The sequence below is a fragment of the Dryobates pubescens genome, chromosome Z (genome assembly GCF_014839835.1).
Source record: "Dryobates pubescens isolate bDryPub1 chromosome Z, bDryPub1.pri, whole genome shotgun sequence".
Taxonomy (NCBI): domain Eukaryota; kingdom Metazoa; phylum Chordata; class Aves; order Piciformes; family Picidae; genus Dryobates; species Dryobates pubescens.
Window position 1 is genome coordinate 137,501,217 of NC_071657.1, and position 107,740 is coordinate 137,608,956.

Consider the following 107,740-nt stretch of genomic DNA (forward strand, 5'->3'; position numbering starts at 1 on the left):
TTGAGACTGTGTTCTCTTGTTCTGGTGCTGGTTGCCTGGGAGAAGAGACCAACCCCCACCTGTCTACAACCTCCCTTCAGGGAGTTATAGACAGCAGTAAGGTCTGCCCTGAGCCTCCTCCAGGCTAAGCAACCCCAGCTCCCTCAGCCTCTCCTCATAGGGCTGTACCCCAGACCCCTCCCCAGCCTCACTGCCCTTCTCTGGACACCTTCAAGTGTCTAATGGTTTAAAACTAATTTTGGCCCTGGAACTTCATGGACTAATGTTTTTACTCTGCTGCTAAATCAGCTCATTGTGTTATGAAACAGACCCCTGCTTGTGTTACATACCAGAAGTCATTAGCATTGCTGTCCTGGTGGTGAGCTTTTCATAAGTCATATTTGTTGATGTTCATTGACTGTAGCACAAGATGAACTGTGTCCCTTGTACCATCTTACACTGCTGTTGTTGGCTCCATGTTTTGGTTTTTTTTTATCTGAGAGATAAACAGAAAGTTGCTTTTCTTTTGGAAATTTGTTTTCCCTGATCTTCATAGCTTGAAAAATAAGTTTGAAATGCAGTCTCATTGGCTAGGAAAATCACAACAGTCATGATTTTATTTAAGCCTGGTATGTGAATGAATGAAGGGAGGGAAGTTGTACAGAGGAAACAATTGAAGATAATGCAGAATTAACCAGGTTGGAAAAGCCCTCCAATATCATCGAGTCCAGCCTATCACCCAGCACCATCTAACTAAACCATGGCACCAAGTGCCTCAGCCAGGCTCTTTTTAAATACTTCCAGGGATGGTGACTCCTCCACCTCCCTGGGCAGCACATCCCAATGGCCAATCTCTCTTCCTGGGAAGAATTTCTTCCTCACCTCCAGCCTAAACTTTCCCTGGCACAGCTTGAGACTGTGTCCTCTTGTTCTGGTGCTGGTTGCTTGGGAGAAGAGACCAACCCCCACCTGGCTACAACCTCCCTTCAGGCAGTTGTAGACAGCAATAAGGTCTCCCCTGAGCCTCCTCCAGGCTAAGCAACCCCAGCTCCCTCAGCCTCTCCTCACAGGGCTGTGCTCCAGACCCCTCCTCAGCTTTGTTGCCCTTCTCTGGACATCTTCCAGCATCTCAATATCCTTCTTAAACTGAAGAGCCCAGAACTGGGCACAGGACTCAAGGTGTGGCCTAAGCAGTGCTGAGCACAGGGCACAATGACTTCCCTGCTCCTGCTGGCCACACTCTTCCTGCTCCAGGCCAGGATGCTGTTGGCCTTCTTGGTCACCTGGGCACACTGCAGGCTCATGTTCAGCCTGCTGTCAACCAGTACCCCCAGGTCCCCCTCTGCCTGGCTGCTCTCCAGCCACTCTGTCCCCAGCCTGTAGCGCTGCATGGGGTTGTTGTGGCCAATGTGTAGAACCTGGCACTTGGATGTGTTAAAGTTGTGTGGAGGAATCAAAATGCTCATTAGAAAATCAACCTGAGCTGCTTTGGCCGAGTGCTCTAAACCTCTGTTAATGAAAACAACATTCACTTGCTCTGAACAGCTCAGACACTAGTTGTTTAAACTAACAAGCAACAGGATAGCAGAAGTAACTTTGCCATTGATTATTTACTGTCTGAATGTCACAGTTAAGCCAAGTTTTCAACAAGAGGAGTCTTTGTTATTTCACTGACCACAAGTGAGGGTTCAGAGATGGGAGAAGCATTGGGCTGTGGCTGGTGGGGTTTGGGGGGTTCTGGGCCTCCTTCTGAGTGGAGAGTGCAAGGAAAGATCAGTGCTAGCTTGGATTTTTAAACTGTTTTGTTGCAATTTTCCTCCAGGTTAGGGTGTTCAGCACTTACCATTGCTGAATGGGAGAGAATTGTGAAGCACCCTGCCCCCCTGAGCAGGAGGTGCAGATAGAAACACAGCAAGGATTCGGCAGTACCCGGATGCATTTGTTGTGGGAGTGTTCAAGCATAGGTCAGCTAACCAGGATGCAGATCATCAAGGGATGGTTTGAAATGGTGCCAGAAGAATGAGGAAGGTAAGCACTCTGAGCAGGGCTGGGGTTCTTCATTCTACATGAGCAGTCTGGGGAAAATACCATACCTTGATTTGGAAGCAAGGAAATAATTTGACTACACACGTACTCAGAAAACTTCCTTGCTCAGCTCCGCTTGCAGGAGCCTTGCCTGCAGCCTTTTACAGTGTTTTCTCCATAGCTGCTGCAGAGAGAAGGGCTTAGAGCTTGAGGTGAGCTGGGAGGAGAGATCCTGCTGGAAAGAATCAGATTATTGTCCTTGCTTGTTTGTCCAGTGCCTAGCAGTGTGGAAAGTGGTGTTGGAAGCCTCATCTCTGCTACCTCTTGCTGCAGGCCTCACTAAAGAGCTAATTCTTCCCATGTACTCTATCCACCCAAGGAGGTGGGGGAGGAAGTCAAAAGAGCCCACACCAGGATAAACCTGTTCCTAACCACCTCTCTCCTTGGCTGAGTAGCATCACTGTGTGGCCCTTAATACTGACTGGCAGTTTATTGAAAGGAGAGGGACATGGAAGGTGGTTGGGAGGTTTATCAAAGAAGCCTAAAATACTCAGTTCTGTGAGCTATGTGTTCTCCTACCAGCTGCAGTTGAAAGGAAGATTTCTGGCCTACAGGACTTGCTTCTGTGAGGTAGTAAAGGGGTTCCTGTGCAGATGTTCTGCTGTAGGTTTTTGCAGGCCAGGCAGTGGGACAGTGAAGTCCCCAGGATGTCTTTATGGAAAGAGAAGGTTTTCCTTCCTGCTGCTGCACCCAGTCCTGACCCAGCCTTCCTGAAGGCAGTATTGAACTTTTGTCCTCTTGCTTCATCTGCTGTCAATAGAGGAGTGTGACTGATGGGAGGGAAGCTTTGGGCTTTTAGACCTGTTGCTATGGAAATGAAAGGCATCTGAGCACCTGCTGGGAAGCAGACAGTGAGCTCGGGTTCAGAACGTCAGTGCTGTTCTCTGTCTCTTTATTCTCCCCTGCTTTGTCCTTCATACTGTTCTGCAATATTGCAGCTGGTCCGGGGGAAATGGTGAGTTGCGAAAGAGAGGAGCGGCAGAAAGCAAAGCAGAGGCCAAAATCAACAAAGCAAAGTCTGTTATGAAGCTGTGAAAAGTAAGTTTGTCCAGTGAAGGCTGAGTGAAGGAAGACACAAAGCCAGCTTTCATACAAACATGACAGGAAAGTCAGCTGCAGGCACTTCAATGTCTTTGTAGCCCTTACCCTAAAATGCTAGGCTATAACAGCGTCTGACATGCCAGGCAAGGGAACACGGATTTAATGACACTGCTTTTGCATTGGGATTTACCTGAGTCCTCAAAAGGCTTATGCATCACACTCACAGAAGTAGTCAGCTAAGAATGGATGGCAAGTTAATCTCAGCCTGAACCAGCTGCTAGCATAGCATACTTGTTACAGGAATGTAGTCTGCACATACCCCATCTTGGACAGTGGGTTGGGAATAGCATACAGCAGTTAAAGCATGGCACTGCTTGACCAGTGTGCCCAGGTGGCCAGGAAAGGCAGTGGCATTCTGGCTGGGATCAGCAATGCTGTGTCCAGCAGGAGTAGGGAGGGGATTGTCCCCTGGTACTCGGCTCTGGGGAGGCCACACATTGAGTGTTGTGTCCAGGTTTGGGCACCTTGATCCAAGAGAGATGTGGAGGTGCTGGAGCCAGGGCAGAGGAGGGCAAGGAAGCTGGGAAGGGCCTGGAGAAGAAATCTGATGGAGAGCAACTGAAGGAGCTGGGGATGGTTAGTGTGAAACAGAAGAGGTTGAGGGGAGACCTCCTGGCTCTCTACAGCTCCCTGCAAGGAGGTTGTGGAGAGGTTGGTGCTGGGCTCTTCCCACAGGTCATTAGTGACAGAACAAGAGGGAATGGCCTCAAGCTGCCACTGGGGAGGTTCAGACTGGACATTAGGAAAGCTTTTTTCAGGGCAAGATTGGTCAGGCATTGGAATGTGCTGGGCAGGGAGGTGGTGGAGTCCCCAGGCGTGGCTGTGTTTGCAGGTGGTTTGGCTGTGGTGCTTGGGGCTGTGGTTTAGGGGTGAGCCTTGCAGAGTAGGGCTCTGGGTTGGCCTTGGTGATCCTGAGGCTCTTTTCCAACCTGAGTGTTTTCTGTGTTTCTGATTTTAAACTGTAAGAATAGAGAAAGGACTGCTATCCCTCTTGATTATCTGGACCTCTTTTGTCTTTCTCTTCTGAAGGATTGTTCTGCTTCCCACCAGCCTGGGTACCCGTAGCCTTGTAAACTTTGTGCCCTGAACATAATTGGGCACAGAATTGATTTCTTCTCAAACAGGGTTTCCCAGTTTGACAGCATTGATTCAGTCTGAACAACTGGTTTAAAATACACATTCAGTAACTTCTTTGTTTTTCAAAGCCACTTGCCTCCCCTTAGCAGTGGAGTTTACTGAGTATATTTTCTTTTTTTCTTGTGTATTAATGGCAAGTTTGGCCCCTGGGTGTTTTGTTGCATTTTTTTGACTCATTCAAAGCAATTCAGATCTGCACAAGGGGTGTAAAAGAAAAGGGCTGTGGTTAGTAGGTCCAGAGAGGTTCTCCTCCCCTTCTAGTCTGCCCTGGTGGGGCTGCATGTGGAGTATTGTGTCCAGTTCTGGGCCCCTCAGCTCAAGAAGGACCTCAAGGAACTGCTTGAAGGAGTCCAGCACAGAGCCACAAAAATGGAGGGGAACATCTTCCTTATGAGGAGAGCCTGAGGGAGCTGTGGATGGGAGGAGCCTGAGAGGTGACCTCATTCACATTTATCAATATGTAAAGGGTGAGTGCCCAGAGGCTGGAGCCAGGCTGTGCTGGGGGATGCCCAATGCCAGCACAAGGGGCAGTGGTGGAAGCTGAGGCAGAGGAAGTGCCATGGAAACAGGAGGAAAATGTTTTCCCTGTGAGGGTGACAGAGCCCTGGAGCAGGCTGCCCAGGGGGGTTGTGGAGTCTCCCTCTCTGGAAATGCTCAAAAGCTGCCTGGATGTATCCCTGTGTGATCTGCTCCAGGTGCTCCTGCTCTGGCAGGGGCTTGGACTGGGTGAGCTTTCCAGGTCCCTTCCAGCCCCTAACACTCTGTGATTGCGTTAAAAGGGTCTCCTCCTGCCATCTAGTGGCTTGAAAAAGCCTCTCCACGCTTTGCTTCATTCATAAGCTGATTGTTATGTAATTGCACTGATTGCTATGCCTGTGATAGCCACACATTGATCACTTATCCCACATTCCACCTCATTGTGAGCTCTCAGCTCTGTCAGCAGACCAAGATGTGATAATCCTCAGCTGCCCTTAATTGAAGAAGATGCTTCTTCCCCTTCACAAAACAAACTGTTTTGGGGGTTTTGTTGTGTTGGGGATTTTTTGTTGGGGGTTTTTTTTTGGTCCTTGCCTTGAGACCTGATGAACTAAGTCCTTGTTTCTTGCCCTTCTCAGAGTAGTACTTTGAATGTTAAATTCTTGTGCATGTTTTCCTATACAATACTCTTGGAGTGGAAGAAATACTTCAATGCTTAAAAGCCCTTCTTTGACACTGAAAATCCTGGAAGCTCCTGTCTGCACAGGCAGGGAAAATGTTTGCTGTTCTTGAAGGTAGGCCAATGGCATCTTGGCTTGTGTCAGGAATAGCATGGCCAGCAGGGCTAGGGATGGAATCCTGCCCTGTGCTGGGCACTGGGGAGGCCTCACCTGGAGCACTGTGTGCAGCTCTGGGCCCTCCCTGCAAGAGAGATCTTGAGGTGCTGCAGCAGGTCCAGAGGAGAGCAACCAGCCTGGGGAAGGGACTGGAGGGAAAGTGATGAGGAGAGGCTGAGGGAGCTGGGGGTGTTCAGCCTGGGGAAGAGGAGGCTCAGGGGGGACCTTATCACTCTCTACAAGTCCCTGAAGGGAAGCTGCAGTCAGGTGGGGGTCAGGCTCTTGTGCCAGGCAGCTTGTGACAGGAGGAGAGGGCATGGCCTGAAGCTGTGCCAAGGAGGTTTAGGTTGGATGTCAGGAAGCAATTCCTGATGGAAAGGGGAATGAGAGGCTGGGATGGACTGCCCAGGGAGGTGGTGGAGTTGCTGTCCCTGGAGGTGTTTAAGGCCAGATTAGATGTGGCACTCAGTGCCATGGTCTGGTTGGTGTGGTGGTGTTAGGTCCCAGGCTGGGCTTGGTGATCTCAGAGGTCTTTTCCAGCCTCAGTAATTCTGTGATTCTGTGAATATAACTCCAAAGCCTGGCAGAAGATTGGGAGTTCCTCTGTGGGACAGGCAGCATTTGCCGCTGAAAGAGTAGGGAGCTCTACAGAGTTGCTGTATTTCAGAGTGATTAAGTTGATGCTTAAAGCTAATTTCTAGAGCTCACTGGTAACCCCTTTTCCTGTTTAGCCATCTTCTTTCTTACAGACAGGGCAGCTACCCTCTCCAACTCCTACACCCTGCAAATTGTGCTTCACTTGTGGCTCTGCCTTGGATGTATTACAGCTCCAGACTGGTGGGAGGGAATGAAAACAAACCATTCATCCCAAACAGAATCCTTATTCATGGGTCAGGCTGGAAGGCACTTGGGCTTCCACCTCAACATTTAATTGGAGCTGCAGTTCTCCTTTTCTGAACCATTTAGCCTGGAATCTTTACAAGAGGTATGTCCACAGCCCCTGTTTTCTCAAAGACTCATAGTGTAAGGGTAAACAAATGGTGCATGGTGTGGGATGGCCACCAGAACCCTGCACAAGGAACTTTGCAATGTCTGAGTTGTGTGGTGGGTTCTTTTTTTCAGTACCTAAAGTACTTTGAATGAAAAGGGTCAAAGGCAAATGTTTTATTAGCAGCATGAGTGTGATTAGCCCTTTTCACTGCTAGAAAAGCTGTATTTTGAGCTTCTCTAAGTATAAATTCTTTAAGGATAAGGATTAAAGCTATCTGCTGGCTGACTTCCTTCTCAGCTGGAGTCCAGGACAGTCTCTTTTGGTGTTTCTTTCAAAGCATATATCATAAAAACCACGGTTTCCTTTTTTCCCCCCTGTCATTTCTCAACTAATTTTGTGCCCTCCTAATTTTAAGTTATCCTCTACTTCATTTATGTATAGGCTTTTAAAGCAATTTTATGTCTTTTACTCAAAATTATTTTAGAACCCAAACTCAACAAGAGCAGAGAAGTATTCCTGCCAAATTGAATTTGTCTGTTAAAAGCACCAAGGGCAGCAAGTGAGGGTGAGCATAGAATCATAGAGTCAGTAAGGTTGGAAAAGTCCCTAAAGATCATCAAAGACCAACCTGTCACTCAAGACCTTCTGTCTACCAAGGCACCAAGTGCCACATCCAGTCCCCAGTGGATGTTTGGAGTGATGTGCTGAAGAGCCTGCATTTCTGATTGCTATAGAGCAGAGGAACCAAAAGGGGGTGGGAGAAGGTGAAGAGAGGAAACTGGCACAGCAGAGCCTGTGGTTCAGAGGCTATGTGCACTACCCTAGTAACATCAAGTCTTAGTTAATCCTTGTATTTTGCTTCCTGCTCCTGGCTCTTCTAGGGAAGATCTATGAGAGGTGTGAGCTGGCAGCAGCTGGGAAGCATTTTGGACCAAATCACTTTCACAAGCACAGCCTGGGAGTGTAAATCCTGGGTGTCTGTGGGGTGGGCATTTCCGTTTAGCAAGCTTTGTTGAAGTGAGTGGGTTCATGTGAATGCTGGAGGTTAGTACCCCATCACATTACTCAAGTCTCTGCTGGCACAGACTGCAGGTATTTTCTCCAGCTTTTCTCTTCACTGTCTCTTTCCCTGCTGCTTTTCCACAGTCTAACTGAGCTGTGGTCAGCAGGAAGCCTTTCTGGAGCAGCCCATCTCATCATACCTCCCCACTTCCTAACTGCACTGCTTTTACTTGCTGTAGTGCCTTACTCTGCCAGCTGATTGCCTGTGATGGCTGCACAGCTGGAGCAGGGCAGGCAGACGAAGCTGTGGAGCAAGCATGAGTGGGAGTGCAGGGCAAAATAGGTGGCCACACACTGTTATGAGACCTGGAGACAAGGAGTGGTGGCCACTGGCAACAGGTTGATGTTAAATTCATTTCCTTCATAGGGAAGCACCACATGGGCTCTGATCCTGGGTCTGGGGAGCAATCCATGTGTTGGCCAGGGGATGGTTGCATTTCAAAGAAGAATCACTGTCCCTCCCAATCCTTCATCCTTCCTGCTGCCCTGACACAGATGCAGCAGCATGTCACTAGGACAAAATAAGGCAGGTTGGTCATAAGAAGGGAAAGACCAAGCCCTGAGCAAGGTAGATGATATCCATAGCTCTTCCCTTGTCACTGATGTAGTCACTCCATCATAGAATGCCACGAGGTTGGCCAGGCAGGACTTGCCCTTGCTCAAGTCATGCTGGCAGTCTCAAATCACCTCCCTGTCCTCCACGCACACTTGATCCCATTGCCTGTGTCACTGATGAAGATATTGAATCAGCACTGGTCCCAGAGGGACACCACTTATCACTGGTCTCCATCAAGCCGTTGACCATTATGCTGTGGCTGCGACCATCCAACCAGTTCCTCCCCCTGGGAACAGCTCTGCAGCTGCAGCAGCAGTCGGGTGCCTCTCCCATGTGTTTCAGGTTTATAGATAGCTGAGGGCTGGAGGGCAAGAGGGAGGGGACAGCCTCTGCTCAGTTGTGCCCTGGGACAGTACAAAGGGTGATGGATGGAAACTACAGCACAGGAGGTTCCACCTCAACATGAGGAGGAGCTTCAGAAAGAGAGATTGGCCATTGGAATGTGCTGCCCAGGGAGGTGTTGGAGTCACTAACACTGGAGGTGTTTAGGGAGAGACTGGATGGGGTGCTTGGTGCCATGGTATAGTTGATGAGATGGCGTTGGGTGATAGGTTGGACTGGATGATCCCTGAGGTCTTTTCCAACCTGGTTTATCCTATTCCTATTCCTATGCTACGCTACTCCTATCCTATCCTATCCTATCCTATCCTATCCTATCCTATCCTATCCTATCCTATCCTATCCTATCCTATCCTATCCTATCCTATCCTATCCTATTCTATTCTATCCTTCGCTGTAACAGTCCCAGAGCCCTGGAGCAGGCTGCCCAGAGAGGTTGTGGAGTCTCCTTGTCTGGAGCCTTTGCAGCCCTGTCTGGATGTGTTCCTGTGTGAGCTGTGCTGCATTCTATGGTCCTGCCCTGGCAGGGGGTTGGACTGGAAGATCTTCGAAGGTCTCTTGAACCCCTAACACCCTGGGATCCTGTGATGCTGCTGAGGCTCGCAGGCGCCGCACAGAAGAGCAGCAGCTCACCGGGGGTCGGCGGAGCGGCAGGTCCCAGCCGCGGCGCCGCGGCGCTCTCCGACTCACAGAGCCACCGAGCTCCCCCTAGCGGCGGCAGCCGGCCCCGCCCCGGCCGCCGTGACGCCATGGCGCCGCCGGAAGCCGCGGGGGATGGCGGGCGCGGGCCGGCGGGGGCCGCGCTCTGGGCTGCGGCGGGGCCGAGCCTGGCGGCCGCGGCGCGCAAGCTGAGGCCAGGCGGCGCGGCTGCGGGCGGCGCCCCCCCGGGGCAATATGTTCAAGAGAATGGCTGAGTTCGGGCCTGACTCCGGGGGCAGGGTGAAGGTGCGGAGCCGGCGGCGGCGGCCCGGGAGGGAAGGCGGGGGGCGGGAGTTGCTTGGCGGGGCCTTTGCAGGCGCCAGTTTGATTCGGGCTGCGAGGAGTACCTCGGCGAGCGCCTTTGGAAGGCGGCGGGTGAGGTTTGCTCTGGGTGTTTCTTTAAGGGCGTTACCATTGTGAAGCCGATCGTGTACGGGAACGTGGCGCGGTACTTCGGGAAGAAAAGGGAAGAGGATGGCCACACGCACCAGTGGACGGTTTATGTCAAGCCCTACAGGAACGAGGTAAGGCTCACAGGGTGTTAGGGGTTGGAAGGGACCCAAAGACATCTTCCAGTCCAACCCCCTGCCAGAGCAGGACCATAGAATCCAGCACAGGTCACACAGGAACACATCCAGACAGGGCTGGGAAGGCTCCAGAGAAGGAGACTCCACAACCTCTCTGGGCAGCCTGCTCCAGGGCTCTGGGACCCTCACAGTGAAGAAGTTCTTCATCACGTTGAGGTGGAACCTGTAGTTTCCATCTGTTGCCCCTTGTCCTATCCCAGGGCACAAGTGAGCAGAGGCTGTCCCTGTCTCTTCTTTCCTTACCCCCAGCTCTCAGATATTGATAGACATTGATCAGATCCCCTCTCAGCCTTCTCCTTCTCAGACTAAACACCCCAGGTCTCAGCCAGTGATGGGAAAGCTTTGCCGCTGGCGTTAGGTATGGGAATGCAGCAGGAACAGGGCAGGAGGCACGGACAGTGCTGCCCTTTGCCCCAGGCTGTCAGCCCAGCAAAGCACTGAGACACTGAGTTAGGGTTTGAGGAAAGGGCAGGATACTGGGGCAGAAGCAGAGGAAAGGGTGAAGGGGATTCAAAAAGGAAGAACAGGGAGGATGCTTTTCATCTTAACATTTTCAGAGTGATCTTTCCAGGCCAGGGAAAAACTGCAGAGAATTCATGGGGACAAAACATTGACAGACCTCTGCCAGCATTAGTCCCTGGATTTATCATTTTGCTTTCTTGCAGTTTTTAGAGGTAGCTGTGTCAGAGGAAGCCATGTAGGGTGGATGAACAAACAGTGTTTTGGTGTGCTGTGTAAATAATCAGCAATCACAACCTTTCTGTTTCAGGATATGTCTGCCTACGTGAAAAAAATTCAGTTCAAGTTGCATGAAAGCTATGGCAATCCCTTAAGAGGTGGGTTTTGCCTGTGGGCATGTGTTGCTCAGAGCTGGGCTTTTGGTTAGTTCCATGCAGGCTTTTTTCACCTGCATTAACACCTCTGCTTCCTGCTGCAGTTGTTACCAAGCCACCCTACGAAATCACCGAGACAGGCTGGGGTGAATTTGAAATCATCATTAAGATATTCTTCATTGATCCAAATGAAAGACCTGTAAGTACACTGAACTTGCCACAAGAGTTCATTCATTTTTGTGGCCTCAAACTCTGCTGTAGGGATGTCATTGCCGTGGCAGTGATAAAGCTGCTTCTTGTAGGAAATCTCTTTAATGTGGCTACATGTTGCACCTTCCCTGGGCTACCCCCCTGCCAGAGCAGGACCATAGAATCCAGCACAGGAACCCATCCAGACAGGGCTGGAAAGGCTCCAGAGAAGGAGACTCCACAACCTCTCTGGGCAGCCTGTTCTAGTGCTCTGTGGCCCTTACAGTAAAGTTCTTCCTCATGTTGAGGTGAAACCTCCTGTGCTGTAGTTTCCATCCATTGCTCCTTGCCTATCCTGGGGCACAAGTGAGCAGAGGCTGTCCTTGTCCCCTCCTTCCTGACCCCCAGCCCTCAGCTATTGATAGACATTGATCAGATCCCCTCTCAGTCTTCTCCTCTCCAGGCTAAACAGCCCCAGGTTGTTTAGTAAGAACAAATACTGCTTGTTGGTATCTAGAAGATTTGTGTTTCCTTATAATAGTCAAGCTAATACAATTCTCTTTTTGTCTAGGTAACCTTGTATCACTTGTTGAAGCTTTTTCAGTCTGATACCAATGCCATTCTGGGAAAGAAAACTGTAGTTTCTGAATTCTATGATGAAATGGTATGAACATTTTTCACAGAACATTAGAATCACAGAATATTAGAGGTTGGAAGGGAACTCCAGAGATCATTGAGTCCAACCCCCTGCCAGAGCAGCATCACCCAGGGCAGTCCACACAGGAATGCATCCAGGAGGGGTTGGAAAGGCTCCAGAGAAGGAGACTCCACAACCTTTCTGGGCAGCCTGCTCCAGGGCTCTGCCACCCTCACTGCAAAGAAGTTTCTCCTCATCTTGAGCTGAAACCTTCTCTGGTCAAGTTTGTCTCCATTGCTCCTTGGCTTATTGCTGTGCACCACCCACAAGAGCTTGGCCCCCTCCACTTGACCCCCACCCCTCAGCTATTGATAGACATTGATCAGATCCCCTCTCAGCCTTCTCTTCCCCAGACTCAACACCCCCAGGGCCCTCAGTCTCTCTTCACAGGGCAGATGCTCAAGTCCCCTAAGCGTCCTCCTGGCTCTCCCTTGGCCTCTCTCCAGCAGGTCTCTGTCTCTCCTGAACTGGGGAGCCCCAAACTGGACACAGGATTGCAGGAGTGGTCTGAGCAGGGCAGAGCAGAGGGGGAGAAGAACCTCCTTTAATACAATCTTCACTTTCTTTTGAAGAGTGTTGGTGAACAGTGTGGCCAGCAGGAGCAGGGAGGTCATTCTGCCCCTGTACACTGCACTGGTTAGGCCGCACCTCGAGTCCTGTGTCCAGTTCTGGGCCCCTCAGTTTAGGAAGGAGGTTGACTTGCTGGAATGAGTCCAGAGAAGAGCAACAAAGTTGGTGAGGGGTTTGGAACATAAGCCCTACGAGGAGAGGCTGAGGGAGCTGGGGTTGCTTAGCCTGGAGAAGAGGAGACTCAGGGGTGACCTTATTACTCTCTACAACTATCTGAAGGGAGGTTGTAGACAGACGGATGTTGGTCTCTTCTCCCAGGCAAGCAGTACCAGAACAAGAGGACACAGTCTCAGGCTGCGCCAGGGGAGATTCAGGCTGGATGTTAGAAAAAAGTTCTATACAGAAAGAGTGATTGCACATTGGAATGGGCTGCCTGGGGAGGTGGTGGAGTCACCATCACTGGAGGTTTTTAGGAGAAGACTTGACGGGGTGCTTGGTGCCATGGGTTAGTTGTTTGGGTGGTGTTGGATTGGTTGATGGGTTGGACGCGATGATCTTGAAGGTCTCTTCCAACCTGGTTTATTCTATCTATTCTATTCTATGTATTCTATGCTGTGTGTTTTTCTCTCCCTCATTAGATATTTCAAGATCCAACTGCAATGATGCAGCAGCTGTTAACGACGTCTCGGCAGCTAACGCTCGGGGCTTACAAGCACGAAACAGAGTGTAAGTTGAAAAGTAAATTATTGACATTTTTAGAACTAACAGATGGGTTTGCTTTTAGTGGTTTTTTTCGGGGCTAGAATCACAGTCACAGGATGTTAGGAGCTGGAAGGGACCTTGAAAGATCACCCAGTCCAACCCCCTGCCAGAGCAGGAGCACCCAGAGCAGGTCACACAGGAACACATCCAGGCAGGTTTTGACTATCTCCAGAGAGAGAGACTGCACAACCCCCCTGGGCAGCCTCTTCCAGTGTTCTGTCACCCTGTCACCACAGGGAAAAAAGTCTTCATCATGTTTCCATGGAACTTCCTGTGCCTCAACTTCCACCACTGCCCCTTGTGCAGGCATTGGGCATCCCCCAGCAGAGCCTGGCTCCAGCCTCTGGGCACTCACCCTGCACATCTTGATCAACAGCAATGAGGTCACCTCTCAGTCTCCTCCTCTCCAAGCTACAGAGCCCTCAGCTCCCTCAGGCTCTCCTCATAAGGAAGATGTTCCTCTGCCTTCATCATTTTTGTGGCTCTGCGCTGGACTCTCTAAAGCAGTTCCTGAGGTCTTTCTGGACCTGAGGGGCCCAGAACTGGACACAATATTCCAGATGCAGCTTCAGCAGGGCAGAGTGGTAATGGTACAGCAGATTTGGATGCTGCTAAAAAGAGGGGTTTTTACATTAAATTATCTTTGACTTTTAATACTCACTTGAAAACTTTGACAGTTTTCTGATCTGCATGCCTGCTGGGGGAAAAAAAAACCAAAGACCAAATAATTGATCAGTTTCTCAACCTGATGAGTGCTGGCATGATCTATGTCTAGTTTAACATCTTTGGAATGAGTTAAAGCAGAGAATAAATCAGGGCCTGCTTTATTTGTAGTCCATTTCTGTTCAGCTCAGCAGGATGTTGACTGCAAGCAAAGCTAACACTTGAAGCACTGAGCTAAGAGGCAGTTAGTACTGGTTGAGCCAAAGCAGGAGACCTCTGGGAAGAGAGAGTAGTGTGTGAAAGCTCTTGCTGTCTCTTTCCTATTCTGTTGAATTGATTAGATGCAAGTCATTTCAAAGCATCCTTCTTCAGTATAGCTTTATCTTCCTTGCCTCCTTTTTATCACATCTGTTCTCTTAAACATAAAACAGAATATTAAGAGAATTAAGGAAAGAAAATAGGTGGATTCATAAAATGTAATGCATTTAGTCATTTCTGGTTTGCTCTTCTCTGTTCTGGATTTGATCTCTTCTCAGGAAGCAAATGTGTTATTTGTTGAACCCAAGTCCTGCCCTGTTTGTTAAAAAACTCCAGTGCCATCCTAGTTCAGCTCACTTGGCCTTTGGCTCTTCTGACAACAAATCAGAGAACTGTCAGGGTTGGAAGGGACCTCAAGGATCATCTAGTACCAGCCCCCCTGCCAAGGGCAGGGACACCTCACACTGCAGCAGGTTGCTCACAGCCACATCCAGCCTGGCCTTAAAAACTTCCAGGGATGAGGCTTCCACCACCTCCCTGGGCAGCCTGTGCCAGGCTCTCACCACCCTCATGGGGAAGAACTTCCTAAGGTCTAATCTAAATCTACCCTCTTCTAGCTTGGATCCATTCCCCCCAAGTCCTATCCTTACCTGACACCCTAAAAAGTCCCTCACCAGGTTTCATGTAGCCCCCTTCAGATACTAGAAGGCCACAGTAAGGTCTTCTTGGAGCCTTCTCTTCTCCAGACTGAACAACCCCAACTCCCTCAGCCTGTCCTCCTAGCAGAGCAGCTCCAGCCCTCTGCTCATCCTCCTGGCCCTTCTCTGGACACCTTCCAGCAGGAATTTCTAAGGCTAAAAGGCTGCACAGCATCCACAGTACTGTTGCAATCAAACCAGTAAAGAATGAGCAGCTTTGGGTGGTACTTTCAAAATGCTAACTTTCCTTCCTCACCCCCACAGTTGCAGACCTTGAAGTGAAAACCAGGGAAAAGCTGGAAGCTGCCAAAAAGAAAACGAGCTTTGAAATCGCTGAGCTGAAAGAGAGGCTGAAAGCAAGCCGTGAGACCATCAACTGCCTGAAGAGTGAGATCAGGAAGCTTGAAGAGGATGATCAGTCCAAAGATATGTGATCCAAGGGTTGACTTGGAGACAAGGGTGGAAAGGCTTCAATCATGGAATTGCATGGAATTCCCTGACTTAGCCTGTGGGAATCTCACCTGCAAATGATTGAAGTCCCTGGCAACTGACTTCATACCTGGAGGTGGGGGGGGAAGAAAAAGAATGTATCCTTGGGTTATCATTTTAATCTCTGAGGACTTCATGATTTCTTTCAGGTAGGAGAGGACTTGGAGCCCAGACTACTTTATTTTTGTTTGGTTTAGCTGCATTTGAGTGGTGTATAAAACCTTTTGTATGAGGCCTTGTCTTAGCTCAGTGTGGTTTTAACAAAGTGCTGGTGGTTACTTTTGTTTTTAACTTGTTTTGCTGGGGTTGTTTTTTTTTTGTTGTTGTTGGGGTTTTTTTTTCTACTGATTGTTTAGAGATGCATCTTTGAAAATAAAATAATGTGGGGGGTTTTTTAGTATTTTAATAACTTTTTTTGGTCTTTCTCCAGTTGTTGGCTGCAGGATTGGTTGCAAGCAGCATACCCTGAGCTAAGGCAGGGGTTGGAACACTGCTGTGGAAGCTGCTTACATCAGGGTACAGAGATATCTGTGTGTCTGTCTGTCATCAGCCCAGGGCAAAAAAAACTTCTGAAAAGAGGATTTTAAATAACTTGTATACCTACAGGTGAAAGATTCTAGCCCCACAACTGCTTGAACACAACCTTTACAAGTTATGTGCAGAAGCTGAGATTATTCCAGTCCTGGTTTACAGAAGGTTGTTGCACTGTGCTGCATTTATTCTTCAGTAATGGCCAAGCTTTCCCCCTGGGCTGCAGCAGAAGATGTGTTGTCAACGGATCCAGAGAGGTGATTCTGCCACTGTGCTCTGGGGAGACCTCACCTGCAGTACTGCATTCAGGTCTGGAGCCCTCAGTATAGGAAGGACATGGACCTGATGGAGAGGGTCCAGAGGAGGGCCATGAAAATGCTCAGGGGGTTGGAGCAGCTCTGCTATGAGGACAGGCTGAGGGAGCTGGGGTTGCTTAGCCTGCAGAAGAGGAGGCTCAGGGGAGACCTTATTGCTGTCTACAACTACCTGAAGGGAGGTTGTAGCCAAGTGGGGGTTGGTCTCTTCTCCCAGGCAACCAGCACCAGAACAAGAGGACACAGTCTCAAGCTGTGCCAGAGGGAAGTTTAGGCTTGATCTTAGAAGTTCTTCCCAGAAAGAGAGATTACCCCTTGGAATGTGCTGCCCAGGGAGGTGGTGGAGTCACCATCCCTGGAGGTGTTCAAGAAAAGCCTGGATGAGGCATTTGGTGCCATGGTCTGGTTGATTAGCTAGGGTTGAGTGATCAGTTGGACTTGGTGATCTTGGAGGTCTTGGATTCTGTGATTCCAGAATTTCAGACACTGCTCCCTTGCTACCCAGCAGCATTTTTGCCTAGTTGTTGTTTTTTTAACCTTGCTCCCTTGCCTACCTTCTTTGCCTTTGGGTTTGGCACACTGTAATTTAATGTTCTATGAGGCTGTGCCCAAGTGGTTGCAGAATCACAGAATTTCAGGGGCTGGAAGGAACCTGGAAAGCTCATCCAGTCCAACCCCCTGCCAGAGCAGGAGCACCTAGAGCAGATCACACAGAACACATCCAGGTGGGTTTTGAATATCTCCAGAGAGGGAGACTCCACAGCCCCTCTGGGCAGCCTCTTCCGGGGCTCTGTCATGCTCACAGTAAATAATTCTTCCTCATGTTTCTGTGGAACTTCCTATGCCTCAACTTCCACCCATTGCCCCTTTACTCATCAAAAGTGCCATCACCTGCCAGATGTGTAGATACACATGACAGAAAGATTTACTTGGGAAATTTTGTGGTTGTTAGAGATCAGACTGGAAGGAACATTAAGTTACCCTGTTCCTTTTCTTCCTAGACAGGTGCTGGTAATAGCTCCAACCTAAAGAAGCTTTGGATGCTTATGAATTTAATCCATTTTGCATAGATCAGTGTTTGTTTGCTTCCTGGCATCCTGGCTGGGGTCAGCAATGCTGTGTCCAGCAGCAGCAGGGAGGGGATTGTCCCCTGGCACTCAGCTCTGGGGAGGCCACACCTCCAGTGCTGGGTCCAGTTTGGGGCACCTCAGGACAAGAGAGATGTGGAGGTGCTGGAGCCAGGGCAGAGGAGGGCAAGGAAGCTGGGAAGGGCCTGGAGAAGAAATCTGATGAAGAGCAACTGAAGGAGCTGGGGATGGTTAGTGGGAAAGAGAGGAGGCTGAGGGGAGACCTTCTGGCTCTCTACAGCTCCCTGCAAGGAGGTTGTGGAGAGGTTGGTGCTGGTCTCTTCTCCCAGGTCATTAGTGACAGAACAAGAGGGAATGGCCTCAAGCTGCCCCTGGGGAGGTTCAGACTGGACATTAGGAAACCTTTTTTTCAGGCAAGAGTGGTCAGGGCTTGGAATGTGCTGGGCAGGGAGGTGGTGGAGTCCCCAAGCCTGGCTGTGTTTGCAGGGGGTTTGGCTGTGGTGCTTGGGGCGTGGTTTAGGGGTGAGCCTTGTAGAGTAGGGTTCTGGGTTGGCCTTGGTGACCCTGAGGCTCTTTTCCAACCTGAGTGTTTCTGTGATTCTTAATGGGAATGTGTACTTCAGAGCACATTGGGTTGTCTGCAGCCATGAAGCTGCTTTTCAAACACCAGGTGGCAGGTGTGCCCAAAGCATTCTCCAGTCTCAACAGCATTTTACTTACTGGGATTTTGACACATCTGGGATATCATTGGTCCATCTCATTTGCTTTGAGACCTGATCATCTGATTAGACAACTTGTATTTGTCTCTGTAGAGATGATCAAATTACCTCTTGCATGTTACAAAACTGTTCAGCCATCTAATGCTTGCAAATGTTTCACTTGGCAAGGGAAGCAGCATTCAAAATAAAAATCTCTGGGGTTGATTTTAGCTTGTTGGTTTGCTTGAGGCCAAGGTTGTGTGGCAACTGGAATGAGCAAAACTTAACTTAGGTACTCTGTTGGACCCAATATTCTGCTTGCACTCACTGAATCACAGAATTGTCAGGGTTGGAAGGGACCTCAAGGAGCAGCCAGTTCCAACCCCCTGCCATGGCCAGGGACACCTCACACTGCAGCAGGTTGCTCACAGCCACATCCAGCCTGGCTGCAAACACCTCCAGGGATGAGGCTTCCACCACCTCCCTGGGCAACCTGTGCCAGTCTCTCACCACCCTCATGGGGAACAACTTCTTCCTAACATCCAATCTGAATCTACCCACTTCTAGTTTTGCTCCATCCCCCCCAGTCCTATCACTCCCTGACACCCTCAAAAGTCCCTCCCCAGCTTTCTTGTAGCCCCCTTAAGGTACTGGAAGGCCACAATAAGGACTCCTCAGAGCCTTCTCTCCTCCAAACTGAACAAGCCTAACTCTCTCACTGTGTCCTTCCAGGAGAGGAGCTCCAGCCCTCTAATGACCATGAGCAAAAGATGTGAAATCATTTCACAGTTAAAGAGTGGTGGTCAGTGGAGTTAAATCCAGCTGGCAGCCAGGCACAGGTGGTGTTCCTCAGGGCACAGTGTTGGGACCACTTCTGTTTAACATCTTTATTGGTGATCTTGATGAAGACAGAGTGTGTCAGCAGTAAGTTCACAGGTGACACCAAGTTAGGTGGCAGTGTTGATCTGCACCAGGGTAGGAAGGCTCTACAGAGGGGCTTGGATGGATTGGATCCATGAGCAACGTTACCAGCATGAGCTCCAAGAAGGCCAAATGCCAGGTCCTGCACTTGGGTCACAACAACCTCAAGAAACACTCCAGGCTTGGGGCTGTGTGGCTGGAAAGCTCCTGGCAGAAAGGGACCTGGGGGTGCTAAGGGACAAGCAGCTGAACAGGAGCCAGCAGTGTGCCCAGGGGGCCAAGAAGGCCACAGGCATCCTGGCTGGGATCAGCAATGCTGTGTCCAGCAGGAGCAGGGAGGGGATTGACCCCTGGGACTTAGCTCTGGACTGCTGACTGTCCTGAGGGTCATTTCCCACCTGAATGTTTCTGTGATTCTGTGATCCCCAAGACTCATCCTCTGGAAAAAAATGTTTACAGCTCGGATGTCAGTCTTAAAACTGTAGCAACCCCAGAGCACCAAAACCATGTTGTTAAACTGCTGTTGTATGTAGTGTCCTTGATAAAAAGATAAAATAGGCTGATCTAGAGTATTTTGATAATAGTAACAGTTTCTGCACTGCATCTAATGCTAATTATTCTGTGCTAGATTCTGTGGTCTTGCTGGAGCCAGGGCAGAGGAGGGCAAGGAAGCTGGGAAGGGCCTGGAGAAGAAATCTGATGAGGAGCAACTGAAGGAGCTGGGGATGGTTAGTGGGAAAGAGAGGAGGCTGAGGGGAGACCTCCTGGCTCTCTACAGCTACCTGCAAGGAGGTTGTGGAGAGGTTGGTGCTGGGCTCTGCTCCCAGGTCAGTAGTGACAGAACAAGAGGGAATGGCCTCAAGCTGCCCCTGGGGAGGTTCAGACTGGACATTAGGAAAGCTTTTTTCAGGCAAGAGTGGTCAGGGCTTGGAATGTGCTGCCCAGGGAGGTGGTGGAGTCCCCAAGCCTGGCTGTGTTTGCAGGTGGTTTGGCTGTGGTGCTTGGGGCTGTGGTTTAGGGGTGAGCCTTGTAGAGCAGGGCTCTGGGTTGGCCTTGGTGACCCTGAGGCTCTTTCCAGCCTGAATGTTTCTGTGATTCTGTGTGATTATGAGGGTGGTGAGAGCCTGGCACAGGTTGCCCAGGGAGGTGGTGAAAACCTCCTGCCTGGAGGTTTTGAAGGCCAGGCTGGATGTGGCTGTGAGCAACCTGCTGTAGTGTGAGGTGTCCCTGCCCATGGCAGGGGGTTGGAACTGGAGGATCCTTGAGGTCCCTTCCAACCCTGACGATTCTGTGATTCCATGACTCTAAATGCCCAAGTGGAGCTGCAACTATCTGTCTATGTCAGTGCACATCTTTCCACCAGGACTATGTATTTTTTGTGAAGGTATTTGCTGCCCCTTTAGGCACTGGGTCCTCTCAGGGTCTTTGTAACAATCTCTGAGCATGAAATAAAATGTAGTCCTGGAACCTGGAATGATTAATCCATCCCTACACAAAAACCCGTTGAGGGTGTTATTAAAACTGTGCTAGATTCTCTGGTCCTGCTCTGGCAGGGGGAGTCAGACTTGATGATCTTTGGAGGTCTCCTCCAACCCCTGTGATTCTGTGAAAAACATGCTGTAAGCTGCTGGTAAAATACAGGAACCCCTGTAAAAGCTTCCATGCTGTTTGCTGCCACACTATCACAGAATCACAGGATGTCAGGGGCTGGAAGGGACCTCCAAAGCTCACCCAGTCCAACCCCCTGCCAGAGCAGGAGCACCTAGAGCAGATCACACAGGAACACAGCCAGGCAGAGGGAGTCTCCAGAGAGGGAGACTCCACAGCCCCCCTGGGCAGCCTCTTCCAGGGCTCTGTCACCCTCACAGGGAAAACATTTTCCTCCTGTTTCCATGGAATTTCCTCTGCCTCAGCTTCCACCACTGCCCCTTGTGCTGGCATTGGGCATCCCCCAGCAGAGCCTGGCTCCAGCCTCTGGGCACTCACCCTGCACATCTTCATCAACAGCAATGAGGTCACCTCTCAGTCTCCTCCTCTCCAAGCTCCAGAGCCCTCAGCTCCCTCAGGCTCTCCTCATAAGGAAGATCTTCCACTGCCTTCATCATCTTTGTGGGTCTCTGCTGGACTCTCTAAAGCAGTTCCCTGAGGTCCTTCTTGAGCTGAGGGGCCCAGAACTGGACACAATATTCCAGATGTGGCCTCTCCAGGGCAGAGTAGAGGGGGAGGAGAACCTCTCTGACCTATTGACCACAGTCCTTCTAATCCACCCCAGGTGGCTTTGGCCTTCCTGGCCACAAGGGCACATTGCTGGCTCATGGTCATCCCTCCATCCACCAGGATCCCCAGGTCCTTTTCACTGCTTGGTGCCATGGTTTAGTAGTCAGGAGGTCTTGGTGACAGGTTGGACTTGATGATCTTTGAGGTCTTTTCCAACCTTACTGATTCTATGATTCTCCAACAGCTCAGTCCCCAACCTCTCCTGCTCCATGGGGTTGCTCTTTCCCAGGTGCAAGACTCTCCCCTTGCCCTTGTTGAACTTCATCCAATTTCTCCCTGCCCAGCTCTCCAGCCTATGGTGAGACTTTCTGCTCCTGCAATGTTTTTCCTGACTGGAAACCCTCACAGGACATCCTCTTGTCAGGATGTAGGCCCAAGGGGGGTGTGGGAAGTGTAACTTCTAACATTTCCTAGTAGCCCCCATGGCTTACAACATCTACTGTAAAGAAAACAAAAAAGACTTGAGAAGAACCTTGATTGATTAAAATCTGCCTTAGTTTTCTTCTTTACCAAAGGCCAAAAGAAAAACCCCTCCACACACTGGTGCTTAATCATAGTTGGCATCATGTACAAGCATGCAGTGTTCCATAGAAATTCCATCAGGTGTTTCATCTGCTATTGCAGAAATACTTCTTTGCATACAATCACACCCTGCTGTGGTTGTAAGTGCTTTCTGAGAATGCATTTTGAGCTTATTACCTTAACCTCACTGCCTTTCTACCCACATAAAGACTGGCAGACCATAGGCAAACCCTTTCATTTTAATCCAGGCCTGGCTGAAGTTAAATTGAAGTGGATTTGTGCTTTAAAACTCTAGGGCTCAGCTTATTCCTTAAGTATTGCCCTGAGTATAGGAAGGGCATGGAGCTGATGGAGTGGGTCCAGAGGAGGGCCATGAAAATGCTCAGGGGATTGGAGCAGCTCTGCTACAAGGACAGGCTGAGGGAGCTGGGGGTGTTCAGCCTGGAGAAGAGGAGGCTCTGGGGAGACCTAAGAGCAGCCTGCCAGTACCTGAAGGGGGCTACAAGAAGGATGGAGGGAAACTGTTTGCAAAGGCCTGCAGGGACAGGACCAGGGGCAGTGGCTTCAAACTAGAGCAGAGCAGATTTAGACTGGATGTTAGGAACAGGTTCTGCACCATGAGGGTGGTGGAACACTGGAACAGGCTGCCCAGGGAGGTGGTTGAGGCCCCTTCCATGGAGATACTCAAGATGAGGCTGGACAGGGCTCTGGGCAGCCTGATCTAGTTGGGAATGTCCCTGCTGACTGCAGAGGGGGTTGGTCTGGATGACCTTTCAGGTCCCTTCTGGCCCAGCCCATTCTATGATTCTGTTGTTAGTGACTTAACAACACTGTTGTTAAGTTGCTGAGCTGCAGCAGGGTCTGCAGCTTACATTAAAAGTACTCACTGCAGGAGAAAACAGTAATGGACACTTCTGGGGACTTTTTGCTGTCTCAATTATTCATTCATGGAATCATAAAAGCATAGAATGGTCTGGGTTGGAAGGGACCTCCAAAGGTCATCCAGTCCAACCCTCTCTGCAGTCAGCAGGGGCATCCTCAACTAGATCAGGCTGCCCAGAGCAGAATGCTATTATTGACAAGGACATTCAGATGGCCAAAGAAAGGATAAACCCCTCTCTGGATATCATTATTTAAGTTCTGTCCCTTCTGAAGAAAGGTCACATGCATGCCAGGTGCTGAACAGCAGCAGTCACTCACGAGGAGCACTGTTGTATCAGGCTACACAGGTATGTCTGACTTGGTTCTGAACTTAGTGACCAGGACTCAAGAGTCAAGAGGAGAGTAAAAACAGGGCAGGTACAGCACAATCCCTCTTAGTGTATCCTCAGAGTTTTTGCTAAATCCTTGGTTAGGGAAAACATGAACTAAAGGCCACTGTATTCCATTCACTACCTGCCCATGCACTGCTTCCCTTTTGAGTTTAGTTCCCTGTTGGAAGTAATGATGGGGTTAGATTCTGCATTCCTGGAAGCAGAGAGCTCTGTCCTTCAGTTCTGCAGCATCAGAGAGAAAGGCAACCATTTGTCCCTTATTTTCCCTAGGTGCCCACTTCCCAGAAACAGTGAACAACAGCTCCCTGTCCTCTCCCCACAAGCCACAAGTTAATATAATTCAGTCATCTTCCTTCATAGAGTCATAGAATTGCTAAGGTTGGAAAGGACCTCAAGCATCATCCAGTCCCAACCCCACTGCCACGGGCAGGGACACCTCACACTACAGCAGGTTGCTCACAGCCACATCCAGCCTGGCTGCAAAAACCTCCAGGCAGGAGGCTTCCACCACCTCCCTGGGCAACCTGTGCCAGTGTCTCACCACCCCCATGGGGAAGAACTTCTTCCTAACATCCAGTCTCAATCTTCCCATTTCTAGTTTTGTTCCATCCCCCCAGTCCTATCACTCCCTGACACCCTCAAAAGTCCCTCCCCAGCCTTCTTGTAGCCCCCTTCAGATACTGGAAGGCCACAATGAGGTCTCCTCAGAGCCTTCTCATCTCCAGACTGAACAGCCCCAACTCCCTCAGTCTGTCCTCACAGGAGAGGAGTTCCAGCTCTCTGCTCATCCTCATGGCCCTTCAGTCACCCAGGAATTGCCACTTTTGTGACTTTCAAACTGAAGTCCAAGTGTTGGTAAGTCAGATTTTAAACAGAAGCTGTTGTCTGTTTTATTGTTCTTTTCTACCTTTTCCATCTGTCTGGCCCCACAAACCAAAGCTTCATACTGCTCTCTGTGTGTTTTCTACCACTGACACACACAAAAATGCCACAAAGTCTTCTGCCTTATTCTGTCTTCTTTTTCTACTACTTACTGATATTTTTTACTTGGAACTGGAAGCATGTGGGACTCCAAGGACTCCCTCTTCAGCAGTAACAGGTATATGTAGAGCTTACCACTATGCACATGTAATTAAGATTGGGTTTGCCTCTCCCTGTGAAGAGAGCCTGAGAGACCTGGGGCTGTTCAGTCCAGACATGAGAAGGCTGAGAGTGGATCTGATCAATGTCTATCAGTATCTGAGGGGTGGCTGTCAAGTGGAGGGGGCCAAGCTCTTTTGTGTGGTGCACAGGAATAAGGAACAATGGAGATGAACAGAGGAGGTTTCAGCTCAACTTGAGGAGAAACTTCTTTGCAGTGAGGGTGCCAGAGCCCTGGAGCAGGCTGCCCAGAGAGGTTGTGGAGTCTCCTTCTCTGGAGACTTTCCAACCCCACCTGGAGCACTCCTGTGCAGACTACCCTGGGTGATCCTGCTCTGGCAGGGGGGTTGGAGAGGATGATCTCTAGAGGTCCCTTCTAACCTCTAGTGTTCTGTGGTACTGTGATTCTGTGGCACTGGGATACTGCATTACAGTTACTGAGGCTGAATTTCAGCTTCCAGTTTAACACCCATGCCACTCAGCAGAAGGAGATCCTTTTGAACTCCCTGCTGTCAGCTGCATACTCCAGCACTGCACAGCATTTTGCAACAGCAGCAAGCTGTGCTGCTTCCTTACTCTCTTTCCAAGACCATTTCTGAGTATGCTAAGTGGTGCAGGTCCCAGCACGAATCTCTGTGGGAGTCCAATCATAACTCTCCTGCAGTGTAAAAAAATGAGTGTTTATTGCTCCTCCATTAACCCTTCTCTTCCAGCTAGTTACTCATTCACAGGACAGCTTTCCTTCCTCACCTGTGCCAGCTGATGTTCTTCATCAGGGCTGGCAAGGGACTGTGCCAAAAGCTCCTTCGAAGCGGCCACGATGACTTTATTGCCCCAGTTTATCAGTCTGTTGATTTCGTCCAAGAGCTTCACGATTACGACAAAGTTTCTCTGGCTACACAAACCCCAAACCCCAACATGTTGATTTTTCCACAGCCTGACGTGTTTGTCTGTGTGCAGAAGCCTCACCCCAGCTCCCTGTCACTGACTTGCTCCTATTAGCTGAGGCAAGCCTCAGTGACGACACTGAGGAGCTCAAGAGGAGACAGATGCTGAAAGGGAGCACTTTAAACTCCTTCAGCCCCAAATGACTGTCTTCAAAATTCTCATCCAGTTATTTTCCAGCCATGGAGGTGGCTACATTCCATTAATTCTTCTTTCAGTGAGGTTCCCAAAACATCTCTGACCACTTTAGCATGTGTTTCCCAGCAAGCCAGTTCTGATCTTAAAGGTCCAGCTCAGATAGTCACAGCTAACTGATTTTAGTGGCTAGGATTAAGGAAGCTGCAGTAACCATATGATGATTACAGCATGACAGAATCACAGGACATTAGTGCTTGGAAGGGACCTCCAGAGATCATCCAGTCCAACCCCCCTGCCAGAGCAGCATCACCCAGGGCAGTCCACACAGGAATGCAGCCAGGTGGGGTTGGAAAGCCTCAAGAGAAGGAGACTCCACAACCTGGGCAGCCTGCTCCAGGGCTCTGCCACCCTCACTGCAAAGAAGTTTCTCCTCATCTTGAGCTGAAACCTTCTCTGGTCAAGTTTGTCTCCATTGCTCCTTGGCTTATTGCTGTGCACCACCCACAAGAGCTTGGCCCCCTCCGCTTGACCCCCACCTCTCAGCTATGGATAGACATTGATCAGATCCCTCTCAGCCTTCTCTTCTCCAGACTCAACAGCCCCAGGGCTCTCAGTCTCTCTTCCCAGGGGAGATGCTCAAGTCCCCTAAGCATCCTCCTGGCTCTCCCTTGGACTCTCTCCAGCAGGTCTCTGTCTCTGGAACTAGGGTGCCCCAAACTGGACACAGGATTGCAGCTGTGGTCTCAGCAGGGCAGAGCAAAGGGGGAGCAGAACCTCCCCAGCCCTACTGGCCACACTTTTCTTGCTGCACCCCAGGATCCCATTGGCTCTCTTGGCCCCAATGGCACATTGCTGTCCCCTGCAGAACTTGCTGTCCAGCAGCACTCCCAAGGTCTTTCTCCATGGAGCTTCTTTCCAGCAGGGCAGCCCCCAACCTGTCCTGGTGCCTGCTGTTATTCCTCCCCAGATGCAGGACCCTGCACTGGTCCTTGCTGACTTTTTAGCACTTAGACCCTGTCACTGTGACCTCAGTCACATAAATGTCCTTGGCCTTTCACAGTGCAAAGTTTAGCCAGCTTCTTGTTCAGAGTGGATCCCACACAACCCCATTCCTTCCCTTGCTTCCACCACATCCAATATAGGAAACCTGGATGGAGAAATGGTTGTGATTGCTTTCACCCACAGCAAGGTTCTTCAATGCTAACTGCCCCAAATTCAAGCAGTGCAGTACCAAGACCCTCTGGAGACCTAAGCCAGGCTCCCTTGTAAGTAAAATGAATCTTTTGTTTCTTCTCTTGTAAAGGAAACACAGAAATAATTCCATTAATGCTAATGAAGTATCAACTAACCCCAGGACAAAAGCCCTAAGAACACCTCAGTAGTTATTCTCTGAACAAATAAACAAACAAGGCAAAGGGAACTTGCTGCACACAGAGACTCAAAATAACCAGCCCTGCTCTCCTGTGAGAGGCAGGCATTCTGTGTCCTGAATGGGGAAGGGCCTAAAGAAAAAAATGGTGTATGAGAGGCTTCTTAATTCTACCCTAATCTGTGCCCACAAGGGAGTCAAAATTACAGCTGCACAAGTTGCTGCTGCCATTGTGACAGTGCTCTTTGAACACTGATTTGTGTATGGTACATAGTCAAGTACCAAACAGATCAGAGGGTTGGAGCACCTCTGCTGTGGAGACAGACTGAGAGAGTTGGGGTTGTTCAGTCTGGAGAAGAGAAGGCTCTGAGGAATCCTTATTGTGGCTTTCCAAGGATCTGAAGGGGGCTACAAGAAAGCTGGGGAGGGACTTTTGAGGGTGTCAGGGAGGGATAGGACTGGGGGGAAGGGAACAAAACTAGAAATGGGTAGATTCATATTGGATGTTAGGAAGAAGTTGTTCCCCATGAGGGTGGTGAGAGCCTGGCACAGGTTGCCCAGGGAGGTGGTGGAAGCCTCATCCCTGGAGGTTTTGAAGGCCAGGCTGGATGTGGCTCCAGGAAACCTGATGTAGTGGGAAGTGTGCCTGCCCATGGCAGGAGGGTTGAAACTAGATGCTCCTTGAGGTTCCTTTCCAACCCTGACAATTCCATGATTCTATGAACAGCAGCATTCAATGAAACAGAGACCTACTGGTTTAAAATGGGGCGAGTCTTGTCCTTCTTTCTGACAGAAGGGAATACTGTTAACTTCACTGGGGAGGTGGGCCTTCCTCTAGAAGTGCAGGATCAGGCCCATAAGTGGTTGCTATATAGCCCTTACTGAATGCAAAGGCTTTGTTCAGCTGTGACAACAACAAACTTCTTGCTGTGATATACAAAGAGTCATTCTGCTTCGCAGGCCACACAGGAGGGGAGGCAGAATGTGATGCCATCGGGGTTGCTCTCTTCAGCCAGCACACCAAGGCCAAGTTTCTCTGCCTCTCCTTGAAAAACTGCTTTCCCATCCCTGAAAGGCTGTTCCAGACTGAAGGGGCAGGATTTTGGGAAGGGGGGGGGGTGGGGACACAGAGTAAAACTACCTTCTGGGTAGCCTCTTCCCACAGAGAAAGGGAGCAAGCATCTCTACCACACTGGTAACCAGAAACATGTTTTTGCTGCTGTGGTAATTTTAGGCTAATGCCTAGGAAAATTTTCCACAGATTGAGTAGAAAGTGGTAGACTGTAAATTAAATTACTCTTGGATGTGACAGGGAAACTAACAAAAAGGGTTGGAAGGGACCTCAAGGATCAGCCAGTTCCAACCCCCCTGCCATGGGCAGGGACACCTCACACTACAGCAGGTTGCTCACAGCCACATCCAGCCTGGCTGCAAACACCTCCAGGGATGAGGCTTCCACCACCTCCCTGGGCAACCTGTGCCAGGCTCTCACCACCCTCATGGGGAACAACTTCTTCCTAACATCCAATCTGAATCTACCCATTTCTAGTTTTGCTCCATTCCCCCCAGTCCTATTCCTCCCTGACACCCTCAAAAGTCCCTCCCCAGCTTTCTTGTAGCCCCCTTCAGATACTGGAAGTCCACAATTAGGCCTCCTTGGAGCCTTTTCTCCAGACTGAACCCCAACTCCCTCAGTCTGTCCTCATAACAGAGCAGCTCCAGCCCTCTGCTCATCCTTGTGGCCCTTCTCTGGACACCTTCCAGCACCTTCAGACCCTTCCTGCAATAGAGGCTCCAGAACTGGACACAGTGCTCCAGGTGTGGTCTCAGCAGAGTGGAGCAGAGGGGCAGAATCCCCTCCCTGGCCCTGCTGGCCACACTTCTCTTGCTGCAGCCCAGGCTCTGCTTGGCTCTCTGGGCTGCAAGTGCTCCCTGCTGGCTCCTGTTGAGCTTCTCCTCCCCCAGCACCCCCAAGTCCTTTTGTTTAGGGCTGCTCTCAAGCCAGTCCCTGCCCAGCCTATATCAGTGCCTGGGATTGCCCTGACCCAGAAGATCATGCCATTGGGCTGACAAATAACATAAAGTTAGTTGTATAAACAAATTCCTCCTTTTTTCATCTTCTTCACTCTAGCTGATGCTGTTTGCTTCTGCTGGCTTTGCTGACTTCAGCTGAGTTTCTTTGTTGTGGCTAAGTACTAACAGCTACTCTCTGCTCTTCTCTCTTTTCCCTTCTATAGGGTGGGGGAAGGCAGCAGGGAGGGGGAAGCTGTTGGTAAGCCCTTGGTTTTGTCCAGGGGGATGCTTGTATTGTTCATGAATTGTAAATGCATGTAAATATTGTCTATTTTGTACATCAGCATTGCATTTCACGTTCCTAGATTCTAGCTGTGCTTGTGAAGAGAGCTTCCTTTGCCTTCCAACTGAGATGGGCTGGCAAATTTCATTCTGGGGGAGGGCAATTCCCTCAAATTAGTTTGGGGGTAATTTCAATGCACTACAGCTGCTGAGTCAGAAAACTCCAAAGGACAGTGTTCATAACAGAGCCCTCACCCTATAGCTGGGTTAGGTGGTGCCTGTAGCAATAGCAAAGGCCTCCTTGTAAAAGTAAGTGGCTAAGTTTGCACTAAGATGCTGCTTTGGTTTTACTTTTAAGAGGAAAATGTTTACTCTCCTATGTTTATTCAAAAGTAGGGTTTACAGCTGAAACATTAAGGATTAAATCAGTATCCATCTCCAAAAACATACGTAGGCTGGCATGTACACATCTTAGACTGATCAGAAGAGCCTTCCCTGGTGAGATGGGAAACCATACACAAAATGGGATAGTTACCAGGTTCTTGGCCATAAGAAATGGCAGGGAAGTCATTCTGCTCCTGTACTCAGCACTGGTTAGGCCACACCTTGAGTCCTGTGCCCAGTTCTGGATTCCTCAATTTAAGGATATTGAGACACTTGAATGTGTTCAGAGAAGGGCAAAGAGGCTGGGGAGGGGTCTGGAGCACAGCCCTGTGAGGAGAGGCTGAGGGAGCTGGGGTTGCTTAGCCTGGAGAAGAGGAGGCTCAGGGGAGACCTTCTTGCTCTCTGCAACTCCCTGAAGGGAGGTTGTAGCCAGGTGGGGGTTGGTCTCTTCTCCCAGGCAACCTGCACCAGAACAAGAGGACACAGTCTCAAGCTGCACCAGGGGAAGTTTAGGCTGGAGGTGAGGAGGAAGTTCTTCCCAGCAAGAGAGACTGGCCATTGGGATGTGCTGCCCGGGGAGGTGGTGGAGTCCCCATCCCTGGAGGTGTTAAAAAAGGCTTGGATGTGGCACTTGGAGCCATGGTTTAGTTGTCCTGAGATGTTAGGTATTAGGTCCTAGGTTGGACTTGGTGATCTCTGAAGTCTTTTCCAACCTGGTTGAGCCTATGATAAATAAGCATAGCTTGAATGGCTGTAGAGGAGCTGCCACGGCAGTGTCTGCAGCAGCACCGTGACAGTCTGCACCACACACCCCACGGAGGCTGCCTCGCAAGAAGCTTAAAACAAAGGACACCCAGCCGCCTGAGCGAAGCCCTTCTGACGCGGTGCATGCAACCACAGCTTCCATTCCACACCACCCCCCCTTCCCCCTCCCCCCCTTAACCTGAGAAACCAGTAGGACCCGCTTCGTGCCTGCCCTCCCTCACGGCTGGCCCCCGCACCACTGCGGGGCACTCGGCGCGCTGCTTCCCAGCCCTGCTGCCGCCCCCACCCAAAGGGTGACGGGGCCGGGGCCGCCGCGGGGAGAGGGAGAAGGGGAAGGAGAGAGAGGGAGAAGGGGAGGGAGAGGGAGGGAGAGAGAGGGAGAAGGGGAGGGAGAGAGAGGGAGAAGGGGAGGGAGAGAGAGGGAGAAGGGGAGGGAGAGAGAGGGAGAAGGGGAGGGAGAGAGAGGGAGAAGGGGAGGGAGAGAGAGGGAGAAGGGGAGGGAGAGAGAGGGAGAAGGGGAGGGAGAGAGAGGGAGAAGGGGAGGGAGAGAGAGGGAGAAGGGGAGGGAGAGAGAGGGAGAAGGGGAGGGAGAGAGAGGGAGAAGGGGAGGGAGAGAGAGGGAGAAGGGGAGGGAGAGAGGGAGGGAGAAGGGGAGGGAGAGAGGGAGGGAGCGAGAAGGGGAGGGAGGGGAGAGAGAAGAGGAGGGAGAGAGGGAAAGGGGTAAGGAGAGGGGAAAGGAAAGGGAGAAGGAGGGAGAAGGACAGAAGGAGGAGACGCCCCTGCCAAGGGCTCCCCACGCCGGTCTCTCGCCCGCGCCCCGCCCGCTGCCCCCCGGAAGGCTTTCTCGCCGTGCCCCGGAAGTTGTCGCGGGCAGAGTCGGCCCAGAGCGCGGCCCTGTTGCTGCCGCTATCGGGAGGCGCAGCCGTTACCAGCGGCGCGACGCGGGGCTGCCGTCTCGCCCGTCACAGGCGGCCCGCCCGGCTCGGCGCGGCGGCCGGCGCGGGGCTCATGGCGAAGGTGGGTGCTGGTTCGTCCCCTCCCACCCGTTCCCCGGCTCCTTCTCGCGGGGGTGCTCAGCCGGCTCCGCTGGGAGGGGGCGGCAGCGGAGGCTCCCGGGGCTGGGCCCGGCTCGCCCGTGGGCGGGAGCAGCCCCGTGTCTCGTCTCTCCCCGTGGGAGCCGGGCTGCGATGCGCCCGGCGGAAGGACCTGTCCTCCTTCCCCGCCCGAGGTGCGGGTCCGAGGTGGGGGGGCCGGCTGTGGGGGTGGCGGGAGCTGGGTGGCGGCCGGGGCCCCCTGGGGCGGGGACCGTGAGGGGCAGGGGGTGTTGCGGCCGAGGGTTGTTTGTGGGCAGGGAAGGCCGTGGCGGGGGGGGGGGCGCGGGAATCGCCGGCTGGCTCTGGGGCTGCAGCGGGCGGGACGGAGCGGGAGCGGATGAGCGAAGTGTGAGTTTAAAAACAAAAGAGGAGCCGTTAAAGTTGTCCTGGCGGCTGGCTTGCTGGAGGCAGGTCTGGCGCGGGGTGTGGATCTTCTCGGCTGCCTGACCGCTCTGCCTCTTCGGTGCTTGGTGCGTCGGAGAGTTGAGCCTCATCTTGCGTGACCTGTCAAGCGCTTACATCTTCCTCTAGGTCAGCTGCTTCTGTCACATGTCTCTCAAGACAAGTGCATTTTCTGTTCCACGTCGCCGAGCACGTCAAGGGGCTTTCTAGGTGCGAGCCCTGGGACTAATGGAGAGCTCTGTCGGGTCAGTGGGTTAGGGTCAGCAGACAGAGCCTCTCGAGAGGAACGGGGTGCTTCTCGAAGTGCACGTATGAAAGAAAGTGATGCTTAGCTGACTTGCTTGTCCTTTTAAACTCCCCTTCCTCTGGCATATCCTCAGATGCAAAGGTAGCAAGGGTAGATCTGAAGAGATTCAAAGGTCAGAAGGTGTACTGGTTTGACTTGGTTCTCCCTCTAAACTTGATTTTCTGGAAAATGAAAGCATGCTTTCTTATCTTCCCACTCCTTTTTTTTGGTTAAGGCATAAAAAGTGATAATCATGATGAGAAATCACTAGGAATGCTGTTGGACTGAGAGCTGGAGATAATGCTGTTACAGTAATGAACACTTACTGTAGAAATCAGGGTTGCTTTCACCAAGTGTTGAAAAAGCTGCCAGCTAGGGGTTGATAGTAGCAGTTCATCTAACCTTTTTTTTCCCCCCAGTTGTGACTGTTTTGAATAGTCTTTGAATTTTTGGTCACTTTATTTTCTGTCTTTGTAGATTTTTTTTTTTACTGACAGAATGAGTGACTTGTAGTGGAATGAGGAAAATTCTGGACAAGCATTTTTTGTTACCTTCTAGGATGCTAATTCTATCTCGCAGTAATTCTGTGTTACAAATCTGCCATTCAGTCTGCTCTGCTAACTGCAACCTCATTGAATTTAGGAGAATGAAAAACTAATTAAAAAAGGGGAAAAGAAAAAAAAGGAAGAAAGATATATTACTGTATTAAAACTGATTTGGTATTAAGACACATGAGTTTAGATCCAGGATTAGATCCAATAAGCATCCTGTTTTCTTGTTAAAGTCAGCAGAACTGCCAGGGACATTCATTGTCTCTTTTTTCCCCCCCCCCTCAGTTAGCAAGTGCATCTGAAAAGCACACCTGTCTCTGCCTGCTTAAAAAGGAAACCTCTGTCAGTATAAACCCCCAGTTTGAAGCCAAAACCTGTTAACTCCATTCCAAATGGCAAGTGATTAAGTGATTAAGATTCCTTGACTGAGATTCCCTGAGTTTATTTGCCTCTGTGTCAAGAATGCTTTGAAAATGCTTGTTGAAACAGCGTGCCAGCACTTCTGTGTCTAGCTGGATGTGAACTCCAGCACAGGAGGTTCCACCTCAACATGAGGAAGAACTTCTTGACTGTGAGGATCACAGAGCCCTGGAGCAGGCTGCCCAGAGAGGTTGTGGAGTCTCCTTCTCTGGAGCCTTTCCAGCACTGTCTGGATGTGTTCCTGTGTGACCTGTGCTGGATTCTGTGCTCCTGCTCTGGCAGGGGGGTTGGACTAGAAGATCTCAGTGGTCCCTTCCAACCCCTAACATCCTGGGTTCCTGTGATCTGCTTAAATGGCTTTCCAGGGTTTTGCTTACTTCCTAGTTCACTGCCTTGCCTTAAATGTTGGTGGCAAGTTGTAGTCAAACTGTTGTTTCTTCTGTATAGCTCTCACAGGCTGGGTAGTGGGGAACATTTTTTCACCCTACAAGAGATTTCTGTTAGAAGAAAGGCTGGCTTAGATTGCTGCAAAAGGCAGGTGGTAGTTGGTGGAAGAATGTGTCAGAAAGGAGAGTTTCATAAACTGGAGAAATGTTTGGGAAGAGTGGGTTGCAGATATGTGAATCTAACTCTGCCCTTTGTGCATATGTGCTTTCCCCATGCATATGTGTTCCAAGGGAGAATTAGATTCATAACAGATACCATGCTGGTGATGTGCCTTGCATTTTGAATTGAGATGATTATGGGGTTTTTTTTTGTTTGCTTGGGTTTTTTGGTTTTGTTTTTAAGTGGATGAACACAAGCATTTATTGGCCATGGAAATAATTCCCTGCTAAATCCAGCAGTCCAGTAATAGATTTGATTGTTTGGAAAGTAGCAAAATTATTGCTAATATTTGGTTGTACTCCTACTTACTTTCATAGAATCAGTCATAGAATTGTTCAGGGTTGGAAGGGACCTCAAGGAGCAGCCAGTTCCAACCCCCCTGCCATGGGCAGGGACACCTCACACTATAGCAGGTTGCTCACAGCCACATCCAGCCTGGCTGCAAACACCTCCAGGCAGGAGGCTTCCACCACCTGGCAGCCTGTGCCAGTCTCTCACCACCCTCATGGGGAACAACTTCTTCCTAACAGCCAATCTGAATCTCCCCATTTCTAGTTTTGCTCCATTCCCCCCAGTCCTATCCCTCCCTGACACCCTCAAAAGTCCCTCCCCAGCTTTCTTGTAGCCCCCTTCAGATACTGGAGGGCCACAATGAGGTCTCCTCAGAGCCTTCTCTTCTCCAAACTGTGAACCACCCTGACTCCCTCAGTCTGCCCTCATAGGAGAGCTGCTCCAGACCTCTTTGCTTACCTTGGAAGTACCTATGTCCATGTTTGTTTTTTTTTTAGGGGGCTGATTCTGAGCTTATTTAAATGAAATTCATTCACTTGTGTGACCATTTGGTCCTGTAGTTCAAGCAAAACAGCTGTTTGAATAGTGGGTGAAAGTCACTCTTGAGCAGAGGGGCTTGTAAGACCACTTCAATCACCCAAACCAGTGGCAAAATTCCTTGTAAAAGCTGAACCACAGTTAAGATAATACTTAAGGTGACTGCATTGGTTTTATGATGTGTGTGCTCCTCCTGTGGAGTTACAGGAGGTGATTGAATTGGTGATGCTTAAGAGAATATCTGGTGTAAGTATCATTAAGTTAGAAGAACTAATGCTCCATCTTCATTTCACTGAACACCCAGAGGGGAACTGGCTGATGTAGTGACCTGGCCTCACTTCCTGCTGCCTGGGCTCAAGTGGACTATGGCTGCTTAGGCTTCTGAAAAAAACAAATGCATTTGGATAAGGTTTAATTTTAGGAACAAATTAATTCAAATAATCATGTTCAGCTGCTTTGGCAAGTTTAAACCTAAAATCTGGCAGTGTACAAGTGTGTTTCCTCAGCATCACAAGCTGGATCTTCTCTCTTCCTAGCCTTCTTCCTTGTGCTGGTAAGGATTGTACCAGGAGTTGGTTTGGGAAGCTGAACTGGCTGAAAACCAGCGACTAGTTGATCCTGTGCCCTGAACAAACTCACCCTGCAGTTGTGTACCTGTCAGTGGCTCTGGGAGTGAAGAGGTGGGATCTGAGAGAGAGAGGAGGAACGGTGCTGGTAGGCCTGAAGGTGTGAGACTGACATCACTGGACTCCAGCCTGCAACCTACTGCTTTGCATAGGCATACAGCTGGCATGGACCAGCTCCACCATTGAAAAACATGGCCCTGTTTGTTTCCACCCTGCTCTGCTGCTTCCTCCTTTGTGCAGGCAAATACTTGTATGGTTATGTGGTGAACTGGGGTGAGTTTTGAACCAGCTTGGGGGAGGGGCAGGGAGGGGAGAGTTAGGTTGACGCTGGATCAGTTTGCTGCACAAACATTTGAGCTGGCGCAGAGATGGGGGTGGAAGCAAGCAGTGAGGGGAGCAGGGTGTGACTTTGGGTGACAGTGACACACTGTGCCAGTTTAAAGTGTATTTGATTCTGGCAGGCTGAACTTGTATGGCATTGAGGATTTGAAGACATTGTTCAGTGATGGTTCACGGACACGTTTGCCTCTAAGACCCTTTAATCCATGGCAGTGATTTCTTGATGCACTTGGATTTTGAGGGCAGAATCTGGCCTGCTATATAGGAACTGAGGTTTTATGAAAGTATTTTTATGCAGCACCTATTGTTTCATTTAGCAGTGTGCTTCATGGGGAAAATGTTCCTGTTTATCACTGCTGTTCTCCTGTCAAATTCCCAAAACAGGGAACTGGTTCAGCATCTCTAGTGTGGCTTGGAATTTAGAAGACTGCAATCAGAGGAGATGGTGGTCAGCATCCACCAAGAGAACTGCAGAATGGTTTGCAGTAATACCAAAATTAAAGATCTCCAAATGGACAAACCTGTGACAATAGAATAGAATAAACCAGGTTGGAAGAGACCTTCAAGGTCATCGTGTCCAACCTATCATCCAACACCACCTAATCAACTAACCCATGGCACCAAGCACCCCATCAAGTCTCCTCCTGAACACCTCCAGTGATGGTGACTCCACCACCTCCCCGGGCAGCACATCCCAATGGCCAAGCTCTCTCTGTAGAACTTCTTCCTAACCTCCAGCCTAAACCTCCCCTGGCACAGCTTGAGACTGTGTCCTCTTGTGCTGGTGCTGGTTGCCTGGGAGAAGAGACCAACCCCCACCTGGCTACAACCTCCCCTAAGGTAGCTGTAGAGAGCAATAAGGTCACCCCTGAGTCTCCTCTTCTCCAGGCTAAGCAACCCCAGCTCCCTCAGCCTGTCTTGCCCAGGGCTGTGTTCCAAGCCCCTCACCAACTTCATTGCCCTTCTCTGGACACCTTCCAGCAAGTCAACCTCTTTCCTAAACTGAGGGGCCCAGAACTGGACACAGTACTCGAGGTGCGGCCTAAGCAGTGCAGTGTACAGGGGCAGAATGACCTCCCTGCTCCTGCTGGCCACACTGTTCCTGATGCAGGCCAGGATGCCATTGGCCTTCTTGGCTGCCTGGGCACACTGCAGGCTCATGTTCAGCCTACCATCAGCCAGCACCCCCAGGTCCCTCTCTGCCTGGCTGCTCTCCAGAGTGATGAGGCTGACCTATGACATAACCCAGAACGTCAGACAGTTTCCTAGGAGGCACTGTGTGACTTTTCTAAGTAGCTATTTAATGGCTGGTGGTTCTCTAAACCTGTCTTAAGGCACTCAGGCTCATCACAGAAGTTGTACTTAACGTTTCAGGGTATGGATTGGCATTTTTGCCTGGGGGGTTGATTTTTTGACTTTGCTTTCTCTTTTTTGTCCCCTCCAAACATCTGTGATCACTGCAGATACTGTGTCCCTCAGCCGTTTGTCTCTATTGCTCTGCTGTAGATGACCATGCTTGGTGATGCTCTCCACCAGAGCAGCTGTATGCAGTGTTCTGTGCTAGTTTAGGCATAACCAGCAGTTAAATGGAGAGGAGTAGTTCAGTGTACCCTCACTGAGCAGTTACTGTGAGTCATTTTTCCTGAAGTGGGTTAGTGTGCTCCTGCAAGATGTAGTCTGTTACAAGTCTGTCAGGGTGGTAACCTCTCATTGTTGGGTGGCAATCAGTAGCTCTGGGGAGTAGCTACTGCTGGCAGAGGTGACTTACCTGCAGCTTTTTGATGATGGTTTCTGAAACAGGTGTCACAGGTTTTACTTTTGTCTGCTACTAAATAAGATTGGTTTTTATCAAAGCAGTCTTACCTGTCCTCTGAGGACAGACTGAGGGAGTGAGGGCTGTGCAGTCTGGAGAAGAGAAGGCTCAGAAGAGACCTAATTGTGGCCTTCCAGTGTCTGAAAGGGGCTGCAAGAAAGCTGGGGAGGGACTTTTGAGGGTGTCAGGGAGTGATAGGGCTAGGGGGAATGGAGCAAAACTAGAAATGGGTAGATTGAGACTGGATGTTAGGAAGAAGTTGTTCCCCATGAGGGTGGTGAGACACTGGCACAAGTTGCCCAGGAAGGTGGTAGAGGCCCCATCTCTGGAGGTTTTAAAGGCCAGGCTGGATGCCCTTCCAGCAGCCTGATCTGGTGTGAGGCAGAGGGTTGAAACTATATCATCCTTGAGGTCCCTTCCAACCCTAACAATTCTATGATTTGAGGAGCTGCTGGCTGCAAACTGCTGTGCAGAGATGTGTGATTTCACACAGTGTGTGCCTTTGATAGTTGTGTGTAAGCTGCAGAGCAGCAGTGCTAATGCTAACAAGCTTGGAGTTTTCTGCTTGTAAGCATCATCTTTTCTTGTTGTTCCTTCAGGATAATCAGTGTTAGGTGTGAGCATTCTTCCTGAAGTTACACTGGTGTCTGGTGTTTTCTCATTAAGTGTGCATGCCTAGGAATGGGTGTATGTCATACAGTCTCCAAGCAGAGTGCACTCGTAGGTTTTCCTCCTCACTGCTTCCAGCAGGGTGGCAGTGATCATGGCAGTCAGCTCAGTTCACTCTTTCCTGAGGCCCACCTTCCTGCAGACATCTCATTGGCCAGGATTCCAGTTCCCCCCCCCCAAGCTTGAGATGGCAACAGAAATAATTATCCCTTGGCTTTAATAAAAAGAACTAATAACTGATTTCTGATGCCTGTACAATAAAATGCTGCTGTTATTGCATGTTTGGGACTGACTATATGCATTCTTTTCCAATTAGTGGAAGTGGCATTGTGATTACTGACTGCTTCCTTCTCTTAGAGTTTCATGTCTGTCTTGTTCTTCTAAAATGGTTTCACATCCACATGTGGGGTAGTGAGAGGAGAAGCTTCTTGGGGCATGAGCTGCACTTAAGAAGTCACTGACTTCTTAGATGGTCAAAGATAATGCCTAAATTTCTTTTGCCTGAACCTCAGGTAGTGAAGTAATGCTGGTATCTGTGTTAGGGAGTGTGTTGGAAGGGACCTCAAGGACCATCCAGTTCCAACCCCCTGCCATGGGCAGGGACACCTCACACTGCAGCAGGTTGCTCACAGCCACCTCCAGCCTGGCCTTCAAAACCTCCAGGGATGAGGCTTCCACCACCTCCCTGGGCAACCTGTGCCAGGCTCTCACCACCCTCATGGGGAACAACTTCTTCCTAACATCCAGTCTCAATCTCCTCATTTCTAGTTTTGTTCCATCCCCCCCAGTCCTATCCCTCCCTGACACCCTCAAAAGTCCCTCCTCAGCTTTCTTGTAGCCCCCTTAAGGTACTGGAAGGCCACAATTGGATCTCTTCAGAGCCTTCTCTTCTCCAGCCTGCACAACCCCAACTCCCTCAGTCTGTCCTCATAACAGAGCAGCTCCAGCCCCCTGCTCATCCTCATGGCCCTTCTCTGGACACCTTCCAGCACCTCCAGAGCCTTCTTGTTTGTTTGTTTCCCCCTGTAATGGTTCAGGTTCAGTACTGGCTGTTGTTTACATTTTTGAACTGTGCTTCAAAACCCAACACAAATCCTGAAAGGAGGCTTTAGTTTATCCTTTTGCCTTGCCTTTAGTTCTGATAAATGTGTATCTGACAGTAAGGTACTAGGATATTTCTTGCTATTCATCCTTTTCTTGTACATGTGTCTGTTCATTTCCTTCTGAGGAAAATGTGCTTCAGAGATACTCTGTGAATTGCCTGTGTTTGTAATAAAAGCTGAGAGCTATAGGGGCTGATGGCTCATCTGAGACAGGGAGCATTTTCCTCTACTATAATCCCAAACTCAGGAGAGACAGGGACACAGTGTTTGTGGTTTGATGAACTGATGTCTTTCCCTTGGCTTATCATCATAGTGATTGTTGTCCTGGCAGGGTTGGGATGTTACTGCTCTGCTCTCTTCCCCCTCCCCCTCTTCATCTTCCCAAAGCAGCTCCTGCTCCCTCTACACCATCCTTCACCCTGCCTAAGCAGCTCCTGCTCCACCAGCACCATTCCTGCACCCATCCCACAGCCAGGGGCAAGACCCTCACCAGCCAAGACACCACCCAGAGGAGCTCAGCCCCAGTGAGGACACCCAGCCAGCACCCAGGGATGATTTTGGAGTAGTCATCAATCCTGGTCCTAACAGCCAGGGAGCCACCAGGCCCCCCGGCCTTTGTTGTCACCACCACCAGCACCCAGTGTGCACCAGGGGCACTCACCAGGGATGAGAGGAGGATCCTCAGCCCAGATGGGCTCAGCATGGAGCTGCTGCCCTTCCTGGCAGGGATTAAATAGGGGAGTGGGTGGGGAGGGCCAAGTGGCCACACCTGGGGTGGGAGGAGACTCCAACAGAGCCCAGGTGCTGTGGGGTTTGAGGGGAAAAAGGGCAGGTGAGGGACTTCAAGGGTGTCAGGGAGTGATAGGACTGGGGGGAATGGAGCAAAACTAGAAATGGGGAGATTCAGATTGGATGTCAGGAAGAAGTTGTTCCCTGTGAGGGTGGTGAGAGCCTGGCACAGGTTGCCCAGGGAGGTGGTGGAAGCTTCATCCCTGGAGGTGTTTGCAGCCAGGCTGGATGTGGCTGTGAGCAACCTGCTGCAGTGTGAGGTGTCCCTGGCCATGGCAGGGGGGTTGGAACTGGCTGCTCCTTGAGGTCCCTTCCAACCCTGACAATTCTGTGAACAGTGACTGCAGTTAATACTGCTTGTTTAGAATCATAGACTGATAGAATATTGAGTTTGAAAGGAGCCCTTATGTGAACACTGGGAAGATTAATCAGCACAATATCAGTTGTGTTTCTGAGAGAGAATGTCTTTAATTCATGACTTGCAAGATATTTGACAGGGTGGAGAATTGACTGGTTTTGCCATGCCTTTAGGGTGGTGTGTCAGCCTTCTCCCACATCACAGAATCAGAGAATTTCAGGGGCTGGAAGGGACCTTGAAAGCTCATCCACTCCAATCCCCCTGCCAGAGAAGGAGCACCTAGAGCAGATCACACAGGAACACATCCAGGCAGAGGGAGTCTCCAGAGAGGGAGACTCCACTCCCCCCCTGGGCAGCCTCTTCCAGTGTTCCATCACCCTCACAGGGAAATAATTCTTCCTGTTTCCATGGCACTTCCTCTGCCTCAGCTTCCACCACTGCCCCTTGTGCTGGCATTGGGCACCACTGAGAAGAACCTGGCTCCAGCCTCTCAGGACTCACTCTTTACATATTTATAAACATTGATTAGGTCACCTCTCAGTCTCCTCCAAGTTACAGAGTCCTCAGCTCCCTCAATCTCTCCTTGTAGGACAGATGTTCCACTCCTTTCATCATCCTCGTGGCTCTGTGCTGGACTCTCTCAAGCAGCTCTCTGCCATTCTTGACCTGAGGGGCCCAGAGCTGGACACACTATTCCAGATGCAGCCTCAGCAGTGCAGAGTAGAGTGGGAGGAGAACCTCTCTTGACCTGCTGGTGACACTGCTTCTAATCCACCCCAGAATGGCCTTGGCCTTCCTGGCCACAAGAGCACATTGCTGGCTCATGGTCATCCTTCCATCCACCAGGACTCCCCAGGTCTCTTTCCCCTTCACTGCTCTCCAGCAGGTCCATCCCCAACCTTTGCTGTTGATGGAGTTGTTCCTTCCCAGGACAGGAAAGACATTGAGGTCCTGGAGCATATCCAGAGAGGAGCTGATGAGGGGTTTGGTGGGCATGGCATACAAGGAGCAGCTGAAGGAGCTGGGGTTGTTTAGTCTGGAGAAGAGAAGGCTGAGGGAAGAGCTTATTGCTCTTTACAGCGACCTGGAAGGAGGTTGGAGTGAGGCTGGTGTTGGTCTCTTCTCCCAAGTAACCAGTGACAGCATGAGAGGGAATGGGTTTGAGTTGTGCCAAGGGAGGTTTAGGTTGGACATGAGGAAAAACTTCTTGAGTGAGAGAGTGTTGAGGGGTTGGAACAGACTGCCCAGGGAGGTGGTGGAGTTGCCATCCCTGGAGGTGTTCAAGAAGCTGTAGAGGTGGTGCCTCAGGAGATGGTTTAGTGGTCATGATAGCTGGGTTATGGCTGGACTTGATCCTCAAGGTCTTTTCCAACCTTCATGTCTCTAAGACTGTACACTTGCCTCTGTTGAACTGCATCAAATTTCTCCCAGCCCAGCTCTCCAGCCAGTTAAACTCTCACTGTTGTTTTGCTTTGCAGCAATGCAAACTTTTGTTCATGTATAAACTTAAAGCACAAACTGAAGGTTCCTAGTGCTGTGCTCCACCTCGGTAGGGATGGATCTGAATAGAATAGAATAGACCAGCTTGGAAGAGACCTTCAAGATCATCATGTCCAACCTATCATGCAACAACACCTAATCAACTAAACCATGGCACTAAGCACCCTATCAAGTCTCCTCCTGAACACCTCCAGTGATGGTGACTCCACCACCTCCCCAGGCAGCCCATTCCAGTGGGCAATCACTCTCTCTGTGTAAAACTTCCTCCTAACCTCCAGCCTAAACCTCCCCTGGTGCAGCCTGAGACTATGTCCTCTTGTTCTGGTGCTGGTTGCCTGGGAGAAGAGACCAACCTCTGCCTGACTACAACCTCCCTTCAGGGAGTTGTAGAGAGCAATAAGGTCACCCCTGAGTCTTCTCTTCTCCAGGCTAAGCAACCCCAGCTCCCTCAGTCTCTCCTCACAGGGCTGTGTTCCAAGCCCCTCACCAACTTTGTTGCCCTTCTCTGGACACCTTCCAGCAAATCAACCTCCTTCCTAAACTGAGGAGCCCAGAACTGGACACAGGACTCAAGGTGTGGCCTAATCAGTGCTTAGCACAGGGCAGAATGACCTCCCTGCTCCTGCTGGCCACACTGTTCCTGATGCAGGCCAGGATGCCATTGGCCCTCCTGGCCGCCTGGGCACACTGCAGGCTCATGTTCAGCCTACCATCAGCCAGCACCCCCAGGTCCCTCTCTGCCTGGCTGCTCTCCAGCCACTCTGACTTTTCTCATAGGACAGCAGTAGCTTTTTGCCTAGCTGCACAGCAGAGCAAAACAGAGCTGACTGTGCAGCAGTTATCCTTCAGCCATGGCTAAGTTTTTCAGTCTATTTATGAGTATCAACAAACACTTTGTGCATACTTTTGCCATGCGTTGAATGCTTCTATTTTCCTTTAATTTAGCTTAAAACTAGTAATGGAATTCCTGAGGTTTTGAAAGGAATAGCTCTTGGCAAGCCCAGAGTTTTGAAACTAAAGGCAAATTAAGATACCAGGCAAACACAGGGAGGGCTACTTCTTCAGGGAAGTATGTTAAGATTCTTCCAACATCTTAACATTTGTTGTATTTATGCTCTTAAAGAGGAATATATATCTTTGAATTACTGCTTCAAAGCACAGTTGTTTCTTCTCTTTCTAAAGGAGAACACGAGGGGACGTTTATTTTTCCCTCTTGGTGTCACTCAACAAGTTTGACCTTTGCAGCCAACCAGTAGAAGCAGTGGGTGCAATGCTCTTTGTAGCTGTCTGTGTTTGTCAGCAGTTCAAACTGATTGAAACATGTGATTAGGTTACAGACTTCAGGCTTGCTTTCAAATCACCTCAAGAATTGTAATTGGAAGTGGTGGTTATTATACATCTGTCAAGTGGTACAATGATGCAATAAAACCCTTGCACTTTCAAACTGTAGTTGCACTCTTTATATAGCTGAGCTGCTTTAGCTTTCTGAGAGCAAGAGGAGATATGATGTAAGGGCACAGAATCACAGAAAGATTCAGCTTGGAAAAGAGCCTCAGGATCACCAAGGCCAACCCAGAACCCTACTCTGCAAGGCTCACCCCTAAACCATAGCCCCAAGTGCCACAGCCAAACCACCTTGAAACACAGCCAGGCCTGGGGACTCCACCACCTCCCTGGGCAGCACATTCCAATGCCTGACCACTCTTGCTGGGAAAGAATGTTTCCTACTGTCCAGTCTAAGCCTACCCAGTGGCAGCTTGAGGCCATTGCCTCTTGTTCTATCACTAATTACCTGGGAGAAGAGACCAGCAGCAGCCTTGGCTGGCTGTCACAGCCTTGTCCCTCTTTGGCATCTGCAGCCCTGCTTGCTGCAAGCACCTTCACTCCTTTGTCCCCTCTTCCCATTAATTCCGAGCTGTACCACATCCACATCCGTGCTGTCTTCTTTCTGTAGGTTACTGCATTCCATTGTAGAGTTTCATGGCCTTCTGTGCATTTTCACCCCTGCAGTTTCCTGCAGTTTCTTATTCCAGCGCCTCAGAGCCCATTATCATCTCTCTCAAACTTAACTCAATTGCTTGCCATTTGCCGTGCTGCTGACAGCAGTATAATCCTCTCTTGCCTGGGGCGGTTGTTTGGGAGTAGCCTCTTTTTTTCCCCTTCTCCTTGAATCCACAGTCATGTTTTATTCATACCCTTCTTATTCCTTGTCCAAACAACATTTTCAAGACCAAGTTTTCTTTTTCTGTCTTTACAAATGAAGTTCAGGCCTCTATCTTGTCATCTGGACTACCTGAAGTACCTTCTGCCTCCTCTCCTGATATTCCTCTCTCTGCAATGTGTTTAAAATACAGCTGGGACAATTTTTCAGTAGTCTGACTGCTAGTTTTCCTCACCAAGGTAAACCTTGTTCTCTCAGAACTGCACCACCTGCATCTCAGTGTATCACACTATTCTTTTTTCCTGCTACTCTTGGCACTCAAATCTGTATTGCCCCCCAACCAGTTTCATGTGATATGCATAGAATCATAGAATCAATAAGGTTGGACAAGACCTCAGAGATCATCAAGTCCAACCTATTATCAAACACCTCATGACTGACTAAACCATGGCTCCAAGTGCCACATCCAGTCCTTTTTTGAACACCTCCAGGGATGGTGACTCCACCACCTCCCTGGGCAGCACATTCCAATGGCCAAGCTCTCTTGCTGGTCAGAACTTTATCTTCACCTCCAGCCTAAACCTCGCCTGGCACAGCTTGAGACTGTGTCCTCTTGTTCTGGTGCTGGTTGCCTGGGAGAAGAGACCAACCCCCAGCTGGCTACAACCTCCCTTCAGGGATCTGTAGACAGCAATAAGGTCTCCCCTGAGCCTTCTCTTCTCCACTTTGATTGAGTGTATAGTTTTTAGTCTAATTTTATGCTATATATGCTACTGCAGGAGAAAATTACTGCATCTCTGACTTTCCTTCCTGGATATCAGTGTCCTGTTGTCTCTCTGCTTATATAGATGAGCTATGTTTGTATCTACCAAAGTTGACAGGGATGCATGTTGCCTTTGGATGTTTTCCTGAAGAGACCTACGAAATGTGTGTTGTTGCTTGCCTTCCCAGTCATCCTCACTTCTCTAATGACTGTATTTTTACTGTAAGCAAAGAGGACAGACAGAGAGTTGGGGCTGTTCAGTCTGGAGAGGAGAAGGCTCCAAAGAGACCTTCTTGTGGCCTTCCAGTATCTGAAGGGGGCTACAAGAAAGCTGGGGAGGGACTTTTGAGGGTGTCAGGTAGGGATAGGACTGGGGGGAATGGAACAAAACTAGAAATAGATTCAGACTGGATGTTAGGAAGAAGTTGTTCCCCATGAGGGTGGTGAGAGACTGGCACAGGTTGTCCAGGGAGGTGGTGGAAGCTTCATCTCTGGAGGTGGCCAGGCTGGATGTGGCTCTGGGCAACCTGACCTAGTGGGATGTGGCCCAGTCCATGGCTGGGGCTTGGAACTGGCTGAGCCTTGAGGTCCCTTCCAACCCTGACAGCTCTATGATTCTGTGGGTAGCATGCTTTAAACTCAGTTGTGTGAGTGCAGTGTCAGAGTCTGTGAAGTTCTGTGATCATGTCTCAGTTCACTTAGTACATTTTTCTTCCCCATGCACTTGGCAGGTTTCTTTTTTGAGGCAAATCAAATGTAAATGGCAGCTTTTATTTAAAAGAGACCCAAACTGAATTAAACTGTCTCTGCAAGCAATACTGAGTGCCATGTCCTCTACCTATTGCAGAACTAAAGCTATTCTATTCCATTCTATTCCATTCTATTCCATTCCATTCCATTCCATTCCATTCCATTCCATTCCATTCCATTCCATTCCATTCCATTCCATTCCATTCCATTCCATTCTGTTATTAGCAGAGGTAATACTCTTTGTTTTCAATAGGAAAGCCAAGTGACTCAAATAATTTTGTGTCTCATGAAACTTTGGGTCACAAGGGTCTGGCTTTTTTTTGGGTTTCTTGAGCAAGTTATTCTTCTGGGATCCCTCCATTACCTGAATGTTTTGGCTGGTAATACAATGAGAAAGTAAAACAATTACAGTAGTTAGAGATGTATGCTTTAATTCTTTATTTCCCCCCCTCCCTGCCTGCTGCTGGTTTTGGTAGCTGTGTAGATGGGTGAGCCTTTCTTACCCAGTGCTTCCATCCTCCCTCCCCCAGTTCCAGAGCTTTTTCTGATAGCAGAGGTGGAGAGAGCATTTTCAGCTTGTCCTCTGGGTCTTTAGTTCTAGAGTGATGTGTGTTTTGGTTCAGAAGTACGACATACACCAGAAACTTAGATAAGTTTCCAGTTTCTGTGAGACTCTCTTGATTTTAAGTGTATATTATGGCTGTTACTTTAAGATACTTATGGCCACTTAGGGTCTTGAAATATTTCTACTAGTAAAGGGCAACAATGTGCCCTTCAAAATCTAAAGTTCAAGTTATTTATCTTGGATTTTCTGTGCCTACAGTGAATGTGGATCATCTGACCTTCAGAAATGTGTTTTCTTTTACTATGATTTTAGTCCATGAGTGTCAGTACATTTGCTTAATAAATATTTATTTCTTCCTGCCTCAGGGTTCTTTGTTTTGTCAAGTGCCTATAAACTGGCCTGGTAGAGCACAATCTCATGGATGTCTGCTAAACCTCCATTCTCTTGAAGAGTTTGCATTTATGTCAGCTGTAATACAGAATCCTGGTTGCTAAATGGATATAATTGACTCATTTTTAAGTAGCATGCTTTTGAAATGGTTGCATATCAAAGTAAAAAGTGCTTTAATGTTGTCAATGGTGTGACATTAAAAAGAGAACTACCATCCTGAAGGCTTGGTTGTGCCAATGCTGTATCACTTTAGCATTTTGCTGTGAATTCTTCACTGCTGATGTTATAATAAATCAGTAACATTTATAGTAGAGCCTGCCCCCTGTCATGTCTCCCCTCTCCAGGGACATGAGCACCTCTCCTTTACTCTGGGGCTCTGCTTTACTCTGAGGCAAGCTGTGAATATTCATGTCCAGGTTTGAGTATTTGTGAAGTGTAAGGGTTCACAGCTACAAGGACAGAATACAGAATTAACCAGGTTGGAAAAGACCTTTGAGATCATTCAGTCCAACCTAGTACCCAGCACCATCTCATCAACTAAACCATGGCACCAAGTGCCTCAGCCAGGCTCTTTTTAAACACCTCCAGGGATGGTGACTCCACCACCTCCCTGGGCAGCACATTCCAATGGCCAATCTCTCTTGCTGGGAAGAACTTCTTCCTCACATCCAGCCCAAACCTTCTATGATTCTATGACTCTTTGATTTTGCACAAAAACAGCCCAGCATTTGTTTCAGTATGCCACATATTTAGTAGCTGATTATTTTGAAATTAACACAGATTTTTATAGACTGTTGCAGTGCTTGGTTATAGAGAGTTCTAGAATTCTTCTCAAGAAAAAAGCCACATATTTGAAGTAAGAGGAGTTTTCTAGTCATGCAGTCAGATCACAGGCTCACAGGATGTTAGGGGTTGGAAGGGACCTCGGGAGATCTTGGAGTCTAACCCCCTGCCAGAGCAGGAGCATAGAATCCAGCACAGGTCACACAGGAACACATCCAGACAGGGCTGGGAAGGCTCCAGAGAAGGAGACTCCACAACCTCTCTGGGCAGCCTGCTCCAGGGCTCTGCGACCCTCACAGTGAAGAAGTTCTTCCTCATGTTGAGGTGGAACCTCCTGTGCTGGAGTTTCCATCCATTGCCCCTTGTCCTATCCCAGGGCACAGTGAGCAGAGGCTGTCCCTGTCCCTTCCTTCCTGACCCCCAGCCCTCAGCTATTGATAGACATTGATCAGATCTCCTCTCAGTTTTCTCCTCTCCAGACTAAACAGCCCCAGGGCTCTCAGCCTCTCCTCCCCAGGCAGTGCTGCAGTCCCTTCAGCATCCTTGTAGCCCTCCCTTGGACTCTCTCCAGCAGATCCCTGTCCCTCTGGAACTCAAAACTGAACACAGTATTCAAGGTCTCAGCAGGGCAGAGTAGAGGGAGAGGAGAACCTCCTTGGATCTGCTGGACACGCTCCTCTGCATGCACCCCAGGATCCCATTGGCCTTCTTGGCCCCCAGGGCACATTGCTGTCCCATGCAGAACTTGTTGTTCACCATCACTCCCAGGTCCTTCTCCTTAGGGCTGCTCTCCAGCATTTCACCTCCCAGCCTGTCCTGCTGCAGTTTATTCTTCCTGCCCAGATGCTGGACTCTGCACTTGCCCTGGTTGAGTCTTGTTGAAAATGTCTAGAACTGGCAGATTGCATTTCTTCACGTTGCTTTCCAGTGCCCCACATAAAAATGTGTGACCTAGATGTGTGTGGGCTTTGTTTTTTGCTTGTAATGGAGTTATGCAAGTTAACATAGCTTTTATTGTTGCTTAATAGTGAACATCACTGGGAGGGGGTGGCAGAGGGGAGGGACAGCTAGTGTGCATTCTTTTATGGAAAGAAAGTCTACATCTCTCTTCCATCACTTGGGTGCTTTCAGCTTCATATTCTGCTTCATCATTAGTCTGAAGAAATGCAAGCATTCAGGTTGTCAAAACCTGGATTTCACCCTGGAGCTGAATAGAATGGAAATACACACACAGAAATGCCTTGTCAGCTGAGGAGGCTTTAGTGAAGTACCTATGATGCTGTGATTCTTTATGCTATGATGCTTTATATGTAGCTGGATTTTTAGGTTTGATCTCTATGAAATGGTGTTTCTCAAGTGTGCTGTGCCAAGAAACTGGAGTTTCAGAAAGCCTTCTGTATTCTGGACTTCAGAACAAACAAGGAATTATCTCAGAAGAATGCTTGAGACATGGCCTAATAAAGCCTAACAGTGTATGGTCAACAGTAGGAGTCTTTTACATATTAGTTTGAATAGTAAATACTGTGGGGCTGACAGTGATTTGGGAGGGATGGATCTTGGTTTCCATTTGTTCTAAAAGCTTTCTAGGAATTAATTCCAATACCAAGCTCTGCTTCAGTGAAGTCATGTCATTGATAACCTTGCATGATGAATGGAGTATTTTGAGGGGGGTGGTTATAAGAAGTTTTGTGACTGCAGAGGGGGCATGTAAAAAGAGGAAGAATAAGGAAGCATTCTCTCTGAGTTGCAAATCCAGGGTTATCAATAGCATGTAAGCAAAACTGGCACCAAAACATTTGAGGTGAAACTTGTGTGCTAAAAGCTACTTCATGGAATCACAGAATCACAGAACTGTCAGGGTTGGAAGGGACCTCAAGGATCAGCCAGTTCCAAGCCCCAGCCATGGACAGGGCCACTTCCCACTAGATCAGGTTGCCCAGAGCCACATCCATCCTGGCCTTAAAAACCTCCAGGGGTGAGGCTTCCACCACCTCCCTGGGCAACCTGTGCCACTGTCTCATCTCCCTCATGGGAAAGAACTTCTTCCTAACATCCAATCTGAATCTGTCTATTTCTAGTTTTGTTCCATCCCCCCCAGTCCTATCACTCCCTGACACCCTCAAAAGTCCCTCCCCAGCTCTCTTGTAGCCCCTATCAGATACTGGAAGGCCACAATTAGGTCTCCTCAGAGCCTTCTCTCCTCCAAACTGAACAACTCCAACTCTTTCAGCCTGTCCTCATAGGAGAGGAGTTCCAGCCCTCTGCTCATCCTCGTGGCCCTTCTCTGGACATAGAATCATAAAATGGTCTGGGTTGGAAGGGACCTCCAAATGTCATCCAGTCCAACCCCCTCAGCAGTCAGCAGGGACAACCTCAACTAGATCAGGCTGCTCAGGGCTCCATCGAGCCTCAACTTGAATGTCTCCAGGGATGGAGCCTCAACCACCTCTCTGGGCAACCTGTTCCAGTGTTCCACTACCTTCATTGTAAAGAACTTCTATCTAACATCCAATCTAAATCTGCTCTGCTCTAGTTTGAAGCCATTGCCCCAAAACTTGCCTGGATGTGTTCCTGTGTGACCTGTTCTAGGTGCTTCTGCTCTGGCAGGGGGGTTGGACTGGATGAGCTTTGGAGGTCCCTTCCAGCCCCTGAAATTCTGTGATTCATCCTGTCACTGCAGGCCTTTGTAAACAGTCTCTCCCCATCCTGCTTGTAGGTCCCCTTCAGGTACTGGAAAGCTGCTATTAGGCAGCTTTCTTGTATTAGGGATTCCATAGCTGGACAAAGTTACTCCTAGTCTAACCCCAGTAACAGCTAGGCTTTCCAGTCTGTCTTTGTGAATGTGTGGAAGCTGCTGGTAAGAGTAAAACCATCACTGAATGGAAAATAGGTAAAACACTCAGAAATAGAATAGAATAGAATAGAATAGAATAGAACAGAACAGAATGGAATGGAATGGAATGGAATAGAATAGAATAGAATAGACCAGGTTGGAAGAGACCTTTGAGATCATTGTGTCCAACACATCAACCAATCTAACCCACCCAACTAACCCAACTAACCCACAGCACCAAGCACCCCATCAAGTCTCTTGAACACCTCCAATGATGGTGACTCCACCACCTCCCCAGGCAGCCCATTCCAAGGGGCAATCACTCTCTCTGTATAGAGCTTCTTCCTGACATCCAGCCTAAACCTCCCCTGGCACAGCATAGAATAGAATAGAATAGAATAGAATAGAATAGAATAGAATAGAATAGAATAGAATAGAACAGACCAGACCAGGTTGGAAGAGACCTTCAAGATCATCTCATCCAACCCATCAACCAATCCAACACCACCTAAACAACTAACCCATGGCACCAAGCACTCCATCAAGTCTCTTCCTGAACACCTCCAATGATGGTGACTCCACCACCTCCCCAGGCAGCCCATTCCAATGTGCAATCACTCTCTCTGTATAGAACTTCTTCCTAACATCCAGCCTGAACCTCCCCTGGCGCAGCCTGAGACTGTGTCCTCTTGTTCTGGTACTGGCTGCCTGGGAGAAGAGACCAACCTCTGCCTGTCTACAACCTCCCTTCAGGTAGTTGTAGAGAGCAATAAGGTCACCCCTGAGTCTCCTCTTCTCCAGGCTAAGCAACCCCAGCTCCCTCAGCCTCTCCCCATAGGGCTTGTAGAAGCTGAGTTTCTTTTGCTGCATGCTGAAGTCCCACCACGCTGTCTCTCCAAGCAGAGATACAGAGAAGGGGAAAAGGCCACATTTTTGTTTGGTTGGTTGGTTTTGTTTGGTGTGATTAGTTTGGTTTAAATTATTATTATTTATTAATTTAAAAGGCTATTTTTCTTTTGGTGTGGGTTTTGTTGTTGTTGTTACGTGCCAGTGCAGATCCACAGCTGAGCAGCTCATTCCCACTTCTTCTGGGTGCGTTTGTAACCTGTTTTGAGTGGCTCAGTTTTTCCCAGCTGCTTTACATTTGGGTGAATTATTAACAGTTCAATTGGATGTCACTAGGGTTGGGGTGGGGTTTTTTTTATGCATTTTAACTCAAAAGTAGAGACAGCAACAGTTTGGAGCAGGCAGTGCCCTTCTTTCTACAGCTTGCTTTGCACAATGTCTCGTGCGGGCATGATGGTTGTAAGTCACATTACCCCGTGCCTCGCAGTGGTTTGGTTGGACATTTGCTTTAAGAGGCCGTGGTGTGAAGTGCAGCAATTCAGCAGCTGATTTATGAGTGGCTGAGTGTTTGTCCCCTGGATGAGAGAGGGCATTTGTTGAAGGGGTGGCACCTTTTGAGGCTGGTGTATGTATCTGTTGGCTCCTTGGTGATGGTGGTTACTACTTCCCAGAACTTCATTTGATTTCCAAGAGAGCTGTAAAGGCTTCCCTATGAAGTGTGTGCAATCCAGAGGCACATATTAGGCTTGTGCCTGACATGATGAGTTCTACCAAGGGGTTGTGTGGTGCCCTGCATGTTTTCAGGCAGATTTAATGCATTGTTATGAAAGAGGCATCATCTATTCTGGTACATTTAGGGGTTTTTTTAATTAGCTAAGCTACTACACGTGTTTCATCTGAGGTTATATTTCACTGTTGATGGCAGAAGTCTGTAGCAGTGACTTGGCAGTGATTTTAAACTATTGTAAGTATAAACTTCTCTTTTGTGTCAGCTATAGATTGTTCCCAAGGCAGACTCTCCAGTCAGTCATGTACAGTACCACACAAGTAGCAGACTGAGTTCTCAGGATCTTGTGCCTTGTTCCACAGGCCTTGTTCCCTAGGCTGGTCACAGAATGGTAGGAGTTGGAGGGGATCTCTGAGATGATCTAGTCCAAGTCCCTGGCTAGCACAGGTACACCTAGATCAGGTTGCATAGGAACCTGAAGGATGGAGAGAGGCTGCTTATGAAGGACTGCAGGGATAGGATGAGGGCTTCAGTGGCTTCAAGGTAGAGAAGAGTAGATTTAGATTGGAGGTTGGGAACAAGCTCTTTACCGTGAGGGTGGTGGGACACTGGAACAGGTTGCCCAGGGAGGTGGTTGGGGCCCCATCCCTGGAGCCATTCAAGCTGAGACTTGGCAGGGCTCTGGGCAGCCTGATCTAGTTGGGAATGTGGCACTTGGTGCCATGGCTCAGTAGTCATGAGGTGTTGGGTGACTGGTTGGAGTTGATGATCTCTGAGGGCTCTTCCAACCTCATTGATTGTATGATTCTATGTCCCTGCTGCTTGCAGAGGGGTTGCACTAGATGGCCTTTGGAGGTCTCTTCCAACCCAGACCATTCTGTGATTCTCTGAAGTCCCTGGAAGCACTTCAGCTTTGGAAGTCCCAGAGGGGGTGATTTGCACTCAAGAGCTCCAGCCCCATCAGAACAGGCACTTCTGAGACTCTCACTGTCCTCTCTTTCAAGCACAAGCCCTAGGAGGAGAGGCTGAGGGAGCTGGGGTTGCTTAGTCTGGAGAGGAGGAGGCTCAGGGGAGACCTTCTTGCTCTCTACAACTACCTGAAGGGAGGTTGTAGCCAGGTGGGGGTTGGTCTCTTCTCCCAGGCAAGCAGCACCAGAACAAGAGGACACAGTCTCAAGCTGTGCCAGGGGAGATTTAGGCTGGAGATGAAGATAAAGTTCTTCCTAGCAAGAGAGATTGGCCATTGGAATGTGCTGCCCAGGGAGGTGGTGGAGTCCCCATCCCTGGAGGTGTTCAAGAGGGGATTGGATGTGGCACTTGGTGCCATGGTTTAGTCATGAGGTCTGTGGCGACAGGTTGGACTCGGTGATCTTTGAGGTCTCTTCCAACCTTGGTGATACTGTGAGACTGTGAATGTGTCTGGGTGGGTTTTCAAAATCTCTAGTGAAGGAGGCTCCACAGCCTCTTTGGGCAGCCTGTGCCAGTGCTCCATTACCCTCAAAGAAGGTTTTCCTTAAGTTCAAGAGAAACCTGCTGTGTTCCAGTTTGTACCTGTTGCCCCTTCTTCTACCACTGGAAAGAGCTCAGGCCCATCTTCGTGACCTCACCCTTCAGACATTTACCTGCCCTTTAGATTTTGTACCTCTCTCTTGTAGGTCTCTCAGCCTTATAAGAGCTGCTCCAGTCCCCTAATCATCTTTAGTCTTAATGGCATATTAGAAACATCCACATTCTCATGTGAGATCCAAGATCTTATGTGCTGGAGCATGTCCAGAGCAGGGCCATGAGGATGAGCAGAGGGCTGGAGCTGCTCTGCTATGAGGACAGACTGAGGGAGTTGGTGCTGTGCAGGCTGGAGAAGAGAAGGCTCTGAGGAGACCTAATTGTGGCCTTCCAGTATCTTAAGGGGGTCCTATCACTCCCTGACACCCTAAAAAGTCCCTCCCCAGCTTTCTTGTAGCCCCCTGCAGATACTGGAAGGCCACAATTAGGTCTCCTCAGAGCCTTCTCTTCTCCAGACTGAACAGCACCAACTCCCTCAGTCTGCCCTCAGCTTGAGTAGAAGCTTGAGTATTGGGATATAATGAATTGTTGTGTGCTTGATTTATCCTAATATCACCTACCACATAGAGAAACTGAATCACAGGGTTTTGCTGTCCTAGCAGTAGCTAGTTACCATGCTCTTTGGTTCTAAATTACTTCCAGAGTATTTGCAGTATTGTTAGGCAGAGCTAAGGGGCTTCTGTGCTTTGCTTTTGGGGTGGCTTCCAAAGAGATTGCAATCAATGGGCAGAGTACCTGGGTGTGAAGTGCTCAGTACACAGCATAATGATTACTTCACATTGGTTCTGTAACTGTGTCTGGGGTTTCCTCTGTTCCTTTCTGTTTCTCTTCTAGACATTCTTCCCAGCAAGAGAGATTGGCCATGGGAGCATGCTGCCCAGGGAGGTGGTGGAGTCCCCATCCTTGGAGGTGTTTTAAAAGAGCCTGGCTGAGGCACTTGGTGTCATGGTTTAGTTGATTGGATGGTGCTGGGTGCTAGGTTGGACTGGATGATCTCAGTGGTCTTTCCCAACCTGGTTAGTTCTGTATTGTGTATTCTAAAATGCTGTAGGCTTTGCAGCTTTTATTGTTGCTTTGCAGTTTCTCTCACATGCTGTTGTTGACCAAATCAATTACTGCTGGATGAAATATGTTCCTGTGACAGAAGCCTGGGTTTTGTTTTCTTGTGCAGCCTGAGACCCAGCTTTTTCATTTGGTTTTCAATTTTGATTTTATTTATTTATTCCCTCCCCCCCCCCATTAATATTAACTGCAGAGGAACAGAGGGAAAGAATAGGAGTCATGGTTTATCTTGGATTACCCAAAGTTGCTTTGTGACAGTACTGCCAAAGGCTATTAGGCTGAGTGATTATTGTGTTTATGAAGTTGTTGCATTTTCTCCAGCCACAATTCTTGTAAAAGGATAATTAAGTTAAAACTTGGGCAGTTCTTTGCAGGTCCTGGGCCAGTGCCAAAGTGTTTTCAAACAATACATAGTTATCATTTCAAAGATAGCCTTTTAACTTAAAATACTAAGTAGTGCAATAAGTTTTTAATACATCCTGCTGCCCCTCTGGTTTGAGTATGAGTTCTGAGGTGAAAGCAAGCCATTGATCTTGCACTGCCATATTAGAAGTCAGATGTGAAATAGCCTCCTTCATATGAAGGCTTAAAGTTTATGGTTTTGCTCTGCACTAATCTGATCTTTGATCTTTTGGGGGAGGTAGAATCTTGCTGTTTCATAGCTGTAGAATCACAGAACTGTCAGGGTTGGAAGGGACCTCAAGGATCAGCCAGTTCCAACCCCCCTGCCATGGGCAGGGACACCTCACACTACAGCAGGTTGCTCACAGCCACATCCAGCCTGGCTGCAAACACCTCCAGGGATGAAGCTTCTACCACCTCCCTGGGCAACCTGTGCCAGTCTCTCACCACCCTTATGGCCTTCCAGTACCTGAAGGGGGCCTCCAAGAAAGCAGGTGAGGGACTTTTTAGGCTGTCAGGGAGTGATAGGACTGGAGGGAATGGATCAAAACTAGAAATGGGTAGGTTCAGATTGGATGTTAGGAAGAAGAGGTTTTTCACCTCAATCTTTCATTTTCAGTCTAAAGACTTGTTGCTATCTACACAATAATTGTGCTTTTGCTTACCTTCTGTCTAGATCAGTGCTGGTCCTTGGATGTGCAGAATAAAGGAAGATGCAAAATTATTTGGGGCTTCTCCTCACTGTTAAGTTTAGAATGATGGAAAGATTATTGCATTAAATTGTTAATGTTAGCCTCCAGCTGTAGTGACTGAGAGGTGGCCTTCTGTTCACAGGGATGTTATTCTCTTCTCCCCAGAAACATCCTTTCCTTCCCCATTGCTTGAAGGCAAGACAAACCCCAGGTTTCTGGGGTTGCAGGGGGTCAGTAGGAAGCTTGTGATATTAATTAGATACTGCTAATAACATCTGGGTTTGATAGTCCTGCTGCTGTCTTTTTCTGGGTAGCCTAAATAAGCAAGAACACTTAAATATTTTGAGTTTGAAAGCATCAGTTTGCAGTAACTGAAGATGAAGCTTTTAAGGAATGACTTGGAAAGCACATACAAATCTTAGTGGCATCATGTAATGGTTTAGATTTATCTTGATAATGTTTTAAACACTACTATATTGTGCAGACAGGTAAATTTCTATGGCAAAATGTGTCCAGAGTATGATATACATGCCTGTGCTGCTGTTAAGTTGGTTGCCTGCTTTTGGTGGTGGTTGAGGGGAGTGTTTTTCTGTTAACTCAGTCTCAAATAGGATGATATAAATGCTTGTGCTGCTGTTAAGTTGGTTGCCTGCTTTTGGTGGTGGTTGAGGGGAGTGTTTTTCTGTTAGCTCAATCAGAAATTGTCATCTTTTGTGTTAGGCTTCACAGATCTGTCAACCTGTTGAGAATCCTTCTTTAAGTAGCACTGCTTATGTAGCCACATCTGGAATATTGTGTCCAGTTCTTGGCTCCTCAGTTCAAGAAGGACCTCAGGGAACTGCCTGAAAGAGTCCAGCACAGAGCCACAAAAATGATGGAGTGAAACATCTTCTGTATGAGGAGAGACAGAGAGAGCTGAGGGCTCTGGAGCTGGGAGAAGAGTCTGAGAGGTGAGCTCATTGCTGTTGCTAAAGATGTGCAGGGTGATTGCCCAGAGGCTGGAGCCAGGCTCTGCTGGGGGATGCCCAATGCCAGCACAAGGGGCAGTGGTGGAAGCTGAGGCAGAGGAAGTTCCATGGAAACAGGAGGCAAATGTTTTCCCTGTGACAGTGACAGAACCCTGGAAGAGGCTGCCCAGGGGGGTTGTGGAGCCTCCCTCCCTGGAGATATTCAAGACCCACCTGGATGTGTTCCTGTGTGATCTGCTCTGAGTGCTCCTGCTGTGGCAGGGGGGTTGGACTGGATGAGCTTTTGAGGTCCCTTCCAGGTCCCTAACATTCTATGGTTCTATGGGATTTATCTAGCTAGCACAGGCAGCAGTAGCACTGAAGAGATGGAGGCACAGTCAGGCAGCTGTTGCCTTAAAGCTTCTATAAAGCTCAAAAAGACCATTCCTTTTTATAAAATGAAGAATGGCAACCTCTTTCAGAGTAAGTGGGGCAAATCCATCCTATTTTAAACCAGTCACACTGTGTAACAGGGGAGTTCCTGGGTGTAGCAAAGCTTTGAAAAGGAGAAGTGGCATGCTGAGGAGCTAGCTGGGTCAGTAGTACCATGCCAATGGTACAAAAGATTGTGCTCTGTTTATTGTGAAGCATTGGTAAAGATTGAACTTTTTGCATTAGAGGCTAATAACTTGGATAGTTATGTGTATTTTGGGACCAAGTCCTTAATGGAAGCTTAAAGCCAACTGATGACCAAAGTTCTTTGAACCATACTTGCCAATGCATTTCCAAAACATGCCAATAAAGAATCATAGAATCCTAGAACTGTCAGGGTTGGAGGGGGCCTCAAGGATCAGCCAGTTCCAACCCCCTTGCCATGGGCAGGGACACCTCACACTAGATCAGGTTGCCCAGAACCACATCCAGCCTGTCCTCAAAAACCTCCAGGGATGAGGCTTCCACCACCTCCCTGGGCAACCTGTGCCAGTCTCTCACCACCCTCATGGGGAACAACTTCTTCCTGACATCCAATCTGAATCTATCCACTTCTAGTTTTTTTCCATTCCCCCCAGTCCTATCCCTCCCTGACACCCTAAGAAGTCCCTCCCCAGCTTTCTTGTAGCCTCCTTCAGATACTGGAAGGCCACAAGAAGGCCTCCTCAGAGCCTTCTCCAGGATTGCAGAGTTGTGGGGCCATTTGGGCAGATGGATTAGGTAATTTTTTGTGCTCTGGTAGAATTGAACTGCTCCATCCTACTGGCTGGCTATTCATTGAAATTCTCACTGGTTGTTCATGGCATAACTCATACTGACAAATGCTCAACTTCATTTGCCACATAGTAACAGTGTTTTGAAATATTTGCTGAGTACATGACTCAGCTTCTCTCCTTGCCAGGTAGATTTTTCCCTTGCAGAACCATCACGGAATGCTAGGGGTTGAAAGGGACCTTGAAAGCTCATCCAGTCCAGCCAGAGCAGGAGCACCTAGAACAGATCACACAGGAACACATCCAGGCAGGGTTTGAGTATCTCCAGAGGTGGAGAGTCCACAACCCCCCTGGGCAGCCTGCTCCAGGCCTCTGTCACCCTCACAGGGAAAACATTTTCCTCCAGTTTCCATGGCACTTCCTCTGCCATGGCTTCCACCACTGCCCCTTGGGCATTCAGATAGCAAGGGAATAGCAGAAGACTTTTTGGCAAGGTGTCCTTTTTTGCCTTAGTATATATGAGTGAAGCTCTAAAATTAGTTATGAAGAGAATTTAATCTCACATGATTGAGACTCCTACCTATGACTCTTTGGACTCACCAGTTGTGTTCTCTCTGAGAGTACAGTTCTTGAATGGGAAGTGAGCCTTTTTTGGAGCAGCAGGTCTTGGCAGTGTCTTTATTTCAGAGTCTTTGGCCATTACTTTTTCTTGCCTTGTACTGTATTTTCCTTGCACTGACAGCAGCATCAAGATAACTGCCATAAAATGAGGATACCAGTTTAGACTGGTAGGGGTGTTCCTGCCAAGGGCTTGTGGCTAGAGGTTAGATTTGAGTTTCTGTTACAGTGTCTGTAATGGTCAGCTGGAATTGCATCTCTCTTGGGGTAGCTGCAATATGAGTACTAGGGCAGGTGTTACCAAATGCTTTTGAGAGTTTGTAGTCTAAACAGGTAAGACAGGCATGCAAACCAAGAACAATCCATGTCTTACATAAGTGCTTGTGGGCTGATAGATGGATGGTGGCAGCAGGGTCCTGGGCGATGCAAACTAAGGATGAACTGAACAGAGACAATAGAACAACAGGGAGGTGGCTGAGATAAGGTGAGAGGACAGGGAGTGAGGAAGCAAGATGAAGATGGACTGGAAAGGAGAGGTCAAGACAATGTATGAAAAGCAATCAGTGTCAGAGGATCTGACACTGAAAGCCCAGAAAGCCAGTCCCATCCTGGGCTGCAGCAAGAGGCACAGCCAGCAGGTCAAGGGAGGCGAGTCTCCCTCTCTACTCCGCTCAGGTGAGACCCCACCTGGAGTACAGTTCTGGAGCCTCTACTGCAGGAAGGATCTGGAGGTGCTGGAAGGTGTCCAGAGAAGAGCCATGAGGATGAGCAGAGGGCTGGAGCTGCTCTGCTATGAGGACAGACTGAGGGAGTTGGGGTTCAGTTTGGAGAAGAGAAGGCTGCAAAAAGACCTCATAGTGGCCTTGCAGTATCTGAAGAGGGCTACAAGAAAGCTGGGGAGGGACTTTTGAGGGTGTCAGGGAGTGATAGGACTGGGGGGAATGGATGCAAGCTACTGGAGGGGAGAGTTAGATTAGACATTAGGAAGAATTCTTCCCCATGAGGGTGGTGAGAGCCTGGCACAGGTTGCCCAGGGAGGTGGTGGAAGCCTCATCCCTGGAGGTGTTTGCAGCCAGGCTGGATGTGGCTGTGAGCAACCTGCTGTAGTGTGAGGTGTCCCTGCCCATGGCAGGGGGGTTGGAACTGGCTGATCCTTGAGGTCCCTTCCAAGCCTAGTAATTCTGTGATTCAATGACTCTTCCAATTGTTCTGGAAGGCACAAGTTCTGGCCTTAGTTGCTTGCAGTCTTGTCTCCTGGGGTACTTTTCTGCTTCTTCTGACCGTTTCCACTGGACAGAATAATTGGCAGTGTGGTGATTGATATTCATCACCCTACTGAGTCATTAAAGCCCAAGGCTGGTACAAAAAGCCAGTTGTTATTTGCAGGGTATTTCCCAGCAGATGTCTTTATGGCAGGAGATGGAATGCTATAGGATAGACAGGAAAATAAGAAATGGAGATAGACAGAAAAGGTAGGGAGGCTGTTCAGCAATCGTGTTTCACAAGTCAGTTGGCATCTGAACTGTGTGCTTCTGAAAAGCCTCTTCTGATGCAGTACAGCAAGTCTGTTGGGATTTGTAATCACATTGGGGAGACTCATACTGAAAGATATTAGATGAAAATTAGCAGTTTTGTTAATGAAACCTTTGAATTTACATTTTGGACTCAAGCATCTCCCCTGTGAAGAGAGACTGAGAGCCCTGGGGCTGTTGAGTCTGGAGAAGAGAAGGCTGAGAGGGATCTGATCAATGTCTCTCAATAGCTGAGGGCTGGGGGTCAAGTGGAGGGGGCCAAGCTCTTTTGGGTGGTGCACAGGAATAAGCCAAGGAGCAATGGAGACAAACTTGAACAGAGAAGGTTTCAGCTCAATATGAGGAGAAACTTCTTTGGTGTGAGGGTGGCAGAGCCCTGGAGCAGGCTGCCCATAGAGGTTGTGGAGTCTCCTTCTCTGGAGACTTTCCAGCCCCCACCTGGATGCATTCCTGTGTGGGCTCCCCTGGGTGATGCTGCTCTGGCAGGGGTGGTTGGACTGGATGATCTCTGGAGGTCCCTTCCAACCTCTAACATTCTGTGATTACATAGCAAACATTTTGATTTTGATGCACATGCTTTCACACTCTTTGTGTTCCATTGATATTATTTCCACTGGTCCATGTTTTCAGAAGCTTAGTGAGGAATTGGTTCTTTTAACTTGCATTCATCTGTACTTGAAGTGCAGGTTAAGGTGTTGATCACAGAAATGAATACCAAATTTAAAACACAGATCTCATTCTTAGGAATTACAGACTTGTTATTCAAATGGGCTTTATGCCAATACAGTTCACATCCCACGGTTTTCACAGGCTCACAGGATGTCAGGGGTTGGAAGGGACCCAAAGAGTTCATCAAGTCCAACCCCCCCATGCCAGAGCAGGACCAAACAATCTAGCTCAGGTCACAGAGGAACACATCCAGACAGGGCTGGAAAGGCTCCAGAGAAGGAGACTCCACAACCTCTCTGGGCAGCCTGCTCCAGGGCTCTGGGACCCTCACAGGGAAGAAGTTCCCCCTTGTGTTGAGGTGGAACCTCCTGTGCTGCAGCTTGCATCCTTTGCTCCTTGTCCTATCCCAGGGAGCAAGTGAGCAGAGCCTGTCCCCTCCCTCCTGACCCCCAGCCCTCAGATATTTATAGACATTTATTAAATCCCCTCTCAGTCTTCTCCTCTGCAGACTAAAAGAGAAATGTGAGTTGAACCAAATTGGCACTGAAACTGTGAGCAAAACCAAGGCGCTGAAACCTTGATCTGTCATTAAACACATTCACATTGAGTACAATGTGACCTGTCACACAGGAGGGTGACACACCAGCTCCTCCAAGTTTTCTATCTTGAATTATCTGCCAATTAATGCTCCAAAAACATGCCTTCAAGAGCTGTAGGCGAATTGTGCTTCTCTCTTGGTGGTGCTGTTGGTATGGGCAGTGCCACCCTGCCTCTTTGTGTTTGGGAGTTCATGTGTTGAACCTCATCAGGAAGCTAGTCCAGATGAAAAAAACATAGCTGAGCAAGGAAAATGCTGATCATTTTTAACTTCTGTCAGTCATGAGTGCCATACTGAAGGGTAACTCAACAAACATTTCTGGAAAGTAAAACCTGAGCTCGCTGAAATTTGAGGTTGGCCTCCATGATCTCCGAGGTCTTTTCCAACCTGGTTCATTCTGTGTTCTGAAGTTCAGGTGGGTGTGAGGTTTGCTTATTAGCTTTTTGGTTTGCATTTCATCTCTTAGTAACAGTAAATGAAATTTTTTCATACATTTAGGTGGAAATGTACATGTCAGGTGGAGGAGCAGCATTAGGTAATTGAAGTCAGGCCAGGTTGTGGTAATGAAGCTGCGCTGGGAGCAGTCTTGTTTAACATCTTTGTTGGCGACATGGACAGAGGCATTGAGTGCACCCTCAGCAGGTTTGCTGAGGACACCAAGCTGTGTGGTGCAGCTGACAGCAGGAGGGAAGGATCCATCCAGAAGGACCTGGACAGGCTGCAGAGCTGAGCCCATGACAACCTCATGAGGTTCAACAAGACCAAGGGCAAGGTCCTGCAGCTGGGGCAGGGCAATCCCAAGCACTGATATAGGCTGGGCAGGGACTGGCTAGAGAGAAGCCCTGAAGAAAAGGCCTTGGGGGTGCTGGGGGAGGAGAAGCTCAACAGGAGCCAGCAGTGAGCACTTGCAGCCCAGAAAGCCAAGCAGAGCCTGGGCTGCAGCAAGAGAAGTGTGGCCAGCAGGGCCAGGGAGGGGATTCTGCCCCTCTGCTCCACTCTGCTGAGACCACAGCTGCAGCTCTGGGTCCAGTTCTGGAGCCTCTGTGCCAGGAAGGATCTGGAGGTGCTGGAAGGTGTCCAGAGAAGGGCCATGAGGATGAGCAGAGGGCTGGAGCTGCTCTGCTGTGAGGACAGCCTGAGGGAGTTGGGGTTCAGTCTGGAGAAGAGAAGGCTCTGAGGAGAGCAACTTGTGGCCTTCTGGTATCTGAAGTGGACTACAAGAAAGCTGGGGAGGGACTTTTGAGAGTGTCAGGGAGTGATAGGACTGGGGGGAAGGAAAAAAACCTAGAAATGGGTAGATTCGAATTGGATGTCAGGAAGAAGTTGTTCCCCATGAGGGTGGTGAGAGCCTGGCACAGGTTACCCAGGGAAGTGGTGGAAGCCTCATCCCTGGAGGTGTTGAAGGCCAGGCTGGATATGGCTGTGAGCAACCTGATCTAGTGTGAGGTGTCCCTGGCCATCGCAGGGGGGTTGGAACTAGATGGTCCTTGAGGTCCCTTCCAACCCTAACAATTCCATGATTGTATGATGTGAGTGTGGCTTGAAGTCTTAGCTGAGCTCAGCACGCAGCTAGTTGTAGTCCTGCTCCTCCCTGTACATTCCTGCCTTCTCTTGGTTGTGCCAGGTCTGTCAGTAGGCCAGCAGGGAGGCAGCACAGGAAGCTGAACTGGCTGAAACATAACCTTTACAAAGTCTGTTTTCTGCTGGCTTTGCTCCTTGAAGCAGCTCACTGTGAAAAGCAACCAGAGCCAGAGCTTACCTGTGGCCAGGGGTGGCAGGGGAGCCCACAGCTCTGCTTCTGACTTGGGTTATTGTGCAGCCTCCAGACACTGGAGTGTGACCTCCTGAAGGGTGACTGCATGTGCTTCTAAGCAGCTCTGCCACCCTGCTCCTGCCTTCTGCTCTGCCTGCCTCTTCTTCCATGCTACTGCTGCATTATCCCTGCCTACTTCTCCCTCTGCTCTCCTGGCACCCTTGCATCACCTCCTGCAAAATGCAGCTCAAACTAGAGAGAAGAGGAGGAGAGGAGAGATGTGAAGGTGAAATGAGCCTTGAGCTTGTGGCCTTCAGTTTGAGGAATGCTGGTTTAGGAGATGTGGTGGCTGGTGCATGAATAGGGACTCTTCATAAAGGAGACAGCTTGTCTGCTTGAGCCAGTAAAACAGTCCATGTCAAGAATACTTCAGAACTGGCAGCTCCCATGGAGGTCTGCAGGCCTTTCAGAGCATCAGTAGCACATTCATTTTAGCTTCTTGTTTGCAAGGCCTTTTTGAAGCTCAATAATAAAAATGTTCACAGAAGAGCTACTGTTTGTACCTTCTAGAGCTAATGTACTGTACCTAAGTGGTACTCCTTCAATGCACAGCTGGGCCAGAGGAACAGCAGCGTGGTCTGTTTGGGTAGTGTTACTGATGAAGGAGAGTATAATATGAATAGAAAGAATTGGTGTAGTGTACCCTGAGAGCATACATGTTGGTTGGGATTCTTCCCCCTCCCCTCCAAGTATATATTTTCCACTATGGAACTTCATCAGGAGAATAAAATGTGTAGCTGCAGAGGGCATTTAGTCCCAAGTGAAGACAAGACCCTGTTGTGGAGCTGATACAATTGTCAAAGGGTGCTGCTGGACATAGGCATGGGTAGTAATGTTAATAAACTGTTGGCATCTTCAGCAGTCTCTGGAATTAATCATTTAGGAAGGAAAATGAGCATTCACTATAGGCATCAGATGCTAGCAAAATGGATCATGGGATTGCAGAATGATGGCCAAGCTTGGCCTTGCTAGGTACAAACCAAATAAGCTTGTTTGCCATGTGCCAAAGCGTTTCAGGTTTTGCTGTGGTATTGTAAACTCCATCAACATTACTCTTGATATGCAGGAGTGGCAGCACAAAAGCTTTGCTTGCCAAAGGCAGTGTGAAGTGGCAGTTGGTAGAGAAGCAAAGTTTGTGTGAAGGCTTTGAGGGCTACAGTATTTCAAGTGATACTGACACTGTACAGTGCTTGCAATTTCCCATAGCCAGGGAGGGGTGAAGATACATGAGGCTTGATGTGTGATGTGGTCCTGTGCAAGGCTGAAACTTAAGGCTACTGTCCCAGGACCAGGAAGCTTCAGTGCACTTCTTAGACCTTTCCTTTTAAGATTTTTGGTTTTTAGACTGAGCTGTGTCACCCTTTTGCTCATTCAGAGTGAATTACAACTGACTCTTCATATGTGCTTGTCACAGAATTACTGAGGCTGGAATAGACCTCTGAGATCAAGTCCAGCCTAGGACCTAACACCACCACACCAACCAGACCATGGCACTGAGTGCCACATCCAGTCTTGCCTTAAACACCTCCAGGGACAGTGACTCCACCACCTCTCGATGATCTTGAAGGTCTCTTCCAACCTGGTTTATTCTATGTATTCTATGTATTCTATATGTATTCTCCCTGGGCAGCCCATCCCAGTCTCTCATTCCCCTTTCCATCAGGAAGTGCTTCCTGACATCCAACCTAAACCTCCCCTGGCTCAGCTTCAGGCCATGCCCTCTCCTCCTGTCACAAGTTGCCTGGCACAAGAGCCTGACCCCCACCTGACTACAACTTCCCTTCAGGTACTTGTAGAGAGTGATAAGGTCCCCCCTAAATCTCCTCCAGGCTGAACACCCCCAGCTCCCTCAGCCTCTCCTCATCACTTTCCTTCCAGTCCCTTCCCCAGGCTGGTTGCTCTCCTCTGGACCTGCTGCAGCACCTCAAGATCTCTCTTGCAGGGAGGGCCCAGAGCTGCACACAGTGCTCCAGCTGAGGCCTCCCCAGTGCCCAGCACAGGGCAGAATTCCATCCCTAGCCCTGCTGGCCACACTATTCCTGAATGCCAGTCTCGGATATGTGTGCTGAGAGTATGTGCTGCACACGTTCAGGCATCATAGCTGCTGATTCGAAAACATGCATGTGCTATCAAGATGAGAAAGTTGATTTTTTAGTTTTTAAGTCAGTTAGAGATTATCTGCCACTTCAGATAAGAGGGGGCTAACTTCAGATAAGGTGAATGTGACTTTTCTTTGTAGTTGAAGGTGCCAATGCTTATAAATGTCACCTGACACATGCAGGGTAGTGCTGCAAAGTTTCCACAGAAAGGGTTTGTGGTGCTGCCATTCAGCCAGACCTAGGCTGGAGAGCTGGGCAGGGAGAAATTGAATGAAATTCAACAAGGGCAAGGGGAGAGTCTTGCACCTGGGAAAGAGCAACCCCATGGAGCAGGAGAGGTTGGGGACTGAGCTGTTGGAGAGCAGTGAAGGGGAAAAGGACCTGGGGGTCCTAGTGGATGGAAGGTTGCTCATGAACCAGCAAGGTGCTCTTGTGGCCAAGAAGGCAAATGGCATCCTGGAGTGGATTAGAAGGGCTGTGGTTAGTAGATCAGAGAGGGTCTCCTCCCCTTCTACTGTGCCCTGGTGAGGCTGGGAAAATTCTTGGCAGACACAGTTCAGTGGTGACAAAAGTTACCTTAGGATCTCGCTCCTCAGCAGCTGCCGGGGGGAAGTCTTTGTGGTTTTGATTTAGAGGAGTAACGAGCTAGTGTTAATTACTCCCTTGTGTACAATGCATTGGGATCACAACAAGGTAAAGATTATTAGAATTTCTCCAAAAAGTGTGCAAGAAGCACATGAGGAGGCATGGGAATGATACAACTAAGAAAGCCATGAGGAGGCATGGGAATGATACAACTAAGAAAGCCATGAGGAGGCATGGGAATGATACAACTAAGAAAGCCATGAGGAGGCATGGGAATACAACTAAGAAAGCCATGAGGAGGCATGGGGATACAACTAAGAAAGCCATGAGGAGGCATGGGAATGATACAACTAAGAAAGCCATGAGGAGGCATGGGGATACAACTAAGAAAGCCATGAGGAGGCATGGGGATACAACTAAGAAAGCCATGAGGAGGCATGGGAATACAACTAAGAAAGCCATGAGGAGGCATGGGAATACAACTAAGAAAGCCATGAGGAGGCATGGGAATACAACTAAGAAAGCCATGAGGAGGCATGGGGATACAAGTAAGAAAGCCATGAGGAGGCATGGGGATACAACTAAGAAAGCCATGAGGACGCATGGGAATGATACAACTAAGAAAGCCATGAGGAGGCATGGGAATACAAGTAAGAAAGCCATGAGGAGGCATGAGAATACAACTAAGAAAGCCATGAGGAGGCATGGGAATACAAGTAAGAAAGCCATGAGGAGGCATGAGAATACAACTAAGAAAGCCATGAGGACGCATGGGAATACAACTAAGAAAGCCATGAGGAGGCATGGGGATACAACTAAGAAAGCCATGAGGAGGCATGGGGATACAACTAAGAAAGCCATGAGGAGGCATGGGAATACAACTAAGAAAACCAAGAGCCTTGCAGTTCAGAAAAGGAACCCAGATTTAATGGTGTCTTGGGAAGATGGGATTGTCAGTTTCCCAAGAAATAAAGCTAGATGTTAAGGTAAGGAACCAGTGGATAGACAAAGAAGAGCACAGATCATAGTATCATAGTATCAGTCAGGGTTGGAAGGGACCACAAGGATCATCTAGTTCCAACCCCCCTGCCATGGGCAGGGACACCCCACACTAGATCAGCCTGGCCAGAGCCTCATCCAGCCTGGGCTTAAACACCTCCAGGGCCGGGGCCTCAACCACCTCCCTGGACAACCCATGCCTGGGCTTCACCACTCTCATGGGGAAGAATGCTTACTGAAACTGCAGTTATCTATTTGTCAAGATTTCTAAAGCACAGTGGTGTGCTCTTAGTCTTGATAATCTCCCACACTGCATCTCTTTGTTGCCTTGGTGAGAAAGACCTTGCAGGCTTTTCAGTGTTGTTTCTGTTAATGTATTGGAAGACTTTGTAGGAAGCATGTCCAAAACATAAAAGCAAACCTTACCCTTTCCTGAAACGTTAGAATGAGCAAGATTTCAGAGATTAAGAAGTCATAAACTAGAAGCTCAGTGCCATTTACTTCATTACAGAATTTGGCACCTTGCTGGCTTTGAAACCGTGACAGGAGCTATGGACATCAACTTTAGGAGGCATTTGTGGTTAAATATTGGAGGGCTGACTCACTGTTTAAACAGTTTCAAGCCAGGCATCCTTTTCAAGAATTAAGCTAGATTCTTTCTTCCTCTTAGCCTCCATTACTTGAGTTAATTGCTGTAGCCTTCTACTTTATTTTCCCATCTCCTTGCCTTCCTGCTTGATCCTCTATCGAAAAAGCACTCCTGCAGCAATGCTGCTTAAAACTTCACTCCTATTTCTCCTCAGTTATTTGGGTGGAAATGATGCCAGCAGTGTGCTCTTGTGGCCAAGAAGGCCAATGCCATGCTAGGGTGGATTAGAAAGGCTGTAGTTAGTAGGTCAGAGAGGTTCTCCTCCCCCTCTACTCTGCCCTGGTGAGGCCACATCTCAAATACTGTGTCCAGTTCTGGGCCTCTCGGTTCAAGAAGGACCTCAGGGAACTGCTTGAAAGAGTCCAGCACAGAGCCACAAGGATGATGGAGTGAAACATCTTCCTTATGAAGAGAGACTGAGGGAGCTGGGACACTTTAGCTTGGAGGAGCCTAAGGGGTGAGCTCATTAGTGGTTATCAATATGTGCAGGGTGAGTGCCCAGAGGCTGGAGCCAGGCTCTGCTGGGGGATGCCCAATGCCAGCTCAAGGGGCAGTGGTGGAAGCTGAGGCATAGGAAGTTCCGTGGAAACAGGAGGCAAATGTTTTCAGTGTGAGGGTGACAGAACCCTGGAAGAGGCTGCCCAGGGGGGTTGTGGAGTCTCCCTCTCTGGAGATATTCAAACCCTGCCTGGGTGTGTTCCTGTGTGATCTGCTCTGGGTGCTCCTGCTCTGGCAGGGGGGGTTGGACTGGATGAGCTTTGGAGGTCCCTTCCAACCCCTAACATTCTGTGATCCTGTGATGCTTTTTGTAGATGCTGTTCCTCAGAGGACATTTTAAAGGAGCTTCAGTATTTCCAAGAATACAAGAGTTGAGTGGTCCTTGCTTGGTTAACCTAATGTTGTGGGTTTGGAGTTTGATGCTGTGGCTGTTTCTTTTAAAAGGATGTAGTCAGTCTGGCAGATATTCATGCAAAACAATATGGTGGTGTGGGTCTGGAGAGATTGTTTTAGTTAGAAATTGAAAAATATTTGCATGTGTGTAAGTTGTTTTAAAAATGACACCAAGTAAAATAGAAGCCTTGTTTCTCTGGAAGTGTAGAGGAAGAGGATCATGCTTTGGAGTGTGATTAAAGCATAGAACAAGGAACGCTGTCCCACAGCCTCAGAAGGATTGGTGGGGATGGTGGAGCAAAGAGCTGGTGTGCTCCTGCTCAGGATGCATGTTCATTCTGCCCCTGTGCTCAGCACTGGTTGGGCCACACCTTGAGTCCTGTGTCCAGTTCTGGGCCCCTCAGTTTAGGAAAGATGTTGAGATGCTGGAAGGTGTCCAGAGAAGGGCAACAAAGCTGAGGAGGGGTCTGGAGCACAGCCCTGGGAGGAGAGGCTGAGGGAGCTGGGGTTGCTTAGCCTGGAAGCTCAGGGGAGACCTTCTTGTTCTCTGCAACTCCCTGAAGGGAGGTTGTAGCCAGGTGGGGGTTGGTCTCTTCTCTCAGGCAACCAGCACTAGAACAAGAGGACACAGTCTCAAGCTCTGCCAGGGGAACTTTAGGCTGGAGGTGAGGAAGAAATTCTTCCCAGAAAGAGAGACTAGCCACTGGAATGTGCTGCCCAGGGAGGTGGTGGAGTCACCATCACTGGAAGTGTTTAAGAAGAGCCTGGATGAGGCACTCGGTGCCATGGTTTAGTTGATGAGATGGTGTTGGGTGCTAGGTTGGACTGGATGATCTCTGAGGTCTTTTCCAGCCTGGTTAATTCTGTATTCTGAAAACTTGGAGGTTCATTTAATGCTCTGTGTGTGTATGCACCTATTAAATGGAACAGCTGTAGCAACCTAGTACCTGGATGAAAGGAGGGATTACCTTTTATATTAGGAACAGGTTCTTTACTATGAGGGCAGTGGCAGAGGTTGCCCAGGGAGGTGGTTGAGATATTCAAGGTGAGGCTGGACAGGGCTCTGGGCAACCTGATCTAGTAAGGGATGTCCCTGCTGACTGCAGAAGGGGTTGGACTGGATGACCTTTGGAGGTCCCTTCCAACCCAGACCATTCTATGATTCTGTATAAGGGTAGGCCAAAATAATAGGAATAAGGATAAGACAATGGAGATCTTAAGATACTGTGCTAGAGTTAAGTGGAGAGGTGTAAGATCAGTGTCCTAGAAATCTGTCTTGGAAGGTCATGAAGTATTTAGATGTTAGCCCAGCATTGCTGCTTGCTGCAGCTCTCTGTGCTCATCTCACTTTGCTGTTTGAGTTGGTCTTTACTCGTCAGTCCTGCTGAAATTGTGGTGAATAGAAGAGCTTTTCTTCTCCAGAATGAGTGTTTCTTTAAAAAGGGATTGCTGATGAAGGGTGCCAGCAAATGTTTCACTAACTTACCTGAACTTGAGCCTTTTGCTGCAATGATAACTCAAAGGAGAACTGTAGAGAATGAATTAATACTGACATGCCATTTCAAAATGGATCAGTTGGCAGTCCTGGATTTAAACAAACCAGCAAGGCTCCTCATTTGCTTTTCTTTCTATGGTTATGACCATGAGCCAGCAGTGTGCTCTTGTGGCCAGGAAGGCCAAAGCCATTCTGGTGTGGAGTAGAAGGGCTGTGACCAGTAGGTCAAGAGAGGCTCTTCTCCCTCTCTGCTCTGCACTGCTGAGGCTGTATCTGGAATATTGTGTCCAGTTCTGGGCCCCTCAGGTCAAGAAGGACCTCAGGGAACTGCTTGAAAGAGTCCAGCACAGAGCCACAATGATGATGAAGGGAATGCAACATCTTCTGTACAAGGAGAGACTGAGGGAGCTGAGGGCTCTGTAGCTTGAAGAAGAGGAGTCTGAGAGGTGACCTCATCAAAGCTTATATATATGTAAAGGGTGAGTGCCCAGAGGCTGGAGCCAGGCTCTTCTTGGTGGTGGCCAATGCCAGCACAAGGGGCAGTGGTGGAAGCTGAGGCATGGGAAGTTCCATGTAAATATGAGGAACATGTTCTTCCCTGTGAGGGTGACAGAGCCCTGGAGCAGGCTGCCCAGGGGGGTTGTGGAGTCTCCCTCTCTGGAGATATTCAAACCCCACCTGGATGTGTTCCTGTGTGATCTGCTCTGGGTGATCCTGCTGTGGCAGAGGGGTGGGACTGGATGAGCTTTCGAGGTTCCTTCCAGCCCTTAACATTCTGTGATGCTTTATTGTGTTTTGTCAATGATGTTGGGCATTTTAGTATTGCACCAAGGCAGGGTAGCATGAGGGGGAAGAAGCAGAAAGTTGTTGATCACTTTGAATCCAAATAGATTGAAACATATGCAGCAAAACAGATTGAGTTATGAGAATCTGGGTGTTAAAAAGGAGTAAGAAAATAAAGCCTTCTGTGAGTTTGAGGAGCAGGCAGCAGCAGGAGGTGCCAATGGAGGAATGCTGCTGAGAGGAGGAGTTCCTGGTGCTATCCTGCAGCAGTCTCCTTGCCCTGCGTTCAAAGAAGGCTCTGAGGGTGGTGTGCTGAAATGGCAAACTTGTGTGCTGAAGCTTGTGTGTGGTTGCAATAATCTTGTTTTCATAGGAGCCAGGAGCCTTTACAGTTTAGCTTGGGGTTTGCCAGGGTTGGGTTTTGTTGTTGTTGTTGTTGCTGTTTTGTTGCTTTGGGGTTTTTTTTTGCTTCTTTGTTGTTTTTGTTTGTTTCCCTTTGGAAGGGGCTAAAGAGAGCAAAGGAGCATCCATTTATTACTGCATTTTAATCATGATCCTGACAGCAAGCTCCTTTAATAAAAACATTGAGGTAAAACTCCACCTGTTAGCATAAGCAAAGTAACAAACTGGGCTCTGCAGCTTCACCTCTCCCATTCATAGTTTGCTCTCCATAATTGCAGCCGGCGGCACCAAACTCTCCGCACGGCGAGCGGCTGCTTGGATCTCCTTCATTGTTGTCTTTTAACTCTGGTATGGTTTGTTTGCACTGCTGCTTTTTCATCCTCCTCATACTTAAGCACCTTCAATATTAATTTTTCTTAATAATCCCTGCCAAGTGGATAAAGGGCAAGGATTCTGAGTGACCTCAGCTGAGTTTGCTGTGCTAGTGAAATGCCTGCTCTCCAGAACGCGCTCGCTGTTTGGAGCTGAATGGTTAAATCTGTCTCTGTGAGAGGGTGCAAGGCAAGGGCCTTCCAGGACAAGGGAAGGAAGAGGAGTTGATTTGAAGGATGGTGGCACACATGGGCAGGCAAAGGAGAGTGTTTCATGCCCATTTTGCTGTATTTTTCAGGGGTTTCTTCCTGTTTTGCTGAACACTCACCTCCCTTTAAACTGCTGTATTTCCACAGGAGAACATTCCAGCTCTGGCACCTCTTGCATCTGGTCTGTCTCCAAAAACTGAAGTGACTTAGTCAGTCTTTGCTGATGTAGAGAAGTTTGAAGGGTTTTTTATTCCCAAATAATTATAAAGCCAAGAGGTCTTTTCTGGTGACCATTTGGGGCAGTGAGGCTCTTGGAGCTGACCACACTCAGTAATTACTAGCTCAGGGCCAATGCTTTATTTTGGTGCTGCATCTCTTCTGTGCATGTGAGGTCTGGTACATGGGAGTCCCCTGTTCCAGAAACCTAAGTTTTGTTTTCCAACTGAAAGAACTTGGCTCGGTGGGAGTGAAGATATGCTAGCCAAAATCAACAGAAGGTCAAAGTATGGGCTATTTTAAGGCCTGAGCAGGATACTAGGATTCTTAAATCATATAGAATCTGCCACCATGGATTACATCATGGCTCTGAAGATGCAAGGTTTGCCACATCAGATAAAGTGGTTATCCATTTGATCTGTGGCATTAGCTAGTTCCACAATGGGCAGTATTCGGCTGCCAGCAGAACCCAATTGCAGTACCACTTAAGCTTCCCTCACCTACCTTCTAGAAGGAGTAAAATGGCAATGAAACAACCATGACTTCACCCAGTAGCATTTTCCCTACGTGTGGCAAGTTGGTTCCTGTGTTTATTAGTTTAAGAAAGATAGTGAGTTGCTTGAATGTGCCCAGAGAAGGACAACAAAGCTGGTGAGGGGTTTGGAGCACAAGCCCTCTGAAGAGAGGCTGAGGGAGCTGGGGTTGCCTAGCCTGGAGAAGAGGAAGCTCAGGGGAGACCTTCTTGCTCTCTACAACTACCTGAAGGGAGGTTGTAGCCAGGTGGGGGTTGGTCTCTTCTCCCAGGCAACCAGCACCAGAACAAGAGGACACAGTCTCAAGCTGTGCCAGGGGAAGTTTAGGCTGATTGTTAGGAAGAGATTCTATCCAGCAAGAGAGATTGGCCATTGGAATGTGCTGCCCAGGGAGGTAGTGGAGTCACCATCACTGGAGGTGTTTAAGAAGAGAGTGGCTGAGGCACTTGGTGCCATGGTTTAGCTGCTGAGATGGTGTTGGGTGATAGGTTGGACTGGATGATCTTGAAGGTCTTTTCAAACCTGGTCTGTTCTATTCTATTCTATTCTATTCTATTCTATTCTATTCTATTCTATTCTATTCTATTCTATTCTATTCTATTCTATTCTATTCTATTCCATTCTATTCCATTCCATTCCATTCCATTCCATTCCATTCCATTCCATTCCATTCCATTCCATTCCATTCCATTCCATTCCATCCCATGCTATCCTATCCTATCCTACCAGCAGAACCCAATTGTAATACCACTTAAGCTTCCTTCACCTATCTTTTAGAAGGAATAAAATGGCAAAGAAACACTCATTATTTCACCCAGTAGCATTTTCCCTATGTGTGGTGAGTTGGTTCCTGTGTTTGTTAGTCTCTTTGCTGTCTCAAATGCCTGTAGGACTTTCATCCAAAAGTTGTTTTGTGTGGCAAAGTTAAAGCTGCTTTGCTCTAGTGGCAGCTTTGGTTAACGAGCAGAGGATGTGATGAGTGAGTTAGGAATTGTCTATGTACAGCCTGAGGCACTCAGATTTATTCTCTGGATTTGTACTTAATGTGAGGTGAGAGTAACCAGGTGAAATTATTCCATGCTGGTTAGATGGTGCTGGGTGATCTGTTGGACTCGATGATCTCGAAGGTCTTTTCCAGCCTGGCTAATTCTGTATTCTGGAATAACCATTAGCATGGAGAGTGCTCAGGAACTCTGAGCTGAGAACATCACTTATCATAATGTAGCCCTAGGGATTTGGCTGTGTTTTCCTCAAGTACATCCAACTGCAAGGAAGAAAAAGATGTACTGGAATGAGCTTCAGATTCTATGCTGTGTGGCTCAGCACAGGGCAAACAGAATACAGGACTGGAGTTACTGGTTTTTGAAGGAATTGAGTGTGTAAACTTCAGGGTCAGTCTTAAGAAGCTTTTTGGCTGGCAAAGGTACTGCAAACTTTGTCATCATGTGGCATGAGTTTTAAAAGAAAAGATTTAATGCAGTATCTCTTATAGTATACTTTCTCTTTGACATATTATGTCCTCATGATTCTTCATGAAAGAGGAACAGGCTGCTTTCCACTCTGCATCATCCATTGCTGCTTTTAGTTTTGCATGGTGAAAATACATTGTTAAAGCAGTTACAGGGGTTGGAATCATAGAATCAGAAAGGTTGGGAAAGACCTCAAAGGTCATCAAGTCCAACCTGTCACCCAAGACCTCCTGACTAACTAAACCATGGCTCCAAGTGCCACGTCCAGTCCCTTCTTGAACACCTCCAGGGATGGTGACTCCACCACCTCCCTGGGCAGCACATTCCAATAGCTAACAACTCTGTGAAGAACGTTCTCCTCACCTCGAGCCTAAACATCCCCTGGCACAGTTTGACACTACCAAGCAATATTCAACATGATATGCAGAGGTGAAAATGATCAAACAGAGAATCATAGAATTGTTAGGGTTGGAAGGGACCTCAGTTCCAACCCCCCTGCCATGGGCAGGGACACCTCACACTAGAGCAGGTTGCTCAGAGCCTCATCCAGTCTGGCCTTAAACACCTCCAGGGATGAGGCTTCCACCATCAGGGTGGCAGAGGCCTGGAGTGGGCTGCCCAGGGGGATTGTGGAGTCTCCCTCTCTGGAGATATTCCAAACCCACCTGGATGTGTTCCTGTGTGATCTGCTCTAGGTGCTCCTGCTCTGGCAGGGGGGTTGGACTGGATGAGCTTTCGAGGTCCCTTCCAGGCCTTAACATTCTGTGATTGTGTGATAATGATTGATTTCAGTGGTGGTCTAAAGCACAGTTGGCTAACTTATTTCAAGCTTAGGTAAACCATTGTTAACACTTTACAATGGTTATGGAGCCTGTTTGGAGAAATGTCTCTTAGAAAGTGGCAGAGTTTTAACTAAAGTGCAGGTTACCTCCTTCTGTTGTTATTGAAGACAAAAGAAACATGGAGTGCCAGGCAGTTCCAGGTGCTAGAAATAATGAAGAATTTGGAAGATGGTGTTCAACTGTTTAGGCTGGATGTGAAGAAGAAATTCTTCCCAGCAAGAGAGATTGGCCATTGGGATGTGCTGCCCAGGGAGGTGGTGGAGTCACCATCACTGGAGGTGTTTAAAAAGAGCCTGGATGAGGCACTTGGTGCCATGGTTTAGTTGCTGAGATGGTGTTGGGTGATAGGTTGGACTGGATGATCTCAAAGGTCTTTTCCAACCTGGTTAATTCTGTATTCTGTATTCTGAAAGTCTCCTGGGTTCTGTTATAGCAGCAGCTCTGTCTTTAGAGAGATACTTAAAAGACCAAGCTGAAGGACCTGAGTGAGTTTGCAATGGAAGGACCTGGGTGGACAGCAAGATATCCATGGGTCAGCAATGTGCCCTTCTGGCCAAGAAGGCCAATGGGATCCTGGGGTGCATGGAGTGTGTCCAGCAGATGCAGGGAGGTTCTCCTCCCCTTCTACTCTGCCCTGGTGAGACCTCACCTGGAATATTGCATCCAGTTCTGGGCTCCCCAGTTGAAGAGGGACAGGGATCTGCTGGAGAGACTCTAAGGGAGGGCTACAAAGATGGTGAAGGGACTGCAGCACTGCCTGGGGAGGAGAGGATGAGAGCCCTGGGGCTGTTTAGTCTGGAGAGGAGAAGACTGAGAGGGGATCTGATCAATGTCTATCAATAGCTGAGGGCTGGGGGTCAGGAGGGAGGGGACAGGCTCTGCTCACTTGCTCCCTGGGATAGGACAAGGAGCAGTAGATATAAACCACAACACATGAGGTTCCACCTCAATGTGAGGAGGAACTTCTTGACAGAGCACTGGAACAGGCTGCTCAGAGAGGTTGTGAAGTCTCCTTCTCTGGAGCCTTTCAAAACCCACCTGGATGTGTTCCTGTGTGACCTGTGCTGGATTCTATGGTCTGCTGTGGCAGAGGGGTTGGACTCAAAGATCTCCTGAGGTCCTTTCCAACTCCTAAGATCCTGTGGTCCTGTGAACTCACTATGCTTGACAGAATTGTTGAAAGAAATGAATGAATAATAAAGGTGGAATAACCCTGATTTTGAGTTACCCATCTGCCAATGAGTTTGCAGTTCTAATGTACCTCTGAACCTCTCAGGTTGGGGTTTTGTTTGTTTTAAATAGTGGTTTTTAGCAACAAGTTTGTCATGTAAAATGCCTTAAATTATGTTAATGCCCTTTGGTTATGTTTTCTCTCTACTTGTAGGTCTGAGAGCAAGACATACAGAGGATCTAGCAGTGTGGCAGCTGATGGTTTAAAAGGTCACTTTTCCATTTGAAAAGAGTAAGTGCAAGAGATCAGTTTACAGCCAAGGCACCTTTGCTTCTCCCTACCTCTTCTGAGGCCAGCTATGATTTGGGGATTTTCCCTCCCTGATTTCTAAAAGGTATGTGCCTAGGAATTAATGTGTGCAGAAACATCCCCCCCAGTTAATGTTTGAGTCTGTAAGCAGAGCATGCAGAGCTAAGTTAGTGCCAGTTTTTAGATGGACTTTACAACCCTGAGCTGGTTTTAGTGGGATGACCAGTTAGGAGCAAAAGGAGGAGCGTGGTTGCAGCTTGTCCATGTGGCCTTTCTTACTCAAGGGCAACCTGTGTGGTGTTCACACCTTTCCCAGCCTGAGGAGACTGCAGAGTTGCAAATGCTGGAATCTCTACAGGATTTTGGCTGTGCCTTGCTGACTGTATTGACATCGATGCCTTCCTTGACTTCTGAGAGGTTATCTTAACTCCTTGCCATTGTTTAATCCTGTGAGGGAAAGAGACATGTTTTACTTTACACAGCCAAGTAATACATCTTACTGAAGACATGCCAGTGCCTAATTTCCAGTCCTGTTAGGATTAAGGTTTAGATAAACTCTGGTCCTGGTTTGTCCTGGGACTGCATTACCTTGCAGTACAGTAATGCATGTGTTAGGGGGAAGCAGAAAGTGCTCTCCATTCCCCCTCCATGCATGACTGCACCCAACCACCACTGATGCTTCATGAAGGGGAAAGTACAGCTCCTAAATCTGACATGGTAGACACAACTGAAAAGATTAACTTTTAGGGTTGTGACTGTGAAAATGTCTGCTTCTCTTTGTATCTTTAAGTTTGGGTATATATTTTGCAATCTGGGAAGATTTAAGAAAATTCCAAAGAGAGTAAACAGCCAACTTGTAACTGGAAACAACTGTGGGCAGAATTGTGTTCCTGGTTTACAGTTAAAAGAAGCACAGTGCTGTACATGTGTGTGCTTTCTTTTCATCCATTAAAAGCTCTGTTTAGATCATTTAAGAATCATTCTTAGGTAACTGGAGCAGGCCTTTTTACTCTAGGTAAGGCTTTAGAACTCTGCTAGAAAGAGATCAGGGTAAATATTAGTGCAAACACTAGGTACTGCATTAGTGTAGCTTGCTTGTGAAAATGTTTTAATGGTATTAATTTACTAATGCCTATCTGCAAGATTTTAGGCCTTCCAGTATCTGAAGGGGGCTGCAAGAAAGCTGGGGGGGGAGCTTTTTTAGGGTGTCAGGGAGTGATAGATCTTGGGGGAATGGTTCCAAGCTACAGGAGGGCAGATTTAGATTGAAAGTCAAGAAGAAGTTGTTCCCCATGAGGGTGGTGAGAGACTGGCACAGGTTGCCCAGGGAGGAGGTAGAAGTCTCATCCCTGGAAGTTTTTGAGGCCAGGCTGGATGTGGCTCTGGCAACCTGCTGTAGTGTGAGGTGTCCCTGCCTACAGCAGGGGGGTTGGAACTGGATGATCCTTGAGGTCCCTTCCAACCCTGACTATTCTGTGAAGATATGTGAGTTGAACTGTCTGCTCCTTCTTTCCTTTCTCTTGTTCCTGAAGACTGTAGCAGAGAACTTGGTAAACTAAGTAAATCCTGGTGTATAGTGGAATTTTCAGAAGACTGGGCTGTGATTCTCTCCTCATCTGGCTCTGGCACTTGCTGGGCTCTCTGCTGAGCTGCTTTGGTGTGCTAAGCCAACAAAAATCTAACTTGCCCCAAAAACATAGTTAAATAATACCAGCTAGATTGGGTAGGAACATCACAAAACCAGAGCCTGTGCATGCTGCAGAGGGATAGGTCTTCAATACAGGTCTTCAATTTGCCCAAGATCAAGAAAGTTTTAGGGCCAAAGGGCAAATAAAGTATAAGGAGGATGTGTGACTTGCTGGAAGTTCCTGATACCAAATACCACTTCTGCACAGCAGAGAATCTTTGTATTTAGTATGTGTATGCAAAGGATCAGATCCAGCAAGCAGTTCAGAGGTACAGTCCTTCTGCACCTTTGTGAAATACAAGGCTTAGCTTTAAGTTAAAGAGCAGTTGTTAATTATTTCCTTTTTTTTAATGTCTGTTGTCAGTGCACTCAAAAAGTTCTGCTGAGGCCACGTGAAGAGAGGCTGAGGGAGCTGGGGGTGTTTAGCCTGGAGAAGAGGAGGCTCAGGAGAGACCTTACTGCAGCTACCTGAAGGGAGGTTGTAGCCAGGTGGGGGTTGGTCTCTTCTCCCAGGCAACCAGCACCAGAACAAGAGGACACAGTCTCAAGCTGTGCCAGGGGAGGTTTAGGTTGGATGTGGGGAAGAAATTCTTCCCAGTCAGAGAGATTGGCCATTGGAATGTGCTGCCCAGGGAGGTGGTGGAGTCACCATCAGTGGAAGTGTTTAAAAAGAGCCTGGATGAGGCACTTGGTGCCATGGTTTAGCTGATGAGATGGTGTTGGGTGATAGGTTGGACTCAGTGACCTCAGAGGTCTTTTCCAACCTGGTTAGTTCTGTATTCTATTCTGTATTCTGTCATCTATTTATGTTAAATAGAGTTGCTTTATTGGTTCAGATATGAAGCACCAATTTGTCCAGCATCCTGTTTCTGACAGTAAGTAGTAAATTCTGACAGCCAATAGGAAATCTACAGGGAGGGGAATAGTAAGAAGGAGTATTTTGTGGTCATTTCCCAAGACCTTTCTAAAGGGACACCTTTGGGTGACAGGTTGGAAGGAAGCACCAAATGCTCATTTGGCAGTTTGACAAAATGAGAATGGAGGCTGCTAACTGTTAGCCTGATGGAAGCGATGAGAGTAGTCTGAGAGGTGGCAGGAAAGTGAAACAGGCAATTTAAGGTTAGTATTGGTATAAATTGAATATTGTATCCAGTTCTGGGCCCCTCAGGTCAAGAAGGACCTCAGGGACCTGCTTGAAAGAGTCCAGCACAGAGCCACAAAAATGCTGAAGGGAGTGAAACATCTTCCTCATGAGGAGAGCCTGAGGGAGCTGAGGGCTCTGGAGCTTGGAGAGGAAGAGCCTGAGAGGTGACCTCATTGCTGGTGATAAAGATGTGCAGGGTTGAGTGCCCAGAGGCTGGAGCCAGGCTCTGCTGGGGGATGCCCAATGCCAGCACAAGGGGCAGTGGTGGAAGCTGAGGCACAGGAAGTGCCATGGAAACATGAAGAAAAAGTTCTTCCCTGTGAGGGTGACAGAGCCCTGGAAGAGGCTGCCCAAGGGGGCTGTGGAGTCTCCCTCTCTGGAGATGCTTAAAACTCACCTGGATGTGTTCCTGTGTGATCTGGTGTAGGTGCTCCTGCTCTGGCAGGGGGTTTGGACTGGATGAGCTTTGGAGGTCCCTTCCAGTCCCTGAAATTCTGTGGTTCTGTGATACTCAGTAGGATATGCAAGGAGTTAAGCAAAGTAAGCTGAATGTGTTTTTCTGTTTGTCTGCTGTGGTCCATTGGGGTGTGTGCTAGGGGTGATAGAAGCTTTACCTCTGTCATTTCCATCCACTAAATTGGCTAAGGAGTGAGTGGAGAATGAGTGGAGTCCCCAGTGTGCCAGGCTACATTGCAGAAAAGGACCTCAGATGTTGTTCTTCCAAGACCCAGACAGACACTGAAATGCTGTGGAATTTCAAAGAGATTGGTTTGTTGTCTAAAACTCCACTGAAGATCCAGCCTAGCTTTGAAGACCTCACTTGATATCATACTTCCAAAACAATACTAGAAAAAAAGTATCTTTGTTAGTTTGCTAACTGACATCTTAAAACCAAGGAAAATTTACCTTTGGATGTATTCTTCTAGTTCTAGGTCAAATGATCAGTTCTGTGGCAAGACAGTATGACACTTTGAGTATGACAGAAGCCCTGATGCTGCAGCAGAGGCTGGGAATATTAATGGCCAAATCTAGGTGAGTGGTTTTGAGTTTTGCCAGTCATGTCATGCTGAATGCAAAGAAGGTCATGATGTTATAACAACATGAAGAAATTGTGTTATTCCATCCCATAATCCTGTATTCTGCTGCTCTCTACTTCTGTTTCCACTTTGTTGAAGCATTTGGGGAGGTCTGAGACTGGGCTTTATTAAGTGCAAGGATCTGTGCCTGAAGGGTGCTAGAAGTGTCCACAACTATAACTGCTGTAGGGACCAGACTTTGATCCTGCAAATGTATATAATCATTGTTGATCTCCTTTGCAGCTCCTGTCACCTGATGCTATTCTTAGCACTGACTTCTCAGGGTAAATATGGTAGCATCAGTTGGCTTACAAGATCAGCATCTCAACATTACTGTAGAATAGAATAGAATTAACCAGGTTGAAAAAGACCTCAGAGATCATCCAGTCCAACCTATCACCCAACACCGTCTCATCAACTAAACCATGGCACCAAGTGCCTCATCCAGTCTCTTCTTAAACACTTCCAGGGATGGTGACTCCACCACCTCCCTGGGCAGCACATTCCAATGGCCAATTACTCTTTCTGTGAAGAACTCTCTCCTCACCTCAAGCCTAAACCTCCCCTGGCACAGCTTGAGACTCAGCTTTATGCTGAGTTGGGGGAAAAAAAGCTCTTTCAAAATAAAGCATGTTTCATGTTATGGCCAGAAATTACATTCTAGAATCCATGGGTTTGGCTGTACATGTGGCACTGCCTCTTTCTGACTGGACTGATCCAAGCCATGCTGTCAGCCTTTCTGTTAAGTTCTGGGTTTCACTGCTGGAGGGGTTTGTGGTTGGATTTACACAGATTTGAATGCCTGAACCGCCTGCTTCCCCAGCACAAAAGTGAGGCACACAAAACTCAGGGCTGAGATAAAGAGAGAAGAGTTTAATCACAGAATTGTCAGGGTTGGAAGAGACCTCAAAGATTATGCAGTTCAACCCCCCCCTGCCATGAGCCAAGGACACCTCACACTAGATCAGGTTGTCCAGAGCCACATCCATCCTGGGTGCAAAAACCTCCAGGGATGAGGCTTCCACCACCTCCCTGGGCAACCTGTGCCAGGCTCTCACCACCCTCACAGGGAAGAACTTCTTCCTAACATCCAATCTGAATCTCCCCATTTCTAGTTTTGCTCCATTCCCCCCAGTCCTATCACTCCCTGACACCCTTGAAGTCCCTCACCTGCCCTTTTTCCCCTCAAACCCCACAGCACCTGGGCTCTGTTGGAGTCTCCTCCCACCCCAGGTGTGGCCACTTGGCCCTCCCCACCCACTCCCCTTTTTAATCCCTGCCAGGAAAGGCAGCAGCCCCAAGCTGAGCCCATGTGGGCTGAGGATCCTCCTCTCATCCCTGGTGAGTGCCTCTGGTGCACACTGGGTGCTGGTGGTGGTGACAACAAAGGCCGGGGGGCCTGGTGGCCCCCCGGCTGTTAGGACCAGGCTTGATGACTACTCCAATATCCTCCCTGGGTGCTGGCTGGGGCTCCTCACTGGGGCTGAGCTCCTCTGGGTGGTATCTTGGCTGGTGAGGGTCTTGCCCCTGGCTCTGGGAAGGGTGCAAAAAGGGTAGTGGTGGATCAGGAGCTATTTAGGCAGGGTGAAGGATGGTGTAGAGGGAGCAGGAGCTGCTTTGGGTAGATGAAGGAGAGGGGTGGTAGGAAAGCAGGAGCTGCTTTGAGAAGATGAAGGGCTGTGGGTGAGGGGGAAGACAGGGGAGTTAAACCAGATGAACTCTAGAGGCCCCTTCCAAGCCTGGTGATTCTGCATCTCTGTGATCTAGTTCCAACACCCTTACCATGGGCAGGGACACCTTCCATCAGACCAAGTCAGCGTCTTTAAGGGCATATTGTTGTTTGTACTGTACATAAAAATCAAACCATCGTATGGGAACTGATGGATTTGGGGTTTGAAGCTACCTTATTTTGAAAAGAAGGTCTTCTGTCTGTTGACATAAGAAATGAAATGATTACATGAAATTGAAGCATGACTAAAAATCACTGGCATAAGAACCATTTAAAATCCACTGCATTTGTGGGAAGGGTTTGGCTATTTCAGTACTGTTGCTCAGCAAAAGTTAGTCTTTGTCTGAAGTGCAGGTAGTGGAAACACTGAAGTAAATTCATGACTCAAAGACAAGCTGCCTTACAAAATATATTAAACTCTGTCATTCTAGAAAGATAATTCCATGATCCATGCCTAATTTTGCAGCCTGACTCAATAAATTCTGATTCAGAAAAAGGGTAGGAGGGATACTCTAGGAGAGTTGGGCTGGATGATCTTCAGAGGTCCTTTCCAACCCCTACCACTCCCTGATTCTGTGGCAGGCCTTTGTTAACAGCTGGCTTTGTTTCCAAACACACTGAAATACATGGAAGTAAATAATCTTGTGCCTACTGATGGAATTTTTTTCCCCCCAGAAATGTTAATTTAAAGGTGATTATTTCAGCAGCTAACCTCCCTGTAGGGCATTGTCCTGGGATACTTTGGCCAGCAGATCCCTGAAGTGATCAGTCTGCATGCCTAAAATCCAGGGTTGCAAGCTTGGGATACATCCTCCCAGGTGCACTGAGGATCTTTAATTCTGTTGCTTCCTGGTCACTGCAGCCAAGGTTATCCCTGAGCCTCACACTGGTGACCAGCCCTTCTCTATTGGTGAGAACAAGGTCCAGCATAGCATCTTGTTGGTTCCCCTACCATTGGGAGGAGGAAGCTGTCATCTATGCATTCCAGGAGCATCCTGGATTGTTGGTGCCTTGCTGTGTTGTCCCTCCAGCAGATGTCAGGGTGGTTGAAATTCCCCCATGAGGACCAGGGCCTGTGAACATCAAGCCACTTCTCTTTGCCTGTGGAGTGCCTCATCTGCTTGGTCCTGCTGGTCAGGTGGCCTGTAGCTGACCCCTACAGTAACATCACCTTCCCCTGTCTATCATAAGCACAATGTGGAATTATCTTGGCTAATAATCTAATTAGTAATATAATGCAGGATTACCTTAGCTTAGCCTATTTGTAGAAGCAGCACAGTGAAATACATGGGGGGAGAGGAGGAAACCCAGCCTGAAACAGAAAACCCAAAGCAGCTGCTAGCTTTCCCACCACCATGCCAGCCCCCAAGAACCCAGAACCAGCAACTGGAACAGGAAGCCTCCCATGCAGCAAGCTGAACTTCAAGCCTCATCATACTTTGCTCCAGTCAGCACTTTCATTTGTGAGGCTGGCATGGCTGCAGCATGGTATGAGTAACAGCAGCAGCAGGTTCCAATCATTGCATGACAGGCAGCATTGCTTTTGAGTGGCTTTTCTGGTCAAGAAGAGAGGAAGAGTTAGGTGCTCTCTATTGTATTCTTTGCATCTTACTTTCTCAGGAGACTGAAGTGCTACTTGGATACTACTGCTGCGTGCTGTGGTGGGTTGAAATTTTCCCCCAACATTACTTTTGCCAGACTAACTCAGTTGGAAGCAAATGAAAGCTGTATTTACAGGCAATACTACAATCTACAATGGAATGCAATGAGTATGTACAAAACATACAGGATTTACAATATTTACAGAGATTTACAATCAACAAACAACACAAGAACCCACCTGCCGCCCCCCCCCCCCCAGCCCCCTGCCCAAAAGGGAGAAAGGAGCAGAGAAAAAGTAGTGATTAGACTTCACCAAAACAATGGAGCCAAGCAGATTAGCATCCCTTCAGAGCACAAAGTGAGCAGAGGTCGTAGAATCAGCAAGGTTGGAAAAGACCTCAGAGATCATCAAGTCCAACCTAATACCTAACACCTCCTGACAACTAAACCATGGCTCCAAGTGCCACATCCAATCCCTTTTTGAACACCTCCAGTGATGGCGACTCCACCACCTCCCTGGGCAGCACATCCCAATGGCAGATTCCTCTTTCTGGGAAGAACTTTCTCCTCACCTCCAGCCTAAACTTCCCCCAGCACAGCTTGAGACTGTGTCCTCTTGTTCTGGTGCTGGGTGCCTGGGAGAAGAGACCAACCCCCACCTGTCTACAACCTCCCTTTAGGGAGCTGTAGAGAGCAGCAAGGTCTCCCCTGAGCCTCCTCTTCTCCAGGCTAAGCAACCCCAGCTCCCTCAGCCTCTCCTCACAGGGCTGTGCTCCAGACCCCTCCCCAGCGTCACTGGTCAGAAGAGGGAAGATTGTTTTGGTACAGCCACTCTTACAGCAGATATTTCTTCAGTGAAATTGTTTAGAATTAACTTTGGTTTTCCTTTTCACACCCAGCAGTGATTCATTTACCTTCTTCTATTTTACTGCTCAAAATCTGTAACACAGTTTTAAAGGCACAGCCTAAAACTACCACAGATGCCAATACAAATCCCTCTCCAGAAAGCAAGTCCCAGTTGTCTTAAGGTGACATCAGATTTGTTTTTCCCCCTCCCCTTTTCATAGGAAAAGTCATCCAATTCTCTCATCTTCTTGACTCCCCTCTTGTTGGCTTTCTGTCTCTCTTCCAGGGTTTTACCAAACAGAGAAGAGGCTTTACATGAAAATATCAAAATTGTCAATTACTTATTTTCACTTCCCATAACTCAACCATCCTGCTCCATCCATCCTGTTCCATGTTAGCTGAGTATTTTATTAGCCTTTAACACATTCAATGGTGCAACACAAACTAATCCAAAGAGAACTTAATGATAGAACTGAAGGAGTTGGGGCTGTTCAGTCTGGAGAAGAGAAGGCTCTGAGGTGACCTCATTGTGGCCTTCCAGGATCTGAAGGGGGCTACAAGAAAGCTGGGGAGGGACTTCTCAGGATCTCAGGTAGTGATAGGACTAGGGGGAATGGAATGAAGGTGGAGGTGGGGAGATTCAGGCTGGAGGTGAGGAGGAAGTTCTTCACCATGAGAAGAAGCCCTGGAATGGGTTGTCCCGGGAGGTGGTTGAGGCCCTGTCCCTGGAGGTGTTTAAGGCCAGGCTGGACGAGGCTCTGGCCAGCCTGATCTAGTGTGGGGTGTCCCTGCCCATGGCAGGGGGTTTGGCACTAGATGATCCTTGTGGTCCCTTCCAACCCTGACTGATACTATGATACTGTGAAATCAAAAAAGCAAGTTATAAAATACTTGTGTGAATGTGGTGAGGTTTTTTCCCTTCCTCTGACTTCAGTTGCCTAGCTTTAGGTACATTGCTATATGGGAAGTGTGTCAAAGTGGAAGCAGAGAGCTTCGCTGCACAGCTGCCAGCACAGGGCTGCCTCTAGGCCTGGAATGCCTCCACCCTCTGTTGCCAGCCAGCCCTGGAGCTGTTGAAGCCAGGGCAGCCTTTCAGGATTGCCATGTGGGCTCTTTGTGTTGCCTGTGCCTGGTGAACTCCTACAGCCCAGGGCTTGTATGGGCGTCGCTAGGGCTGTGCCAGGGAGTGCTCAGTCAGACAGAACTGGAATCCAGGTAGTGCCTTGTGTAAAGACCCTGGTTCAGGAGGTGAGAATCATACCCAGTAAGTTTGTTGGGTTTTGTTTTCCCCCAAGCTGCTGCCATGGGAATTAAAGTGACAAATCAAATAGTTCTGTTTGGTAGTAACCTCCAGCTGAGTTATTGGTAAGGCTTTAACAGCTCAGTGTAGCCACTCCTCAGTGCCAAATCTAATGTAGCTGTTAAAAAATACTTGGAATATTTATGTTGTTGGGGTTTTTCCTTTCAACTTTGGACTGCAAAATTCATCATGAAGAACTGTAATCTCAAAGAGCAATTGTTCTTGGTTGTCTTGTTGATAATACTCGATTTTCACTTCGACTAAATGCTCATTTTTGTTGGGTTTCCCCCCCCTCCCTTTCAGAGATCACATGGTGTTCTGAAGAAGTCATGGGTAGCTGTTGTAGCTGTCCAGATAAAGAAACTGTCCCAGATAACCATCGAAACAAGTTTAAGGTAAGCAACTGGCATGCTGTGCTGTGAATTGTTTTGGTGCTTCCTTGCAGAGCTAGGTCTGTGAAGGGAAAGCATTTGAATGAGAATAGGGTGAGAATTACCGAACATTTAAAGCCCTGCAGAGTCGCAGGTGTCTGTGGCTACAAGTTTCTCTTGCTCCTTTGAGACCTGCTCTCTTAGCAGCAGTGAGAGGGTTTTTCTAGACAGGGTAGGCTGTTTTCTGACAGCTTAGATCATCAGGAAGCAGAAGAGGCCCTGTTCTTTTTGATCCATCACCACTTCAGCTGGTAGGGCCCAAGTAAACACTGACCCTGGGAGGTTATGGAATTTAGGAAGCAAGTTGTAAGCATAAGGGAAAAACTGTTGCAGAAGTGTGATTAGGAACTTGGATGCAAGGTCAGCAATGGAGAATTGTAGGACTGCTTCATTTCATTTGGGGATTACTAGCTGATTATAGCTCTTGGAGAACTTTTGTCCTGAACTTCAAAGAAACTTTATTTATAAACATGCTTCTGTCATTTACATCCCTGGAATCTGTAAGCTTGTGAACACTTGTTCATGTGCTTCACCTGCTTACCATGAAGCTGCTGAAGTCAGGGAATTTAGGTAAACATACCTTTGCATAGTCACACACAGTCAGATTGGCTTCTGTGCCCCAAACTGCCTCTGTGAGTCGACAAAGGAATGTAATGCTTCCAGAGCGAAAAAATGACTCATCTGTTGCCTCAGGGCAGAGAGCTTTGAAGCCATGGGAATTTCTGGAAGTGTTTAATATCAGTGCAAAAAGATGAGGAATCAAATAGTTCTCTGTCTCCCTGCTTTTTATGCATTTGACATCACTTTGTGTTCCTATTTTTCTCCTTGTAGGATTTCTCTGTTGTTTGTGTGGGTTGCTGGTGGAGCAGCAGGGGGGAAGATGAAAGAAAGTAATTTGTAAAATGAAGAAAGTTGGCATAAGCCTCAGTGACAGATGAAACTATTCCTAATTCTTTTCAGCTGGCTAAATTTCAAGTTGAAAATGTCTCTTTAAGGAGTGATATTAATTGGTACCATAGGGAAGATTTGGGGGGGTTGGCAGTAAGAAGGAATCCCACTCAAAGCAGCATGGTGGGATAAAAATACCTGTGGAGGAAAATACACATTGTCTGAGTCCCATAAAGGATCTAGATTACCTCAAACTGGTTGAAAAGCAGAAAGAATAAGAGTTTAAGCTTTACACACATGTTTTCCTGCAAGGTAGCCAGAGACTATTTGAATTGGTTTCTGACTTTAAGATGTCAGGGAAAAAATCAATCTAAACCAGTCTGGTGATTCAGCATGGTGCAAGGCAATACAGGTGTTTGAGGGAGGCTTCATCTTGGAGCCCCTTATTTCTCATTCCTTTTCCCCACTGTGGGTGGGGTTATGTGACAAAGCAAATTGCTGGTTTTTAAAAAACAAAAATGGCTCTCTGAACAATTCAATTGTCTGAGGGACACCTTATCTGAGTGTGAAAACACAGACAGGCCCAGAAAGCCAGTTAGAGTGGAAAAAACCTACTATTACAGGTTCACAGGATGTTAGGGGTTGGAAGGGACCTCTGGAGATCTTCCAGTCCAACCCCCTGCCAGAGCAGGAGCATAGAATCCAGCACAGGTCACACAGGAACACATCCAGACAGGGCTGGGAAGGCTCCAGAGAAGGAGATTCCACAACCTCTCTGGGCAGCCTGCTCCAGGGCTCTGGGACCCTTATAGCAAAGAAGTTCTTCCTCATGTTGAGGTGGAACCTCCTGTGCTGTAGTTTCCATCTATTGTCCCTTTCCTATCCCAGGGCACAAGTGAGCAGAGGCTGTCCCTGTCCCTTCCTTCCTGACCCCCAGCCCTCAGCTATTGATAGACATTGATCAGATCCCCTCTCAGTCTTCTCCTCTCCAGACTAAACAGCCCCAGGGCTCTCAGCCTCTCCTCCCCAGGCAGTGCTGCAGTCCCTTCAGCATCCTTGGAGCCCTCCCTTGGACTCTCTGAAGTCCCTCTTGAAATGGGGAGTCCAGAACTGGATGCAGTTATCTGAGTGGAAATACTGCCACAGGCACATAAAGACAGTTGAGGAAAAACCAGAAAATATTAATCTTATCTATGTTAAATATTTCATGGGATTTTGTAATAGTGTCATGCAGACTCATTCACATTGCTTTCAAACATACTCTCTTTTAATTCTGAGTTGAGAGAGCCAGTTTTTAGTGTGGTGGTATTTTTACCCCCCACATCCCCCCCCAAACTTTTACCTTGAGGATCATAACTAATATGATAGAGCAGATAGAGTGCATCAGAGAAGTATTAAGTTTATTACTAGTAGTGTCCTTGCACCCTGTGATAGGACAAGGGGCAATGGAGGGAAAGTACAGCAAAGGAAGTTCCACCTCAGTGTGAGGAAGAACTTCTTTATTGTAAGGGTCCCAGAGCACTGGAACAGGCTGCCCAGAGAGGTGGTGGAGTCTTCTTCTCTGGAGATGTTCCAGCCCTGTCTGGATGTGTTCCTGTGTCCTGTACTCAGCACTGGTTAGGCCACACCTTGAGTACTGTGCACAGTTCTGGGCCCCTCAATTTAAGAAGGATTTTGAGATGCTTGAACATGTCCAGAGAAGGGCAGTGAGGCTGGGGAGAGGTCTTGGGCACAAGTCCTATGAGGAGAGGCTGAGGGAGCTGGGGTTGTTTAGCCTGGAGAAGAGAAGGCTCAGGGGAGAGCTTATTGCTGTCTACAACTACCTGAAGGGTGGTTCTAGGCAGGTGGGGATTGGTCTCTTCTCCTGGGCAGCCAGCACCAGAACAAGAGGATAAAGTTTCAAGCTGTGCCAGGGGAAGTTTAGGCTGGAGGTGAGGAGAAAGTTCTTCACTGAGAGAGTTGTTAGGCATTGGAATATGCTGCCCAGGGAGGTGGTGGAGTCACCATCACTGGAGCTGTTTAGGAAGAGCCTGGATGAGGCACTTGGTGCCATGGTTTAGTTGATTAGATGGTGCTGGGTGATAGATTGGACTTGATCTCTGAGAGCTTTTCCAACCTTACTGATTCTGTGGCCCTGCTCTTGGCAGGGCGGTTGGACTCAAAGATCTGCGGAGGTCCTGCGATGCTGTGGCGGTCAAAAAAGTACTCACCTAATGCAATTTAACTTCTGTTTTCTAGGTTATTAATGTGGATGATGATGGCAATGAGCTGGGTTCTGGCATAATGGAGCTTACAGACACAGAACTGATTTTGTACACCCGTAAGAGGGACTCTGTCAAATGGCACTACCTCTGTCTCCGGCGCTACGGCTATGACTCCAATCTCTTCTCCTTTGAAAGTGGCCGAAGGTGTCAAACTGGACAAGGTATTTGGAGTTCTTGTGTGTAAAACTGTTGGATGTTTGAAAAGAAGCAGCCTAGCCTGTCCTTTGGCAAGGGTTGTAAAGGCTATAGTTAAACTTGTGAGGGTGTTTTCTGTAGGGGGGGGGAAACCCCAACACCTTGTGAGGAATGGTCTTACGGTAAAACGAGGATTTGAGTTGCACAGTTTGGGGCATTTTAAGTCTGGAGCACTAGATGCTTGCATCTGTGGATGCATCTGGTCATCCTAGGAGATGGTTTGGGTAGGAACATCCTTCTGCCGCAGAGGCTGACTTTCAGAGAGGAGCAGTGGAACCTGGAGAAGAGGAGGCTCAGGGGAGACCTTATTGCTCTCTACAGTTACCTGAAGGGAGGTTGTAGCCAGGTGGGGGTTGGTCTCTTCTCCCAGGCAATCAGTGGCAGAACAAGAGGACACAGTCTCAAGCTGTGCCAGGGCAGGTTTAGGCTGGAGGTGAGGGGAAGGCTCTTCCCAGCAAGAGAGATTGGCCATTGGAATGTGCTGCCTGGAGAGGTAGTGGAGTCACCATCACTGGAGGTGTTCAAAATAGGATTGGATGTGGCACTTGGAGCCATGGATTAGTTGTCATGAGGTATTAGGTAATAGGTTGGACTTGAGCTCGGAGGTCTTTTCCAGCCTAGTTGATTCTATGAACTCTAGAGAAATCTCAGAAGGCAGGGAATCCTCTATTTTTAGACTTTTGAGAGATTGGAGCACTGGTGTGAACCAGCTGTTCCTATTGTCTTCTGCAACACAGTTGTGTTTCATCCCCTTCTGAAATCAAATACCACTTTCACGTTTACATCCATGCCATTCCCAAGTCTGGGCACATACTTGTATAAAGCTGTGCTTAGTTATGTTTGGCTTTAATTGGAATAGGATGGGTACCCTTCCAGTTCCCAGATCATGCCTGCCTTGGCCAAAGTTGGCTCCCAGTGAAACTTAGGCTTTACTCTATCAGTCCCCAAGAAAATAGCTCTGTTGGCTGAGGGCTCAGTGTGGTGGTTTGCATCTTTCTGCTGTGATGTAACTGGAACTCATGGTTGGTGTTGATACCTTATGAAATCAAGTTGTATTTTTGTTTTCTTATGGGTTCTAGCATCTGATAGTGGTTTAAGCAAAAATTGTTTATCAGTTGCAATTTTACTGTTTAAAATAAATTGGGAAGATGAAAGAATTTGCTTGGAAATAAAGCTGGGTTGTAAATAAAGCTGGTCCATGTACATGGTCCGAGCAGAGGTAAGGGCAGGCAACCTTGGGGTTTTGAAGTAATAATTCAGAGGCATTCTCAGCTCATCTTTGCATGGGAAATGGAGATTTAAGTGTTGCTCTGTACTGCACTCAATTTTTGAAGCTTCTAAGCAGAAAGTAATTATTTCATTTTAAAAAACCCCTTCCATTGATTTTTTTGCTGCCTCTAAGCATATAAAATAGATACTAATAAAATGCAATTGAAAAGACTATTTTGAAGGTGGTTCTCCCAGGAGAAGTTCTCTACCATCAGAATAGTGCAACCCTGGAACAGGTTGCCTGGAGCAGTGGTTGGGGCCTCATCTGGTCTGTTGGGACAGGTTGGACTTGATGATCCTTGGGGTCTCTTCCAACCTTGGTGATACTGTGATCCCTGGAGGGCAGAGAGGCTCTGCAGAGGGACCTTGACAGGCTGGACAGAGTCCAAGGGCGTGAGATTTAACACATCCAAGTGCCGGGTTCTGCACATTGGCCACAGCAACCCCATGCAGAGCTACAGGCTGGGGTCAGAGTGGCTGGAGAGCAGCCAGGCAGAGAGGGACCTGGGGGTGCTGGTTGACGGTAGGCTGAACATGAGCCTGCAGTGTGCCCAGGCAGCCAAGAGGGCCAATGGCATCCTGGCCTGCATCAGGAACAGTGTGGCCAGCAGGAGCAGGGAGGTCATTCTGCCCCTGTACACTGCACTGGTTAGGCCGCACCTTGAGTCCTGTGTCCAGTTCTGGGCCCCTCAGTTTAGGAAGGAGGTTGACTTGCTGGAACGAGTCCAGAGAAGGGCAATGAAGTTGGTGAGGGGCTTGGAGCACAGCCCTGTGAGGAGAGGCTGAGGGAGCTGGGGTTGCTTAGCCTGGAGGAGACTCAGGGGTGACCTTATTACTCTCTACAACTCCCTGAAGGGAGGTTGTAGACAGGCAGAGGTTGGTCTCTTCTCCCAGGCAGCCAGTACCAGAACAAGAGGACACAGTCTCAAGCTGCGCCAGGGGAGGTTTAGGCTGGGTGTTAGGAAGAAGTTTTATACAGAGAGAGTGATTGCACATTGGAATGGGCTGCCTGGGGAGGTGGTGGAGTTACCATCATTGGAGGTGTTCAGGAGGAGACTTGATGGGGTGCTTGGTGCCATGGGTTAGTTGTTTGGGTGGTGTTGGATTGGTTGATGGGTTGGACACGATGATCTTGAAGGTCTCTTCCAACCTGGTTTATTCTATGTATTCTATTCTATATTCAGGGCCAGGCTCCAAAGGCTCTGGGCAACCTGATCTAGTAGAGGATGTCCCTGCTCTCTGTAAGGAGGTTTGGGCTGGATGACCTGTGGAGGTCCCTTCCAACCCAGACCATTCTGTGATTTTATGATTCTAACCTTTGGGGTTTTTAATAATAATTTAGAGAGATTCCCATTTTCTGTGAATGAGAAATGGAGATGCTTGTAGCTGTTACTGTATACTCCATGCTAAACTCGATGTTTGAGGCTTCTAGGAAGGAAGTTACACATTTTGCTCTGAGGAAAATCACCTCAGTGGGCTTTGCAGGTTTGATTTACTGCTGCTTCTAAGCAAGTCAAATACAATTTGATTGGAAATAGTACATTGAAGGCTCTTTTCCTCAGCCTGTTAGCTTCACAATTTTCCAGAGTCTAATTAATTTCTCTGCTTCCCTCCTAATTTATTTTGTTTTGCTAGAGAAGATTAAGCAGCAACCCAATCCTCCCTCTTTTGTTTCTTGCCTTCCTTATGTAAGAGTAAAATACTGGGGGGGGGGGGGGGGGGGGGATGGGGGGGGGAGAAGGAATCTGGCATAAAATGTTCCCTCTACTGCCTTTTTGTAATGGAGTATTGTTCCTGACAGCTACACTGAGTTTTGTGGGCACAGCTGCAAAACTTTATCTCACTTGGTGAGCTGACCAGGAAGCTTTTTCATTTGAGAATACTCTGAGCACTGCCCAGCAACCTTTTACTGATGGCACGAGCCAATATTCTAGTTTGTGTTTTCCATTTAATCTCAAGTTATAGCTACTTGTGAGCTGTCAGAATGCACTGATGGGAAAACACTCAGTTTCTGTTAGGCATTAAAAACCTTGAAGGCATGTTTTTGGAGCATTAATTGGCAGATAATTCAAGATAGAAAACTTGGAGGAGCTGGTGTGTCACCCTCCTGTGTGACAGGTCACATTGTACTCAATGTGAATGTGTTTAATGACAGATCAAGGTTTCATCATGTTGGTTTTGCTCACAGTTTCAGTGCCAATTTGGTTCAACTCACATTTCTCTTTTAGTCTGCAGAGGAGAAGACTGAGAGAGGACTTAATAAATGTCTATAAATACCTGAGGGCTGGGGGTCAGGAGGGAGGGGACAGGCTCTGCTCACTTGCTCCCTGGGATAGGACAAGAAGCAAAGGATGTAAGCTGCAGCACAGGAGGTTTCACCTCAACACAAGGGGGAACTTCTTCCCTGTAAGGGTCCCAAGAGCACTGGAGCAGGCTGCCCAGAGAGGTTGTGGAGTCTCCTCTGGAGCCTTTCAAGGCCTGTCTGGATGTGTTCCTGTGTGACCTGAGCTAGATTGTTTGGTCCTGCTCTGGCAGGGGGGGTGGACTTGACCTCTTTGGGTCCCTTCCAACCCCTGACATCCTGTGATTTTAAGGCATTGCAGTTTGGAAGCATCCTTTTTAAACAAAGGGTTGAAGACCTCATAATGCTCAGAAACATATTGGGAGGTTGTTCAAGCTTGTGAGCCCACACTGGTTTTGAAATTTTCTTTCATCTCAGAATTGTCAAAGATCATCCAGTTCCAACTCCCCACTGCCATCAGCAGGGACACCTCACACTAGATCAGGTAACCCAGAGCCAGATCCAGTCTGGCCTTCAAAACCTCCAGGGATGAGGCTTCCACCACCTCCCTGGGCGACCTGTGCCAGTCTCTCACCACCCTCAGGGGGAACAACTTCTTCCTAATGTCTAATCTAAATCTCCCTTCCTCTAGCTTGGATCCATTCCCCCTAATCCTATCACTCCCTGACACCCTGGGCAGCCTGTTCCAGTGTCTCAGCACTTTTTGTCCATTAAGTCTTCAATATAGTGTGTGAATTTTCAGAACTACACTGAAATCTGAACATGTACTTGAGCTGGATCATGAGTTGAGGAAATGCAGCAGATGGAGCTCTGCAGCTGCAGTTTTGCAAGCATGAAGCTTCATTCACTGCACCAGCCAGCTATGAATTTTTCAGTCATTCCTCTTAGCCCATTTGGTGAGGGACTTTTTGGGGTATTGGGTAGTGATAGGACAAGGGGGTATGGATCCAAGCTAGAGGAGAGGAGATTTAGGTTGAATGTCAAGAAGTTCTTCCCCATGAGGGTGGTGAGACACTGGCACAGGTTGCCCAGGGAGGTGGTGGAAGTCTCAATCCTGGAAGTTTTTAAGGCCAGGCTGAATGTGGCTCTGGGCAAACTGATCTAGTGTGAGGTGTCCCTGCCCATGGCAGGGGGTTGAGAGCTAGATGATCCTGGATGTCCCTTCCAACTCTGACAATTCTATGATTCCCAGCTGGTTTTTTATGATCTTGTGCTATGTGTAGCATTTCTGGTAGTTCTGATCTATCACAGTTCTGCACCCTTACAGACATCTATAATGATAGTAATTGCCAGCCTATTAACATAATTGCACTTAAAGAGCTAGCTGGGTAGGTAGGTAGGGTTTTAGTAGAGAGTGTTTTAAGATTGTAATACTCACTTGAAAATAAGAGCACCTGCAGCCACGTTTAACAAGCGTGTCAACTTTAACTTCATGCTTTCAATGGAAGAATAACCCAAAGCTGCGCCTGTGCCGGTCAGGGTAAGTTGGGGCGCCCCCTGCTGTTCGCAGGCAAAGCGGCACAATACACCCGCGACAGAGATGGTATTGCTGCTGACTTTGTGTTCTGTGTCTATCCTTTAGCCTGAAGCAATCGCTTCGCTGCTGTCTGTTTCACACAGTTTGTCTCCCTAGCTTTTCGTTTGACTCTTCTTTAAAGAAGCTGAACTTGTGTTTAAGATCTTTCTTTCCTGTTCTGCAGGTATCCTACTCTAGAATGTGAGTTAAAGAAAGATGACCTTGTAGCACCACAGTAGTTTCACTTCGTGTTTTGTTGTTGTTTGATTATTGGTGTTTTTTTAAATAGATTTATTTAACAGGTATCCTTTTGATCAGCTAATGTGAAATTCTTGTGTTGTGGTTTGGTTTTAGTTGTTTTTCTCTCCCTGTCCCACTCCCCCCACCATTTGGCACTCCAAACTCAGTTTTCACAGAATCACTGGGATATTTTTTTTTGCCTCCTCTTAACTGAATCAGTTTTCTGTTCTAATTTAACTTCTGATGCATGGGAATCTTATTTTTTTTTCCATGAGATGAACTCTTCAAAGGTTCTCACAGTAATTTTGTGTGTTTTGGTGGAATTGAAGTTCCTTAATGTTTTTGCTTCTTGAACAGGTACTCGTTAGGTGGATTCCTGTTGTGGTTTTTTTTTGAAGCTATAAACATTGTAAGACCTCTTTCTTGTGTGAAAGGATTTTTGATTGATTTGTTTCTGTGTGTTTATAGGAATCTTTGCCTTTAAGTGTGCCCGTGCAGAAGAGCTGTTTAATATGTTGCAAGAGATAATGCAGAACAATAGTATCAATGTGGTAGAAGAACCAGTAGTAGAAAGGAATAATCATCAGACTGAGCTGGAAGCTCCAAGAACTCCTAGAACACCTACCAGTAAGTGTGGTTATACTGTCAGATGACATACCTGAACAGGATGTGGTACTTAGCTGGAAATAGTCCTTAATCTGCATTAAGTCTTTGACTAATTAAAAAGAAAACTCATTTAAAGCTAAGGGACTAATTACCAGTAATGCATTCACTTGAAGTACTTGCTGAGAATCCTCTTTTGAGTATCCTAAGCCTTGGGAGCAAAACTGCTGTGCTCCAGTTCCTCAGCTTTAAGAAATGGTTTAGTTGCTGAGATGGTGCTGGGTGATAGGTTGGACTGGATGATCTCAAAGGTCTTTTCCAACCTGGTTGATTCTGTATTCTGTAAATAAGTCTTGGAAACTTAGTTGTTGCATGTTATGAGCACCTAGGAATGCAGCTGCTGAAGTGCTTTATAACACATCCACCCTGTTTTTACTTGTGGCATTTCTGAGAAATGTTTGTGTTTGGCAATGTTCCAACCTTTCTATTAGGGAAAAAGGTAATGGTAACATCCCATCTACAGTGGGTTCAGAGTCTTCCCTCTGCTTGAGTGGATGGAGGGGTGGGTGGAGTGAAGTCCTTCCAGAAAAATATCAGAGGCTTTTAGTTAATCTCAGGCAGATGGCTTGGTATTTGAAAGCAGGAGTTCCAGGGTATTAATGACTTCAGAGAAATGGAAGCTGAAGGGAATAAGTCCCTGTTTGTGAAGGAGACATGTTAATGGCAGAAAGAAGCTGGAGGGACTGCGATGTGTCTTACACCTCAGATTTCACCGCTTGCTTCAGACCTGTGGGGTGTCCCTGCCCGTGGCAGGGGGGTTGGAACTAGATGAGCCTTGTGGTCCCTTCCAACCCTGACTGATTGATTCTATGTGTTTCCCAGTAAACACTGGGATGCTGCGCTCTGCAGTTGGGTTTTCCCTTCCTTCCCCTCAGCAAAAGGAAGCCTTGTGGCTATTTAATACCGGTTTACGTATTTATAGTTTCTCTTCTGAAAGTGAAGATGCAAAGCATCTTGCTCATATACAGTCAAATTCTCTATTTTTAATATGGTTTTGCTTGTTCTCTAATTAAACCAGCTCCTGGGTTCAATGCACAAAGTTTACCTAATGGCTATCCAAGATACCCATCTTTTGGAGATGCTTCATCCCATCCATCCAGCAGGCATCCTTCTGTCGGAAGCGCACGCCTCCCCTCCGTCGGTGAAGAATCAACTCATCCCTTACTTGTAGCAGAGGAGCAAGTGGGTATTTTTGTCCCCTCACATAACTTGGGTTGTACATCAGTTCAAGAGGTTTTTGGTCATTTTTTGTCATTTTCTGTCACTGGTGTGTGTTCAGTATCAGGTGTAACATGTTTCTGTGGCAGCTGTCTCAAAAGCAGGGCTGTTTAGTCTGGAGAGGAGAGGCCTGGGGGGGGGGAGCTGATCAATGTCTATCAATATCTGAGGGGTGGGTGTCAAGTGGAGGGGCCAAGCTCTGTTGGATGGTGCACAGCAATAAGACGAAGGAACAATGGAGACAAACTTGAACAGAGAAGGTTTCAGCTCACCTTGAGGAGAAACTTCTTAATAGTGAGGGTGGCAGAGCCCTGGAGCAGGCTGCCCAGAGAGGTTGTGGAGCCTCCTTCTCTGGAGACTTCCCAGCCCCACCTGGGGTAGATTCAGATTGGATGTTAGAAGGAAGTTCTTCCCCATGAGGGTGGTGAGAGACTGGCACAGGTGAGAGACTGCCCAGGGAGGTGGTGGAAGCCTCATCCCTGGAGGTTTTGAAGGCCAGGCTGGATGTGGCTGTGAGCAACCTGCTCTAGTGTGGGGTGTCCCTGGCCATGGCAGGGGGGTTGGAACTGGCTGATCCTTGAGGTCCATTCCAACCCTAACAATTCTATGATAGTTGAAAACAGCTCTTAGGTGGTTTCCTGACCTTCTCTTAAGACTGAACAAGCATAACTCTCTCAGCTTCTCTATGTCACATGCTCCAGCCTCTCTAATCATGGACTTGCTCCAGTATGGTGATGTCTGCCTCATACTGGGGCACCCAGATACAGTCTCATAAATCTTTTTCCTTAACCTGTGCTTTTGCTAACACAAACCAATGTACATTTGGCTTTCAGTGCTGCAAAGGCACACTACTGACTCTTACTCAACTTACCATCCACCTGGAGCCCCATGCTTTTCTGCAAGGCTGTTTTCAGCTCAGTTGGTATTGTTCCATAGCAGACACTGGACTGTCCATTTGCTGCTGCTGAACTTTGTGAGGTTTCTCTGAAATCAGCTTTCCAGGCTGCTGTGATCCCTTTCAGTGGAAACCCTATGGATCTGGGACAGACTGTAAACTTCCTGCAGCTGTGTTCTATCTCATCATTCAGGTTGCTGATGAAAATGTTAGGCAAGTTTAATAAAACATCATGCAGTTTAGGAAGGCTCCCATGTGTGACAGAACAGTGTTGGAAACCAGAGAAGGTAACCCCAACAGAGTGCAGTGAAGAATCTTGTGGGAAATGATTTGTTAGGAGCCCCTACAGAAGAGCCTAGATGATATTGTTGGAGTTAGTGAAGAGTAAATGAGTTTAAAGAATCAAAGTAGGAGTCACATGAGCTGTAAATAACACTTGTAGAGCTTGACAGAGAAGTTGGGAAGGCTAGATGACTGCTCCTGAGCCAGCACTCCTGCCCTCCATGCTCCAGCTCATGCTGCAGTACTGCTCAGCTGTCCTTTGGGCTGGCAGAGACAAATGAGAATCAGCACAGCTCCTACCCAACAATGCAGCACAAACCCTTTGTCCTTTGGCTTTTGAAGAAAGAATGCACTGTTACTCCAGTAAAGCCAAGCTCTCTTCTCACTGCTTGAGCAGCACAGCAAGTGGGCCTCTGATATTTTGTTTAAAGGTTGGTTTGTTTGTTTTATTGTGTGGGGTTTTCTAAGTGGACAGTGAACTTCCTTTGCACAGCTCTTAGACAGCTGCTATCACAAGATCTTTTTTAATCAGAACACCTGAAAATCAGCAGAGAGTTAAGAAGGAAAGAATTTGGAGCTGGGGGGGGGGGCACAAACAGTGTTTGAATTTATTTATACTTTTTCCTTGCCCTTTCAGGTGCACACTTATGTCAACACTACTGGGGTACAAGAGGAAAGGAAAAACCGATCAAGTGTGCACGTGCCACTGGAATCCAAGCTTTCAAACCCTGAAACAGCTAAAGTGAAAGAGGAGCAGATGTGTACTGATGACAGAGATGCTCAGGTTCTCCTGGAGCCTGAAGGAGTCAAGTTTGTTTTAGGACCAACACCTGTTCAAAGGCAGTTAATGGAAAGAGAGAAACTGGAGCAACTTGGGAGAGACCAAGTTAGCGGCAGCAGCACAAACAACACTGAGTGGGACACTGGGTACGACAGTGATGAACGGAGAGAAACGCCATCTGGTAATAAATTGGTGTATGAAAATCTCAATAGGTTATCAATCCCTAGTGCCTCAGGGGTCAGGAGAGGTCGTTTGACATCAACCAGTACCTCAGACACCCAGAACATTAACAACTCTGCTCAGAGAAGAACTGCGCTGTTGAACTATGAGAACCTGCCATCCTTGCCTCCTGTTTGGGAAGCCCGCAAGCTGAGCAGAGATGAAGACGACAGTTTAGGACCAAAGACCCCGTCTCTGAATGGTTACCACAATAATCTAGATCCAATGCATAACTATGTCAACACAGAGAATGTAACAGTACCAGCAAGTGCTCATAAAGTAGAGTTCCCACGGCGTCGGGACTGCACCCCGACCGTCTTTAACTTTGACATTAGGCGTCCGAGCTTGGAACACAGGCAGCTCAACTACATACAGGTTGACTTGGAAGGTGGCAGTGACTCTGACAACCCTCAGACTCCAAAAACCCCCACCACCCCACTGCCCCAGACCCCAACCAGGCGCACAGAGCTGTATGCTGTGATAGACATTGAAAGAACTGCTGCTATGTCGAGCTTGCAAAAAGCACTGCCCCGAGACGATGGTACTTCTAGGAAAACGAGACATAACAGCACTGACCTGCCTATGTGAGCCCAGGAAGCAGTAAATCATTTGCACCTTTTGTGAAGTTTCTAGAATTGAAGATGCAAGTACTTTGCATTTCTTAACACTACGCCTTTTATAGACTAATGGAACTGTTCTTTTGGGTTGTTTGTTGCTTTGTTGTTTTGGTTTTTCTTTCTTCTCCTGCATACTTCATGTACTTGTCTAACTAAAGGGAATTAATGTAGAGCAAGCATTCATTTAGGCAACACTATTTCATTCTACAGTAGTAGTACTTAACTGCATAGCAGCGTCGCCACCTTTCACAGTGCCTCTTTCAACTGATTAGAGTTTGAGTGACATGCCAGTTTGGGATTTATAAATGTTCTGGTCTGGTGCCTATACTCATTAATGGCATTTATAACACTTGTTTGTTTGGTGTTTTCTTTTTAAAGCCTCTTGGTATGTGCATTATTAGCAGGTAAAGCTAATCTTCCAAGGTTACATATCTTCGTGCTCCTCCCTCATCGAAGTGGCTCCTCCAGAAGGAAATGTACGTAACGCATTAATTCGCTCGGGTTGACGTACACAGGTTTATGTTGGTTCATCTCAAGGGACAGAAACACCTCTTTTGTTGTTCTTAATAAGCCCAGGTGGGCAAGAAGGCCTCCGATTCCCAATGTTTTGGTGTTGATTTCTTGTTGTTCTTTCTTTTTTTCAACTTGTGTGATAATTTGAGAGGTCACATCGAAGTTTGTCGAGCAGAGCTATAAACGCACCCAAACCCAGCCTTAAGCTCTTCCTGCCAGAAGAGAGTTCCAAGTGGTGTATCAAGTTCCCTGTGAAATCTGACAATTTTAATCTCAGTAGAATTGTTGTGGTGTTCTGGGTTGTTTGGGGTTTTTTTTGTGTGTGAAGGAATTCACAGGTTGGCCATATGAATTAAGGCTCTCTTGTCGTTTCGTAGTTCAGTGTGCCTTCCTTTCCTTGCATTTGTATGTTTCCTCTCTTTTCTTTCTCCTTAAGCTGATCCATAATGTCTTTGTTTTGAAAGTCAACATTTTGTACATAGCTTTAATTATTGTTCAGGGTTGTCTGTGTGTTTGTTTGGGTTTTTTTTGTCTGACTCTCTACATTTGACAAAGGCTCTTGAAGGTCAAATGGTTGTCTTTTTCCAGTGTTGTACTTTTTCTTATGCCTGACAGAATCATCCCAGCTCTTCAGCAGCATGCATTATTGCACAACTGGAAAGGGTTTTATTATGCAGTTATGGTCTTCCTCTAAAGCATCAGACACAGGTTACACAGGATGCTGGACTGGGTAGTTCTTTACAGCAAATGGTACATTGTAGCCGTGTGCATCCGTAGCTGATAGTATGCTCTGATTTAGAGAGAGATGTAGTATTAACCTATGAGGATACTTCTGCAGTCTGTGAGCTTGGTTACAGTGATGGCTGCTAAGTGTTACAGGTACATCCAGGTAGAATGTTGAGTATGCCAGCTGCACCCTTAGCAGAATCACAGAAGGCCAGGGTAGATGGGACTCCAAGGATCATCTCACACAGCCTTTCTAGGTAACAGTGTAGTTGAGATGAGCTGGCCCAGCACCCTAGCAAGCTGAGTCTTAAAACTGTCCAATGCAGGGGAATCCACTGCTTCCCTTTGGAGGTTATCCCAGTGTCTGACTTCTGATGGGGGAAAAACTTTCTCCTGAAGTCCAATGGGAATCTCCCTAGCAGTAACTCGTACCCATTGCCACTTGTCCTTTCCCACTTGTCTCCTTGTAAAAAGGGAGTCTCCATTGTCCTGGTAGCCACCCTTCATGTACTGGTGTGTGGTAATAGGTCTCCCCTAAGCCTTCTCTTCTCAAGACTGAACAACCCCAGCTCTCTCAGCCTTTCCTCACATGGCAGGTCTTCCAGTCTAGTGGTCATTCTTGTGGCCCTTCTCTTGACACTTTCCAGCTTGTCCGCATCTGTTCTTGTACAGCAGGGACCAAACCTGCAGCAGTACTCCAGGTGTGGCCCAACAGGTGCTGAGCAGAGTGGGACAATGACTTCTTTATCTCTGCTGGTAATGTCCTTGTTGATGCAGCCTAGCATCCTGTTGGTCATCTTTGCAGCTGCAGCACACTGTTCACTCGAGATGAGCTTGTCATCCACCAGGCCAGGGCTGCTGTCCAGCCAGGTGGATCCCAGTCTGAGCTGCACTCCTGGGTTATGTATTCCCAGATCCAAGACCCTGCATCCATCCCTGCTGAAGTTCATACAGTGCTTGTTAGCCCACTCATTCATCCTGTCCAGGTCTTCCTGGAGGGTGGCTCTCCCTTCTGGAGCATCAAACTCCCCACTCATATTGGTGTCATCCACAAACTTCAGGATGCTCTTGATCCCAACATCCGGATCACTTACGAAGATACTAAACAGTGTTGGGCCCAATATCGATCCCTGAGGGACCGCTCTTGTGACTGGCTGCCAGGTTAAGAACCAACTATTTACTGCCACCCTCTGGGGATGGCCTGTTAGCATGTCCCCACCCACTACACAGACCACCTCTTTAGGCCATAAGGTGTCAGTTTCTCTAGGAGGAAGCTGTGGGGGCACCATGGCAAAAATCCAGGTCGACAATGGCAGCTGCTTGCCCGGCATGGGCCAAGTGAGTTACTTTGTTGTAGAAGTGCTGGGGCTTTTCATGTTTTATTTTAAATACTCTGAATAACTGTAGAACTCTGGCAGTATTGGTGATTAGAGGGCAGGAACACCTCTCCTATGAGAACAGACTGAGGGAGTTGGGGCTGTTCAGTCTGGAGAAGAGAAGGCTCCAAGGAGACCTCATTGTGGCCTTCCAGTATCTGAGGGGTGCTACAAGAAAGCTGGGGAGGGACTTCCGAGGCTGTCAGAGAGTGACAGGACTGAGGGGAATGGGGAAAACTAGAAATGGGGAGATTCAGATTGGATGTTAGGAGGAAACTTCCCCATGAGGGTGGTGAGAGACTGGCACAGGTTGCCCAGGGAGGTGGTGGAAGCCTCATCCCTGGAGGTGTTTGCAGCCAGGCTGGATGTGGCTGTGAGCAACCTGCTGTAGTGTGAGGTATCCCTGCCCATGGCAGGGGGGTTGGAACTAGATGATCCTTGAGGTCCCTTCCAACCCTGACAATTCTATGATTGTATTGCAGGGTGCACCTTGGTACTAGCAGCAGAAGAGACTCTTGAGCCTGTGATTGCAAAGGAACTGACACTTGTGTGAACTCATGTGATGTAAACTAACCTCTGAACTGTGAGTGCAAGAAAAAAGCCATTTGGAGATCCGAGAGTGACTTGAGGGTCTTCATGCAATAGTTGAAGTTTTTTATATACATATATATATAAAACCAAACTACAGTTCTTTTCAGCCTCTGAAATTGGAGTGTATTCTTGTTCTTTTTGGGTAACCTTTCTCTTTTCTCAGTTTAGTAGTGGCAGCAGTTGTAGCACCTGAAGTACACGTGTCTTGCCACACCATTGAGGGATTATCAGGCAACCTCTTTTGTTTCTCTTTTACTCTTGACTTTTATTAATCCTTTAGGGACTGTATGGTACTGAAATGCCAGATGCACAAAGAGTATCATTTGCAGAAGTAAAAGATGTGAGTCACTGAGACCATTCCTAGGAATTTAAATGAGATTAAAATAAACTCCTCTGTAATGATTTCACAGTCAACCTATGCATACTCTTGTGATAGACTTGTTGACTTAGGAGAGACCTTGGTACTCCAGAAGGTAACGACTACCTAGAGCTAGATACTTTACAGGTCTGCAGTATTTAGTGCCCCTTCACCTCTTTGCCATTGCCTGGCCTTATGCTATAGACCTCTCTTCTGTACTGAAGAGAAATTAGCAGGGATTGCAAGATACTTAGTGAATTAATGATGCTGGTGTGATTCTTAGCTTCTAGCTCACTGAAATGTGTGAGCTGCACTGATGCTTCAGCAGGTGTTTTGAGGCAGATGTCCTTGAGCTACCTAGCTGCCTAGAAATATTTGGTTCTCATCTGTTAGTTTTGTGAAACACCAATACTATAATTAATTGGACCCTTAAAACACACCTGCGAGGCAAGGAAGCAATATCCTTGATTGACAAATAGGGAAAGGGCCCTTGAGTGACATGTTGAGATCACAACAAACAACAATATCCCCCTCTTTGTTCCCTGCCCCCATGGTGCACTGCCCTATGTGTTTATCCTGAACAGTCTCAGATTATTGAGGTGCTCTGAGTAACTTTGGCTTTCATGGTGTTGCAAGATTCACAACACTTCATAGGGGGTGTTTCCCTATCTCCAGTCCTCCGAACTGAGAGCACACTGAAATGTCAACTACATTAACAAGTGTGACAATATCTTTTCCAGGCCTTTCTTTTTCAGTTCCCTCCCCACCCCCCCATTATATTTTACAGGTGGGCTAATGTTTCCTCACGTTGTGCTGCAGACATCCTGGGTAGTCCCTGTTACCCACGCTACCCATCTTTTAGCACTCCTTGTTTTGTGCCCCCCGAAGTAGATGTAGTTGCAATGCACTTTACCCTGTGAGACTTGGTAAATATTGTTTCAATTCAGTCTCTTTGAGAAGGCTGTGATGTTAGATTTTAGTGTCTGTAATCTAGAATTCAGTTTTTTTTTCAGCTGAAATGTCTCCACAGTATTTAGATCATATTTATTTTGGGCCCACAGGTGTAATAGCCTGGGAAACTACAACTGTGTAACCATTTTCTTTAGTAACTGAGACATGTTAAGTTTACATAAAACAGGTCCTGCAAAACCAGCAGCATCTCCCCCAGGGCTACTTTCCATCCATAACATGCAGTTGGCTGCTACCCTTCCAGCACATTTGATGAAGGAAAGCCTTTTAAGTGTAGGTGTTCCTTTAATGCAGTGATTTGGGAAAGGCATGCATCAGCCTGTCTTCTAAACAAGCAAAACTGAGTTGATTGAAGCAAAGATGCCACAGTGACCAAAAGGACATGGTGAAAACTGTACCAGAAGTAAAGCTAGAGAGAATTTGATCTGTTAGTTCTATCAGGATTCTTTTTTTTTTACTCAAAATTCATGAGGAGGACCAATATTTTTAAGTTTTGTGGTGTGTTTCCTGGTGACTCCATGGGGAAAAAAAAAAAAAGACCATTCTGAAAACCTGAACTTGGTTTGGTTTCCCTTTCAAGGAAGTTTTGCATATGCCAGGGGTTGAATGTAACTGTGTGTGTTGAAGCACTATTCCTGTTCCTACTGAAGTCCACATTGCTTTTATAGAAATCTGAACTGATTGAATAGATTTTTTTAATGTCATAAACTCCCCCAAGGTGTTTGGGTATTTGTGTGTTTACACCTCTGGCCGGGGCTTGGGTGTAAAAAGGGCCACAGAGAGGTGTAAGCTGCGCCACGGCCAAACTGCTGTCCAAACAAGGCTGCTCTTCTGCAGGTGCCAGACCAGCAGTTGTTTTATGCTGGGTTTATAACAGTGTGTATTGGCTCACAATCTGCCTGTCTTTTGGTTCAGGTTTATATTGAAGCATTTCTCAAGGAGACAGAGTCAGGAGGCAGCAGATTGTTCACTGCCAGCGAAGCAAAAGGTTCTGATTCATGCCGGTGTACTACTTGGAGCGCATAATTGTGCGTCTGATTTTTGGACCGCTGTGTCTAAGCAGTGTTCTCCTCTCTGTGTAAGGTGGGATCAATGTTGAAATGCCACTTCTGCACTGTACTGATTTAATGGCTGCAAGTAGGGTGAAACTGATGTAGTAGGAACTAATAGTGGACTTCAATCTGAAATGCTGTTTTTCCCCCTCTAGAGATGTTTGGTAGGTAGAATTAGGTGGTATCTTCCTTTTAATTTAAGGAAACCTTTCCCATCTTTTCCTTGAGGTAGCAACCCAGGCATTTCTATTTGACAGTATTTACTTGTCATCAATGAACTTATGTTTATATTATCTTTATTTTAAGTTCATACACACTCCAAACAAAAGAAACCCACAAATCCAGGAGACATTCCACCACAAAAAACTGCCTTAAGATGGAGTCAAAGGTGCTGATGTCCTTCTCGGAGAACGCAGATGAAGCAGACAGGAAGTCACAAGGTTCTTTCACAGTCTTTAGGAACTACTTCTCTTTTTTTGGCCAAGATAAGTGAATAAGGAAAAAAAAAAATCCAAACAAAAGCCACTCAGCAGCTGTAACTCTGACCATGGATGCATTGTTTTGCCTGGATACTGTGCTGCGAGGTATACAACTGAGTCGCAGATTTCTTCTCCTCACACGATGTTTACTCCAGTTTAATGCAGTATTCTGTTGGGAAATCTGTAGGTGTACAGCCACGAGCTAGAACATGAGGTAAAGTTACCTTTTTTAAAGTTGATGAGACAAGTGTGGGACACTTCTGTATTTTTCTATATTGCAAAGGGCATTTTGGGGCATTTTACTTGCAGTTTTAGTAATGATTTAGTGTGGTAATACCCACATATTGTGACAATGTTTTCTGCCATATCCATTACTTTGGGGTAATTCTGTTTCATGTAGCAAATATGTGTATATACAGAAGAGGTCATGTAAAAAAAAAGATGAATAAGAAATAGGCTGGAACCCTTCAGAACAGGGACTGTCTTCCTCTAAGTACTTAATGCCTTGAGGTCACAGTTGCAGCTCTTACATGAGACCCATGGTGACTGAATTGCCAAGCAATGAGCATGGAGGGGCAGCTCCTCTGCCTTCCACAAGAAGCCTTAGTACAAAAGTTGCCATGAAGCTCACCTTCCCACTGCCTAGTGCTGGGGCTGTGCCCTGTGTGGTCATTCCCAATGCTGCCTGCCAGCAACTCAGTTTGCCTAGAGTTTGTGTGTCCTTTGCTCCAGTCCTTCCTATTGGCAGCAGGAAAGGAAATCTGAGATAGGAGCTTTGGTGTCATCAGGGAATCTTCCTTGACAGCAGGGTGATCCTTCCAGAGCTCATTCAGGCCTCATGCAGTGTCCTTTGAAGCCAAACAAATGACTGATGGTGACTTCGAGGGACACTGGATGTGTTCTCCAGGATCAAATTGTGCTCTGTTACACCTGAGGACCTGGTTGGTCAAGTTCTTCAGGAATGGTCAAAAAATGCTGTAAAAATATAAATATATTTAATTACATGTGCTGAGAAACAAAAAAAAAGCCTATTAGTTGTGGCCAGAGTTCAGGTTATCATGTGAATTTTGATTTCTTAGTCATACTTGCATATATATCGCTTTAACCGTTATGGATGAAAGAGGAAGTGACTCTAAAGTGTGTGAAGGATGAGGGTTACCCCTGGTTCTTAATGGTGATGTTACTTAGGAATGGATGTCAGCAGTTTCACTCCATATTAATGCAGTTTTTTTGCATTAGCAGATGTGTCTCTCTCATCCACTCCCTGTTTATATATATATATATATATAATATATTCTATATTTGGTACTAACTTTGTATTTGCCCTGAAACTTTGCCAAATCTCAAGCCCCAAACGTTCTCACTTGTAAAGACTTTGGTACTTAACAACTTGAATGTATTAGGAAGTGCTCTGGTATGAAAGGAAAGAGTGTTGTGTGGTGTCCCACAAGACAGATGTCTCCATGCCTTTCCCACATCTCGCTTCAACTGCAGCGTCCCCCTCTCGCCTCCTGGAACCCGCTGTGTGTTTTAGCTCCGCTGCAGCCCTGCCATTAACAGTCCAGCCCTACGCTGTGCGCTAGCACAGAAGCTTGACTGGTAGTAGTGAGAATAGTCACCAGTGTGCCACAAATGCATTTATGAAATGCAGAAACACAAGGTTTCTACAAAGGCCAAACTCTTCTGTTGTACGTTCCTTTCTTGTCACGACATTGTATGATATTGTAAGATGATTGTGTGTCTTAATTTGCATTATAAAGTGGGGTTGGGGTTTTTTTTTGTGGGGGGTGGGGGTGGGGTTGGTTGGGTTTTTTTTCCTACTTAAAGGCATAAATATAGCAACTTTGTATAAAGGTAGCTTTCTAAATTTTTATTTCTTTTATATATTAAAAAAAAAAAAGGAAAAAATAAAACTAAGATAAATCATTCTAAAGAGCGGGAGGACCATTGCCAAATCGTTTTGTAACCTGCCCCCTTTCACTTGCCCTGTTGGGTGAGTTCTTCTGTTTCTACAAACATTCCATGTTGCTTTGATGGGGGGGAGGGGGAGGGGAGGGGAAGGAAAAAAAAGAAAAAAGAGTAAAAAAACAAACAAAACAAAAAAAAGTGCTATTATACTATGCAGAAAAAGTATTTTTTATGCCATTCCACACCAATCCTAAACCAATTAATTTCAGCTCGTTTTTAAGCTGTCACTATGGAGCAAGCTGACCAAATGTGCATTTAAAAAAACACAAATGTATGATGACAACATTTCCCCCCCCCCCCCCCCTTGAACAGTGCCAACTTCATTTGGAAAAGAGGAGAAAAAAAAACAAAAAGGAAATAAACTGTAGCATGGCAATAAACTATTGATTTTACAGTGAACAGCCTCTCCGAGTCGCTTTGCTGTCTCCGAGCGGGAGCGTCGCTGCGTGGGGTTGCGGCAGCTTCGCTGCTTTTGTCCTTTAAGCCAGTGAATGGTCTGGGTTGGAAGGGACCTCCAAAGGTCATCCAGTCCAGAGAAGGGCAACAGGGCTGGGGAGGGGTCTGGAGCACAGCCCTGGGAGGAGAGGCTGAGGGAGCTGGGGTTGCGTAGCCTGGAGGAGACTCAGGGGAGACCACCTTGCTCTCTACAACTCCCTGAAGGGAGGTTGTAGCCAGGAGGGGGTTGGTCTATTCTCCCAGGTACCCAGCACTAGAACAAGAGGACACAGTCTCAAGCTGTGCCAGGGGAAGTTCAGGGTGGAGGTGAGGAAGAAGTTCTTCCCAGAAAGAGAAATCGGCCATTGGGATGTGCTGCCAGGGAGGTGGTGGAGTCACCATCACTGGAGGCATTTAAAAAGAGCCTGAATGAGGCACTTGGTGCCATGGTTTAGTTGATGTTGGGTGATAGGTTGGACTGGATGATCTCGAAGGTCTTTTCCAACCTGGTTAATTCTGTGTTCTGTAACCCCCTCTGCAGTCAGCAGGGACATCCTCAACTAGACCAGGTTGCCCAGAGCTTGTGAGCCTCACCTTGGGGCCCCATCCCTGGCCATATTCAACCATGTCTCTGGGCAGCCTGTCCTTGCTTCAAGTACCTGTTTGCACTCACCACCCACTTCTATCCTCCTCATTTAAAACAAACAAAACCCAGCCCACCCACCCAGGACATGATTGCCTGTGGTCCATAGATTTCTTTTCCTCTTTGTTTCTCCTAGTGCTCTGTCACATCTCTTATGGAGGTAGGCTTACACGTTTTTTGTCACTGTTGTGGTAATACTAATGCTGCTATCAACTGCTGCCTAGTGAAAGATGCCAGCACTTCAGATGTGCCCCCTTCTCAGTTACTCCTTAAGATCTGGAGTACTGTGTCCAGAGAGTTGTGGTAAAGAGAGTTAAATCCAGTTCCAGGTAGTGGGATTCGATGATCTTGAAGGTCTTTTCCAACCTGGTTAATTCTGTATTTTGAGATAAAATGTAACAGTGGGTTAG

The 107,740-nt window shown here is 47.9% G+C and overlaps 2 protein-coding genes across 2 annotated transcripts; both read left to right on the forward strand.

The window, feature by feature from the left end:
* Nucleotides 1-9,386: 9,386 nt before the first annotated feature.
* YEATS4 (YEATS domain containing 4) lies at nt 9,387-15,013 on the forward strand. The gene is made up of 7 exons (XM_054178429.1): nt 9,387-9,568; nt 9,727-9,846; nt 10,679-10,745; nt 10,847-10,941; nt 11,503-11,595; nt 12,837-12,924; nt 14,844-15,013. Exons 1-7 carry the CDS (start codon nt 9,518-9,520, stop codon nt 15,011-15,013), a joined length of 684 nt encoding a protein of 227 aa, XP_054034404.1. The 5' UTR covers nt 9,387-9,517.
* A 15,601-nt stretch (nt 15,014-30,614) lies between these two features.
* On the forward strand, nt 30,615-98,650 carry FRS2 (fibroblast growth factor receptor substrate 2). The gene is made up of 8 exons (XM_054178697.1): nt 30,615-30,746; nt 74,961-75,141; nt 78,814-78,919; nt 84,744-84,835; nt 87,998-88,184; nt 94,014-94,172; nt 95,227-95,390; nt 97,241-98,650. The coding sequence occupies exons 4-8, from the start codon at nt 84,770-84,772 to the stop codon at nt 98,189-98,191; spliced, it is 1,527 nt and encodes a 508-aa protein (XP_054034672.1). The 5' UTR covers nt 30,615-30,746; nt 74,961-75,141; nt 78,814-78,919; nt 84,744-84,769; the 3' UTR covers nt 98,192-98,650.
* The last annotated feature ends 9,090 nt before the right edge of the window (nt 98,651-107,740 follow it).

Coding starts and splice junctions, on each gene's coding strand:
- FRS2 (XM_054178697.1), top strand. CDS start 84,770: ATGGGTAGCTGTTGTAGCTGTCCAGATAAAGAAACTGTCCCAGATAAC. Junction 84,836..87,997: donor ACCATCGAAACAAGTTTAAG/GTAAGCAACTGG, acceptor TCTGTTTTCTAG/GTTATTAATGTGGATGATGA. Junction 88,185..94,013: donor AAGGTGTCAAACTGGACAAG/GTATTTGGAGTT, acceptor GTGTGTTTATAG/GAATCTTTGCCTTTAAGTGT.
- YEATS4 (XM_054178429.1), top strand. CDS start 9,518: ATGTTCAAGAGAATGGCTGAGTTCGGGCCTGACTCCGGGGGCAGGGTG. Junction 9,569..9,726: donor ACTCCGGGGGCAGGGTGAAG/GTGCGGAGCCGG, acceptor TGTTTCTTTAAG/GGCGTTACCATTGTGAAGCC. Junction 10,746..10,846: donor CTATGGCAATCCCTTAAGAG/GTGGGTTTTGCC, acceptor TTCCTGCTGCAG/TTGTTACCAAGCCACCCTAC.